General features: G+C 41.1%; 1 protein-coding gene across 1 annotated transcript; it reads right to left on the reverse strand.

The window, feature by feature from the left end:
* Positions 1-15,925: 15,925 nt before the first annotated feature.
* Positions 15,926-117,097, reverse strand: LOC112249517 (BMP/retinoic acid-inducible neural-specific protein 3). The gene is made up of 8 exons (XM_024419331.1): positions 116,525-117,097; positions 115,764-116,095; positions 65,377-65,567; positions 64,993-65,177; positions 56,747-56,852; positions 56,125-56,361; positions 45,576-45,798; positions 15,926-17,783 (listed from the first exon to the last, which is right to left on the reverse strand). Exons 2-8 carry the CDS (start codon positions 116,039-116,041, stop codon positions 16,667-16,669), a joined length of 2,337 nt encoding a protein of 778 aa, XP_024275099.1. The 5' UTR covers positions 116,042-116,095; positions 116,525-117,097; the 3' UTR covers positions 15,926-16,666.
* Between the last annotated feature and the right edge of the window lie 27,082 nt (positions 117,098-144,179).

Here is a 144,179-nt window from a genome sequence, read left to right on the forward strand (position 1 = left end):
ACAGGCCGCCAAATTCAAAACAACAGAAATCTCATAATTACCATTCCTCAAACATACATGTATCTTATACCGTTTTAAATGTAGTCTTGTTGTTAATCCCACCACAGTGTCCGATTTCAAATAGGATTTACGGCGAAAGGACCACAAACGATTATGTTAAGTCACCACCGAGCCACAGAAAAAGACAGACATTTTCCCAGCCAAAGAGAGGAGTCACAAAAAGCACAAATAGAGATAAAATGAATCGCTAACCTTTGATGATCTTCATCAGATGACACTCAGGACTTCATGTTACACAATACATGTATGTTTTGTTTGATAAAGTTCATATTTATATAAAACAATCAGAGTTTACATTGGCACATTTACTAGTTCTAAAAACATCCAGTGATTTTGCATAGCCACATCAATTCAACAGAAATACTCATTATAAATGTAGATGATAATACAAGTTATACACACGGAATTATAGATATACCTGTCCTTAATGCAACCGCTGTGTCAGATTTCAAAAAAACTTTACGGAAAAAGCAAACTATGCAATAATCTGAGACGGCGCTCAGAACAATCAAGTCAAAATAGCCGCCATGTTGTAGTCAACTTAAACCATAAATGACATGCTAAATATTCCCTTACCTTTGATGATCTTCATCAGAATGCACTCCAAGGAATCCCAGGTCCACAATAAATGCTTGATTTGTTCGATAATGTCCATTATTTATGTCCAATTAGCTACTTTTGTTACCGCGTTTGGTATGCATATCCAAACGCTCGTTCTGGTCAGCGTTACGTCGGACAAAAAAAAAAAGTTATATTACAAAAAAAAAGTTATATTACAGGTCGAATAATCATTTCAAACTAAATACAGAATCAATAATTAGGTTGTTTTTATCATTAATCTTCAATAGAGTTCCAACCGGAGAATTCCTTTGTGTCTTCAGGAGCCATGGAACGCAGGTCGCTATCATGTGAAATGCGCATGACCAGAAAATGGATGACTGCCAGACACCTGACACCTTATGACTGCAGGGGCAGTATTGAGTAGCTTGGATGAAAGGTGCCCATATCAAACGGCCTGCTCCTCAGTCATAGTTGCTAATATTTGCATATTATTATTAGTATTGGATAGAAAACACTCTGACGTTTCTAAAACTGTTTGTATGATGTCTGTGAGTATAACAGAACTCATATTGGCAGGCAAAATCCTGAATTGAAATCAAAACAGGAAGTCAGAAATCTGAGCTTGTATGTATTCACCAGAGTCCCCAATGAAATCCCCTTGAGATATGAAATGTTGCACTGCCTAGGGGTTCCACTAGATGTCAACTATCAATTGAAGTAATAATGAAGCTTCTATGTTGTTGTGGGAGTGAATGAGAGCAGAATATATTAGCTGTCCATCAAGCAGCCATTTTGTAATCCCACTTTTTGAGCATGGTAGTCACTTGCGTTCCATTGCTCACGAAGACAAGAAGGAGTACTCCGGTTGGAACTTTATTGAAGCTATATGTTAAAAACGTCCTAATGATTGATTCTGTACTTAGTTTGAACTGTTTCTTCGATCGGTAATATCACTTTTTAAAGTTTTTGTCCGATATAACGCTGACCAGAATTAACGTTTGGATATGTTTTCCAAACGCTCTAACAAAAGAAGCTATTTGGACATAAATAACGGACATTTTCAAACAAAATAGACATTTATTGTGGACCTGGGATTCCTGGAGTTCTTTCTGATGTAGGGATATTTATCATGTAATTTCTTGTTTATGTTGACGCCATCTTTGCGGCTGTGGTGTTTTAAATTGAGGTCCGTCTCAGATTATTGCATGCATTTCTTTTTCCGTAAAGTTTTTTTGAAATCTGACACAGCGGATGCATTAAGGAGAGGTATATCTATAATTCCATGTGTATAACTATATTATCATCTACATTTATGATGAGTATTTCTGTTGAATGATGTGTCTATGCGAAATCACTTGATGTTTTTGGAACTGGTGAATCTAACGCGCCAGTGTAAACTCCGATTTTTTAAAATATGAATATGAACTTTATCAAACAAAACATGCATAACATAATAGTTTGTAGTGCTTTTGCTGAAAAGCCTATTTGAAATCAGATACTTTGGTGGGATTAACAACAAAAAAAGATTTAAAATGATATAAGACACATGTATGTTTTAGGAATTGTAATTATGAGATTTCTGTGGTTTGAATTTTGGCGCCCTCTATTTTCACTGGTAGTTGTCATACCAATCCCGGTATCGGGATTGCAGCCATTACAGGTTAACACAGTGTCCAAAGAAGGGCCAGCATTAAACAGAATGGTTTCATTTGCGTAGAGGTGGATCACAGACTCACCAGCAGCAAGAGCGACATCATTGATGTATACAGAGAAGAGAGTCGGTCCAAGAATTGAACCCTGTGGCACCCCCATAGAGACTGCCAGAGGTCCGGACAGCAGACCCTCCGATTTGACACACTGAACTCTATCAGAGGAGTAGTTGGTGAACCAGGCGAGGCAATCATTTGAGAAACCAAGGCTGTCGAGTCTGCCGATGAGGATGTGGTGATTGACAGAGTCGTAAGCCTTGGCCAGATCAATGAATACGGCTGCACAGTAATGTTTCTTATCGATGACGGTTAAGAAATCGTTTAGGACCTTGGAGGATAGGCATGCATAGGAACAGAGAGGTTTCAAAATAAGAGGCATTTCCAGCTATCCACTGACGCGATGTTATCTTTCTCGCTCATTTTTTCAAAATAAAAGCCTGAAACTATGTCTAAAGACTGCTAAACACCTTGAGGAAGCGATAGGAAAAGGAATCTGGTTGATATCCCTTTAAATGCAGAGATGGCAGGCTATGGAACATGGTGCTTTCAAAATAGAAGCCACTTCCTGGTTTGATTTTCCTCAGGTTTTCGCCTGCAATATCAGTTCTGTTATACTCACAGACAATCTTTTGACAGTTTTGGAAACGTTAGAGTGTTTTCTATCTTAATCTGACAATTATATGCATATTCTAGTGTCTGGGGCTGAGAAATAGGCAGTTTCAAATGGGTACCTTTTTTTCCTAAAAATTAAAATACTGCCCCCTTCACGCAAAAGGTTAAATAAATAAGACCTACACCACTTTTAACAGCACATTACTCAACACTAGTGAGACTCATGTCGCATATGTTAGGCCTACAGTGTATCGAAAGATTTGACGTGACTCTCCTCCAATAATTACATATAGAGGATTGGAGGATATTTCTGTAATTCAGTAATATTTATTCCCATAGTAATTCGTTATGTATCCATAACTAAATAAACATTGGCATTTTGAAAGAGTATTTTATCATTATTTCAAGCATAGATGCCATTATAGTTATGTTGTTTAAGTTTGAACGTGCAGACTGGCACTAAGAATAGAACAGCGGGAACGTTTCCTTAGTCAGCTCCATTATTAGTGGAATGCCCCTTAAAGTGTTGCCAGTGTGTGTCCCGTGCTCTCTGCACTCGTGCCTTGAACCTTGCTTGCTTTCAGTGGATACAGCTGGACTGCAAGGCAATCCCACTGTGCGCCACCCGGGAGCCATATCGTACTGCTAATAACAGGGTTAATAATATATCTGTGAGAATATCCAACAGGCTTTTATATAATTCTAAATGAATAATAATAATAATGATAATTGTTTTCAAATAATGTAAAATGAGCGAGAAAAAGGCTATTCTTGAACACGGGGTGAGACATTGTTACTAATTTGTAAATAAAGCCAGTTTGTTATTTAGAATGACTTGTTTCTGTTTTTAGAGGGAGAGTAACCAAAAACCGTCAATCATTTCATGAATCTCCCAGTCGAGGGCAGCATGGGTATTGAACCAGCATCTGTAGCAACACAACTTGCACTGCTATGCAGTGTTTTAGACCATCCCGTGACCGGTCGGGAGTGGTCTACAGTATTACAGTAAGAGTAAAATAAAATAAAATAAATACAATAATGAAAACCTTAGTGTAACAACAGTTTTAGTAAGTAATACTGAAGTCATGCACAATTATCAGTTTCAATTTAGGTTTATGTCACCCATTCATTGTCATTAGAGACACAGTAGGACCCAAAATCATAATCAGTGCTCTAACTCCGCCTTGCGCTGGACTGGAGCAAAGAAGTGGTAACGCAGGGTATCGTACTAAACCACAAATGACCTCCATGTCCCGCAGCATAATCACAAAACTTTTAGTGGAGCAACCACTGTAGCTAGCTAGCTAACGTTAGCTGGCTGGCTCGCTAGCTAATGTTACAAGTATGATTTTACTATTCACAAGCTAGCCGATGTTAGCCAGTTAGTTTGGGTGCTTGACTGCCGTTATGAGTTCAGAACGTTCGGATCAACCCTACTCATCTGCCAGAGTGTCCAGTGTGCACTCTGAATGCTCTGAGAGAAAAATCCTTTGAATTTCCGAACAGACAATCTGACAGCACAGTTGCAGTCACCAACACTCTGGATAACATAACAGCCTAACCAGCTCTGCTAGGGTGAGTAATGTTCAGCGAGCTATTCTCATTTGTGTCTGGAAGTAGCTAGAAAGTTGCTTGGGTGCTTGACTGCTGTTGTTAGTACAGAAGGCTCGGATCAACCCTTAAAGAGATGGGTGGGGCTAAAGTTTAAGAGGGTGTGAACGATGCTGAATGGATGTAGACAAAGATGGGCTCTCAATTAGTAGTACCAACACAATCAAAGGCAAGTTTACAAGTTTATCCACATTTAAAGCAGAATTAGTTCCTCAACTGTAGTGTATGATATACAATGTTGTAGCTCTCAGTCTCTACTTTTATCCAATGTAAAAAACACAATATCAAATTTTGTAGTGTATGATAAGACCGATTTGAAATGTTCGGTCACAATTCGCAAGAGGCTGAATGTATGTATCTCACAGGAGAAGGTACCTGAGCGAACAAAACAGTGCCTGTCTCTACATGTCTCTCTAGATGCAGCTCCTGCTTTCTTTGCAAGTTGTGGTAAATCTTTGTGTTTCTAAATCAATAGTTGTTTAGTGGTCAGAAAATGTCGGAAACATTAACTTGCCTGACCATGCTGTAGGTCATGTAACAGTCTGTTACATGTAATATGCTTTGTGCATTAAACTGGACAGAGGTTGCTATCCGGTTTTGTGATAAAACAAAGACATGGTTGAATTTATTCTGCCACTGTGTCTTATTGTCTAAAGCATATGAATTAACAGGTCACAAGGCATATGAATTAACAGGTTATAGAGCAAACTATGCAATTATCACAACACATAGGTTGTAATATGGCTTTTTTGGAGGGGAAGGGGGCTTGGCTTCTCAAGTGATTTTACCCACGCATCGCTACGGTCCACCCTGTAAACCTGTGCTTCTTCTCATCCCCTTCTTCTACCAACTCCTTCTCTCTAACTAACCCCTTACACTCCTTCTCCACTTCTTCACCTCTAACTACTTTCCCATTTCCTCCATCCTTCCCTTCATCCCCTTTATCTCCCTTTTCTTACTACCTCCTCCCCCTCCACCCCTCTCTCCCTCTTCCAGCCTTGTTAAACAGAGAACCACATTAGTCTAACTGGGGCCCCCTCTGGGGATAGCAGTCCTGTCAGCCCCAAGGTTTAGTTAATCACTCAGCCAACCTCCACGTCCTACGTACAGCACGGCTCGCTGCTATGTCCCCCGACGCTAATAGAGAGACAACCGTAGGGGAGGAGAGGGGGGAAGAGGGGGAGTGTTTGTTAGGAATGCAGGTATTTCATTAAATGGTCCATTTCAAATCAAAGGATAATTTGTCTCCGTCTTGAGGGCTGGGGTTCTGAGAGGATGGATAGGCCTAGGTTATTGGACTGCAGATTTGCAGTGGCTCAGCAATGCTAAAAGGGTGGAATGTTGACTTTTTACATTTATGATGCGATAAATACTGTGTTTAAACAGTATATTTAGACACCAAAATAGGTTTGGGTTTAGTCATTTTGAAATGGATTTCGATGACTCAATACAGTTAAAATTTCATATCCATTTGATATTTGTTGTTTATGCTGTTAAGTTCCAGAGATGATCAACACTTTTCAACACTGACCCCAAAAGCTACTAAAACAAAAAGAGTTGCATGCGTTCTCATCACAAAATATATATATTTTTTATGACTATACAGGTTTCCTAACTTGACATCTTTTATTCTTCAGTACCTCTCTAATTAATGCTCTACAGTACAAATGTGTTCTTTATCAATTAATAAAAACATGGGACAGGATCAACTCTACTTAATGCCGTCTTTGTTGCCGTTCCCTCTGGCAGAAACCTCCATAGGTGCCTCCAGTTCTGACCGAGCCAACCTGTCCCCAGTGTTTATCCCACTGTATCATTAGGCAGCGACTCAGCTCCCTGTTCTAAAATGTCATATATCCACAGTAATGAACAGCTCGGGAGACTAGAGTAGACACTATTCCCAAATTTCACTGCTGTACAACTCCCATTAATCTAAACGCTCCAACTTTGCTGCTCCAGTCCCTCTCCTCATTAGCCGTGGCAGGTATCAGGATGCACATAATGAGGATGTGCCCTAAATCAGGTGGTTGAGGGAGAGAAAGAAAGAGGGAAAGAGATCCATGAGTGAAAACCTATCCTAAATGAGGAAACACCCTGGAGAAAGAGGGCTAGGGGTCAGATACTACAGGGGTGCAAGTGACAAGCATCAATATTTTTTATTCTGTTTGGCAAACCGTAGCAACCCCTTCCAGCGCACCGTGCCAATCACACAGAAATACAGGAGTCCCTGAAAAAAATGACAATTTTGAGTGGGGACAAATGAGAGGGTGTTTGTGAATGCCAATAACTCTCAGAAGCTCTGCGAGGCACCCGCTCTACCCACTTCTCAAATTTTTACCTCGCTGAGAAGCATTGTTATACAAAATAAATGTCTCCTTTATGTTGAGCTTCCTTTCCGGTGCCTCAGTGAGTGAGAGTGAGGTTCTACTCTCAAACTATTATTCCACTGCTGCTCATTGGATTAGAGTATGTCCTGTGGTTAATATTACAGAACACCTCTCCTCCCGGTCTGTCACAATTAAGGCAATCTCATCCCAGCTCCTCATGTGTCTGAGCACTTCATACACTTCACAGCGAGGGATTTCTGAGAGCCCGGCCTACGTAAATGCTTTCACAAATAGATGCACAAACAAGTCATAACACTGTTATGGTAGCTCAGTCTCTACATGTTGCCCCTGCATTAGTTTTCCATATTAAGTTGAACTGGGGTGTCTGCCTTAATTGCATCTTGCCCTGAAGTGGCGTTTGAGTTGATTTACTAGAACTACGAGTTAAAATTAGAGTAAAAAAATTTATTGGGGTTTACAGTGATATGTTGGTGCTGGGTTATTAAGTTTGGGCTATGGATAATTTGACCCAGCCAGGGGGTTAATTCTTCCGCCATTAGCCCGTTAAGTCCACCAGAATATTTGCATGTATTCAAGTTCTAGCTAGTGCAACTGAGTGACTGACGAGTGGGAAAAAGCAAATGTTATTTCGACAGACTAAGGGTGTTTTGGCAGGCGTAACTAGGTTGGGCACGAGGGTGCACTGTGATGTTGAGAAAAAGGTGGACAAGGGAGAGGGGATGAAAAGGACGCACATGTCTGGAGAAAAAACAGAGATAATGTTTTTGTCTCGCCCGTAGTTTTTCCTGGAGTAATGTAATGTATTTCACCTTCCTGTTTTCACTGTCCCATTTAAATACTGCTCCAGCCATGCAACTACTCTAAGATTTGACACCACTTTGAAAGTGGTACTGAAGGGAAAGCAACACAGTATTCACGACACCATGGTACAGGTGGGCCCTGGCATGGGTTCATCACTGTAACACACAGTAGTAGAGCTTTTCACAAGGAAATAACACACAATAGCAGTTACCACATAAAAATAAGAAAATAATTGTGTTTCAACAGTAACTTTAGAACCAAACAACATTGATAGAAGTAGTGCCTGGACTTGGATGTTCTTACTACTTAACACACTTATTATGGACATGATTTTTTATCTTTCAAGAAAAGGCACCAATCAATGTTAGTAATTGGAGAGCTAATGGAAAGTAGATTCCTTTGAAATGCCACTCCTAAACGATGTCAAACGAGTGTCAAACGAGGTAAGGAACATAAATCAGAATTCCCCTCATTTCTGCTTCATTATCAAATGCATCTCATGTATTTCAGAGCTATGCACAAATCTGACAATTTGGAGAAAAGCCTTGCCTTTTCTAATCCAGTGGAAATGTTGATTGATTGAAAGTTGGATGAGTTGCAGAGTTGAGCCAAGTGAAAGGTGAATTTGCATTTGGCAGACCAATTTTTATGGGCTCCCTTTTCACAATTGCACTCTTAGGATGTTAATGTAACTTTCAGATAGAATTACCCCTTTATGTGTTCTGATCCCTGCACTCCATTAATTTAGTTGTATTGCCAGTAAATTAGTTTCACTTAGCCCCTCTGGCAGAGAATCCTAAAGAGTATAAATATAATTTATGCACCTAAACATTTGTACTCAAAATATCCCCTTCCCGAAAAGACATGCTTCTGGCAAACAGTTGTGGCAAACCTTTGGCCAATTTGCCACACATTTGCATCAAGCTCATATTTTTAAATGCAAACAATTCTGGGAAACTTGTGGTGAACATTCTGTTTGCTGCAAACTTAGTATGAATATGCAAATTAGATCAGGTTTTTGGCTACTGTGTGTTAAACCAAATTTAAATGTATCTACATAAACCAAATTGCATAACTTTAAATGAACTTACTTCACAGAGAAAAAAATGAAGTATACTAAATGTAGAAATATATTGTGTTCAATGTCTAATAGATAAACATAGATGCAATACAACATCTGCAAAGACCAGAAATTTCCCAAATTGTTTATTTAATATTTTCTTGTAGCTACAACATTTACAAGAGAGAAATCTGAATACTATAGGGCTGTTGACCTTAGGATGTTTAATGGAACAACTACAGAATTATTTACATTAACTAAATGATAACTGAGCAAAGCCTTTTATCCGCAAAAAGGCTGCTTGCTGGAAACATCTATGGTGGGATATTGTTTGATGCAGATTTGAGAATTTTCGCTTGAAAATCTGTCATGAATTGGATGGAAATCTTGCTAATCTCTTGGAGTGTGCAGTTATGCATAACAGATTTTGGAATGCTGTTCCTTTCATTCAAGGTTTACAAAATACCATTATCTCCCTATGCCTATCCACTATTTAAACTCACAGGCTGCAAGTCATTGAAGGACTTTCTAGTCTCATTGAAGCTGGGTTGGAATGTCTTCCTGCCGATATTTTAGACTGGTGATGGGAGGACCACTGGCAGAAGTATTAAAGTGATGTCACCTTCTGTGTCTAGAGAGAATCATCTTTAGTGAACAACTTGATTGTTTCAGGCAAAAAAAGACATTATCATCTGAGTCACCACCAGCAGGGTCATATCAAACTATACCTGCACTTCAAAGAGAAGATATTGGGACTGTTTCTCTCTGGGCTGGCGAAGCAAAGTTTGTTGTTCTTGAAGACCGCGATCCAGTTATTAGTTTCAGCAGTCCGGGTTTAAAATGTAGAAGTCTTGTGCAATCTGTAGTTAAGCAGACAATTATTATTTCTTTACATTTGATTTTACTTTGTTTTTTTTTACAAACAAAAAAATACATTGATGTAAATAGACAACTTAACATTTACATACATATCACACTTGCTCAGATCCACGTTCCCACCGTATTCACACCCAATGCTGTTTCTAATGCTTGTGAGACTTCAAATTGTGTTATGTTGTAGACAGAGAAACAATTACCTTTCCATTGCAGTTAAAGCTGGCTAACACCTAACTCTTGAAGTCCTCCTGACTTTAGAGTCTGGAATGTCTCTTTTATATTGTCAGCACAATGCGTCAATAATGAAGGGGGCTGTGCTTTTACTGGTTGGCTCTCCTCTGAGTCTTTCTGACTCAAACACCCACTGGCCCTTCTGCACCGCCCCCTTCTATTACAATGGTTGGATTTTCAAATCCAAACAATGAGAGGTCTCAACCCCGAGGAAAAATCAAACACTTGAGAGAACCAATCAAAACCCGTTGCACAATTTATTTGCAAATATTGCATTAACAAACAGTCTCCTTTCCAGACCAGTGTGGTCACAGCTCTCCCTGCTCTGTGGGTCACGTCAGCCAGTCTAGTGAATCACAGCAAATAGAATCATATTCAAGTCTAATGTTTTTGTAAAATATGTAACTCACAATGCCTGGAGTATCCAGCAGATGCGCATAACAAATAACAATCTTTTTGTTTTAAATACACAACAAATCTTTCAACATGTACCTGGCTACGTCACTCCTGCTCAAGCTTGGTGTGTCCCTTGGTGTGTCCCTTGGTGTGTCCACAATCCTGTGTGTTACAAGGACCTCCCCCCCCATGTATAAAAAAAGTGGCATTTACAGAACAATAACTGCGTGTAAGGCTTTTATGTTCTTCTTTAACTTCAGGCTATAGTCGAGTTGTCCAAAAGCAAGAGCGTTTCCTGGTCCATCTCTTCCCCTTCAAAAGAGAGGGTAAAATGGAGTACCTAATCAGTTGCACAACTTCCGCATTTAACCCAAACGATCTCAATCAGAGAGGTGTGGAGGGCTGAGTTAATCGACACCACGTCTTTGATGCATCGGGGAGCAGTTGTTTTGGGGGGTTAACTGCCTTGCTCAAGGGCAGAATGGCAGATTTTCCCACCTTGTTGGCTCGGGGATTCGAACCAGTGACCTATCAGTTTCTGGGCCAACGCTCTTAACCGCTCGGCTTAACCGCTAGGGGGGAGATTTTAAGGGATAGTTTCACCCACATTTCTAAATTAAATACTTTGAAGGAAGGGTTGATAAGCCAGGTTATATGGTTGAACAAAGGCAAGGGACTGAGGGAAGAGCAAAATAAATAGGGGCGGCAGTAGCTTCAAGGTTAGAAAGGCATACCGATATTCTAACCCCTGAGCAGCTTGCTGGGAAATCTGCAGGACGTGATCCGTCATCCAGTGGGTTACCAGCTACAATATGTCTATAAACTACCTACTGCTGTTGTGCCCTTGAGCAAGGCACTTTACCCCTAAGTGCACATGAGCTGCCTGTGATGTGTATGTTGTGTGTCAGGTTGGTCACTGTGACAGAATATTTGTACAAATGAACAATACAGCAAGTATGGTAAAATGTCCAGACTATCTATGGTAGCTGTGTATTTAATGTACACTAACTACCATTCAAGAGTTTGGGGTCACTTAGAAATGTCCTTGTTTTTTAAAGAAAGCACATTTTTTGTCCATTAAAATAACAGTGTAGACATTGATAATGTTGTAAATGACTAGTGTAGCTGGAAACGTCTGATTTGTAATGGAATATCTACATAGGCGTACAGAGGCCCAATATCAGCAACCATCACTCCTGTGTTACAATGGCATGTTGTGTTAGCTAATCCAAGTTTACCATTTTAAAAGGCTAATTGATCATTAGAAAGCCCTTTTGCAATTATGTTAGCACAGCTGAAAACTGTTGTCCTGATTGAAGAAGCAATAAAAACTGGCCTCCTTTAGACTAGTTGAGTATCTGGAGCATCAGCATGTGTGGGTTCGATTACAGGCTCAAAATGGCCAGAAACAAATAACTTTCTTCTGAAACTCATCAGTCTATTCTTGTTCTGAGAAATTAAGGCTATTCCATGAGAGAAATTACCAATAAACTGAACATCTCTTACAACGCAGTGTATTACTCCCTTCATAGAACGATGCAAATGGGCTCCAATAGGAATAGAAAGAGTGGGTGGCCCCGGTGCACAACTGAGCAAGAGGAAAAAGCCATTAGAGTGTCTAGTTTGAAAAACAGAAGCCTCACAAGTCCTCAACTGGCAGCTTCATTAAATAGTACCTGCAAAACACCAGTCTCAACGTCAACAGTGAAGAGGTGACTCTGAGATGCTGGCCTTCTAGGCAGAGTTCCTCTGTCCAGTGTCTGTGTTCTTTTGCCCATCTTAATAATGTATTTTTATTGGTCAGTCTGAGATATGGCTTTTTCTCTGCAACTCTGCCTAGAAGGCCAGCATCCCGGAGTCACCTCTTCACTGTTGACGTTGAGATTGGTGTTTTGGGGGTACTATTTAATGAAGCTGCCAGTTGAGGACTTGTGAGGCGTCTGTTTCTCAAACTAGACACTCTAATGTACTTGTCCTCTTGCTCATTGGCCTTGACCTAGGCATTTAAGTACAGAAATAAAGGAATGTTAGAAACTAACTTGGCTACATCAAACTTAAGGTCAACTCTAACGTTAGCTAGCTTACAGAATTTGCATCTATCCTCCACAACCTAACAAGTCTGACTAGAGCTGGCACTGTCAAAAACCATTTAAAACCAGTACAGTAATCCTGACGAACTCAATGAATCCCCATGCAAGTTGAGATAAGCCTGCTACATAGCTTGGTGAAATGAACACAGATGGAGATTAAGTAAAATCTAGATATGGTAACGTAGCAAGCTAACCAGCTAATTTAGCTAACGAGTGAAACAGTGTCCGATACAGTCCAGAAGAAGTGTCAGACTAAACTAGCTAAGTTAGCTTGCTACCGTTACAGACACTGACATAGTTAGCTAGCCAAATGTCAACAAAAAAAAACATACATTTAGCTAGTTATATTCCGTGTAAACACTTCAGTAAGCTAGCGTCACGAGCATGGTCATGCATTTACTTACCTTATCAATCTTGAAGATGATATAATGTAAACTCACCCCATTCCGTACAAATGTGTGTGACCGCGACATTCAAATGAGGCTACAAAGAAAACTAATGGGACTGTAGTGACTGTGTTGACTTCAAAATCGGGGGTGTGAACTAGGTTTCTATTCCAGCGTTGATCGACATGGTAATGGCTCTATAGAATTGGAGAAAAGTTGAAAAAACTGACCCTCCGTTACATCTTGATGTGTCATGTCGTAACGTACAGCACGCATAAAGCAACTATTACCATCTTACAATCTCTCTCCACCAGGTGTAGCACTTCTCTCATCGTTTAAAAACAAGAAATGGACAGTGACGGGGGTAAGGGGGGATACCTAGTCATTTTTTTGTCATCATTGCATGCGATCATCATTCTCAAAGCCGCTGTTTACTTCTAAGGTCACTTTAGCACCGCCCTAAAAACATGATTCAAATTCGACACAAACCTTCAAATAGGTATGTAATGACACATTATATAAACTCTTTATAGTGTTTTATTTACATTTTAGAGGCGATAAGGTGGACAGATCGAGTGAAAAAGCAATTTTCCCCCACAACATCTGTCCTTCTCACTATCACGCATTAGTTTCGCTTCCCCATCTGCCATTTTTAAAAAGACCCAACGGGGCTCATTGCCTGCTTGAATTATGCAGAAACGGGCAGTGTTTAGGTCATGTAATTAAATTTGTTGGAAAGGGGAGAAATTATGCTTTACAATGATTGACATTACAGTTGATCTGGAAGTATTACATTTTTGGGGCGCTAAAATAAGGGCAATTGGACCAAGGCAATGTACGAGTTTACGTTACTCATTTATCACTCAATAACTGTGTTATGAGTGAGTGCACCACAAACATATTTCCAGGGTGTTGATGCATCATCCTCCCAATACAGCCTCTTCAACATCACGGGAAGGGTATCCATCTGCAAAAGGGAAGTTTTGCTCTGATGTCAAATCAACTCATATTGTTGCTAGCTACCTGCATCAACCTACCTTAGCTGTTGTGCTAACTAACATGCTACTGAACCGTGACGCTAGCATATTGGTATTAAAAGACAGCAACATATTCACATAAAAATTGTGTTTAGGCAAATCATTAGTTAGATAGCAGAAATATGATAGCTAATGTTAGCTAACTAAGCACTTGTCTGCAAGTCAGTCAGTGGAGCTGACAGATTGAAACTGGTATCAACAAAATGTGTTTCACGCTATCCCATAAAACATGACATTGCTAACTAGGCATCATTTAGCTAATACAATTTAAAAGTTTATTTGGAAGTTTAATTCATAAATTAGACACTCACCGGACAACTTTGGTAGGTAGCTAGGTTTCCATTTTCGAACAGATGTTTTTCCAATCGCCTTGATTCATCATCAACAGTTACTGGCCTTAAAACTTGTTGCCACAAATTTAAATTGAATCATGAGAGAATTGTCTGCAAGAAAAAAACCTCTGGCAAACTGTTTTCCCACTAGTGTCAATACATATTATTGTTGCCAAATGTTTGCTGCAGATTCAACACTAGTGGCAAACTTTTGGTTATATTTTGTGGCACACTATTTAGTTTGCAGCAACACATTTATTTTTGTAAGGGGAGTCAGATGTGTTAAAGCATTACAGTAGCTCTTCGGCAGGAGGTTTGGCCACCCCTGTTTTCTATTTATTATTTCCCTCCTTATTATTCCTTGCATGTGTCTGAGCTAATGCTGCAGAATGTTTGTCTCATTGCCTACAGTTGTCATTCTGAGTGATGGAGCAAGAGCTCAGCTAGGGTTGGTAGATTTAAACCAGGATGTAAACACTTGACTCCCATCAGGCCCGCTGTTGGGATAACCAAAAGCTTTCTCTCTCTGAGGCCTCTCAGCTGAATACCTTTATTCCAGGACCCAGAGTAAAACATACAAGTCTACAGATTACAAGAGACTACCAGCTAGTGAGAAAAACACCTGAGATAATGAGCTTTGATACGCTGCCTGTCTTTCTTCCTCCAGCCGCCATCCATCAATGGAAATGGAAGAGACAGAGAGAGGGCCAAAGCTGGGTTATTCTCAGTTTGTCACTGGAAACTAGATTTCACAGACCTGGCTGACCTTTGGTGAAGCAATTTTCTGCGCAGGGTAGCCTGCTGCTGCCCTGCCAACTATGCAAACCACTGGAATGAGTGATGGGATTTATTTAGGGATAGCCATGTCTCACTAATAGCCAAACATAACATATACCTGCACCCACCTACATGTAATTGAAACAAACACAATTAATAGTCCTTCAATTCACATTTCAAGTGTATCCATGCCACTTTTGTTTTACTGTTATCTCATCAGACATTCCAATTAAGCTCAGTGTTTTCTTTTTCTGAACTGGATTTGCACCTAACATTCCTTAGAGTCACACCTCGTGCTCCCCATCATTCTGAAAAGGTACTAAATATTGACAGCCAGGATGAAGAGAATAAAGTATATAAATAACTAATAAATGCCCCCACTCTGGCCATCATAAATTACAGAAAACTTTCCAAGCTGCCTCTCTTAGTATTTTACACTTTTTCTCACACAATGCATTGGCTGGATTTTTTTCAAGGATATCCAAGGGATAAAGTCATTAGTCTAAGAACAAGTCACCTGGCGTTTAATGGCAAACACTGGAGCAAGTGGTGCTCTAGGGTTTGTTGTGACTTTAACGTATTATACTGTTGTCTGGCAATGTAGCCTTGTCTAAATCTTTTACACAGATTAATTGTAAAGATTCACATAAGGCAACATTTCATGGAATATCTGTCCTGGTCCTAAAATATGGGATAAGAAATCCTCTCGATGCGCTAAATGAATGAATGAATGGAACATCTTAATGATATTTTCTGTGGTTTGCTTGAAGTTTGTCCTCCTTAGAGAGGAGATTAAGATTTAAATATAATCTTAACTGACACACTTCCATTTAACACTGCCACTTAGTGAATTGGTACTAATTGATAGGATCTGGGACCAACTAACAGTACTAGTATGTCTAATTTTGTTCGATTTGCATCAAATATGACATTATCTTGATTAAAGATCAAATATAAATATGAGATGGATTTAAGTAATATATTATGTCTGAGAAAATTAGACACTAGATGGAGTATCTACACTATTTATAGACAGGACATAAAAATGACTTTTATTTTGTGAATTAACAAATTCAGAATGTTATACAGCATATGGACATTGCTTAGTAACTGTTCACAAACAACTGCATTGTAAAAAATATAATTACATGTAGTAACATAACATACCAACCATTGCATTTCTGGTGTTTTATTTCTGTACGTCTGAAGTACTGTTGTAACTCCAATTTGTGGGAATTTAAACATATGACAAAAAAAGTTAAACAAGGAACAGTTGATTTCCATATTGACTCATGAAGCTCTGAACATGGGGTGGGGTAGGATTAAACTGAAGAGTGTGAGTATAAAAACATGGGTTGTGTTTAATAACAAAGTGAAGGACCTAAAGCCATGCTGGTGTCAAACCAAACACACTGTCGAGATAACACTTCATTATCAGCAAAAGCATCACATTGTAAGTGATTGAGATCTGTGCAATTTAAGTATTTCAGGACATGGGCAACATATCAGTGATGATACATCTTTTGATATCGATAATGGTCAGAAAGTCTGAGTTTTATTGTTATTATGTAAAAAGGCAAAGTGAACATGGTGAAGCCCCCTTATGTGTCTATGACACAACACATTTCATGAAAGTTAGAATTTTACATGAATCCAAATGCATATCTCTTGAGATCATAACCAAAATGTCCCTCAGTGCCTTCCAAAATTGCTCTTAACTGTAATCAGGTCAGTGTGATAGCAGCACAAGCATCTGCATATCTGGACACTGGCACCTTATTAGCTACATAATTTGGTTGTTTCGTATTCCATGGAGTTAGGCTGTTTGGCAGAGAAAGCCTGCAACGCTGCCTGTATTCGGACAACATCTGTGGTGGATAATTTGAGGCGGTGGCGCAGGAGACAGGAGAACAGGTCCAGGAGCTGAGGCCCGGGAGGGGACAGTCTGTTGACCCGGTCCCTGATCTCCAGCAGCTGCAGCAGGGCGGAGTCCTGCGATCCCTGAGTGTACGGGTAGTCCAGCTGCAGAATCAGGTCCCGGATCGCTTCCGGGTCAAAATGCATACTATAGCCGAACACCTGGATGCTATTTATTTTCATGTAGCCCAGGTTCTTACCGGGCTCCAGAAACTCGAAAGGTTCATAGTACACCGAGCCGTTCCCTTGGGGCAATGGAGCCCTGATCCTGCTCCGCAGGTAGAAGTGGACAGTCTCAAAAAACGTTTTCCACTTGTTACCCAAAGTCAATGTCCAGTTGTAACAGTCCAGGGGAATGTTTAGTTTAGTCCTCTCCCAATCAGGATAGCTGTTCTGGTCTATGGGCATGCTCCAGCTCTCAGAGTGACTTCCCCCGAAGGGGTTGATGTAGACAGACAGCACTGGTTCCAGGGAGCTATTCCTAGTTAGGCAGATCTGCAGGGTCATCCCCAGGAGCATGTGGACGTGGTTGGACTTGTACTTGTTGCTCTTCAATGTCAACAGCATCCTCTTCCTCCACGACGGGTCAAACCAGTTGTTGAGTCGGACGTCGTTGCTGACGAAGATCCCATGGATGCTAATACGGCTGTCTTTCTTCTGCAGCAGGTATCTCAGCTCCAGGTCCTGCAAGTCTGTCTCGAAGCTGATGTAATGGTCCGTGGAGTCTGGGACCTCATTGCGGCAGACCCCTTGGCTGAGCATGTACCCGGGGTTGCAGCTGGCACAGCGGGAGCGGTTGTCATAGGAGCAGGAGGCGCAGAAAGAGCCATCGCCCACAGTGCAAGGGATGACACCCTGGCAGGACGGATGGTCGTAGGGGCAAAAGCAGCTCCTTGTCTCCTCCAGGTAGGAACCTATGTAGTTGTTCTCACTGCAGTACATGATGGACAGGATGTAGTTCAGCCAGTAGCTGAAGGACCTGCAAAACACACTCAAACACAAATACAGATCACCTTCCAGACAGTATATTATTATTTTATTTTTAGGGAAATGCAGTTAGTATGGCCATACACTGTATAGTGCACTTTGGAGTTCTGGGAATACTATCTGCACTATGATATCAGGTTCACTAGAATAACCACATATTTCCCAATAAATAGTTTAATCTCCCATAGGTTCATGTCATCCTATAGCTGTATTTTCCTGAAAAAATAACAATATATAAATTATCCCCTGTAGTATTTATGTCTGGCCATGTCAGTGGGTTGTCAAAGAGTGTTAACTTCATATGTACGCAAGCAGGGTGTCACGGTATTTTCCCAACGCCACTTGAGACATAATAAATGCAGTATCTATGTAGGTACAGTACCACTCAAAAGTTTGGACACACATACTCATTCAAGAGATTTTTCTTTATTTTTAATATTTTACATTGTAGAAAATAGGATGTATGCAATAGTCATGCCCCTTTAAAAAATTCATGATTAAGGGCAGAGAGAACCCTTGGTTTACTGAGGAACTTAGTAAAACCATAAGGGAATTAAATGCAATGTGGGCTAAAGCAAGAGGGTCTGGTTCGGCGGATGATTGGATGGCTTTTCAGCGTCTTCGAAATATGGGTGTGGCTATGATCCAAAAATTGAAAGCAGATCACTACCTGAAATCTACTTCAGATAATTTCAATAATCCATCCAAATTTTGGCAAGTAGTGGAAGGTTTGTAGTGCAAAAAGATACAAAGCTTCCCAAATAATTGTTGGTAGACACAGATTGTAACTGAGAGAACCTCCATTCTGAAAACCTTAAATCAACATTTTCTAGATGCAGGCAGTTTATTTGAAAAGGTCAAAGGTATAACTGAGCCCCGTATGAATTTACCTGACACCCCTGTGCACTCCTTCGCCTGGTTCTCCTTTTCATCCTTCTCTGTTTCAGAAGTGTGTAAAGCCCCAAAAGAAATTGATAGAAAAAAAATCCCCTGGCCCTGATGATCTAGACCCCCGCTTCCTATACCTAGCTGCAGACATCATTGCTCCCCCTTAAAATGTATCTTTAACCTTACACTTGACGTTAAGGAAATCCCCAAGTTATGGCATCTGCTTTTGTACTGCCTCTCCTGGAGATCCTTCGTAATTCACCATATCGAAATTGTCAGTACTGTCAAAGGTACTGGAGTTCTTAGTTAGTAGGCAGCTGAAAACAACATCTTAAATGGAATGCAATCAGCCTTTAGGTCTGGCCACAGCACTGTTTCAGCAACATTGAATGTTTTAAATGACATCCACTGTGCTCTTGACAAGAAGTTACATTGTGTGTCTGTCTTTATTGATTGTCAAAGGCATTTGACACCGTGGACAATCTTGTGTTAGTGCAAAGGATAAAATGTTGTGGAATTACAGGTTATGTTCTAGATTGGTTTATAAATTACCTATCAAATCGTACACAATGTGTAATGGTGGATGGTTGAAAATCTGAGTACATAGTGGTGTGCTCAGGTGTTATGCAAGGTTCTATTTTGGGCCCAATGTTATTCATTTTGTATATCAACAACATTGGGGATCATATTGAAACAGCAGATTTTCAATTTTATGCAGATGATACTGTTCTTTATTCAAGTAGTAGTAGTAGTTTATCTTTAGCTTTTGAAAATGCCCAAAGAGCATTTAACATCATATAACAGAATGTATGATTTGAAGCTGGTTCTGAATTTGGGTAAAACAAAATGCATGGTATTTTCAAATGCCGGGCATGTTACTAATCATGTCATTGCTACATTGGCTGGATATACTATAGAGCAAGTTAAAGTGTAAAAATAATTAGGTGTGTGGGTTGATGACAAGCTGAGCTTCATTGTTTATGTGGAGAACTTGATAAGGAAGCTCAAGCTGAGAATAGGTTTTTATTATCAGCATGAGGCTTGTTTTTCTTTGGAGGCCAGGAAGGAGCTGGTACGATGTACATTACTGGCGGTATCAGATTTTAGTGATGTTATTTATACAGTTCAATTCAGAAGTTTACATACACCTTAGCTAAATACATTTAAACTCAGTTTTCTCAATTTCTGACATTTAATGCTAGTAAAAAATTCCCTGTCTTAGGTCAGTTACGATCACCATATGCAACATAAGTATTTGCATATTCTAGTTTCTGGGCCTAAGAAATGGGCAGTTTTATTCTTTATTTTTATTCTTTATTCTTTATTTTAAGAATTTGAAATGTCAGAAAAATGCTTGAGAAAATTCTTTATTTCAGCTTTTATTCCTTTCATCACATTCCCAGTGGGTCAGAAGTTTACATACACATAATTCGTATTTGGTATCATTGCCTTTAAATTGTTTAACCTGTTGAGTGTAGGAGGCAGTATTTTGATGTTTTTTATTAAAAACGTACCCATTTGAAACTGCATATTTCTCAGGCCCAGAAACTAGAATATGCATATACTTGTCAGATTAGGATAGAAAACACTCTAAAGTTTCCAAAACTGTCAAAATATTTGGTGTGTGGGTTGATGACAAGCTGAGCTTCATTGTTTATGTGGAGAACTTGATAAGGAAGCTCAAGCTGAGAATAGGTTTTTATTATCAGCATGAGGCTTGTTTTTTTTTGGAGGCCAGGAAGGAGCTGGTACGATGTACTTTACTACTGGTGGTATCAGATTTTATTGATGTTATTTATACAGTTCAAGTTGGAAGTTTACATACACCTTAGCTAACTACATTTAAACTCAGTTTTCACAATTTCTGACATTTAATCCTAGTAAAAATTCCCTGTTTTAGGTCAGTTACGATCACCGCTTTATTTTAAGAATGTGAAATGTCAGAGAAATACGAGAGAGAATTCTTTATTTCAGCTTTTATTACTTTCATCACATTCCCAGTGGGTCAGAAGTTTACATACACAGAATTAGTATTTGGTAGCATTGCCTTTAAATTGTTTAACCTGTTGAGTGTAGGGGGCAGTATTTAGATTTTTTGGGATGAAAAACGTACCCTTTTGAAACTGCCTATTTCTCAGGCCTAGAAACTAGAATATGCATATACTTGTCAGATTGGGATAGAAAACACTCTAAAGTTTCTAAAACTGTCAAAATATTGTCTGTGAGTATAACAGAACTGATATTGTAGACGAAAACCTGAGGAAAATCAAACCAGGAAGTGCTGCTTTTCCTGAAAGCTCTCCGTTCCATTGGATGCCATGCCTCCATTTAAAGGGATATCAACCAGATTCCTTTTCCCATGGCTTCCTCAAGGTGTTAACAGTCTTTAGACATAATTTTAGGCTTTTATTTTGAAAAATGAGCGAGAAAGATAACATTGCGTCAGTGGATAGCTGGGTGTTCCCATAAGTTTTGCATGCGCAACAGAGTGGTGCAGCCATTGTCTCTCCCTCTCCTATTGAAAAAGCGATAGTCCCGGTTGATATATTATTGATTATATATTTTAAAAACAACCCGAGGATTGATTATAAAACACTTTTGACATGTTTCTGTTGACATTACGGTTACTATTTGGAATTTTCGTCTGCTATGTCGTGACCGCTCGAGCCTGTGGATTTCTAAACATATAATGCGCCAAACAAATGGAGGTATTTTGGATATAAAAATCATCTTCATGGAACAAAAGGAACATTTATTGTGTAACTGGGAGTCTCGTGAGTGAAAACATCCAAAGATCATGAAAGGTAAGCGATTCATTTTATTGCTCTTCTGATTTTTGTGACCAAGCTACTTTGATGCTAGGTGTTCATAATGTTTTGTCTAGTGATTGATAAACTCACACAAACGCTTGGATTGCTTTCGCTGTAAAGCATATTTTCACAATCTGACACGACAGGTGGATTAACAAAGAGTTATGCTGTGTTATGCTATATTGCATTTGTGATTTCATGAAAATTAAAAATGTTTAGTAATTTTATTTGAATTTGGCGCACTACAATTCAGTGGGTGTTGATGTAAATGATCCCGCTCACGGGATGGGGTGCGTCAAGAAGTTAACTTGGGTCAAACGTTTCAGGTAGCCTTCCACAAGCTTCCTACAATAAGTTAGGTGAATTTTTACCCATTCCTCCTGACAGAGCTGGTGTAACTGAGTAAGGTTTGTAGGCCTCCTTGCTTGCACACGCATTTTCAGTTCCGCCCACAAATTGTCAATACGATTGAGGTCAGGGCTTTGCGAAGGCCACTCCAATACCTTGACTTTGTTGTCCTAGAACCATTTTGCCACAACTTTGTAAGTATGCTTTGGGTCATTGTCCATTTGGAAGACCCATTTGCGACCAAGCTTTAACTTCCTGACTGATGTCTTGAAAAGTTGATTCAATATATTCACATAATTTTCCAGCCTCATGATGCCATCTATTTTGTGAAGTGCACAAGTCCCTCCTGCAGCAAAGCACCCCACAACATGATGCTGCCACCCCCGTGCTTCACTGTTGGGATGGTATTCTTCGGCTTGCAAGCCTCTCCCTCCAAACATAACGATGGTCATTATGGCCAAACAGTTCTATTTTTGTTTCCTCAGACCAGAGGACATTTCTCCAAAAAGTACGATCTTTGTCCCCATGTGCAGTTGCAAACCGTAGTCTGGCTTATTTATGGCGGTGTTGGAGCAGTGGCTTCTTCCTTGCTGAGTGGCCTTTCAGCTTATGTCGATATAGGTCTCGTTTTACTGTGGATATAGATACTTTTGTACCTGTTTCCTCCAGCGTCTACACAAGGCCATTTGCTATTGTTCTAGGATTGATTTGTACTTTTCGCATCAAAGTATGTTCATCTCTAGGAGACAGAAAGCATCTCCTTCCTGAGCAATTTGACAGCTTCGTGGTCCCATGGTGTTTATACTTGCATACTATTGTTTGTACAGATGAACGTGGTACCTTCAGGCATTTGGAAAGTGCTCCCAAGGATGAACCAGACTTGTGGAGATCTACATTTTTTTCTGAGATATTGGCTGATTTCTTTTGATTTTCCCATGATGTCAAGCAAAGAGGCACTGAGTTTGAAGGTAGGCCTTGAAATACATCCACAGGTACACCTCCAATTGACTCAAATCATGTCAATTAGCCTATCAGAAGCTCCTAAAACCATGACATAATTTTCTGGAATTTTCCAAGATGTTTAAAGGCACAGTCAACTAAGTGTATGTAAACTTCTGACACACTGGAATTGTGATTCAGTGAATTATAAGTGAAATAATCAGTCTGTAAACAATTGTTGGAAATATTACTTGTGTCATGCACAAAGTAGATGTCCTAACCGACTTTTCAAAACTATAGTTTGTTAACAAGAAATTCTTGGAGTGGTTGAAAAACGAGTTTTCATGACTCCAACCTAAGTACATGTAAACGTCCGACTTCAACTGTAATTGTTTTACTGTATTTGTGTCTGTAGTTTTGTTTAAAGTTGCATTGGTGTATGTAAGTTGTTTTGTCTGAAACGTTGTTCCCACTGCTGCTCCTGGACCAGGTCTCCCTTGAAAAACCTGTATTAAAATAAAGGTTAAATAAACATATTTAAAAATTTGTATTGAAATCCAAATGATGAAATAGCACATATATACAGTGGCTTGTGAAAGTATTCACCTCCCTTGGCATTCTTTTCTATTTTGTTGTCTTACAACCTGGAATTAACTTTTTATGGCTGCAGGGGCGGTATTGAGTAGCTTGGATGAAAAGGTGCCCATTGTAAACGGCCAGCTCCTCAGTCCCAGATACTAATATATGCATATTATTATTAGTAGTGTTGGATAGAAAACACTCTGACATTTCTAAAACTGTTTGAATTATGTCTGTGAGTATAACAGATCTCATATTGCATGCAAAAACCTGAGAAATTCCACTTCCTGTTTGTATTTTTTCTGGGGGTGGCAGATTTTCAACCAAGCTCTCCTTGAAATTACAGCGAGATATGGATGAGTTTTCACTTCCTACGCCTTACACTAGATGTCAACAGTCAATGGAACTTTGTCTGATGACTCTAATGTGAAGGGGGGTCGAATGAGACAGGAAATAGTCACCACTGCCACGAGTTGACCATGCTTTCACTATGCGCGTTCACAGGGGAAGGACCTGCGTTCCACCGGTCATCTGAAGTCATTCTAATTCTCCGGGTGGAACGTTATTCAAGATATATGTAAACAACATTCTAAAGATTGATTCAGTACATCGTTTGACATGTTTCTACTGACTGTTACGGAACTTTTGGACATTTTGTCACGTTAAAGTGGACGCACTTTGTGACTTTGGAATTGTTTACCAAACACGCTAACCAACGTAACGAATTGGACATAAATAATGGACATTTTCGAACAAATCAAGCATTTATTGCGGACCTGGGATTCCTAGGACTGCATTCTGATGAAGTTCATCAAAGGTAAGGAAACATTTATCGTGTATTTTCTGGTTTCTTTTGACTCCAACATGGCGGCTAATTTGGCTTCTGTTCTGAGCTCTGTCTCAGATTATTGCATGGGTTGCTTTTTCCATAAACTTTTTTTTAAAGTCTGACACAGCGGTTGCATTAAGGAGAGGTATATCTATAATTCCATGTGTATAACTTGTATTATCATCTACATGTATGATGAGTATTTCTGTTGAAACGATGTGGCTATGCAAAATCACTTTAATGTTTTTGGAACTAGTGAATCTAATAGGCCAATGTAAACTCAGATTTTTTTATATAAATATGAACTTTATCAAACAAAACATGCATGTATTGTGTAACATGAAGTCCTATGAGTGTCATCAGACGAAGATACAGTGCCTTGCGAAAGTATTCGGCCCCCTTGAACTTTGCGACCTTTTGCCACATTTCAGGCTTCAAACATAAAGATATAAAACTGTATTTTTTTGTGAAGAATCAACAACAAGTGGGACACAATCATGAAGTGGAACGAGATTTATTGGATATTTCAAACTTTTTTAACAAATCAAAAACTGAAAAATTGGGCGTGCAAAATTATTCAGCCCCCTTAAGTTAATACTTTGTAGCGCCACCTTTTGCTGCGATTACAGCTGTAAGTCGCTTGGGGTATGTCTCCACCTTTATGTATATATACTGAGATCATGCGACAGATCATGTGACACTTAGATTGCACCCAGGTGAACTAATTATGTGACTTCTGAAGGTAATTGGTTGCACCAGATCTTATTTAGGGCCTTCATAGCAAAGGGGGTGAATACATATGCACACACCACTTTTCAGTTTTACATTCTTTAGAGATTTTTGAAACAAGGTGATTTTTTAATTTCACTTCACCAATTTGAACTTTTTTCTGTATCTCCATTTACATGAAATAAAAATAAAAATCCATTTAAATTACAGGTTGTAATGCAACAAAATAAGAAAATGCAAAGGGGGATGAATACTTTTGCAAGACACTGTAATTATGTAGTAACCAAAAAAGTGTTAAACAAATCAAAATATATATTTTATATTTGAGATTCTTCAAAGTAGCCACCCTTCAGCTTGATGACAGCTTTGCACACTCTTGGCATTCTTTCAACCAGCTTCATGAGGTGGTCACCTGGAATGCATTTCAATTATTAACAGGTGTACCCTTTGTTAAAATTGTATTTGTGGAATTGCGTTTGAGCCAGTCAGTTGTGTTGTGACAAAGTAGGGGTGGTATACAGAAGCTAGCCCTATTTGGTAAAATACCAAGTCCATATTATGGCAAGAACAGCTCGAATAAGCAAAGAGATACAACAGTCCATCATTACTTTGAAAGTTTTGATGTCTTCACTATTATTTCGACAATGTAGAAAATAGTAAAAATAAAGAAAAACCCTTGAATGAGTAGGTGTGTCCAAACTTTTGACTGGTACTGCATAAGTGCACACAGCAACAGAGTATGATGCATTGAGGACAACTCATGAAAATATATGAGAGTGGAAAAGTAGAAAATAAAAAATATATTTTAAAGTTCAGCTTCATATAGCCCCATTGAGACCGTGTTTGTGCCTCGACCAAGGTTGGGCAAAACTAAACATGGCGGTGTTCGCCTTAGCAATCTCACTAGAATAAAGACCTCCTCCACTCCTGCCATTATTGAAAGAGACAGTGATGCCTCACATCTCAAAGTAGGGCTACTTAATAATGTGTTAAAGTTAAATATTTCGAAATAATATTTTTAGAATTTCCCGCGCCACCTTTTCAGCTGAATGGGAGGGGGTATCCCCTTTGGGGGACTCCTAGCCATAATTAATGCTAGATCCCTCACTTCCAAGGCAGTTATAGTCAATGAACTAATCACTGATCATAATCTTGATGTGAATGGCCTGACTGAAACATGGCTTAAGCCTGATGAATTTATTGTGTTAAATGAGGCCTCACCTCCTGGTTACACTAGTGACCATATCCCCCACGTAACCCGCAAAGGTGGAGGTGTTGCTAACATTTACGATAGCAAATTTCAATTTACAAAACAAAACGACGTTTTCATCTTTTGAGCTTCTAGTCATGAAATCTATGCAGCCTACTCAATCACTTTTTATAGCTACTGTTTACAGGCCTCCTGGGCCATATACAGCGTTCCTCATTGAGTTCCCTGAATTCCTATCGGACCTTGTCCTAGTCATAGCAGATAATATTACAATTTTTGGTGACTTTAATATTCACATGGAAAAGTCCACAGACCCACTGCCAAAGGCTTTCGGAGCCATCATCGACTCAGTGGATTTTGTCCAACATGTCTAAGGACCTACTCACTGCCAAGGTCATACTCTGGACCTAGTTTTGTCCCATGGAATAAATGTTGTGGATCTTAATGTTTTTCCTCATAATCCTGGACTATCGGACCACCATTTTATAACGTTTGCAATCGCAACAAATAATCTGCCCAGACCCCAACCAAGGAGCATCAAAAGTCGTGCTATAAATTCTCAGACAACCCAAAGATTCCTCGATGCCCTTCCAGACTCCCTCTGCTTACCCAAGGACGTCAGAGGACAAAAATCAGTTAACCACCTACCCGAGGAACTCAATTTAACCTTGCACAATACCCTAGATGCAGTTGCACCCCTAAAAACTAAAAACATTTGTCATCAGAAACTAGCTCCCTGGTATACAGAAAAGAAGAAAAAAAATATTCGATTCAATTTTTTTTCTACTGGGCCTGGTGTTGTCACCCACATGGGTAGTGTTGCCAAGAGAGATGAGGTGAGAGAGGAGGTGGGTGGCAACTGAAGAGGTGTTACATGTAGCTGTCGGTCTGTCAGCGCTTTACACAAACACCTAATGCCAGAGACCGGAAATGTCTTTGTCTCTGCTCTGTCACACAATTCTCTGTGACTAACTGGATTTACCTTATAAATTGCCTCCATGAAACAATATGGGGAAAAACAACAATAGGTTGAGAAAACCTAGAATGGAAATGGAAGGGGCAGGAAGCAGCTTGTATTGTTATACTGAAACCCATTCAGACAAATCTGTCAGACTTGAACAAGATCACTTCTGTGTTACAGCCACAATAGCAGTAGTACTAGGAGACCTAGTTTTCTGTGACAGTATTTTCACAGCTTATGAGAATCAAATGGCCATGCCACAACCCTTTTATTTATTTATAGAGTATCAATCTAACTACTGTTTTTTCTTCACGTATGAAGAAAATACATTCTCCATAAACTAGGACAAGTAAACAGGACACACCATTAAAATAAAGGCTTTCACAGTATATCTAATGTATGAAATAGTTTCCTATTTATTAATCAGTTCTCTATGATTGTTAACAAAGAAATACGTGCTGATTTTGCCAAGTGAAACCATTTCTAAAACACATTTAGAAGAAAATGAAGAGAAAAAATTACAAGCACAGCAGTTTTACCCGACAAGCGGGTTGGTGAAATTGGAGCAGCTATCCAATGTTCTGATTGATTGCCTTTGAACTATTTTGAACAGAAAACACCAGTGCAGAACTGTCAAAGCAATATGCAGAGTACTGTACATAATTTATCTCCCCTCACCTATTAACAGTGTGTAGGTCTGAACATGAACATGGGGACATGAGTCAGCCATTTTCGACTGGGACATTCACAAAACACCAGAGTGTATTCAGGCACAAAGGGGATACTCAAGTGGATTTCTTAGATAGCCTGGATGTTTTACTTTCACGTCACTTAGCATACAATCTTATCCAGGGCAACTTTAAGGAGCAATTAGGCTTATGTACCTTGCTCAAGGGCACATCAACAGATTTTTCACGTGTTGAACAATTGTCCTTTATTTTTTTTATTACAAATAATACACACCTCTCCTACTCTGGAGGGTGGGATGAACTTAAATTAATCTTGGTCCTTCGCGATTTCATATTTTTCCCCCAGTTATAATCCTTATGTCATTGCACTTCTTGTAAATATAGAAAATAATAAATAAATAAAAAACAGATAATACTACTAGTTAGCATAGACTGATGGATTTAGAACCATAAAAGATGATACCTGAGGTCCCACTGCAGACAATACATAATATACAACTAGTCATACATATTATACATGATACAGTATATACACAATCATACTTTTTTGTTCATATCCTCAAGCTCACAAATAGCTGTGAAGAGAGTTTATTTATGTTATTCACTCATAGTTTTTGTGTAGTCCTACACCTGTAGGTGCCTGACCTTGAATATCTACAGTCACTCAATAGCCAGAGATGTGGATCTCATTACATGTGATGTGAAAGGCTGTCACACCTTTTACTTTTTTTAGTAGTGCCTTGGGTGATGAACCTAATTTTCTCTAATTTAAGGAGAGAGAAAACGTCTCTCACCCATCGTGAATGGGAGGTTGGGGAAGCAGATTTCTATTAAAAAGGATGAGTCAGCGGGCTAACGGAGATGTGAATGTGAACACTATCATGTCTGATAGATTATTTGTGACATTGTTCCCTGGGGTTATTCCAAATTTGATGGTGTATGGGTTGTGGTCAATTGGTCGAACGCAGATGCTGCATAAATTGTTGAAAATAGGGTACAAAAAAGGGGATAAAGATGGACAAACCCCAAACATATGATGTCATAGCGGGAGCCCAATAGCACTTAATAAAAAATAGACACGTTAGACATGATTACGTAGACATACTGACCAGCTCAAATAGACAAAAGCGTGCTATATGGCAGACAAATCCAAGCTCATCTTTCAGCATGTCCAGCCCACTCATTGTCTCAGCCAATCATGGCTAGCGGGAAGGATTCTGTCTTTTTCTTTGGCTAAACTAACTAGGCTCGTAATTTAACAATTTTATTCGTATTTACATTGCCAGACAAGTTTGTTATTAACGCACATGAAGGTCACATGTTCAATAAGGCATTTCTGCCCCAAAAAACGATTCTGATTTAAAAAAGGTTAACGTTCAAACGTCTCTCCTGTGAAGTAGTGACCCACGACATATGCCCAGTTTCCTGAATCGGGTCACATATGGAATCATGTGATAAACCAAAAAGTGTTAAATGACAATATATATATTTGAGATTCTTCAAAGTAGCCACCATTTTCCTTAATGACAGCTTTGCCACACTTTGCATCCTCTCAACCAGCTTCACCTGGAATGTTTTTCCAACAGTCATGAAGGAGTTCCCACATATGCTGAGCACTTGGCCGCTTTTCCTTCACTCTGTGGTCCAAATCATCCCAAACCATCTCAACTGGGTAAGCCTCATCTAATAATTTTAAAATATTTTTTTTATCTTAAATTTGTCTTTCAGCATCAAATATGCAAAGAGGAAGAACAGTCCATCATTACATGAAGGTCAGTCAATCTAGAAAATGTCAAGAACTTTTCAAGTTTCTTCAAGGTCAGTCGCAGAAACCATCAAGCGCTATGATGAAACTGACTCTTATGAGGGCCGCCACAGAAAAGGAAGACCCAGAGTTACCTCTGCTACAGAGGATAAGTTACCAGCCTCAGAAATTGCAGCCCAAATATATGCTTCACGGAGTTCAAGTAACAGATACATCTCAACATCAACTGTTCAGATGAGACTGTGTGAATCAGGCCTTCAGGGTCAAATTGCTGCAAAGAAACCACCAATAATAAGAAGAGACTTGCTAGGGCCAAGAAACACAAGCAATGGACATTAGACTGGTGAAAATCTATCCTTTGATGAGTCCAAATTTGAGATTTGAAGACACCCTGGAAAAAATGTATTGGGGCTGATACCAGAAGACATGTGGCAATATTTCAGGATTTAGGATGGAAAAAATGAACCCAGAATTGGACCCTATTTTCATGTATTGTGTATTAAAACTGCATATGTCCACTTTCTGGAGGACTGAGTTTTGAAATCAGTGGAATTCGAGTATGGAGAAAACACCTTTCTTACATCTTCAAACTAAGGGCAACCATGGCACCGACAGGAGACGGGTCCTACCATGAATGATGTATGTGGGTAAGATAGTCTAGCTAGATACATTTTCAGATATGACATGTTTCTAATTTTGAAAGAGCCATTTGCTTGGCTAGCTATAGCCTAATGTTAGCTAGCTAACATTAAACCTGGTTGGTTAGCTACCTGCAGATTCATGCACAGTAGTAACATCATGAGTTGTGATTATGATTCATTGTTTACCTAGCTAGCTAGCTAATGTTAGCTGACTGGCTCACTAGCTAATGTTACATGTATGACATTATTCATATCTCAGAACCATTTGCTTAGCTAGCTATAGCTTAATGTTAGCTAGCTCACATTGAACCTGGTTGGATAGCTACCTGCAGATTCATGCAGGGTAGTAAAGTCATGAGTTGGGATTATGCTTCAATATGCTTCAATGTTTAGCTAGCTAGCTACATGTCTTTAAAAAAGACTCCACTATGCAAATAACCATTTCCAGTGCGTTTGTAAATTCAGTCTGGCCATCTACTCCGATTTCAGAGCACTCTCATCTGAGTGTGCCAGAGAGCTCAGAATATCTGATGAATTTAAGAACGCTCAACACCCGTTGAATATGGCCGGTGTCAGTAAACGTTGGCAAAAAAGCGATATTAAATTAGATATTAAACAACCCTCCCACTCTGTCTGCCGAATTCTTTCTCTTTGCTCTTGAACATTTTGGCATATAGCACTTTGTTGCATTATGAAGGACTAATATTAGTGTCGTTGAGCTTACTAGTATGTGTTTGGGGGAAAATGTGGAGTTAATGTTTGAGAACTGTAGGTGTAGGTGCTTTGTTTATAACTTTTGTTACAGCTTTTGAGTTGTAATATTTGGTAGGCCCAGTGTTGGTTGCCTTTGTTTGTTTGGTAAACTTGCCACTGCGGTGGATAGATTGTGTGCTGCGTTGGAGATGGAACATTGGTTAGTTTCCAGGCCCCTGCCCAGCCTGGAAACTCTTGCTCTACTCACTGTTGGGACATTGGTCTGAGGTGAGTACAATTGGCTGTGTACCTCAGTGGGAGATTTTTGTAGGGTAGTGACACTTGCTACCCGGAGCTATAGCCTTTCTATTTTCCCTGTTAGGCTTAGTGACGTGTTTCACTTTGGAATACGTTGGGCATGGTTATTTTGTTTGTTATTTTTGTGTGGTGTCCGTGGCAGTTGTCTCGGGGGGCATATCCATGGCTTGCGGGTATCTGCCAGCGTGCTGGTTTTTGTTTTTCTTGTCAGAGGGCTACAGTGTGTAACTACCCACCGCAAATACGCACAAAGACTAGGGTTGAGTTATTGTAGGTTTAGGGAAGCTCCATATATATAACTCCTCTCTTCTGTGGTGCCCAGTGTGATTGTCATTTCTCTTGTGGTCCGGTCTGGTGTGCTCAGCAGAGGGGAAGAGCGAGATTTTTTTTGTATTTCTTGTGACTATGGCGTCTTATGTAGACGAGTTCATTCGCTTTCCATCAGAGGAACTGTTAGAATTATGTACTAAAGAACAGCTGTTGAAGATTGCAGGAACACTACAAGGTTGAAATTAGTGATAAATGTCAAAAAAATTATATTAGGTTGATATTGAAGGACAATCTGATGGAGTGGTGTTCTTGAAGTTACCACTGGGGCAGCCTCTGCTGAGGACTCGCCGTCTCACCATTTCATTACAATGGCTGCTCCATCTGTAAGCCCTAGTAGTCTTCGTTTTGAACAGCAGTAAGAACCTGCTTCTGTTACAGCTAGAACATGATCGTGAGAAGCTAGAGCATGATAGGGTAAAGTATGAAAAGGAATTGGAATTTAAACAGGATTTGAAGTGTGCTAAAATCAAGCTGCAACAAGAGCGGTTAGAGTTGGTTAGGGAAGGAACAATCTCAGGGTGAGAGTTTGCTCTGGGAAGGTGACAAATTTACTTAGGGGTCGCTCCTCTTTCGGTCGTGCTCCGGACACATTTGATATTGTTGGGAACTTACGGTTGTTGCCTAAATTTACATTATTTTCGTTGTTTGAGCCGGTTGCTGATGCTAGGAGTTGGCCTGATTCTGACTACAATTTAAATGTTGCAGTGTGTGACTGCTAAAGCGCAGGAAGCATATTCAGCTCTAGGTGTAGCCGACAGTGTCAGTGTCAGCCAACAATTTAGAACTTTAAAAAGGATGATCTTCACAGTTTAATCGCTGGTGTTCCGCCTCTGCAGTTATGACTTCCAAGGGCTGTGTGATTGGATTATGCTAGAGCAATTTAAGGACAAAATCCCTGCTCATATAGCCACATACATTAACAAACAAAAAGTAAAGACTGTTGCTGATGCTGCGGTTTTGGCAGAGTATGTTTTGACTCAAGTGTCTTTGCAGAGCCCCGTATTCGGAGTGAGTGGGGGCATTTAGAGAGATTTGGGCCTGGCTCACCGAGATACTCTGGTTCATGGACAGAGTTTCATTCAACTAGGGTTGAGCCTGACTTTTGTGGTAAAGCTGACTTTGGTCAAGAGTGTCACTGTCAAGGTTCAGGTCATTGGGGAAAATTAATGTCCGGTTCTCAGTGCTAGGGGTAAATACAGTACTTGCGCTTATGTTTTTACTCTAAGCCTATGGCGTTAGCAGCACCTGTTCCACATCAGTTTACCCCTGACACATTGTCTCATGCCGAGGGGCATGTGAAAGTCCATATTGATCCAGACTATTTACCTTTTATTACGGATGGTTTGTGTCTATGTTAGGAAGTAAGGACCTAGTGCCAGTGAAGATCCTGAGAGACACAGGTGCCTCTGAATCAATTGAGTCTGTTACCCTTCTTTGCTGAGCCTGATTCATGGAATAGTGTTCTAATTAAGGGAATAGGTTTGAATACTGTCAGTTCCATTGCATAAACTGATGTTGGATTGTGGACTGGGTGACAGGTGAGGTTGTTGACAACTTCTCACAACGGGGGACATATGGGTGGGAGGAAGCTTGACAATCCATATTAAGACATTTCTTTTGCCTAGGTTGAGGGATATTTCGACATTATGGTCACTTTCAATTATTTGGGAGTAACTGTTTCCTTTTCCTGGCTGGTGAGCCTCTGCCTCATCTGCCTGTCGTGTTCCCATCTGTAGTGGTTTCCGCTAAGCCGTCATTTGTTGGGATTCCTGATGAGAGTGCTAGGGCCTACAGTTTTCCCAGATGTGATCTCTGCGTGTGCGGTGACAGGAAAGGATGAAGGGCATATTTGATTGGCGAACTGAGCCTCGTCACTTTAGTCCAGGTGACCAGGTTCTTGCTCTGCTGTCAATTGTTGGTTTTCCTTTTCAAGCAAAGTTTCAAGGTCCATATACGGTTTTGTGCACTAAGCAAAACTATCTAGTTGCCACTCCAGAACGGAGAAAAGCATACCATCTGTGCCATGTAAATCTGTTAAAACCCTATTATGCACGTTCCTGAGGCCGAACAGTGGGAGTCTACAGAGGACGGTAAACCTGTTCTTTTGGCCGATACCGTTATTTCGCAGGGTTCTTGTCATGCCAGGTCCGTGCTTGGGGAGGAATATGTTCCTGGTCCCGACGATTGCATACTGCAGAGTAGATTGAAAAATTCAGAGACGCTGGATATTTTAGACAGCCTTCTCGCTTATCTACCTGTTGATGAGCGGGAAGAGATGGTTGTTCTGATTCTGAGATTTCCTCATTTGTTTGCTGATACACCTACATGTACAAACTTAATAGAACGCGATATTGACGTTGGAGATGCTGAACCCATTTGGTTCTATATAGTTTCTTCAGAGAAACTGAGTTGTCTGTATGTTGAGGTCAGGTACATGCTGAAGAGTGATATACCAGAGCCTCCTTTCTCCAGTTGGGCTTCTTCATGTATCTTGGTCAGTAAACCGGATGGGACTGATAATGTTGTTGCTGACGCGCTCTCGTGTGCCCTGTTCCTGAATGTCCATGTGACTGACCAGTTATTTTGTTTGGTATTGTCCTGTTCTATCACTTCTGTCTGTTCGCTTCTGGTCTCGTTTTCTTCTTTTCTCTTAAAGGTTGCTTCCTGTGTGCAAAGGTTGCTGAGGTCTGGGGAGGATGAGGTTGGCTGGGGAAAGTGGATGTGTGAACACGTACCCCCCCTCATGGATTTAGGATGCAGGCTGGGTCATTTGGGATGCAGGGGGGTCTTCTATTAGGATACAGGGTAGTATTTTGTTTGTGTGACTGGTATGGTGTTCCGGGGTCCTTGTTGGTCCCCGGTTTTATGGGGGGATGATGACCCTCCCACTCTGTCTGATGACTTCTCTTTGCTCTTGTTTTCCTTAATAGGACGTCAGTGGGCGGAGCCGGGAGGGTCGTCAGCGAATTGGGACACACTTGGGCTCGGGTGTGTCCCAGGATAAATACACCGCTTCCCCATTCGGGAGACTCTCTCCATGCAGACACTGATAGATTTTGGTTGTGGCACTTTTGTGGCCTTTTTGGTTGATTACTTTGGCACCTTTCAACACCCCTCATTATCACATTTATGCATGCAAACACTCACTTACTCTACTAATTACTGACTACACACATCATTGTTAATTGTATTTAGTTTACTTTAGTTAACAAATATATTTTATTCCTTATCTCTACGCTGTCTCCCTTTTGTTACGAACTTCGAGCCGGTTCGTGACAAGAGTTAGTCACCAACGATAACATGAAAACAGCATAACCAGTTCTGCTAGGGCGAGTGGGGTGTTTTCTCATTGTGTCTTCAAGTAGCTAGCAAGCTATCCAACGTTAGCCAGTTAGCTTGGGTACTTGACTGCCGTTGTGAGGTCAGACAGTTCGGCTCAACCCTACTCATCTGCCAGGACGTCCAGTGTGCGCTCTGAAAACGAAACGCTCTGAATTTACGAACGGACAATCTGATAGCACAGTTGCAGTCACCAATGCTCTGGAAAACATAACAGCCTAATCAGTTCTGCTAGGGCGAGTAATGTTCATTGAGCTGTTCTCGCTCACTTAGATGTCTGGAAGTAGCTAGCTTGGGTGCTTGACTGCTATTGTTAGTACATTCAAAAGTGAGTTTACAAGTTTATCAACTTCTAAAGCAAGATGTTTTTCCCATACAATTGCAGTGTATGATATACCATTGTGTAGCTCTGTGTCTCTACTTTTTTACAATGTAAAAAACTACATTTCAAATTTTGCTACATAAGACCGATTTGAGCAGGTCGGTCACATATGTATTTTGATGTCTTCACTATTCTACAATGTAGAAAATAGTAAAACAAAGAAAAACCCTTGAATTAGTACATTGGTTCTTTCTTTAAATGTTACGAGCTTATGCCGCAACCGTTAGTGGTAGATGGTGGCATTCTGTCATTGCACCACAACACCTCACAATGCTGTTCTATCGGTATTCTAATCTGTGGCATTTAATGGAGACGTTTTGAGTCAGTCTCTCCTCTGGCACTAGAGTCCTGCATCAGGCAACAACAAAAACTGTCGGTGGTCATGGAGTTGAGCGAACTTGGGTAAATACAATGAGGCAATGTCACTTGACATGTGGACTGAAGATTTTTGAAATAGGCACGGTGGGCTTTTGGTTTCTCTCCCTCTAAAAACAGAAATAAATAATCCTAAATAACAAACTGGCTTTATTGAAAATGATTTATTTATTTAAAATGTTCAATAGCCTTTTTCCTTTTATTAATATCTCCAATATTATTTTTTAAACAAGCCATACAAAGTTGGTTTCAGAAAAAAAAGGAACTTGTCTGTCGGCCCTGCATTAAAATACATTTTAGAAAAAAAGTGAATTGTGATAAATAAAAATATAGCAGTTTCATTTAAGAAACAAAACATTGACATCTGTGCCATATAGATAGTTGGGACATAGTTGGGAAGAGCTTTTCGATGTACCGATTCCATGGCACAGGCTTTATGAATTGACACGCAATTTTCCACTTATTATAACCTACTGCAGGCTTAAAACCTATGGGTTTAACCCTCCTGTTGGGTTCGTTTCATGTTAATTAATTCTGTGTTCCCAGTCCTAAATGACCGCTCCATTATAGCTGATTATAAATCCATAATACATATCACCTAATGTTGTTTTAGAAATGTTTATCAACTGAAGTTCTTGTGTACGTTACAAGTTTTGAACTTGTATTTGGTATTTATGGGCTGCAGGCCTCATTGACTTGAGCTCATATAACTCGTTTTGAGTAAAAAAAGCACAATGTATGGACTATAACAAATACTCAGATTAAACATATTGTGCTCTTTATCAGACTACTTTGTGTCAAAGTTTAACAGGGACTTTTGTTTTGAAACCATTTCATTAAAAAAAAAAATATATATATATATGTTGACTAGATATTGTCATCAACCCGGGATATGGTGTATCTCGTTGGCCCTGGGGTCAGTCACCCCGATCACATTTTCAGCCGACATCCGACCTCTTCTCTCAGGTGGGGATGAAGACCAGGACCAATTCCCATTCTTTGACTGGAATGTAACAACCTCAGCAGGGCCCTCTTCCTCATCACTGGATTGTTCCACATCGGTTGTCTCTTGGTCTGGATCATATTCTGTGTTGTCTTCAACTTCTGACACTTCCTCCTCTAATGCATCTTCACTGTCAGTTTCCTGGCCTTTCTCCTCATCACCAAATATATGATCAAGAGCCTCACATAAAGTATGTCGTTTGGTTATTGTGCTGCCATAGAATTAATTGTGAGCAAGGCCTCAAAAAAGCTTTATATACCAGAGCTGTGACAAAAGTTCTATATATTATTGAAACAATGTTGCGATTGTTTGTGAGAATGCCAGCAAGTGTGGTTCCTGTGGGGGAAAGATTCTATTGGGGAAAGGTTCCTGTGGGAGTTGCCATGGAAGCCAAGAAGGGGAGTGAGGTGTGAATGTATGTGCTCAAACACACATGCATGTGAGGGTCTGGGAGGCGATGCCAACAGGTGTGGTTCCCGTGGGGGAAAGGTTATATTGGGGAAAGGTTCCCGTGGGGGTTGCCATGGAAGCCAAGAAGGGGAGTGAAGTGTGTGTGTGTTTGCTCAAACATGCATGTGAGGGTCTGGGAGAGGAAGTGTGTCCATCCGATGAATGGGCATGTGCCTGAACTAAATTTTATACACCAATTGTAGTCTCACCCATTCATTTCTAATGACCACAGGTGTACAAAAGTTAAATAAAACACCCCAAATTTTATGAAAATCATCAAAATGTATTTTGTGTGTTCAGATGCCCTATGTGGACAAAGTCATGGAACATTATGACAATCCGATTAAATGGACTACATTTTTCAGAGAGAACTTGTAAATCGGCCAATTCGACCGGAACACGGCAGGAGGGTTAACCTTCTGAATGAATTATTATATTGAAGATAGAAGCCGCCTCTTAATGAGATCCCGAGAGCCGATCTGTTATCCAACGATTATTATTGTTATACTGTAATTAACCATGCATTATTATATAAAAGCCCCTTAGATATTCTCACATACCAGATTTGCCGTTACGAAAAATGATCTGCTCCTGTTGTGTGTTCAGTTATTTGTAACAATGAAGAATGTAAACAAGCATTATGTGCGTTTTTTTTTAGATGCTGTGTTTTTATGTACAGTAATGATGGACAGCTGGAGGCATTTTGAAAACATGTTTACAAACACTTTTTTTCACAAGTGTACTGTAGCAGGTGTGGCACATCATGCAAACAATGTTTACATGATGGGCTATTAGCAGGACAATAGACTCTTCATATATTGATTTATTTACAGAATTATAATTCAATAGCCCAGCTACTGTAGGTGTGATATTCCCCCAAACTTGCAATGTATATGTTTATTTCAACTACCATTTAGTTGCACTTCCCCCCAGCTCAATGACCACGGTAAAACCTTGCGGAGATGATCAATGTATTTGTTGCATTATTATCGTCAATTTCTCAAGTTAAAACATCTTGATGGCTATCACCAGTTCATCTTTGCTTGTAGGCCTTGCAGAGTTACAGATTAATGTTTTCAGTTGATGCCAAACAAGTTTGATCGGGTTTAAAATCAGGAGACCTACATGTAGAGATTAAAAAATAATTTTAGATATACTGTAGGTCTACCGTATGCGACATAAGTCGCACTAGTGTTGAGACTAGTCAGTTCACCCTAACATTTCCATTGCTCTTCTGACAACAGAACTTAATGATCTGCTCACCAGGCACAGCAAAGGCTGTCTAGACATTTATGCTGTTCCGCTATTCCAAGGATGTGTAACCAAAGAGAGATACGAGAGGACACAGAATACCAACTAGGATGGATCCAGAAGCAACTGTGGCTTACCAGTGAACCTTCGGGTGTTCATCATTAATACTGTGTCTCAGAAGTTTCTGTCCATGACTGATGCAACCCGAAAAAGCATTAAAGACCGAGTTAATGAGTTATTGAGGTCAATGAGAAAGTCTGGCCTGCTCTCCCTTAGGTAAAGAATTAGGCACTTTCCCATGTTTACTACAGTATGTACTGTAGGCTATGTGTACTTGTCAGACTGCACAGTAGCCTAATAAACACATACATTTTGAAATCGTTTTTTTTTTACCATGGTAGATGCTGTGTTTTTGGTTGATGGCCAAAATTAAAAACTGCTTTTGTGAATTCAACCGCTTTATTGTTTAATTATTTAAGGCTCCTTTCTCTTCTCTGTGCTGGAGTGAAAGCAACAAATGAAAGCAACAAATTGTTGCTTACTGGAACACCCAAAGTCATTCAATTGTTATAATAGGATTTGAAGCAATAGCCTACCCGCGTATTTCAGCACAGTTTCATGCTGCTTATCAAGACTAAGGGGACTGTTCTTGATAAATCATTGTTAGGATTATTCTGCTCTTCACTCTCAGTCACTTAGTAGACTACTCCAGACCGGTCACGTTGTACAGAACCAACTTTTGAGAGCCAGTCACCGCTTCCCCCCACGATAACAAAACTTGTCTCTTTCTTACGTCAACAGTGAAGAGGCGACTCCGGGATGCTGGCCTTCTAGGCAGAGTTGCAAAGGAAAAGCCATCTCAGACTGGCCAATAAAAAGAAAAGATTAAGATGGGCAAAAGAACACAGAGGAACTCTGCTTAGAAGGCCGGTATCCTGGAGTTGCCTCTTCACTGTTAACGTTGAGACTGGTGTTTTGCGGATACTCTTTAATAATGAAGCTAGACACTCTAATATACTTGTTTTCTTGATCAGTTGTGTACTGGGGCCTCCCACTCTTTCTATTCTGGTTAGAGACAGTTTTGCGCTGTTCTGTGAAGGGAGTAGTACACAGCGTTGTATGAGATCTTCAGTTTCTTGGCAATTTCTCGCATGGAATAGCCTTTATTTCTCAGAACAAGAGTACACTGACAAGTTTCAGAAGAAAGTTATTTGTTTTGAGCCTGTAATTAAACCCACAAATGCTGATGCTCCAGATACTCAACGAGTCTAAATGCCAGTTTTATTGCTTCTTTAAAATCAGGACAACAGTTTTCAGCTTTTCTAAAATAATTGTAAATGTTTTTTTAATGATCAATTAGCATTTTAAAATGATAAACTTGGATTAGCTAACACAACGTGCCATTGTAACACAGGAGTGATGGTTGCTGAAAATGGGCCTCTGTACGCCTATGTAGATATTCTATTACAAATCAGACGTTTCCAGCTCCAATAGTCATTTACAACATTAACAATGTCTACACTGTACTTCTCATCAATTTGATGTTATTTTAATGGACCAAAAATGAGCTCTTCTTTCAAAAACAAGGACATTTCTAAGTGACCCCAAACTTTTGAACAGTAGTGTATACCAAATATTTATTTGAAAATACTGTCTTTAAAATATTTCCAACGATATGTATTTGAAGTAATTATAAACACATGCCAATACTTTACAAATTGTATTTTGAAAAACATTTCAATATTCAACTACTTTTCGTTCAAATTAAGCTCATCTTAATACTTGTTTTCAAATGTATTGAAAAGTAATTGAAATACCTGAAATAGTATTTGAACCCAGGTCGTTGTGTGTGTATATGTATCTGTCAGCCACCTCACTGAGTGCTGGGGAAATGTGAAATCAGAGAGGAGGAACCAGCTACAGGGATTCTAAGACACTAACTCACTCTCTCCCTCTCACACACACACACACACACACACACACACACACACACACACACACAGAGACACAATGTAGCTTATACTGTACAATCTGTGCTCTTTTACAAGTTGAAGATATTATTTTACAACTACTGTGCTCTATCTAATTTGACACTGATCCTTTTGAAATGTTGAACGTGAACAATGAGGAATCAGCAACAGAAGAATAGTTTTCCATTTTCAGATCAGGAAGAAAGATCCTTTTGCTTGCAAAGACTTCAAAGGTTTGGACAAATACTCATTCAAGGGTTTATCTTTACTTTACTATTTTCTCAATTTAGAATAATAGTGAAGACATCAAAACTATGAAATAACACATATGGAATCATGTAGTAACCAAAAGTATTTTTGCCTTGACACCTTTCACACTCTTGTTATTCTCTCAACCAGCTTCACCTGGAATGCTTTTCCAACAGTCTTGAAGGAGTTCCCACATATGCTGGGCACTTGTTGGCTGCTTTTCCTTCACTCTGCAGTCCAAGTCATCCCAAACCATCTCAATTGGGTTGAGGCCAGGCCATCTGATGCAGCACTCCATTACTCTCCTTCTTGGTCAAATAGCCCTTACACAGCCTGGGGGTGTGTTGGGTCATTGTCCTGTTGGAAAACAAATGATAGTCCCACTAAGTGCAAACCAGATGGGATGGCGTATCACTGCAGAATGCTGTGGTAGCCATTCTGGTTAACCTTAACTTGAATTCTAAATATATCACCAACAGTGTCACAAGCAAAGCACCACCACATCATCACACCTCATGATCCATGCATCACGGTGGGAACCACACATACAGAGATAATCCGTTCACCTGCTCTGCGTTTCACAAAGACATGCCGGTTGGAACCAAAAATCTCACATTTGGACTCAGACCAAAGGACAGATTTCAGTCTAATTCAAATCAAAGGAAAAGGGAAACTGCACGGTTTCCTTTTTCCTTCATCTTATTCATCTGTTGCCATGCACCTGCAAAAATGATTGCTCAGATATGCGAGTGCCTTTTTGAATTTTGAACTTTAAATCAAATCAAATTGTATTAGTCACATGCCCCGAATACAACTGCTGTAGACCTTACAGTAAAATGCTTACTTACGAGCCCCTAACCAACCATGCAGTTTAAAACCCCCCAGCTAAGAATAAGAAATACAAGTAACAAGTGTTTAAAGAGCAGCATTAAAATAACAATAGCGAGACTCTATAAAAGGGGTAGCGGTACAGAGTCAATGTGCGGTGGCACTGGCTAGTTGAGGTAATATGTACATGTAGGTAGAGTGACTATGCATAGATGGTAACAGAGTAGCAGTGGTGTAAAAGAGAGGGGGGTAATGCAAATAGCCTGGGGAGCCATTTGATTAGATGTTCAGGAGTCTTATGGCTTGGAGGTAGAAGCTGTTTAGAAGTCTCTTGGACCTAGATTTGGTGTTCCGGTACCGCTTGCCATGCGGTAGCAGAGAGAACAGGGTGGCTGGAGTCTTTGACAACTTTTAGGGCCTTCCTCTGCCTGGTATAGAGGTCCTGGATGGCAGGAAGCTTGGCCCCAGTGATGTACTGGGCCTTTCGCATTACCCTCTGTAGTGCCTTGTGGTCGGAGGCCGAGCAGTTGCCATACCAGGCAGTGATGCAACCATGCTCTCAATGGTGCATATGGAGAAACATTTGAGGATATGAGGACCCATGCCAAAGCTCTTCAGTCTCCTGAGGGGCAATAGGTTTTGTCGTGCCCAATTCACAACTGTCTTGTGTGCTTGGACCATGTTAGTTTGTTGGTGATATGGACACCAAGAAACTTGAAGCTCTCAACCTGCTCCAATGCAGCCGTCGATGAGAATGGGGGTGTGCTTGGTCCTCTTTTTTTCCTGTAGTCCACAATCTCCTTTGTCTTGATCACGTTGAGGGAGAAGTTGTTATCCTGGCACCACATGGCCAGTTCTCTGACCTCCTCCCTATAGGCTGTCTCGTTGTTGTCGGTGATCAGGCTGTTGTGACACTGTTGTGTCATCAGCAAACTTAATGGTGTTGGGAGTCGTGCCTGGCCGTGCAGTCAAGAGTGAACAGGGAGTACAGGAGGGGACTGAGCACGCACCACTGAGGGGCCACTGTGTTGAGGATCAGCGTGGCGGATGTATTGTTACCTACCCTTACCACCTGGGGGCGGCCCGTCAGGAAGTCCAGGATCCAGTTGCGGAGGGGGGTGTTTAGTCCAAGGGTCCTTAGCTTATTGATGAGCTTTGAGGGCACTATGGTGTTGAACGCTGAGCTGTAGTCAATGAATAGCATTCTCACATAGGTGTTCCTTTTTCCAGGTGGGAAAGGGCAGTGTGGAGTGCAATAGAGATTGTATCATCTGTGGATCTAATGTATATTGCTTGTGTTTGTTGGCCCTAGCGAGTCCATTATTATTTTTTGTGTCCTTTAGTAGTGGTTTCTTTGCAGCAATCAACCATGAATACCTGATTCACGCAGTCTCCTCTGAACAGTTGATGTTGAGATGTGTCTGTTACTTGAACTCTGTGAAGCATTCGTTTGGGCTACAATCTGAGGTGCAGTTAATTCTAATGAACTTATCCTCTGCAGCAGAGGTAACTCTGTGTCTTCCTTTCCTATGGTGGTCCTCATGAGAGCTAGTTTCATCATAATGTTTGATGTTTTTTGTGACTGCACTGTCAGAATAAATCAAATGTATTTATAAAGTCCTTCTAACATCTGCTGATGTCACAAAGTGCTGTACAGAATCCCAGCCTAAAACCCCAAACAGTAAGCAATGCAGGTGTAGAACCTTTCAAAGTTCTTGAAATGTTCCGTATGTTTCATAACGTAAAGTAATGATGGATTGTCGTTTCTCTTTGCTTATTTGAACTGTTCCTTCCTTAATATGGACTTGGTATTTTACAAAATAAGGGTATCTTACCTTGTCACAACACAACTGGCTCAAAGGCATTAAGGGAAGAAATTTAACAAATTAACTTTTAACAATGCCCACCTGTTAATTTAAATGCATTCCAGATGACCACCTCATGAAGCTGGTTGAGAGAACGCCAAGAGTGTGCAAAGCTGTCATCAAGGCAAAGGGTTGTTACTTTGAAGAAACTCAAATATAAAATATATTTGGGTTTGTTTAACACTTTTTTGGTTACTACATGATAACAAATGTGTTATTTCATAGTTTTGATTTCTTCACTATTCACTAAAAACCCTGGAGTGAGTAGGTGTCAACTTTTTGACTGGTACTGTATAATTTAGCTACTCTACCTGCTACATTCATGATGAGAAAACTAACTAGCTAGCTAGCCAAGTTGCTAGTTAGCTAACTAACTAGCTAGCTAGCCAAGTTGCTAGTTAGCTAACTAACTAGCTAGCTAGCCAGGTTGCTAGTTAGCTAACTAACTAGCTAGCTAGCCAAGTTGCTAGTTAGCTAACTAACTAGCTAGCTAGCCAGGTTGCTAGTTAGCTAACTAACTAGCTAGCTAGCCAAGTTGCTAGTTAGCTAACTAACTAGCTAGCTAGCCAGGTTGCTAGTTATCTAACTAACTAGCTAGCTAGCCAAGTTGCTAGTTAGCTAGCTAAATTAGTTAGCTAGCTAAATTAGTTAGCTAGCTAAGTTAGTTAGCTAGACAGCTTATATTAACCAGTAATACAAAATATGCTTAAACCTTTTAAAACTTTAGCTGTCACCTTGAGGCTTGATAGGGGGTAAAAATAATCTCCAATTCTTTACTAGCTAGATGACCAATTAGCTTTTATTCCTCTATGAATCTAGCTAGCCCTACTGGCTGCCGGCTAAACCAACATTCTTGATTCTAGTTACTAAGATAAATAAAACAACTCAAATTAGCTACTCAATTTAGCGTTAACTTCTTTGAAGTATTTTCTGAACAGCTTCTCAAGTCTGTGTTTCTCCAGTTGTCAACCATACATCATTTACACACTCATTTGGGGCACCCAGATTCAAAAATTACAGTTGGAACTCTGAAAATAAGTGATTGTTGTTGCTAGGCTACCAGTTACAGTGCTTTTTAGCTTGCGGATTGCAGGTGCCTTTAAAAGTATAGCTTGTGTCTGAAAGAATTATATGGATTTAATATTTGTCAAATTATTGAGCATATCCTCAAAACTCAAATAAGCATCAGAAATTGTCCTAATTGAGCATATCAAAATGTATATCAAGATCCTGATATGGACCTCAGTCAAGAGCCTATGCATTGTATGTGCTGAGAAAATATACTATGTAGGCCTACAGTCAGTATATACAGAAATCCAGAGGGAATCCAAAAGTGATTTGTGCATGAAAGAAAAATATGGGTTTAATATTTGTCAAATTATTGAGTATGTGGTGAAAACTCAGTAATGCCTCTGAAATCATCTTTATTTTCAGCATATCAACATTTGCATATGGACAGCCAAGAGAAGCATATTTCGAATCAATATAGTTTCATATCTTGAATGTGCTGAGAAAACACAGATATGCAATGTATACAGTCAGTATTTGTCAACATGAGAGAAAATAGGTTGTCACATATTTCAGGATATTCAATGAGTCCCTATCCAGCCATAGGAAATGTCCATGTGTGATATTCAGAGTAATCCCAATAGCATACATGTCTAAAAGGCACATCTGGATTCTGAAATTCTCAGGACATAGTGCATATCCAAAAATATGCATTGGAAATGGTCTGTATTCTTTCGAATATCAAAAATGTGTAATGTAAAGATATCCCCTGATTATGGACCCTTTTTGCCCAGTGCTTGTGTCTCCACTGTTTGGTTTGCTCCATGTTTGTTTTTACACTATACCGTAAATTTGTGGGGGTTTTCTTTTCCTTTAATTTGTCTATTAATTAAGGGAATCTAGTGGTCATCCATGGTGGGTGTTAAGACGCTTCTCGATTTCGCTTGGTCAGCACCCCCATGGTTCCCTTTTAGAACCCCTTTTAAAACCTCACCTGTTTTCTTTTGGTTGTCAGTGGCTCATTTGTTAGTTCCATTTTTCTGTTGGGTCACTATTTTTTGTTTCTTATTGGGGAATGTAACACCCAGTACACCACCATTTTACTATTTCCTTTTGCAATACATCCTATTTTACTATGACGTCTTACGAGGGCAATGAAACTCCATTTGTCACATTTCTACTGATTGCACTAAAAATAAATACTTTCCCAATGATCGATTGTATTTTTTTCAGATCTCCTTACAGTACTTTCTGTATGTCCATCTGAACAGACATTATGACTGAACATTCACTCCTCACAGGGACTGTTTATCATTTATCATAACATGTTCTCACCTCTTTCTCAGCACAATGACTGTCAGCTGTGTCCGACACCTCTTGCTGAGGGTGAAGAGTTTGTCAACGATCCGTCTGGATTTGGCGATAAGCTGTCTGCTGCTGAGATCTAGCTGTCTGTAGCGCTGATGGACGGCAGGCTCCATTTTCCAGAAGTACTGGATGGCAGATGTGTTGAGGGCGTAGAATGTCGGTAGTCTCCGTACAAAGTTCTGGAACTCCTCTGCAAGGCAGACAGGTGTGAAGAGGTTTAATGCTCCATTGCAGTTCTGCTCCGCTTAGTACTTTATATGATTCTGTTAATTTTGGCTCATAGTCAAACGGATCACTTTAGGGAGATGGCACATGGGAATTGGTTTGCTGGGCCACCGTGGGGGAAACTGGAAGAGATACTATTTGACACATATGATAAATGGGGAGAGGCTGAACTAAATGTGGGTTTGTGTATGAAATGTCCTAACAGATCAAGCTCATCTCTGTGTGTGGAGGCCAAACAGAAACTGAAAATGTTACCTTGCTTCAGGGTATCCGGTTTAATGAGTGAATAGGGGCATAACAGGAATTAACCAAAATATTTTCAGAGCTATCAATAGCCATTGAATAAATCCAACCTAATCTAATAAGTGACTGTGATATTTACAATTAACAGTGGTGTGGATTTCTATCTGATTACAATAGGCATTTGTTCTCAGATTAGCCATTTTGTAATACACTACATGACCATAAGTATGTGGACTCTGCTTGTTGAACATTTCATTCCAAAATCATGGGCAATAATATGGAGTTGGTCCCCCTTTTGCTGCAGCCTCTACTCTTCAGGGAAGCCTTCCACTAGATATTGGAACATTGCTATGGGAACTTGCTTTAATTTAGCCACAAGAGCATTAGTGAGGTAGGGCACTGATGTTGGGTGATTAGGCCTGGCTCGTAGTCGGCATTCCAATTCATCCCAAAGGTGTTCGATTGGGTTAAGGTCAGGCCAGTCAAGTTCTTCCACACCGATATTGACAAACCATTTATGTATTGACCTCGCTTTGTCCAGGAAACAGGAAAGGGCTTTACCCAAACTGTTGCGACAAAGTTGGAAGCACAGAATAATCTAGAATGTCATTGTATGCTGTAGAGTTAAGATTTCCCTTTACTGGAACTAAAAGGCACAGCCCCTACTGCTCAGCCATGGAAACCCCTTTCATGAAACTCCCGACAAACAGTTATTGTGCATATGATGCAAAACGCTTCATATGGGGATGGTTTCTGTTTTTTGAAAGTTACATATCTTGAAAACTTGATTGTTGACAAGGAAAACCTTCCAGGACCATGTCAAAATTGGACGAATGAAACAAAATACAAAAATATTGTTTTGGGGTGGAATTTTCCTATAAGTTGTTGTACTAGTTCACTTGTAGTCCTGATTGTTGCAAAATTCGTTCAAGATATGTGAATTGTTTCAGGAAACTAGGCGTATGTCGCACGTCACTACTTCACAGGAGAGGCATTTGAACGTAAACATATCCTTTTTTCAAAATGCATTTTTGGGGTGAAATGCTTTCTGGAACATGTGAACATTCATGTGCCTTAATAACAATAAAATTGTTAAATTACAAGCCTAGTTGGTTGGAATAAGGATGAATAAGGTGCCCAGAGTAAATTAGAGTAAACTACCTGCTACTCAGGCCCAAAAGCTAGAACATGCATAGATTTGGTTAGAAAACACTGAAGTTTCTAAAACTGTTTGAATGATGTCAGGGCAGGCAAAAACCTGAGAAAAAAATCCAACCAGGAAGTGGGAAATCTGAGGTTTGTAGTTTTTCAAATCATTGCCTATCCAATATACAGGGTCTATGGGGTCATACTGCACTCCCTAAGGCTTCCACTAGATGTCAACAGTCTTTAGAACCTTGTTTCAGGCTTCTACTGTGAAGGGGGAGAGAATAAGAGCTGTTTGAGTCAGGTGTCTGGCAGAATGCCATGAGCTCAGTCAGGCGCACGACCGTGAGAGCTAGCTACGTTCCTTTTCACTTCTAAAGACAAAGGAATTGTCCGGTTGAAACATTATTGAAGATCTATGTTAAAAACATCCTAAAGATTGATTCTATACATCGTTTGACATGTTTCTATGAACTGTAATATAACTTTTTTGACTTTGTCTTAACTAAGTGATTGCGCATTGAGCATTTGGATTACTGGGCTAAACGCGAGAAACAAAAAGGGGGTATTTGGACATAAAATATGGACTTTTTCGAACAAAACAAACATTTATTTCGGAACTGGGATTCCGGGGAGTGCATTCCGATGAAGATCAAAGGTAAGTGAATATTTATAACGCTATTTCTGAGTTTTGTGACACCTCTCCTTATTTGGAAAATGGCTGTATGTTATTCTGTGACTTGGCGCTGACCAAACATAATCGCAAGGTGTGCTTTCGCCGTAAATCCTTTTTGAAATCTGACACAGCGGTTGCGTTAGGAGAAGTTTATCTATGATTCCATGCATTACACTTGTATCTTATCAATGTTTATTATGAGTATTTCTGTAATTTGATGTGGCTCTCTGCACTTTCATCGGATGTTTGTTTGAGACAATGCATTTCTGAACATAACACACCAATTTCAAATGAGGTTTTTGGACATAAAGATGAACTTTATTGACAAAACACTTATTGTCTAAAATGGAGTCCTGTGAGTGCCATCCGGTGAAAATCAAAGGTTAGTGATTAATTTTAATGTTATTTCTGAGTTTTGTGACACCTCTCCTTCTTTGGAAAATGTCTCTCTGTTTCTCTGTGACTTGGCACTGACCTAACATAATCGCAAGGTGTGCTTTCGCGGTAAAGCCTTTTTGAAATCAGACACTGTGGCTGGATTAACGAGAAGTTTATCTTTAAAATGCTGTATAATACTTTTAATTATGAGATTTCTGTTGTTTTGAATTTGGCGCCCTGCAATTTCACTGGCTGTTGTTGAGGTGGGATGCGTCCCACATATCCTAGAGAAGTTAACCACAGAAAAAGTTAAGAACCTTCCCGCTAGCCATGATTGGCTGAGATAATGGATGGGCTAGACATGCCAATAGCTGAGTTTGGATTGGTCTGTCATGTAGCATGCTTCTGTCTAGAACATGAGCTGCTCAGTATGTGTAGGTAATCCTTTCTAACAACTATTTCTTAAGGATATCACGAAAAACTGCAAATGTGTTGATAATGCTCTCCAATTTCTGGAAGACGATCATGCCATGCTTACTCTCTCTGACTCTAAAAATGAGTCAGATGATGAGGAAATCCCTGATTTAAGTAAAAACATTTTCATTGAACCAGACATTGTGGAGTCTTCTGGAACAGCGATGGACAGTGTTGTTGTCACAGAGGAAGTGCACTGAGTTTTGAAATCGGTGGAAGCGTAGTATGATAGCTAAGGAGATTAAGAAAGTTCTGAAGTTTTATTGCAAATATGCAGAGGGAGTTGAAAAGAGAACACACAGAAGGCTGATGTATAAAACACCTGAATTTGGATTACATCTTCAAACTAAGGGGGAGCATGACATCTGAGACAGAGACGTAGAAGTGCTCATCCATGTATACTGTAAGAGTCTAGCTAGCAACATTTTCAGATATTATACGTTTCTCTATTTAGTCAGAAAGTTGTTTATTGGCTAGCTACCTGTCTAAATAAAATAATCCACTATACAAGTAACCATTTACAGCTTCTGTATCCTGTGCATGTGACAAATAAACATACATTTTATTTTAGATAGTGTGTGTTTACCAGACAGTAATGGGAAGAACATGACTTGCACCAAAGTCAAATTAGGATATAACGTTAGGCCAACGAGACAGTGTCCAAGTTCATCAAACCTCCAGTAGAATACCCTCCTTTTATTTCGTCACACTCACAACCGTAAGCTATTTTCTGTAATTATCTCACCATTCACTTGTAAATAATGATCTTGTGAGTTTATTTCCGTGTAGTAATGAATTACAAAATGACCTCAAGTTAAGACGTTGTCAGCTACAATATGGTAATTATTTGAGCTGGCTAGCCAGAAAACATAACACTAGTTAGCTTTCCAACCAGCTGCAAACAAACTAAGACATTGTTTAGATAGTTACTTTTACTTGCCGGATTTCTAGATTGACATACAGTTGAAGTCGGAGGTTCACACAAAGTAGTCTTAATGACTCCAACCTAAGTCTTTCAACCACTCCACAAATGTCTTGTTAAAACCTCTTGAAGCTAGGGGGCACTATTTTTATGTTTGGAAAAATAACGTTCCCAAAGTAAACAGCCTATTTCTCAGGACTAGATGCTAGAATATGCCTGTAATCAGACAGATTAGGAGAGAAAACACTCTAAAGTTTCCAAAACTGTACAAATATTGTCTGTGAGTTTAATAGAACTGATATTGCAGGTGAAACCCTGAGGAAAATCAAACCAGGAGGTGGCTTCTATTTTGAAAACTCCATGTTGCTCCATTTAAAGGGATATCAACCCGATTACTTTTCCTATCGCTTCCTCAAGGTGTCAACAGTCTTTATACATAGTTTCAGGCTTTTATTTCGAAAAATGAGCGAGAAAGATAACATTGTGTCATTGTATGGCCGGGTGCCAGCAGCGTTTTGCTTGGCGCAACAGAATTTGGGCAGCTATTGCCTTTCCCTCTCCTACTGAAAAAGAAGGTTGCGGTTGAAATATTATCGATTATATATTTTAAAAACAACCTGAGGGTTGATTATAAAAAACGTTTGACATGTTTCTGTGGACATTACGGATACAATTTGGAATTTGTCTGCGTTGTCGTGACCGCTTTTTCCTGTGGATTTTTGAACATAACGCGCCAAACAAACTGAGGTATTTTGGATATAAAAATCATCTTCATGGAACAAAAGGAACATTTATTGTGTAACTGGGAGTCTCGTGAGTGAAAATATCTGAAGATCATCAAAGGTAAACAATTAATTTGATTGCTTTTCTGATTTTCGTGACCAAGCTACTTGACGCTAGGTGTTCATAATGTTTTGTCGAGCGATCGATAAACTTACACAAACCCTTGGATTGCTTTCGCTATAAAGCATATTTTCAAAATCTGACATGACAGGTGGATTAACAAAAGGCTAAGCTGTGTTTTGCTATATTGCACTTGTGATTTCATGAAAATAAATATTTTTAGTAATATTATTTGAATGTGGCGCTATGCAATTCAGCGGTTGTTGATGACAATTATCCCGCTAAAGGGATGGGTAGCATCAAGAAGTTATTAACAAACTATAGTTTTGTCAAGTCGGTTTGGACATCTACTTTGTGCATGACAAGTCATTTTTCCAACAATTGTTCACAGATTAATTCAATATATCACAATTCCAGTGGGTCAGACGTTTACATACACAAAGCTGACTGTGCCTTTAAACAGCTTGGAAAATTCCAGAAAATTATGTCATGGCTTTAGAAGCTTCTGATAGGGTAATTGACATAATTTGAGTCAATTGGAAGTGTACCTGTGGATGTATTTCAAGGCCTACCTTCAAACTCAGTGCCTCTTTGCTTGACATCATGGGAAAATCAAAAGAAATCCACCAAGACCTCAGAAAACATTGTAGACTTCATTGTAGTCTGGTTCATCCTTGGGAGCAATTTCCAAACCCCTGAAGGTAACACATTCATCTGTACAAACAATAGTACGCAAGTATAAACACAATGGGACCACACAGCTGTCATACCGCTCAGGAAGGAGACATGTTCTGTCTCCTAGAGATGAACGTACTTTGGTGCGAAAGTGGAAATCAACCCCAGAACAACAACAAAGGACTTTGTGAAGATGGAGGAAAACGGTACAAAACTATCTATAGCCACAGTAAAAGGAGTCCTATATCGACGTAACCTGAAAGGCCTCTCAGCAAGGAAGAAGCCACCATTCCAAAACCACCATAAAACAGCCAGACTACGGTTTGCAACTGCACAAGGGGACAAAGATCTTACTTTTAGGAGAAACGTCCTCTGGTCTGATGAAACAAAAAGCTGAAGAACACCATCCCAACTGTGAAGCACGGGGGTGGCAGCATCATGTTGTGGGGGTGCTTTGCTGCAGAAGGGACTGGTGCACTTCACAAAACAGATGGCATCATGAAGGAGGAAAAGTATGTGGATATATTGAAGCAACATCAGTCAGGAAGTTAAAGCTTGGTCGCAAATGGGTCTTCCAAATCAACAATGACCCCAAGCATTCTTCCAAAGTTGTGGCAAAATGGCTTAAGGACAACAAAGTCAAGGTATTGGAGTGGCCATCACAAAGCCCTGACCTCAAACCTATAGAAAATTTGGGTCAGAACTGAAAAAGCAAGTGTGCGAGCAAGGAGGCCTACAAACCTGACTCAGTTATACCAGCTCTGTCAGGAGGAATGGGCCAAAATTCACCCAACTTATTGTGGGAAGCTTGTGGATGGCTACCCGAAACCTTTGACACAATTTAAAGGCAATCCTACCAAATACTAATTGAGTGCATGTAAACTTCTGACCCTTAGGGAATGTGATGAAATATATAAAAGCTGAAATAAATATTTCTCTCTACTATTATTTTGACATTTCACATTCTTAAAATAAAGTGGTGATCTTAACTGACCCAAGACAGGGAATTTTTACTCTGATTAAATGTCAGGAATTGTGAAAAACTGAGTTTAACTGTATTTGGCTAAGGTGTATGTAAACTTCCAACATCAACTGTATGTGACCTGTTTCAGGAAACTAGGTGTATGTCGCGTGTAACTACTTCACAGGAGAGCCGTTTGAACGTGAACTATTTTTAAAAATCAGAATGCGTTTTTTTTCCAGAAATGCCTTCTCGAACCTGTGAACTTTCATGTGCCTTAATAACAAACACGTATGCCATCTGTAAATATGAAAACAATTGTTAAATTACGAGCATAGTTGGTTTAGCCACAGAAAAAGTGAGCAACCTTCCCACTTGCCATGATTGGCTGAGATAATGAGTAGGCTGGATATTCTGAGAGATGAGTTTGGATTGGGCTGCCATATAGCCAACTTCTGTATATTTGAGCTGGTCAGTATGTCTATTTAATCCTGTCTAACGCAGCTTTAAAAAAAAAGTTTTGCATTGTAAAACTGCATAAATGTTGCTCTCCACTTTCTGGAGGACCGAGTTTTGAAATCAGTGGAATTCAAGTATGATAGCTAAGGAGATTGAGAAAAAAACTGGTCTTTGGATTACATCTTCAAACTAAGGGCAACCATGACATCCAACAGGAGATGCGTCCATCAATAATATAAATGGGTAAGATAGTCTAGCTAGCTACATTTTCAGATATTACACGTTTCTAATTTTGACAAAGTGGTTTCATTTCAAGTTAAAGTGTACTGTTAGCTAGCTAATGTTAGCTGGCTGACTCGCTTGCAAGCAAACGTTACATGCATGATCTTATTATTCGTATCTTAGAGCCATTTGCTTGGCTAATTATAGCCCAATGTTAGCTAGCTAACATTGAACCTGGTTGATTAGCTACCCACAAATTCATCGAGGGTGGTAACGTCATGAGTTGGGATTATGGTTCATTGTTTACCTAGCTAGCTAGCTACATGTCTTAACAAAATACTTCACTATGCAAGTAACCATTTCGGGTGAGGTCATAAATTCAGTCTGGCCATCTACTCCTATTTCAGAGCACTCGTCTGTGTGTGTGCCAGAGCACAGAATAACACCCGTTGAAAATGGCCGGTGACTGTAAACATTAACAAAAACAACTTAATACAACTGTTTCCAGCAGCACAGTTACAGTCACCAATGCTCTGGATAACGTAACAGCCTAACGAGCTCTGCTAGGGCGACAAAAATAGTCAGTGGGGTGTTCTCATTTGTGTCTAGAAGTAGCAAGCAAGCTAGCCAATGTTAGCCAGTTAGCTTGGGTGCTTGACTGCCTTTGTGAGATTAGAACGTTAGGATCAACCCTAATTATTTACTAGAGCGTCAAGTGCGCTCTAACACTCTGAGAAATGCTCTGATTTTACTAACGGACAATCTGACAGCATTGTTGCAGTCACCAACGCTCTGGATAAAGCAATAGCCTAACCAGCTCTACTAGGGCGAATAATGTTCAGTGAGCTGTTTCCTCTTTCTGTCTGGAAATAGCTAGCAAATTGGCTTGGGTGCTTGACTGCTGTTAGTACAGAACACACAACATGTAAAGAGATGGGTGGGGCTAAAGCTTAAGAGTGTGTGAATGATGCTGAATGGGTGTAGACAAAGGGTTCTCCGGTAGTAGTACCAAAACATTCAATGGCCATTTTCTCAAAAGTGAGTTTACAAGTTTATCAACTTTCAAAGCAGAATTACTTACCCATTGTTCCTCATGTAGTGTATGATATTAAAAAAATTGCTCTGAGTCTCTACTTTTATCCAATGTAAAAAAAAAAACAATTGAACATTTTGCTATATAAGACCGATTTTGAGCCTGTCGGTCACATATACTAAATACATTTGTAAACGGATGACTTTATTTCTGTATACATTTTGGACCACCAGACTGATAATGTCATGCAGCGTGTCATTTGTGTTTACACTTTATCATAACAACAACGACAAGTTTGATGTCGGACGACAATAGAATGTTAATGATGTAACTGCAACAACTGTCTACAGACAAGTCGATAGACGTAGTATGAACCAGCCTTTGGTCTAGAAATCTTTGGTTGTTTTGTACACTACTGTACTCACTCTGTTTAGCACATGGCCTCACATGAGAATCTTTAAAGAGATGGGTGGGGCTAAAGCTTAAAAGGTTGTGAATGATGCTGAAAGGGTGCTGTCAAAGAAGAGCTCTCCAGTAGGTGTACCAAAACATTCCAGGGACATTTTCTCAAAAGTTTACCAACTTCCAAAGCAGAATTACTTTCCCATTGTTCTTCAACTGTACTGTATGTACATTTAAAAAAAATACAATTTCAAATTTTTCGACATAAGACCGTATCGAGTCAGTCGGTCACATATGTACGCCCTCTGGTGGGTATGATCATCGCAAAACAAATTAATCCTACTTTTTGACCAGAATAAGGGCAATGTATCTATTTGATAATCATTCCGTACAACTGGAATAACGTATTTTCTCATTTACCAAGGGAAATACACAGTGGTAATTTACCCTACATGTTGTATAAATGGAAAACTCATGTTTGTACAGCCTCAATTGTTTCGATTCCAAGTTATTGAATCCATTAATTAAAATGTGTCTTTAAAAAGTATAGTAATTTGGTATCAAGACCGGGGGGGAATTATCCCTACACTCGCCATATTTGAAATGTGTAAATAAATCAAGTCAATCCTGATTAGTTATCTAATGAAAATGTAGTATAATTAAGATATTTCCAATGGCACACACATTGATTTGCCATTTCAGATGAAAAGTTGGAATGAAGTATAGGCCTACTACTCCTATAGTATTATAAATATTTTCCATTTATCAGCCTTATGTTTTCCGATGCTCTTGATAGGTCATTATTTCATTGGGGCGGATATTGAAAACCTAGACAACGAAGGTTACATATTTCTGGTGTCAATGTAAGATTAGCTAAAATCACTGGATTATTCTTGTGGGGTTTTCATTGCAATCAAGCTATCTTATATTACCACGCAGGTGCATGTAATCTCCCATTTAGTATTGTTTTAAGAAAACAAGCGCTAACAAGGTGGTCCAATGCAAAGTTCTGCGTCTTTGTTGTGATCCACCCTTACAGTATAATGCTGTCAACATCAATGTTGTGGATTCAGTCCCACATATGGGCCATATTAATGAAATGTGTTTACTGACACAAAGCAGACACTCTAGACTCATCAATATTGACCTAACATTTAATTCAAATAATTAATCATTAAAGTACATATTGAGTGTTCAAATCATTAGGAACACCTGATCTTTCAATGACATAGACTGACCAGGTGAAAGCTATGATCCCATATTGATGTCACTTGTTAAATCCACTTCAACCAGTGTAGATTATGGGGATGAGACAGGCTAAAGAAGGATTATTAAACCGGGACAATTGAGATTTGAATTATGTATTTGTGATATTCAGAGGGTGAATGGGCACGACAAAAGATTGAAGTGCCTTTAAAATGGATATGGTAGTAGGTGCCTGGCACACCAGTTTGAGTGTGTCATGAACTGCAACGTTGCTGGGTTTTTCACGCTCAACAGTTTCCTGTGTGTATCAAGAATAGGCCACCACCCAAAGGACATCCAGCCATTATGACACAACTGTGAGAAGCATTGGCGTCAACATGGGCCAGCATCCCTGTGAAACGCTTTTGACACACTGTAAAGTCCATGCCCCCATATATTGAGGCTGTTCTGAGGGCAAAAGGGGTGCAACTCAATATTAGGAAGGTGGTTCTATTATTTTGAACACTCAGTGTAGACATGAACCCATATATCTTGTCAGATGTCACATTAATCTGTGTGTTGTGTAATGTTCTGTGGCCTACCTACAGTACATGGTTCTGTGTGCAAACTCTTTCTATACTCCGAGTGTATCATCAATCTCATGCTCCCTACCTGACTCCTCAAAGTCCTGGTTGGCTATGTTCCAGGTGTCCCTGATGTGCATTAGGCTGGCCTCCATGGCCCTCAGGTCCACATCGGGGCAGTTACACTGGGGGAAGCCTGGGCTGCAGCGGCACCAACAGTCATTGTCCCGGCACACAAACTGACCCTCCTCATTACAGCCAATGTAGTTCAGAGCCGCCTGGACAAACCTAGCCCTCAGGTACTCTGGTAGGATGGTCTGGAGACCTGGCAGAGGAGAGGATATGGTACTGTTTATACAGTATTTTACAATACTGGGTAAACTACAAAACAAATTACTGTAATATTAACTAGACTCAAATACTGTAGTAACTATAGCATATTGCATTTCTACAGTAAGTTTATATAGGACAGAATGAGGTACTTTCTAGTCACTTTATAGATACATTTCCACTGGCTTGTTCATACATGTCTATCAATCCCTGTGATTCACTTTGGAATCCAGTGGTTTGGTTTCCAATGCCAGACTGAAACACAGATTGAAGCTAAATTCCTTCTGACACTCTGGTGCCTCGTCTAATGCTTGGCAGAAAATAGAAACTGTGACAATTCCATCAGAATGTCTGGGTGTGTTCAATTCTGGATGGCCGACCTTGCAGATTGATCTTGTTTTCAGGGCTCTGAACCAGAACAGAGCTGACTGAGTCCAGGTTGTCATAGTTACTGCATCCAAGAGGGCCTGTCCTTGTTTCGGTCACCTAAAGAGAAAGACAGAGGCACATGGCAATAATCCACTGCACTGTGAGAGAGAGCCACTAAAGTCATTAAAAATGCAGGGATGCGGAGTTGAATGTCATGTGGAATGAGATGAACAACTAATAGTACACTCACTTTCTCCCATCTGCCCTTCCACAGGACTAAATATATTACACCTTATTTAGACACAATTAAATGTTCACATCTACAGACATTACAAGTAGTCTAGATACAGTATTTCAGTTATTTGATGTATGACGCAACACCAAGGATGTGCGTTTTGACATTTAGTATAGTCTGTTATATGAAAACTCAGAGGCCACGTGAGATTATATCCAAAAAGTATGGTACACGAAGAAGCTTAAAGGTGCAGAGTAGGTTTGTTTGTCTACTCAGAGAACGTGAAGACATACAGTAGCAATGCAACCCACAAGTCCTGTCATCTGACACAGGGGAGATGATGTGGATTCTCCCCCCCCCAAAAAAAAAAAAAAAAAAAAAAAATTGGAGACAAAGGGAAGAAAGAAAAGAAATCACTAGATTCATGCTGACAAACTTGGAAGACAGGCTCTCTGTTCTCTGAGTGGGTGGTTAGATTGTTCACAATCACAGCTCAATCATCATTGACAAAAGGCTGATTTAAAGCTCCCGTATATCAAGGTTCCTCTGCCATCCTCCCAAGACAAACTGGCAGCCTGCAGGCTTATCCATCTCCCTCCCTGTCACTTAAAAATTGTTCTCCCCTTCCACCACAGTGGCTCCTTAAAAGTAACTACATTGCCAGTGTAGATTAATGAGTACCTGTAATTATACTATACATCCAGCAGAAAGGACACACTTTTCCTTTCCGTCTGTGGGCAGAACAGTCGGATTTCTTTGACACCTACTTTAAGGTCACTGGGAAAAAACATAGGGAAGGGTGAGACATGAGAAAGAAAAAGAAAATAAACTGAACTGTGTCAAAAGTTCTCTATCCTTCAAAGCATTGAGACACCAGAACCATGACCAACCTTATCAATGACATAAGTAGCAGTTATTCATTATATGAAAATCACACGATGTTCATAAAAAATTTCACTCAACATTGAGGTTTGAGTTACTTTGAAACAGAGGAGCAGGGGAGAGAAAGAGTGTGTGAGAAAGAGAGAAGGAGACAAAGCGAGGGTGGGAGAAAGAGGGGAAAAAGAACCAGAACTTTAGCAGGCCCATCGCCAGCATTTCCATTCTTTTTTTATTGATGCTTCGACACAGTTAATTAAAATCCCAGATGTGTCTACAGGGATGGGCAGATTAATTTCTAACACAGACAGATGTCCGACTTAAAGGGAAAATTGACCGAATGCAAATCTAAAGCTGGGTTTTCAATGCATAGCAATGAGACCATCTGCAACAAGGACCCAGCGGAGCAGAGCATGTGCACACTTAGTCGTTTCTATAAGAAATTGATTTAGAAAAAAAATACTCTAAACAGTGATTTGTATATTTCAGTATGGACAGTAACTTACGGGGGATTTGGGCGCTGTCATTAACTGGGAAATTGCCTGAATACAAATTGAAACATTTAAATGAGATGGATTGGAGATGGGGAGAGTGGGTGGAGAGAGGGAGGATTATATTAATATGCCCAAAATCGAGTGCAATTAAATCACGCTGAGTATCAGACATTCTAATTGTAGCTGTTTGATTGCTCTTAAAGGATTTCCTGGAATAATTTGTTTGTGTTGCTTGGTTATGTGATTAGGAGGGGACAGGGCCGGCCCCAGGTATGAGTGACATAAGTGGTCATTAGGGGGCCGGCAAAAAAATGAAAAAAACTACTTACTGTTGAGAATTAGAATAGTAGAATACACAAGGTACAATTTCAAAATGTGGTTGTGCATCAACAGTTGTCAATTAGCCCATGTCAACATATTTTTTTTAGATTGGTAAATTAATCTAGCCAGCTATCTGAACTTGTAGTAATCATGGCCGAATTACCAAGCGGGCACAAAGGGCATGAACCCTGTGGAGGCCCCCATTGATTTTGTTAGTCACGGTCAGTAAGATATCAAATTAACATCGCATAAGTCATGGCAAAATGTGTAGAATTTCAGGAAATTAGCTGTAAAACTGCAAATTTTTCTCCACCTCAAGCCAAAAGGAGTAGAATTATATGAAATGAGTTATACAATTGCTAAACTTTCTCTCCACCCTATGAAAAAAGTAAAATTGCAGAAAACTTGCTTTAAAATAGTAAGTTATACAACATTATATGTACGCCCCATGTAAAAAAATTGTCAAATTGCAGCAAATTAACTTTTTCTTACTCTGGAGAGGGGAAAATAATTAAGAGTAGAGCCATTAAAATGTTTTTCCCATGAGCTGGAAGGGTCCCCAACCAAATCTCTCTTAGGGCCCTCAAAAGGCTAGGGCCGGCCCTGGGAGGGGATGTGTCTAGTATACATCATCAAACAGTACTATTAGTCAGCACCAGCATTCTTTCACTAACTCCTCATGAAGCATGCATTCTTCCTCTGATTCGGGCAAGGATGTTTTAAAATGCCTCAGCCAAAGAATCTGCCACTGGGGACTTATAACTAGCGGTTAGTGTTTGGGAATAGCTAATGGTTTTAAGGGAGGACGGCAAAAGTGCTCAAAAGTAGAGCAGTAACAACCCTTTCATATTTTAATATGCATGGTGCATTGCCTCAAGTGTCTTGGAAGCTCAATTATTTTCTAAATGGAAGCGTTAATATTATTATAATACCACTAAGGCAGAGGCATTGACACTGAAAGAATCATGCCTTTTGTTAATTCAACCAATGGATAATTCCACAAAAGCAGGATAAAATGCCACTAAATGTGCCAGAGATGTCATGTATTTGAATAACAATGGGTATTAAGAGGCCTGTACCCCAACCTGTTTAGAAAAATATGGAATGCCAGTAATGTTTCATAAGGAATGGCGATTCTTTGGAAATTGCTTCTTTCACAGGGCCCATTTTTTATCACTGGGGCATAGCCTTAGTCAATGCTGCATATCCCCATTTACATCCTAGATGTGTTTATGATTGTTGAGATATTCTTTGAGGATTCCGGCCAGATGTTTTAGAACCACTGTTTTCCTGGCTTACACTATCATCGCTAGCAGAGCTGACGTTAGCTAGCTACCTTAACAAGCTAAGGTTAGCCTACAGCTCATACCTTTATCTAAATTTGTAAAGTTCCCCAAGATTCTATGACCTTGATAGAAAATAACAAAGTTACTCTTGTTTTTGCATCCAAGGGTACCTTTTTATTGAGGGGGAGGACATCGAGACCTTGATACTGTCATGACTTTGCCCTCTTTGGGTACAGCGATCACCATCCCCAGCTCTCTGCTTCTACAACCAGACTGCTGTGGTCAGAGAGAGGTCGTAAATTCCTGAGGAGAAGACCCTGCCTCATGGCCACACAGCATAAGAGACAGAGTGAAAATTCATAGAGAACAAAGGAATTTCTTCCAAGTCACAGAACTTGAGGTCCGAACAAATTTCATGTTCCGGAGAAGGTATAAAAGATCGGTGAAGAATCCAGCTACAAACTGGTCTGTTTGTTACAACTTGGGAAAGCTTATGGGAGACAGTGTGGCCACATTATCATAACGCTGTTTTTAAATTAGCCTCATATATGAGGTTTACATCTAATTGTTGTATAAGATGAATGAGTATGATACTGTTTGTAAAATTGTGTCATGTGATTTTGGACTGTTTAATGAAGGTAACTCCAATTCCCTTTTGAGTTGAACTTAATCAGAGGACCGCCCCTGAGCCCAGTTAGGGTCAGGCATCCTGGGACAGCCCCTTTTCTGCAATTCCAAATAAAACTCCAACTCAGTCAGACCATGTTTCTTTCAATCACGGTAGTACAAAGATTGCAGACCATTGCTGAATCTTTTAACGATACCACGTGGTTAAACTCTTAGACTATCGATACCGACAGAATAAGAACAATCTTTGATATTAATTACTAGTCTGCAGCTAGGAATTCGGTGTCATTGAACGCGAAGAACGACAACCGCCGAAACATCCATTCAACAACAACATGAATGAATGTCACTCTGAACTATCCCCTAGAGAGAGAGAGAGAGAGAGAGAGAGAGAGACTTCTCAGCTGACCCCCACTCCCCGTTTTGTCCACCAAGCCGTGATGCCGGTTTAGCCCACAAGGGCACATTCCCTTATCATTTCTTGTAACTATATTTACTTTGTGTTTTGTTTATGCATTTCTGTGAATTACTTTGTAAGTAATAAATAAATGATTTAAATGACTGGGTTCGTGCAGATAACCAACAATTTACGACGTTTGGAATGAGACTAACGTGAGGTAAAGTGAATAATTCATTAATCAGAAGACTATGGATTAGATATGAAAATATCTGAAAAGTTATTTTAGGAAATGATAACTTTGTAATCTGAATATTTTCCTTGGTGCCCCGACTTCCTAGTTAATTACAGTTACATGATTAATCAGTTTGATCGCGTAATACTAATTACAGAGAATCTTTGATAAAAACTAAGTCTTCAATTCAATGATAGTAAAGACCCAACAATACTGTAAGGTTCTATCTGACATTTTTTTGTCAAAAATCGGTCAGTAACATATCTTCAGATGGTTCTTCATTTGTCTGTGAAGTTAGATTTTTGAAAAAGTAAAGTGAAAAAAAGGAAAAACGAGTAAATTTGATCTGCATAAACCCATTTGAACCCATTGGCTCGATACGGTTCTATCTGAAATTGAATCACAAGCCTTAACAAATTCAGACAGGCCAATCAGACCATCTCTTTGCCATCTGCCGCTAAGTATGGTCTTGGCCAGGTGTGGACAACCCCAGTCCCCGGAGTCCTGAATGGTGTCACTTTTGTCCCAGCACCAGCTTACACACCTGACACCAATAATCAACTAATCATGATCTTCAGTTTAGAAGGCAATTAGTTTAATCAGCTGTGTTTGCTAGGGATGGGGGGTATGTTACAATCTGTCCCGAGGAGTGTAGCTGCCCATCCCTGGTCTGAGCTAGTCTAGCCAACAAGCAAAATCTTAAAGTATAATAAATCTTCAAGTAAATAATGTTGTCCCATCATTCAGTGATGACAGTAATTTGTCTGATGATTATAATACCTTTCTTTATGTATTTGATGATGTGTTCTGACTATCTTGGCAAACTAGTGTTATTCTATCATTTACATATTGAAATAGCTACAGTTTTTCCATCAAATCCGTTCTACATCTTGAACTGCTGCTACTGTCATTTTTCACTATATTTATCTTGCGTTCCAAAGCTTAACCATAACAAGTTATCTTAATTCTCCTACAAATGAACCATAACAGGACATGAATGACTAAACACCACATCCTAGCAGACCAGAAGATTGGGTGAAAAACACTCCTCTATCCTTTCTCACATCGATGGATAGTTGTTTTTCAAGCTAATTGTAATAAACCTCAGTAGAAATTGACCAGAGTTGTAAATCAAACTTAAACCACCTGATTTATGTCCACCTGGTGCTTTTAGTGTTTCCTGTTTGTGTTCCGTGCTCACTGGTAGGTTAAAGAACGATTTATTACAGACAGCGTGAGACACCTTAACTCGTACCCAAAATGGCTGACAAATGGGGCAAGCTCTCGAAGAAATTATTGAAATGGAACCGATGATTCGTCTCTCATGCGTAATTGTAGAGGCACCACTTCCCCTCCTCATCTATTTCATTTTCCCATTCCCTTTCTTTTTTACCCAGCGTGTTACACTTCCAAAAAGTTTTTGGACACTGGAGAATAAGATCTCTGCCCAGCTGCCCACTGCACTGAGGCAAGGAAACACTGGCACCACTGATAAATTTACGATAATTTCAGTAAGCATTTTTTTTACGGCTGGCCATGCTACCCCTACCCTTACGGTTGGCCATGCTAACCCTCTTACGGCCACCTGGCTACACCTACCCTGGCCAACAGCTCTGTACCCCCAGCAGAAATGTGCCCAAGCCCCCCCCGGTTATCCTTCACCCAAATCCAGACAGCTGATTTTCTGAAAGAGCAGCAAAATCCGTATCCCTACAAATCAGCTGGGCTGGACAACCTGGACCCACTCTTTCTAAATATATAAATATTTTTTTAATTAATCTGGGATAGGGGGCAGCATTTTCACTTTTGGATGAAATGCATGCCCCGATTAAACTGCCTCCTACTCAGTCCCAGATGCTAATATATGCATATTATTAGTAGAAATTGGATAGGAAACACTCTGAAGTTTCTAAAACTGTTTGAATGATGTCTTGTCTGTGAGTATATAGAACTCATATGGCAGGCCGAAAACCTAAGAAAAATCCAACGAGGAAGTGAGAAGTCTAAGGTTTGTAGTTTTTCAAAGCTTGGCCTACCGAATACACAGTGTCTATGGAGTCAAGTTGCACTTACTAAGGCTTCCACTAGATGTCAACCGTCTTTGAAACTTCTTTTAGGCTTCTGCTATAAAGGAGGGGGAATGGGAGCTGAATGAGTCATGGGTCTTGCAGAGTGTCAGACTCGTGACGCGCGGTCCAGACAGAGTTAGCTCTCGTTCCAGTGCTTTTCTACAGACAATGGAATTCGTTGGACATGTTTCTAGCGGAACGCCTGCACTAGAAATGTAAAAAAAAATATTTAAAAAAAGGACTAGTCTTCAACCTCTCTTTCGTATCGTCTGAGATCCCCAAAGATTGGAAAGCTGCCGCGGTCAGCCCCCTCTTCGAATGGGGAGACACTCTAGACCCAAACTGTTATAGACCTCTATCCATCCTGCCCTGCCTTTCTAAAATCTTAGAAAGCCAAGTTAACAAACAGATCACCGACCATTTCGAATCCCACCGTACCTTCTCCACTATGCAATCTGGTTTCCGAGCTGGTCATGGGTGCAACTCAGCCACGCTCAAGGTCCTAACAATATCATAAACGCCATTGATAAAAGACAGTAATGTGCAGCCATCTTCATCGACCTGGCCAAGGCCTTCAACTCTGTCAATCACTGCATTCTTTTCGGCAGACTCAATAGCCTTAGTTTATCAAATGACTGCCTCGCCTGGTTCACCAACTACTTCTCAGATAGAGTTCAGTGTGTCAAATCGGAGGGCCTGTTGTCCGGACCTCTGGCAGTCTCTATGGGGGTGCCACAGGGTTGAATTCTTGGGCTGACTATTTTCTCTGTATATATCAATGACGTCACTCTTGCTGCTGGTGATTCTCTGAATCACCATTCTGTGTCTGTATACATCTAGCCCTTCTTTGGACACTGTGTTAACAACCCTACAAACGAGCTTCAATACCATACAACACTCCTACCGTGGCCTCCAACTGCTTTTAAATGCAAGTAAAACTAAATGCATGTCCTTCAACCGATTGCTGCCCGCACCCGCCCACCCGACTAGCATCACTACTCTGGACGGTTCTGACTTAGAATATGTGGACAACTACAAATACCTAGGTGTCTGGTTAGACTGTAAACTCTCCTCCAGACTCACATTAAGCATCTCCAATTCTAAATTTAATGTAGAATCAGCTTCCTATTTGGCAACAAAGCCTCCTTCACTCATTCTGCCAAACGTACCCTCATAAAACTGACTATCCTACCGATCCTTGACTTCAGCGATGTCATTTACAAAACAGCATCTAACACTTTACTCAGCAAATTGGATTTGGTCTATTACAGTACCATCTGTTTTGTCACCATATACTACCGACCACTGCGACCTGTATGCTCTTGTTGGCTGGCCCTCGCTACATATTCGTCGCCACTGGCTCCAGGTCATCTAGGTAAAGCCCTGCCTTATCTCAGCTCACTGGTCACCATAGCAACACCCACCCGTAGCACATGCTCCAGCAGGTATATTTCACTGGTCAATCTCAAAGCCAACACCTCATTTGGCCGCCTTTCCTTCCAGTTCTCTGCTGCCATTGACTGGAACAAATTGTAAAAATCACTGAAGTTGGAGACATATCTCCCTCTCTAACTTTAAGCATCAGCAGTCAGAGCAGCTTACCGGTCATTGTACATATACACATCCTGGCGCCAACAGACACAACTACAGCACACATCACAGATGGAACTACAAAGCAAAACTGCTAGGTTTATTCTAACCATTGTATGGTTACCTTGATGGCTGTGGATGCTATTTGGATGTGGTGTAGCTTGCGCAAGGTGCCTTCCCTGTCGATGAAGTAGGATGCAGCCAGCTGGTGGAGTGCCTCCAGAGTCACGGCCGTACTGTTGGCCTCGCTTGCCTCCACTGTCCTACTCAACCTCCGCTTGTTCACAAAGATCATTAACGACTCCTCCCCTAAACACAAACAAGGGCACAGAACGGCGCAGAATATGCACTGAGAACTGGGCTGGGAATAGTCCACATCCAACACGACACCTACACAGCACAGAGAGAATGTGTTTCTGAACCTGAGAATCAGCAGCATAAAGATTGAGTGGAAAGAAATAGGCCTTCCAATCATTCCACCAATAAATAAAAGGTTTATTATTCTTACCCCCCAGGGTGGCTGAGAGTAGAAAGTGTGTTCCGTACTTCCTGATGATGCTGTCTGTGATAGAGCTGAGGCTGGGCCGTCTGCCCAGGTGCCTTATGGTCTGAAGGAACTCGGGGTCCAGAGGAAGAGCCAGACCATTGTTATCCTGTCTCTCTAGAGCCAGGCTGTTCACCTTCCAGCGGCCAAACTCCCTGCAATGTCACACACAAACATTAGTACGCACACACACACACACAAACAAGCTCACAGGCAGGGATGCACACACACACACACACACTGGCAAGGCACACTCCATTAGCAAACACCCTCTATCATAGTCATAGTGAAGAGAGAGAAAAAGGGCTCAAGAGCATGTTACAGCCAGACCCAGCCCACAACCCCAGTGCCCTCTGCCAAAATGAAGAGTGGACCGTCTAAAGGTCTGCAGAGGCCATGGCACCGCCCCAGAATGAGGCCAATGTCTATCTGTGCTCTGAGTATTGAAAGAAGAATACAACATAGAATTATACTGTTCCAATTGCAGAGTGGACAGAACGACACAGCTTGGGCTGTATTAGAAGACTCATATTCAGATTCAGGCCATGCTGGGTGGAAAATATCATGTCTGCACAGCAACTCCGGTGGCATTTGGATCATTATGTGCCATTTCCTAAAAGATGAATGGTACCATGCTGTTTTCAATGTGTTCTGATAATTACTCTGTGCCTATTGTGAAAACAATGTCCTCCCCCAGCACTTTTTACACAATGGTGCAATCTCGGTTGTGTAGAGTGACTTGTGATACCCTGCGGCTGGACTGGTTTGTAATCACTGGGGAAGACATTCTGCTCAAAGGGCGCAAGCACACACACACACTGTGCTGATGAGCTGCTCTCAAGGGTCCTCTGTAGAGGCTAAGACCCTCTGATGAGGATAAAGGGTCTTGATATCCATGCTGGCAGAGCAGGGTTCCAACGGTCTTTATCTAGATTACCATGTGGCTCAAATAGCCCATAATAACCAGGGTTTAGTTGTCAAGCCTGTTATGGAAAGAAGAAAGCAGAATTGTAAAGCTGTCAGACATGAGTGCTGCTGAGGTGTATTATTCCATTATAAGCAGTACATGTTGCGAGTGTTCCACCACAGCAAGGATACTATATCTATACCTCACATTTCTATGTGAATTTGGTCAGGTCGCCCAAAAAGTTACATATTGCAGCTTTAACACCAGTGGGATTGCAATTGACACCACATGTGGTGAATAAACAAAGTGTTAAATGAATCACTTTGGAATCAACACTGTGTGGTGTTGTTACTCAACTGTGTTGAGTTAATTTCCATGAACTCTGAGTAAAAAAGACGTGGAAAGGGGCCTTGTTCACATTTTCCCAGAATGCTTTGTTGCAGGATGATTTATAGAAATGTATTTTAATATTTGTGTTTCTGCATAAACATTGATTGATTATTTGAACTAAACTAATCTGTAATTGCACCTGTTACTGAGATGGTTATTACAATTTAGATGGTTTAGGTAGTCTTTTTTGTCAAGTCCTTCACAATAGCAGTCATTTTGAATACAGGTTGTGGGTGATAAAATATTCAAATTGTTGGATATCCTTACTCTGGCTGGATTCCGATAGGAATTACTAATCACTTCACAAACCATATTATTGTGACTTGGAGGTCTGATGTAGCCCATGAGCCAAGAGTTTCAGACCACAATGTTGAGGATAACTAGGCCATAACTAAAGTCATTATGAAATGTACAGAGTATACAAAACATTAAGAATAGTTCCTCCCATGACATAGACTGACCAGGTGAAAGTTATGATCTCATATTGATGTCACTTGTTAAATCCACTTCAATCAGAGTATATGATGGGGAGGAGACAGGTTAAAGAAGAATGGAGACAATTGAGACATGGATTGTATATTGTCGTGGAAATTCTAATCAATAATGAGGAGAGACAAGGTCAATCACCATTCAGGATATTACTTTATTCAAACCTTATTAATAAGGGAGCATAGAGCAATTTGCTTCCACAATATTGAGGCTGGTCGACTCAACACTCCCAAGTGTTGTGGCGAGCAGCTCTGAAACAAATAATAAAACATAGATTTTATATTAAAGATACACCATCTTGGTCTACATGACAAACAAACAAACAAAGGAGTGTCCCCCAGCCAGATAGCATTTGTTATGAAGACTGTTCTTATTGTACAGAGCTTGGCCCCTAAGACAAGGCTCTGATCTCGTCCTTTGTACTTCACAGTACAGAGACACCAACTCATTCTATGGCATAAATCAAATGTAAAGTCCCGAGGGGAGTGAGTCTCTGGGTCATACACTAGGTATAGGATGACGTACAATTGTACATCAGAGATGACGTACAATTGTTCCAGACACTACCCCACACATCTTGTCACGCCTTACCTTCCCCAAGGCCAAAGGAGGGAGTGACTGGCACACAAACATTGTGGACACAAGTAATTGGTTCCCCATTAATCACACCATCCCTTCACATGGTTTAAAATAGGTAAAGACACATTCACATATGAAGACAATGTTTCCTCCTGTCCTCCTCTCTATCTGATATTCTACATAGCACCAGGGACATGTGATAGACAAGTTTGACTTCTCCCCTCTCTGGACCCAAGGTGACTGAGACCCATATGAGGGAAGTAGTGCAACTCTACGGACAATTCCTTCAACCTCATGGCTTGGTTTTTGCTCTGACAACTGTGGAACCTTACATAGACAGGTGTGTGCCTTTCCATATCATACCCAATCAATTAGATTTACCCCAAGTTTTAGAAACATCTCAAGGATGATCAATGGAAACAGGTTGCACCTGAGCTCCATTTAGAGTCTCATAGCAAAGGGTCTGAATACTTATGTAAATAAGGTGATTCTGATTTTATTGGGAATACATTTTCAGAAATATCTAAAATCATGTTTATGGTTTCTCATTATGGGGTATTGTGTGTAGATTGATAAGGAAAACATTTTAATACATTTTAGAATAAGGCTATAATGTACAAAATGTGGGAAAAGTGAAGGGGTCTGAATACTTTCAGAATATACTGTATAGTCATAAGAGTTTATTTTTAATTCAAACACATTCACTTAGGAAGTCACTTGGTAAAGGCTTCAGGAATAGAATGTATTGAATGCAACAACCATGTCTCTTACAAACACAGTCATGGGTGGTTATCTCTCACATTCACTTGAAAGGCATAATGGAAAATATGCAAATAAAGCTTTACAAACTGCAATATTAAAACACTGTGAGTGTAAACATTCTGATCTCATATGTGCTGTGTAGAGACGCATGCTGATGTGATGTTACACTGCCATTACACTGGGTGTTCTGTCGTGGAATTTACAACAAGCAGATATGCACGCATATATACACTTGCGCACACACACAGCAACACTAATTTATTTCTGGAGAGAACAACCCCAGGAGTCCGTGCTAACTGTCAATCAAACTCTCACCAATGAGAATTTCCACAGAGGAAAAAACAAGTGAAAAAATAAAGTAGCCAACATGAATCAGTTCATTAGGGCCTGTTTCATGACGGCTTTCTCTATAACGAGGGGCCATTAATGGTACTCCTTCCACTAAGCTGAGGGGGAGAAAGGGAGGGAGGGAGAGGGAACAAGGGAATAAAGGAGCGAGGGAGTGGAGGAGAGCTTAACCGTAATCGACACAAAGCTTCTGGGGATTTCTGATGGGCAGTTATGGATTCCGCTGCAGGTTAGCAAGGACACACACACACATACTGGTGGGTTAGCTGGGCAATTCCACCACTGGCCCCTGGCAGTATGTGAGCGACAGGGGTTCCAACTAGTGTGTGTGTGTGAGTGTCAGACCTAGGTTCAAATACATGTGTATTTAGTAATAGTTATTGAAAATACTTATTTGAGTATTTTCAAATACATAGCCCAAAACAATTTATTTTATTTGAATATTTGAATGGTTATTCGTAAAAACCAAATAGTTTAGCAAAAACTTTCCTGGGGTACTATTTGAAACCCTTTCAAACATATTTTCCCAAAACATATTTCAAATAGCCTCAAATACTCTGCTCTCAAAGTTGGACTAAAAATAAAATATGTATTTAAAATTCTATAAGTACATGGTTGCTTCTTTTGCTAATTTTGAAGTTGACACATCCTCTAAAAAAAGAGGATACTGGTGATGAAGAGGAGGAAGGTCTGCAACCTGTAAGTTCCATTGACCTTGATGAAGTTTACTTTTCACAGCATGTTGCTATACTCACACAATACTGCTCACTTTTAAAGATTGCTTTCAGTCTGTATATAACCTCATGAAAGTCGTTTCCAAAGACGTTAACATTGTCTCCCACGAACGCAAGTCAACATTTGCACAGGATCGCCTTGAAGGGGAGAATTGTCTGCAACCAGCCACTGTCACAAGGTAGAATTATCAACTGAAAATGTTGACACACTGCCTGTCAAGCTATCCATGCATAAAAAGTATATCCTCACTGATGCTGTGGACATCCTAACCCCTTTGATGTTGCCACAGATTGTGTGAGCAAGGATCCAACATCATCATTGCCAACATCATCATTCCTATGCAGAGGACTGACTAAACATCTCACCAATTGCTCTACCAGGTACAATGAAAAGCTTGTCAAAAGAAGTTGTTGATAAGCGCCTGACTGTTTATGAGCAGAAGAACCCATACCAGATTGCCTCAGTCTTGGATCCACAATTTAAACTGCCATGGTACAATGCCACTGAGAAGGCTGTCCTTACTGCAGATATCATCGATCTTGCCACAAAGTTCACTAGCACAACACAGGATGATCCCCCACCAAAAGCAAAGTAAAAGTTAGCCTTCTAGGCAGAGTTGCAAAGAAAAAGCCATATCTCTGTCCAGAGTCTGTGTTCTTTTGCCCATCTTAATCTTTTCTTTTAATTGGCTTTTTCTTTGCAACTCTGCATTGAAGGCTAGCATCCTGGAGTCGCCTCTTCACTGTTGACATTGAGACTGGTGTTTTGAAGGGTACTATTTAATGAAGCTGCCAGTTGAGGACTTGTGAGGCATCTGTTTCTCAAACTAGACACTCTAATAAACCTGTCCTCTTGATCAGTTGTGCACCGGGGCCTCCCACTCCTCTTTCTATTCTGGTTAGAACAAGTTTGTGCTTTTCTGTGAAGGGAGTAGTACACAGCGTTGTACGAGATCTTCAGTTCCTTGGCAATTTCTCGCATGGAATAGCTTTAATTTCTCAGAATAAGAATAGACTGACGAGTTTCAGAAGAAAGTGCTTTCTTTGAGTCTGTAATCAAACCCACAAAAGCTGATGCTCCAGATACTCAACTAGTCTAAATGCCAGTTTTATTGCTTCTTTAATCAGGACAACAGTTTTCAGCTGTTCTAACATAATTGCAAAATAGTTTTCTAATGATCAATTAGCCTTTTAAAATTATAAACTTGGATTAGCTAACACAACGTGCCATTGTAACACAGGAGTGATGGTCGCTGATAATGGGCCTCTGTACGCCTATGTAGATATTCCATTACAAATCAAATATTTCCAGCTCCAATAGTCATTTACAACATTCACAATGTCTACACTGTACTTCTCATCAATTTGATGTTATTATTAATGGACCAAAAATGTGCTTTTCTTTCAAAAACAAGGACATTTCTAAGTGATCCCAAACTTTTGAACGGTAGTGTATACCAAATATTTATTTGAAAATACTGTCTTTAAAATATTTCCAACGATATGTATTTGAAGTAATTGTAAATACATGCCAATACTTTACAAATTGTATTTTGAAAAACATTCCAATATTCAACTACTTTTCTTTCAAATTAAGCTTATCTTATTACTTGTTTTCAAATGTATTGAAAAGTAGTGATGGGGAAATGTGAAATCAGAGTGGAGGAACCAGCTACAGGGATCTTAGGACACAAACTCTCTCCCTCTCTCACACATTATAGCTTATACTGTACAATCTGTGCTCTTTTACAAGTTTAATATATTATTTTACTACTACTGTGCTCTGTGTTCAATATAAGTTGACACTGATCCCTCTGAATGTTCAACGTGGAATCAGCAACAGAAGAATAGTTTACCATTTTCAGATCAGGAAGAAAGATCCTTTTGCTTGCAAAGACTTCAAAGGCGTCATACCTGAAGTCAAAGTAAAGAGCCAAAAGAGAGAAAGAGATGAGATGAAGAGATGAAAAGGGAGAGAGAGACGAAAGGGAGAGATATGAGAGAGAGATCAATACGAAAGCAAGAGAGAGAGAGACAAAAGAGAGGGCGACAAAAGATAGTGAAGAGAGAGAGGAAAGCAAGAGAGATGACAGAGAGAGACGCCAGAGAGAGACGAAAGAGGGGGATGAGAGAGGCACGAAAGACAGAGACACTAAAGAGGAAAGAGACCGACGAGAGAGCGAAATGAGAGAGTGGGAGACGAGAGAGTGACGAGAGAGGGAGAGAGGAAAGAGAGAGATGAAAGAGTAACGGAAATGAAAGAGCGAGGGAGACGAGAGATGGAGAATTGAAAGAGTGAGAGACAAAGAGAGACGAGGGATACAGAGATGAAAGACATGAGAGAGAGGGACAGAGATGAAGGAGCTGGAGAGAGACGAAAGAGAGATGGAGTATTGGAATGGTTAACAGCTTTGATAATAACAAAAGCAATGATCCCATGAGTGAACATGATACCAACAACATCAAAAGAACTTACCCTTACAAACACTTACAAAAGAGAAAGACAAAAGAGAGACTAGAGAGACAGACGAAAGAAAGAGAAAGAGAGACGAATGAGAAAGAGAGATAAAAGAGAGAGACGAAAAAGAGAGATGAAAAGTGAGCATGAAAGTGAGTAAGGGAGAGTGACGAAAGAGAGCGAGACGCAAGAGAGACGAAAGAGAGAGAGAGAGACTAAAAGTGGGATACAGAGATGAAAGAGAGAAGTATGAGAATGGTTAACAGCTATGATCCCAATGGAATCAATCATACCATGAGTGAACATGCCCCCACAACAACATCAAAAGGACATTAAACAACAATATGAAAGACTGTTTCCGACCGTTCCGAGGCTGTTTCCGACCGTTCAACAATAGTTGCCGGGAGCTGACGCTGTAGTAGTCCATGTGGAGTCAAACGGCATTTGGAGGACAGCTCGGGAACGTCTGAAAATGTATTTTAAAGAACTAATTCCAGCACTGAAAGATTCCAAAAAGTGGCTAATTATTTCAGGTTCGGTACCATTGTTGGGCTGCGAGTGTGAAAGATTCAGCAAGCTACTTGCAAAACACACCTGGCTAAAACATTACTGTAGCTCTTTTGGAATCATTTTTACAGATAATTTTGACACCTTTTGTAAACAAAAGATGAATGACGAAGTCCATCCAAATCATCTTGGCTCCTGGACTTCTGTCCACGCACTTCAAAGCTATGTTGAGACGTTGACTTGTCAATGACCCAAGCCCAGCTCAGATGTACTGAAAATGTACATTGCCCCAGGAGTGTTGGCAGACACAATGTAAATAACTTAATTTGTCCCTCTAACTGCCCTGAATGCCTCTGTTGGTCCTACAGCTATTGTATGCAGTAATCATGTGCCTATAAACCATAGTTATACTGTTAGAACTGAGGCTGTGTGCCCTAGTAGGAAGTCCACTGTGTGCAGCTCACCCTGCAATATCAGCTCAAAGATAAATAACATTGGCATGTCTACTTCTGATAAGCTTCCCAGTAAAGTTTTTTTTTAAACTAAACAGTATCCCAGAAATAAAATAGCCCACATAAACAAATGTAGCCTATGAAACAAGGTTCATGAAATCAATAAACTCCTTGAAACAGATTACATTCATATTCTGACTATCTCTGAAACTCACTTAGATAATACCTTTAATTATACAGTGGTAGCAAAACATGGTTATAACATCTACAGAAAATAAAGAAATGCCGATGGGGACTGTGTCAGTCTATATTCAGAAACAGATTCCTGTAAAATTTAGGGAGGATTTCATGTTAAATACTGTTTAAATGATATGGCTACAGGTTAACATGCCTCACCTAAAGCCCATTCTTATGGAAGCTTCTATAGACCACCAAGTGCTAACAGTCAGCATCTAGTTAATATGTGTGAAATGCTTGATAATGTATGTGTAGAGAGGTATATTTTCTGGGTGATTTCAATATAGACTGGCTTTCATCAAGCTGTCCACTCACGAAAAAGCTTCAAACTGTAACAAGTGCCTGCAACCTGGTTCAGGTTCATTTAGCGATTCACAAGTGGAGGAATATTTCTTTGAACGGAGAGGACATCGTTTTGGACTGGTAAGTTCTTCTCATGCTAATGCCCTTGTTTGAAATTAATAATATAAAATATTATTTGTGATTTTTTTAAATTTCAGAAGCAATATATAAAATTCAAAAAGGCACTCGCACATCTGAGCAATCTAATTTGCAGATGCAATATATAAAAATGTAATGTAATGACATGTGAGATGCGTGTGTCTGCCGCCCCACCCCAACCCACATGAAATTGCCTATTTGAGGCTGTTGAGAGGAGGGCAGGCCCACATCAATGGTCAAAGTGAAATGGAGACAGTAGATACAGCTGGTCTGTTGTAATATAATAAAGACAGTAGATCTAGCTGAAATGTCATACTATAACAGAAACAGTAGATCTAGCAGGTCTATAATAATATATTCAACCTTGTGTTCCCTGTACTATCTATATATCTGTTTATTATACCTGTTGATACAGGGCTCATATGTGAAACTATTCTAACTGAACTATTCTCTTTCACAGAGACACTGACTCCGAATGGCAGCCCCCAGGGCCAAGGTGTCCATCCCCCACTGAAGCTGGTTCATCCAGCTCCTGCCACAAGTGGTGTTCATCTGCCCAAATGTATTTCTGCAGGCATGGATGTGCCTCAGGGCCAAAAGGGCACAGCATGGAGGCATCGCTGTGTCCTTTGCAAAATTAAGTCCCCCATCACCTGCGCCACATGCTTGGTGACCCTCTGCTTTACAGCAGAAAGAGACTGCTATGGCACCTGGCATCAGCAGCACAATATTGTGTAGAGCTTTGGCAAAGTGGGTGGGGTTATATCCTTGCTGTTTGGCCCTGTCCAGGGGTCTCATCGGATGGGGCCAGTGTCTACTGACCCCTCCTGTCTCAGCCTCCAGTATTTATCCTGCAGTAGTTTTTCGGAGGGCTAGAGTCAGTTTGTTATATCTGGAGTACTTCTGTCTTATCCGGTGTTGTGTGTGAATTTAAGTATGCTCTTTCTAATTCTCTCTTTCTCTCTCTCGGAGGACCTGAGCCCTAGGACCATGTGTCAGGACTACCTGGCATGACTCCTTGCTGTCCCCAGTCCACCTGGCCTTGCTGCTGTTCCAGTTTCAACTGTTCTGCCTGCGGCTATGGAACCCTAAACTGTTCATATTTACTCCAGAGGTGCTGTTCTGTTGCATCCTCTACTACTGAGATTATTATTTGACCCTGCTGGTCATCTATGAACGTTTGAAAATCTCGGCCATGTTCTGTTATAATCTCCAGCCAGAAGAGGACTGGCCACCCCTCATAGCCTAGTTCCTCTCTAGGTTTCTTCCTAGGTTTAGGCCTTTCTAGGGAGTTTTTCCTAGCCACCGTGCTTCTACACCAGCATTGCTTGCTGTTTGGGGTTTTAGGCTCGGTTTCTGTAGCACTTTGAGATATTAGCTGATGTGCGAAGGGCTATATAAATAAACTTGATTTGATAGGGGACTAAGTTGTCCTCCAAATATTGAAAGTGTGTAAATAGTTACCCATGTTGTTTTGTAAATGTATATTTTTTTCACCATTTTTGGGGTGTTTTAGAATACCATTTTGGCATTTTGTTTCAAAATGTATACCTTCAATTTGACCACTTGGGTACATTTAGGCTACTTGTGTGGGACACCTGGGTGACTTCATGATAAATGTCATGTAGCACGCTCATTTTGGAAGTTATCATACTGAAACGTTGCAGAAGTACTGTTGCCCTCTTATATTTTTCACTGAAATTGTCCCAATCATCCTGTCTGAATGTTTGTTTTATCTTGTTCATTTTAAAGATATGTTTTTTTCCAATGTTTTATCTAAACCAGATCTATTGTGTTATATTCTCCTACATTCAATTCACATTTACACAATTCAGAGGGTTTTCTTTCAAATGGTACCAATAATATGCATATCCTTGCTTCTGAGCCAGAGCTACAGGCAGTTAGATTTGCGCATGTCTTCAGGCGGAAATGTAAAAAAGTAGGGGGGTAGCTCTAAGAGGTTTTAAGGCAAGTTCTCTTTAGTTACAAGGAAAGGTCTGGATTTTACTCAGATCTAATTTAGACAACTTCACATTTCATCTTTATAAAAACATTCTTTGATCTGGAAATTTTCATCACAAAAACTTCACGTACAGCTTGTGAAAACTCGTCAAGTTACAATGTTTTTGTTATATCGTCATTTAAATTTTAATAGCATAACAAAAACTACATTCGTTTTTGTATACCATCTACCGTCATTACTACCACTCAGTCCATTTATTGCATGTGTCACGAACCGGCTCAAAGCCCGTAACAAAAGGGAGACAACGTGGAGATAAGGTGTAACAAAAGATATATTTATTAACTAAAGCAACTAAGGAAAATATACAATGGTGTGTAATCAGTAATCAGTAGTGTAAGTGAGTGTTTTGCATGCATGAATGTGATAATGCAGGGTGTTGAAAGATGTTGTCGCAAACAACCCAAAAACCACCAAGAAACACAACAAAATCCATAAAGGTGTCTGCATGGAGAGAGTCTCCTCCATGAATGGGGAAGTGGTGTATTTATCCTGGGAGACACCGGGCCCAGGTGTTTCCCATGTAGATGACGACACTCCCAACTCCGCCCACCAGCATCCTAATAAGGAAATAACAGAGAGAGAATACGGCAGACAGAGTGGGAGGGTCGTCACATCCCCCCCCATAAAACCGGGGACCAACAAGGACCCCGGAACAAAATACCAGCCTCTAAGTTCCAAATTGACACAGCTTCTGCGCCACAAATTGATGAGGGTTCACGTGTTCACACTTACAATTTGCCCCAGCCAACCTCCTCCCCAGACCTCAGCGACCTTCGCACAGGAAGCAACATTTAAGAGGAAATAAGAAAAGACCAGGAGGGGGCAGACAGGACAGAGAGAACATGACAATACGAAACAATGGTCAGTCACGTAAACATTTAGGAACAGGGTGCACGAGAGAGCGCATCAGCAATCACGTTTTCAGTCCCCCGGATGTGCCTCACATCGAGATGGAATGATTGTAAAAAAACACCATCACATTATCCTCTGGTTTGGACACATCATGGACCTCAAAAAAGTGAGAGGGTTATGGTCGGTGTAGACCACAATGGGTACTACCCCCGACCCGACATACACACAAGTGTTGTAGCGCCCAAATGAGTGCTAGCGCTTCCTTTTCAATAACCGAGTAGTTCAACTGATAATCCTTAAACCTTTTGGAAAAGAAACTAACAGGCCTCTCAATCCCAGACACATCTGCTTGCAGCAAAACTGCACCTGCCCCCACATGACTAGCATCCACCTGCAAGGTAAATGACAAATCCACACGAGGAGCAGCCAGCACCGGAGTTGAGGCCAGCAACCTCTTTGCATCTTCAAAAGCGTGTTGACAACGAGTAGACCAAACGTAAACAGCCTTAGCTTTCAGCATATCTGGAAATTTCTTAATAAGACCAACCATCTCTTTCCGCCCATCAACAGGTAGGTGAGTGAGAAGACTGAAAAATTCAGAAACACTGGATATTTTAGACAATCTACCCTGCAATATACAATCGTCAGGACAAGGAACATCTTCCTCCTCATGCACAGATCTAGCACGACAAGAACCCAAGGAAACAACGGTATCAGCCAAAAAAAACAGGTTTTACCGTCCTCTGTAGAATCCCACTGTTCAGTCTCAGAGGAACATGCATAATAGGGTTTTAACAGATTTACATGGCACAGCTGGTGTGCTTTCCTCCGTTCTGGAGTGACAACTAGATCATTTTGCTCAGTGTACTGGCGCACCACTGTATATGGACCTTGAAACTTGGCTTGAAAAGGAGAACCAACAATTGGCAGCAGAGCAAGAACCTGGTCACCTGGACTAAAGTGACGAGGCTCAGTTCGGCGATCAAATATGCCCTTCATCCTCTCCTGTGAAGATGATAACTTCTCTTTAGCCATTTCACCAGCGGCGTACAGTCGTCGCCGGAAATCACACACATACGATAATAGGGACTGAGGAGGCTCGGGAGACTTCCAGTCATCCTGGAGAACAGATAAAAGTCCACGCACCCTATGTCCAAACACAAGGTCATTTGGACTGAAACCTGTGCTCTCCTGTGAAACTTCCCTATCGGCTAACAGTAGCCAAGGCAACCCCTCCTCCCAATCCTTATCCATCTCAGTACAATAAGCTCTCAACAAAGACTTAAGTGTTTGATGGAAACGTTCCAGTGCTCCTTGACTTTGCGCGTGATAGGCGCTAGACAAATTGTGTTTAATATGGTGCTGTTGAAGAACCTGACTAAACAGATTAGAGGTAAAATTAGATCCTTGATCACTCTGAATGACCTTAGGGATTCCAAACAATGAGAGAAACTGAGTCAAAGCTTTTAACACCGATTTAGTTGTGATAGATCGGAGAGGATAGGCAGCAGGAAACCTAGTGGTCTGACACATCACAGTGAACAGGTAACTGCTACCCTTTTTAGAACGAGGCAGAGGACCCACACAGTCAATAATCAGATACTCAAAAGGTTGGCTGAGTACAGGAATAGGAAACAATGGTATTGGTTTAATAGCTTGATTAGCCTTACCAGTTAATTGACAGGTTTGACAAGTTTTGATAAAATCAGAAACATCCCTCTTTAATCTAGGCCAAAATAAATGTCTTAATATGCGATTGTAGGTTTTCCTCACCCCCATATGTCCAGCAACGTCGCTGTGAGAAGTTTCCAACACCAACTCACGAAGCTTAACTGGTACAACAACCTGACTAATTGCCTCCCCCAGAAAACAACTATCATGAGACACCCACTTTCTCATCAGGACATCCTCTTGGAGAAAATAGCCATGGGCGACAGCTCCCAACTGTTCTACAGGCACAATTTGATCACACAACTCTTCCAACGTGGGGTCATCCCGTTGCGCATTGATTAGATCTGACCGGGTTACAGATAACGGGATAACAGGGAAAACAGTGACATACTTTGTATTATTATCATTAGTCGGAGCAGTAACCAGTTCGCCACGGCTCATAGAAGGTGTCACTGCACACGCAGAGAACACCTTTGGGAAACTCTGTACACTCGCATCAGGAATCCCAACAAATGACAGCTTAGTGGAAACCACTAGAGATGGAAACATGACTGGCCATACACGCTCACCAGCCAAGTTATTCCCAAGGATAACGTCGATACCCTCAATAGGCAACGAAGGACGCACCCCCACAACAACTACACCCTTCACCAGCCCACAATCCAACATCAGTTTATGCAATGGAACTGACAGAGTGTTCAAACCTATTCCCCTAATTAGAACACTATTCCCCGAATCAGTCTCAGCAGAAAAGGGTAACAGACTCCAACACAAATGATTCAGAGGCACCTGTGTCTCTCAGGATCTTCACTGGCACTAGGTCTTTACTTCCTAACATAGACACAAAACCTTCCGTAATGAAAGGTAAATAGTCTGGATCAATATGGACTTTCACATTCTCCTGGGCCTGAGGAAATGAGTCATGAGTGAACTGATGTGGAACAGGTGCAGCTAACGCGGTAGGCTTAGATTTAGCATAAGCACCCTTTGACCTGAGAAGTGGACATTTTTTTTTCCAATGACCTGAACCTTGACAGTAGTGACACTCCTGCCCAAAGTCAGCTTTACCATGAGAGTCAGGCTCAACCCTAGTTGAATAGAACTCTGCCGGTGAACCAAAGTATCTCGGTGAGCGAAGGCCAAATCTATCCGAACGCCCCCACTCTTTCCGAATACGGGGCTCTGCAAAGACACTTTTGTGAGTCAACACATACTTGTCCGCCAAAACCGCAGCTTCAGCAACATTCTTTACTTTCTGTTCGTTAATATACGTGGCAATACGATCAGGAATTGTGTCCTTAAATTGCTCTAACATAATCAGATCACACAGCCCTTGGAAAGTCACAACTGCAGAGGCGGAACACCAGCGATTAACTTCTTAAGGATGATGCAAAATACTGTTCCCACGAAGGAACAGCACTCAGCGGATTTCAGAGCGCCACCTAGAGTTTTTGATAAAACTCATAATTTCATGAAACTTTCATTAAAATACACATTCAAGGTAGTGAATTAAAGCTACACTCGTTGTGAATCTAGCCACCAAGTCAGATTTGTAAAATGCTTTTCGGCGAAAGCATGAGAAGCTATTATCTGATAGCATGTACCCCCAAAATACTGCAACGTCACCTAAACAGACAGATTTTGCGGTAGACGGCGCTACCCAAAACGCATAAATAAAATATAAAACATTCATTACCTTTGACCATCTTCTTTGTTGGCACTCCTTGATGTCCCATAATCAATATTGGGTCTTTTTTTCGATTAAATCGGTCCATATATAGCCTAGATATCGATCTATGAAGACTGTGATAAACGGGAAAAAATAGCGTTTCATAACGTAACGTCATTTTTTAAAAGTTAAAAAGTCGACGATAAACTTTCACAAAACACTTCGAAATACTTTTGTAATGCAACTTTAGGTATTAGTACACGTTAATAAGCGATAAAATTCATCAGGAGGCGATGTAAATGCTATAGGCAATCGTCTGGAAAAAATGACCGGAAAAACCTCGACCAAAACATCCTGTTTCAGGTCGGAGGGAATCGGTTCCCTTGGGTTGGTTCGACCAAGAATCAAATCCGAATCAAATGAGACTCTATACATCCTGTGGAAGCTGTAGGTACTGCAAGCTCGGCCTCATTTAATACGGTTCACCTTCAACAATTCATGTAAGTGGCGCATGGATATTTTTTTCCACTTTCAGTGATCAGATTTTCCTGCGCTTTTCGATGAAACAGACGTTCTGTTATAGTCACAGCTGTGATTTAACCAGTTTTAGAAACGTCTGAGTGTTTTCTATCCACACATACTAATCATATGCATATACTATATTCCTGACATGAGTAGCAAGGCGCTGAAATGTTGCGCGATTTTTAACAAAAAGCTGCGAAAATTCACAGCCTCCTTAATTAAACTGTAAAGATAACTGTCGCACAAACTCAACATGAGTCTGCTTATCATCCCTTTTTAAAGTTCTAAATCGTTGGCGTAAGCCTCAGGGACCAGTTCATAAATCTGTAATACAGCTGTTTTAACTTTATCATAACTGGCACTGTCGTGTACACTAAGAGCTGAATATGCTTCCTGCGCTTTACCAGTCAGCACACACTGCAACATTAAAGTGCGGTCAGAATCAGGCCAACTCCTAGCGTCAGCAACCCGCTCAACGAAAAGAATGTCTCGGGGTCCTTTTCATTAAACTGGGGCAATAACCGTAAGTTCCCAACAATATCAAATGTCTCTGGGGCACAACCAAAAGCAGAACTACCCCTAGGTAAATCTGGGTCACCTTCCCAAAACAAACTCTCCCCTGAGATCTTTCCTTCCCTAACCAACTCTATACGTTCTTGTTGCAACTTGATTTTAGCACGCTGCATACCTTGTTTAAATGCCAATTCCTTTTCATATTTTACATGATCATGCTCTGGCTTCTCACGATCATGCTCTAGCTTCTCACGATCATGCTCTCTCTTCTCACAATCATGCTCCAGCTGTAACAAAAGCAGTTCTTTCTGCTGTTCAAAAAGAAGGCAAACCGATGGAATGGCCATTGTAACGTTATGGGGAGACGACAAATCCTCAGCAGAGGCTGGCCCAGTGGTAACTTTTCTCGCTCTTCCCTTCTGCTGAGCACACCAGACCACAACCCGAGAATTGACAATCACCCTGAACACCACAGAAGAGAGATGAGATACGGAGCTTCCCCAAAACCTACAATAACTCTAGTCTTCGTGCAGATTTGCGGTGGGAATTTACACACTGTAGCCCGCTGGCAAGGAAAAACTCCCCAGCATGCTGGCAAATTCCACCAAGCCACGGATGTGCCCCCGAGACAACTGCTCAGTCCACAGACACCACACAAAAATTAACCATGCCCAACATATTCCAAAAAATGTAACACGTCGCTAAACCTATCAGGGGAAAAAGGCTATAGCTCCGGGTAGTAAGTTCCACTACCCTACCCAAATCTCCCACCGAGGTACACAGCCGATTACTCACCTCAGACTGACGTCCCAACAGAAAGTAGAACAAGAGTTCAGGCTAGGCAGGGCCTGGAAACTAACCATTATACTCTCCAACACAGCACACAAACCAAACAACAAAGGCAACCAATACTGGGCCTATCAAACTCAAACAAAATATGCAAACCAAACACGTACCTTCACGGTCTCCCAAACCAATAGTTCAAAGATACCGGACGAGCCCCCACTTGTCACGAACCGGCTCAAAGCCCGTAACAAAAGGGAGACAACGTGGAGATAAGGCGTAACAAAAGATATATTTATTAACTGAAGCAACTAAGGAAAATATACAATGGTGTGTGTAATCAGTAATCAGTAGTGTAAGTGAGTGTTTTGCACGCATGAATGTGATAATGCAGGGTGTTGAAAGATGTTGTCGCAAACAACCCAAAAACCACCAAGAAACACAACAAAATCCATAAAGGTGTCTGCATGGAGAGAGTCTCCTCCATGAATGGGGAAGTGGTGTATTTATCCTGGGAGACACCGGGCCCAGGTGTTTCCCGTGTAGCTGACGACCCTCCCAACTCCGCCCACCAGCATCCTAATAAGGAAATAACAGAGAGAGAATACGGCAGACGGAGTGGGAGGGTCGTCACACATGTTACTGTTCTGAGGTAGGTTCTCCATAGGCCCATCATACATTCCATTCCTCCAAACTGAGAGGACAAAGGCTTTTGTCTGCTGCCTTAAGATTTACAATGGGGGTTAGGTGTCATAAAACCGCCCATCTCCATACTTCTCGATCTCCCCCCTCTGGTGGGTGTGAGATATGTCTCTTGTAGGAGTGTGGTCCATGGTAATAAGCCAGTCATGACATATCACTACTAATGCTACAGAAATGTGCTTTATAGCAGTATCGAGATCCATCGGATGTAGTGATCACAATATAAACTCAGCAAAAAAAGAAACGTCCTCTCACTGTCAACTACGTTAATTTTCAGAAACCTAAACATGTGTAAACATTTTTATGAACATAATAAGATTCAACAACTGAAACATAAACTGAACAAGTTCCACAGACATGTGACTAACAGAAATGGAATAATGTGTTCATGAACAAGGGGGGTCAAAAACAGTCCCTATCTGGCGTGGCCACCAGCTGTATTAAGTACTGCAGTGCATCTCCTCCTCATGGACTGCACCAGATTTACCAGTTCTTGCTCTGAGATGTTACCTCACTCTTCCACCAAGGCACCTGCAAGTTCCCGGACATGGCCATAGCCCTCACCCGCCGATACAACAGGTCCCAGACCTGCTCAATGGGATTGGGATCCGGGCTCTTCGCTGGCCATGGCAGAACACTGACATTCCTGTCTTGCAGGAAATCACGCACAAGTCGAGCAGGATGGCTGGTGGCATTGTCATGCTGGAGGGCCATGTCAGGATGAGCCTGCAGGAAGAGTACCACATGAGGGAGGAGGAAGTCTTCCTGTAACACACAGCGTTGAGATTGCCTGCAATGGCAACAAGCTCAGTCCGATGATGCTGTAACACACCGCCACAGACCATGACGGACGTTCCACCTCCAAATCGATCAGGCCTCGGTGTAACGCTCATTCCTTTGAAGATAAACGCGAATCCGACCATCACCCCTGGTGAGACAAAACCGCGACTCGTCAGTGAAAAGCACTTTTTGCCAGTCCTGTCTGGCCCAGCGATGGTGGGTTTGTGCCCATAGGCGAAGTTGTTGCTGGTGATGTCTGGTGAGGACCTGCCCTACAACAGGCCTACACGCCCTCAGTCCAGCCTTTCTCAGCCTATTGCGGACAGTCTGAACACTGAAGGAGAGATTATGCATTCCTGGTGTAACTTGGGCAGTTGTTGTTGCCATCCTGTACCTGTCCCGCAGGTGTGATGTTCGGATATACTGATCCTGTGTAGGTGTTGTTACATGTCGTCTGCCACAGAGAGGATGATCAGCTGTATGTCCTGTCTCCCTGTAGCGCTGTCTTAGGCCCTGTCTTCGGCGTCTTAGGCGCCATGGCCACATCTGCAGTCCTCATGCCTCCTTGCAGCATGCCTAAGGCACGTTCATGCAAATGATCAGGGACCCTGGGCGTCTTTCTTTTTGTGTTTTTCAGAGTCAGTAGACAGGCCTCTTTAGTGTCCTAAGTATTCAAAGTTCGGATTTTTACGACTTATCTTTGAAAGACAGGGTCTTGATAGGGGGACGTTTCTTTTTTTTCTGAGTTTAGTAGCCATATCTAGGAAAACCAAAGTTTCAAAGGCTGGGCCTAATATAGTGTATGAGCACATACAATACATTTTGTAGTGATTCCAACATTGATGTTGTAAATAATATTTGCTGGTCTGTGGTATGTAATGAGCAGTGGTGTAAAAGTTGTTAAGAAAGGGTCGTACTTTGAACAATGTTTCATTTTCAATTAACCGAAAATTAGAAATTGTCATCTGTATAAAGGCAGAGGCAATATTTTAACAAAGGATGAGCCTTTCCTAGTAATCTACTAGCGAAACAATTTAGGTTTAGGTTTAAGTATAATTTATGTATGAGTGGAGCTTTCCTTGAGAGGTTCAAGGTTTTAATATTGAATCATTTCAATCAAACTCATATTCAATGTTTAAATAGGCACGTTTAATTTTGTCTAGCTTAGCGTTCTAAATTTTGCTCATATGATTTAAGAAAAAGAGTTGGAGTAAGCAGCGCCATAAGTAAAACACGAAACTGTGATAGGACTAAAGAGTTAATCAGTGTGATTTTTTCATCAAAAGAAAGGTATCTACCGCTCCATGGTTGCAGGATCTTGTAAATGTTTGCAAACTTTGTATTGAAATTTGTTGTGGTAAGATAATTTCTATCTTTAGGGATATGAAAACCAAGTATGTATACGTCACTATTAGCCAATTTATTGGTAAAATACAGGGTATTGTCTCATTTAACGATCCAATACGTAATATGGTACAGTCCAGAGAGGCTGGAGAAGTGATCGAGATCTTCAATGAGACTATGCAGGGATCCAGTTTGCAGACTTAAGAGGAAATGTGAAAGTCTTCGGCATACATTGACACTTTTATTTGGAAGCCCTGGATTATTTTTATTTGGAAGCCCTCCTTGATTATTTATTATTGTACACCTAGGGATGAGGTAACATAGCATATTACTGCATCCATGCTGTAAATTTACAGCAAGGATGCTGTAATAGGTTTTACAGCAAGGAAAATCATGCTGTAAACTATATTACAGCATCACTGCTGTAAAGCAAAATTACAGTATTAAACTGGCAACTGTGGTGCCAGTATAATGCTGTACATTTACAGGGAAATACCTACAGTAATATACAATTATTTTACAGTACTAAGCAGCATTGCAGGTTGTCTTTTAAGACAGCTCCCTGAAATGTAATATTGTAAAAAACAAAAAAACAATACGTGTACAAATATATATATTTATTTAAATTCATGACATGAATTGCACTTTATCCACAAAGAACAACATTTGACAAGAGCAACACTACTCCAGATAGTAGGGGAGAGAGAGAGACAGAAAGAGATACAGTGATATCAACCTTGACAAATACTGGCCAATAATGTACTTCACCAAACATAAACCAAGACATCAGAATAGGTCATTCTTGTAAATACAGGATTATATAAGAAAAAAAAATCTGAACAGATCAATGAAAAATAGGAAAACAACAGTTGAACGGGGAGAAATTTGTACAAAAAACTATAACAAGAACTGCTTGCCTGCCTGTCTTTGAGAGAGAGATCGAGCGAGAAATGGGCTGAGAGAGAAGGATGGATAGAGAGGAGCAAGCAGGGCTAGACTGGAGCCAGAGAAGCTCGCTACCTACCGCAAGCCAACACAGGCTCCGGGATGGCGCAAGCAGATCATTTGCTGACCCAACCTGCATGGCAGGATATATGAGAGAATGAGAGATGCAAACAAGTCTCGTTGGCGTTCAGATTATCACCCCAATCTTTGAAACTCTGATCCTCCTTAGGTCTGATACGTCAACTAGGATAAACATGGGAAATAAAAAGAGAGATTGCTATTACTATCTCTACTACTATCACTACTACTATCAATACTACTACTATTACTCGCTGGGTAAAAAGGCAGATGACAAATGACAAATAAAGTTTGTGTTCATCAGGTGTGTGTGTTTGTGTACTTACATGTTGGAGTTTTTCCACTCAAACTCCTTCAGGTCTGCGAGAAAGAGTGTAACATGTGGGTCAATTGGCAATGGCTTCCTCTGAACAACCTTCCTGGTCTTGCGGCTCACTCCTGCTTTCGCTGTGCATTTGGTTCCTTCAGGGTTTATTCGAACCAGGAACCTGCACAACCCAACATAGAATATATTAAATCAGTTGAGGCATTGAAAAAATAACAATAAGAAATATCATTGCAATGTATCTAACAAATGCTAAATGTAAGTGCTGGATCAGTGAACGTTCAATGCTTGCCTCTGTATCAGCTCCGAAGTTGCAGAGGCCGACTCCTGGTATTCTATGTTAAAAACATAGAAAGTGCTGAAGAGCACAGAGAGGGCAGCAGCAAAGTTGGACTCACTGTCCAAAACACAGACCACTCTCCCCTCGATCGACACCATCCATTTGTGGAACCCAAATAGACCATACCATAATTCACAAAAGTAAGGGTGTTAGTGTACACTTACTAGACATCTCTAGGTACCACAATACTATAGATAGTATATTCTGTTCCACCTTAAATCAAATAAATGTATTACCAAGCATGATCAGCCTTGGTGTGTCTGGCAAAAGAATTTGCGATTTGACATCAACCCGAGTCGCAGTGACCTAAAATCACAAAACATGTAAAAAATATTAAAATAATGTGTAATAGTACAGTATAAACACCATTAATCATATAAAATGTATAAGTATAAAAACACTTCCTTACATCTACCAAGAGGAACAGAGATTCGTCCTTCTCTTTGAAGTGGGTCATCAACAAAAGAATGGCAGCAGTGGCTGTTAGATCGTCATTGCCTTTTATGTAACCGTCGATTTCATTCAGCAGGCACTGGATCTCTCTTCTCAACTTTTGACTTTTAAAAAAGTTGACAATTCTCTTACCCTTGTTCAGGAGAGCTTGAGTCAAGTGACTGTCAATCAAGAGTATTGAAGTGGTTGCAGAGCAATAACTTGGTGAAAAGAATGTGTCCTATCAATTTTAATTTTCCTTCAAAAAAGCACAAAGAAAACAACTGTTAGGCACTCCATATCACCACAAGAGGACAAACAATTTACAGAAACATTTGTATATTTCTGTACATTTCTGTATTTTTGTCATTTCCATCCCTTTATTGCATATGCCTCGCTACCTCATAGCATAAACCATTTATTTTGAGGGCAAACAAACAAACTATTTACAGAACCTTTTTAACCTTGTGTGTGTGTGTGTGTGTGTGTGTGTGTGTGTGTGTGTGTGTGTGTGTACACCCTTAGAAAAAAGGGTTCTGAAAGGGTTCTTTGGTTGTCCCTAAAGGAGAACCCTTTTTGGTTCCAAGCAGAACCCCTTTGGGTTCCATGTAGAACCCTCTGTAGAAAGGGAGGAACCAAAAGGGTTATACATGTACCTGGAATCAAAAAGGGATCTTCAAAGGGTTCGCTTATGGGGACAGCCAAATAACTATTTTAGGTTCAAGATAGCACCTTTTTTTCATAACAATTACACATATATATGTTACATTTATCAATCAAGATCTCACTTCTTTGGTTGAAGGACTGAAGCAATTCCCGGCACTATATTGGCGTCAAATGGTATTTTATGTCCTCCGGCTGAACATATTCAAGGTCGTTAATATTCTCGACTCCAACACTTGCCCTCAGATGCTCTGACAAAGATCTCACCATCTCTGTCTCCATCTCGAGCAATTGGTGTTTAATTGCATCTTGAAGACTCTCCATGCCTACACTGGTTTAAGGTGAACACACTGAGAGATGCAGGGAAACAATAGAGAAACCTAACACTCTATAAACTGATAGTGGTTAATAATTACTAAGACTATCTTCATTAACACACACATAATTAATCAGAGAATCTGGCATAAAATGAACCCCCAGATTGACCAGTGACACAGACTGATACACCCCAACAATTAAATGAACCTGTGATTCTTTGACCAGAATCAGTGAGATCTTTCCAAATGCGTATCCGTCATAATTTTCTCCCATTACAACATGGCCTTCAGTGTATGTTTTAACTTTGAATACAATTTTAGACACCTCTGCAGTGCATTGCATTGTGAACCCTTCTGAATGTACAGCTCCCTGAATGGCGTTGTTATACACTGCTCAAAAAAATAAAGGGAACACTAAAATAACAAAATGAAAGTGGAAAACCACACTACAGGCTGATCCAACTTTGATGTAATGTCCTTAAAACAAGTCAAAATGAGGCTCAGTAGTGTGTGTGGCCTCCACGTGCCTGTATGACCTCCCTACAACGCCTGGGCATGCTCCTGATGAGGTGGCGGATGCTCCTGGACAGTCTGTGGTGCAACGTGGCGTTGGTGGATGGAGCGAGACATGATGTCCCAGATGTGCTCAATTGGATTCAGGTCTGGGGAACGGGCGGGCCAGTCCATAGCATCAATGCCTTCCTCTTGCAGGAACTGCTGACACACTCCAGCCACATGAGGTCTAGCATTGTCTTGCATTAGGAGGAACGCAGGGCCAACAGCACCAGCATATGGTCTCACAAGGGGTCTGAGGATCTCATCTCGGTACCTAATGGCAGTCAGGCTACCTCTGGCGAGCACATGGAGGGCTGTGCGGCCCCCCCAAAAAATGCCACCCCACACCATGACCGACCCACCACCAAACCGGTCATGCTGGAGGATGTTGCAGGCAGCAGACGTTCTCCACGGCGTCTCCAGACTCTGTCACGTCTGTCACATGTGCTCAGTGTGAACCTGCTTTCATCTGTGAAGAGCACAGGGCGCCAGTGGCGAATTTGCCAATCTTGGTGTTCTTTGGCAAATGCCAAATGTCCTGCATGGTGTTGGGCTGCAAGCACAACCCCCACCTGTGGACGTCGGGCCCTCATACCACCCCCATGGAGTCTGTTTCTGACCATTTGAGCAGACACATGCACATTTGTGGCCTGCTGGAGGTAATTTTGCAGGGCTCTGGCAGTGCTCCTCCTGCTCCTCCTTGCACAAAGGCGGAGGTAGCGGTCCTGCTGCTGGGTTGTTGCCCTCCTACGGCTTCCTCTACGTCTCCTGATGTACTGGCCTGTCTCCTGGTAGCGCCTCCATGCTCTGGACACTACGCTGACAGACACAGTAAACCTTCTTGCCACAGCTCGCATTGATGTACCATCCTGGATGAGCTGCACTGAAAGCACCGCCAGCATTCAAAAGTGACCAAAACATCAGCCAGGAAGCATAGGAACTGAGCAGTGGTCTGTGGTCACCACCTGCAGAACCACTCCTTTATTGGGGGTGTCTTGCTAATTGTCTATAATTTCCACCTGTTGTCTATTCCATTTGCACAACAGCATGTGAAATGTATTGTCAATCAGTGTTGCTTCCTAAGTGGACAGTTTCATTTCATAGAAGTGTGATTGACTTGGAGTTACAGTGTGTTGTTTAAGTGTTCCCTTTATTTTTTTGAGCAGTGTATGATTGCTCCGCAAATTAATTCATGACACCAACAACTTCAATGCTATGTGGAAACAATTGGCTGCTGCTTAATTAAGTAAGATTGGAGTAACTGGTGGCTCTCAGACAAGTTTTCTGGCACACTCCTTGAAGAAGGAGTGCTTGCTCTCAAACCTCAGTGTCCACAAACAAATGAGTCACCCAAATTGCAGAATGAGGTCGGGGTAATTTAACAAGAAGTGATGCTTTGGTGCAAGGGCACTCAACCCCACAAGCAAAACAGTAGTTCGCCATATTTATGTTTTTTTGCATGAGTAAAAAATGCTTTAATATTTAGGAAACAGAAATTTCAGGATTTACACCTGTACATTCCCAATAAAGCTACAGCTGAAGTCGTAAGTTTACATACACTTAGGTTGGAGTCATTAAAACGTGTTATTCAACAACAAACTATAGTTTTGGCAAGTTGGTTAGGACATCTACTTTGTGCAAGTACTTTTTCCAACAATTGTTTACAGACAGATTATTTCACTTATAATTCACTGTATCACAATATCAGTGGGTCAGAAGTTTACATACACTAAGTTGACTGTGCCTTTAAACAGCTCGGAAAATTACAGAAAATTATGTCATGGCTTTAGAAGCTTCGGATAGGCTAACTGACATCATTTGAGTCGATTGGAGGTGTACCTGTGGATGTATTTCAAGGCCTACCTTCAAACTCAGTGGCTCTTTGCTTGACATCATGGGAAAATCAAAAGAAATCAGACAAGACCTCAGAAAAAAAATTGTAGACCACCACAAGTCTGGTTCATCCTTGGGAGCAATTTACAAATGCCTAAAGGCATCACATTCATCTGTACAAACAATAGTACGCAAGTATAAACACCATGGGACCACGCAGCCATCATACCGCTCAGAAAGGAGACGTGTTCTGTCTCCTAAAGATGAACGTACTTTGGTGCAAAAAGTGCTAATAAATCCCAGAACAACAGCAAAGGACCTTGTGAAAATGCTGGTGGAAACAGGTACAAAAGTATCTATATCCACAGTAAAACGAGTCCTATATCTACATAACATGAAAGGCCGTTCAGCGAGGAAGAAGCCACTCCTCCAAAACCGTCGTAAAAATCGGCAGACTACTGTTTGCAACTGCACACGGGGACAAATATCATACCTTTGGAGAAATGTCCTCTGGTTTGATACAAAAAATAGAACTGTTTGGCCATAATGACCATCGTTATGTTTGGAGGAAAAAGGGGGAGGCTTAAAAGATGAAGAACACCATCCCAACCGTGAAAGACGGGGGTGGCAGCATCATGTTGTGGGGATGCTTTGCTGTAAGGAGGGACTGGTGCATTTCACAAAATAGGTGGCTCATTGAGAAAGGAAAATTACGTGGATATATTGAAGCAACATCTCAAGTTAAAGCTTGGTCGCAAATGGGTCTTCCAAATGGACAATGACCTCAAGCATACTTACAAAGTGGCAAATGGCTTAAGGACATCAATGTCAAGGTATTGGAGTGGCCATCACAAAGCCCTGACGTTAATCCTCTAGAAAATTTGTGGGCAGAACTGAAAAAGCGTGTGCGAGCAAGGAGGCCTACAAACCTGACTCAGTTACACCAGCTCTGTCAGGAGGAATGGGTAAAAATTCACCCAATTTATTGTGGGAAGCTTGTGGAAGGCTACCTGAAACGTTTGACCCAAGTTAAACAATTTAACAGCAAGGCTACCAAATACTAATTGAGTATATGTAAACTTCTGATCCACTGGGAATGTGATGAAAGCTGAAATAAATAATTCTCTCTACTATTATTCTGACATGTCACATTCTTAAAATAAAGTGATGATCCTAACTGACCTAAGACAGGGAATTTTTAAATGTCAGGAATTGAGAAAAATGGAGCTTAAATGTATTTGGCTATGGTGTATGTAAATTTCCAACTTCAACTGTACTTCCAGCTACCAGCCAGCCTGCAATATGAAAATTACACTACCCCCAGCCACCACATTGCATGCACACACCAAAAGAGCTATCAAGCTATAGTTACCATGCAACTCATGCCAACCACACAATCTAAAAATAATAATAATTATAATTATAGACTAATTATAGTCTAAATAAAATATCAGTCTGAGCCTGATGTTTCAGAAATCATTAATTTAACATTGTATAATTTATGGTTGCATAAGGATCACTTCTAAAAGATTAGCAAAAACATGAGGAAAATTCAACTCATGTGGGAAAATGCCACGACCCTGAATAATGCTAGCAAGCTAACAACACAATCTGCAGAACACGAAAAAGTTAACTTTAATCCTTTTATCCTGCAGGGTAAAATATCAGTCTGTGCCTGTTGCTGCTGATATAATTCATTTAATGGACTAATAAGAATAACAAAAGCATAGGGGGCATATTCCACTACACTTTTGCTAAATCACACAAACCCCTGAGACTGAATAGAGCTCACGTTAGTTAAGCAGAGATATTTAGAGAAAGGTGTCCAATGGCGTTCGCCATCTCTGAGCTATAGCCAACTTTAGCAAGCAACATTCCCCTTTCATCTGAGTTCCATTCCTCTCATTCCAACTACAGAATCACCCAGAAACTATACATCCCAAGGCAAAATGTCAGTCCGTGCCTGCTGACAAACTAAAGGTGTATTATAATATCACTGATTATTTTACCAGCAAGAAAGATCAATGCAACAGACCAACATGTCAGCTTGGCTATACTGTTAGCTAACACAAACCAAACAAGCTAACGTCAGCTAGCTAGTTAGTAGCTTAGTTAAGAAAACCGGTGGTAGAAGGGATATATAAGTATATAGTATATAGAATTAGTACATACCTAGCAACTGCTCAAAAATATTTAGGCAACTTTTCCAGGTAAATACAAGTCTGTTCTTAGGCAGTCCTGGTTGTAGATAGGTTCAAGTCGCGTCTGGGACATTGTTAGCATTTTAACTTTCCCAAACCTTTCCTAATTATCCTAATCTGCTGCGTTAACTCTCGTAACCTTCTAAGAAAAGCAACATCTGCTAGTCAAAACCAGCAGACCTGCCCTGAGAACAGTCTTGGTTTCAACTATGAAATTACAGCTCTCTCTCACACACACACACACACACCACAGATGTTTGGCGCCGACCAACTACAACACTGTTCGGGTACTACTGTAAAGGCAGAAAATTAGAGTAATATTTAGAGGTTTACAATTACAGTTAATAACAGTATTTTTCAGTATTTTAACCATAATGCAGTGAAATCTACAGCATTAATGCCGTATAACATATTCAAGGTATTTTGCTGTGCATTCAACAGTATTTTACTGTTGATATTACAGAAAATGATTACAGTGTAGATATACAGTGGATTGAGAAAGTATTCACCCCTTGGCATTTACAACCTGTAATTAAAATAGATTTTGGGGAGGTTTGTATCATTTGATTTATACAACATGCCCACCACTTTGAAGGTGTAAAAACCTTTTATTGTGAAACAAACGAGGAATAAGGCAAAAAAACAGAAAACTTGAGTGTGCATAACTATTCACCCCCCCAAAGTCAATACTTTGTAGAGCCACATTTTGCAACAATTACAGATGCAAGTCTATTGGGGTATGTCCCTATAAGCGTGGCACATCTAGCTACTGGGATATTTGCCCATTCTTCAAGGCAAAACTGCTCCAGCTCCTTCAAGTTGGATGGGTTCCACTGGTGTACAGCAATCTTTAAGTCATACCACAGATTCTCAATTGGATTGAGGTCTGGGCTTTGACTAGGCCATTCCAATACATTTAAATGTTTCCCCTTAAACCACTCAAGTGTTTCTTCAGCAGTATACTTAAGGAAGGTGAACCGTCCCAGTCTCAAATCTCTGGAAGATTGAAACAGGTTTCCCTCAACAATTTCCCTATATTTATTGCCATCTATCATTCCTTCAATTCTGACCAGTTTCCCAGTCCCTGCTGATGAAAAACATCCCCACAGCATGATGCTGCCACCACCATGCTTCACTGATGATATTGTCGGGGTGATGAGAGGTGTTGAGTTTCCCCTAGACATGCCGTTTTCCTTGATGGCCAAAAATATCAATTTTAGTCTAATCTCACCAGACTACCTCCTTCCATATGTTTGGAGAGTCTCCCACATGCTTTGGAGAATCTACCACATCCCACATGCAGCTCCTTCAGGGTTATCTTTGGTGTCTTTGTTGCCTCTCTGATTAATGCCCTCCTTGCCTGGTCTGTGAGTTTTGGTGAGTAGCCCTCTCTTGGCAGGTTTGTTGTGTTGCCAAAATCTTTCATTTTTTAATAATGGATTTAATGGTGCTCCGAGGAATGTTCAAAGTTTCTGATCTGTACTTATCCACAACTTTGTCCCTGACCTGTTTGGAGAGCTCATTCGTCTTCATGGTGCCACTTTCTTAGTGGTGTTGCAGACTCTGGGGCCTTTCAGAACAGGTGTATATATACTGAGATCATGTGACACTTACATTGCACACAGGTTGACTTTATTGAAACTAATTATTTGACTTCTGAAGGTAATTGGTTGCACCAGATCTTATTTACCAGAAAGATCATATCATTCCAAATGGCGTAGCAGTACAGGCGTGGTGTGTTGGCCTCTCGTTTACTTTTTATATTTTTGTCTTTTTTTGTATATATTCCAATTTATTTTTCAATCTCTTTTTCCATTTTAAAATGAAATATACCTTCCATTAACCTGCCTCACTCAATGTGACACGGATCCGCTATGTTTTTAGACCCTATAGCCAGAACTTTCATCACAAGGTATCCAACTAATTAGCTATTTACTAGCTATTTAGTCATTGTTAGGCACTGCTAGCGGCCTTTACCCTCTGCTCAGGCACCAGCCATTTTGTAGCCTGGATAATACCTGCCAGCCTCGGACAGTTTTTCTCCAATACAACGCCAGATTCCTGCCGTAAACCCTGGACCATTGATCATTACAGCTAGGTAGCTGCCACTGAGTGACCCAGCCCCGAAGCTAGCCCTGAGCCAGGCGCATCTTCTGGCTAGCAAATGAAATTACCACAACAGTGGTAGGCTTGATTACCAACAACGACGAGACGGCCTACAGGGAGGAGGTGAGGGCCCTCGGAGTGTGGTGTCAGGAAAATAACCTCACACTCAACGTCAACAAAACTAAGGAGATGATTGTGGACTTCAGGAAACAGCAGAGGGAACACCCCCCCTATCCACATCGATGGAACAGTAGTGGAGAGGGTAGCAAGTTTTAAGTTCCTCGGCATACACATCACAGACAAACTGAATTGGTCCACTCACACTGACAGCATCGTGAAGAAGGCGCAGCAGTGCCTCTTCAACCTCAGGAGGCTGAAGAAATTTGGCTTGTCACCAAAAGCACTCACAAACTTCTACAGATGCACAATCGAGAGCATCCTGGCGGGCTGTATCACCGCCTGGTACGGCAACTGCTCCGCCCACAACCGTAAGGCTCTCCAGAGGGTAGTGAGGTCTGCACAACGCATCACCGGGGGCAAACTACCTGCCCTCCAGGACACCTACACCACCCGATGTTACATGAAGGCCATAAAGATCATCAAGGACATCAACCACCCGAGCCACTGCCTGTTCACCCCGCTATTATCCAGAAGGCGAGGTCAGTACAGGTGCATCAAAGCTGGGACCGAGAGACTGAAAAACAGCTTCTATCTCAAGGCCATCAGACTGTTAAACAGCCACCACTAACATTGAGTGGCTGCTGCCAACACACTGACACTGACACTGACTCAACTCCAGCCACTTTAATAATGGGAATTGATGGGAAATTATGTAAATATATCACTAGCCACTTTAAACAATGCTACCTTATATAATGTTACTTACCCTACATTATTCATCTCATATGCATACGTATATACTGTACTCTATATCATCGACTGCATCCTTATGTAATACATGTATCACTAGCCACTTTAACTATGCCACTTTGTTTACATACTCATCTCATATGTATATACTGTACTCGATACCATCTACTGTATCTTGCCTATGCTGCTCTGTACCATCACTCATTCATATATCCTTATGTACATATTCTTTATCCCCTTACACTGTGTATAAGACAGTAGTTTTGGAATTGTTAGTTAGATTACTTGTTGGTTATTACTGCATTGTCGGAACTAGAAGTACAAGCATTTCGCTACACTCGCATTACCATCTGCTAACCATGTGTATGTGACAAATAAAATGTGATTTGATTTGATTTGACAATACCTCTTTCGCTATCTGGCCCGGTCCCTTCGTCGACACGGTGCCCCGTCGTACCACCATGACTGGTCCGCAGATGTAATTCCATCAGCTGTGCCTTCAACCGGCCTTTGCCGGACGATGGAGCATATGCTTCTCCTTACCCCGGACTGCTAACTTTAAATGTCGTGTCTCCCGCTTGCTTGCATAGTAATGAATACCTAGCGGCTTCCCTGTTTCATCTATTGCTTTACACTTGACCCTATTATCACTTGGCATAGCTGATAGCGGATGCCTGCTGCTGATGCCTGCTGGACTGTTCATTTATCACAGTATTCCACTTTGTTTACCTTTGTTTATCTGTCGGCCCTAGCCCCGAACTCAGGCCCTGTGTGTAGTTAACCGACCCTTTCTGCCCATTCATCGCCATTTTCCCTGTTGTTGTTGTCTTAGCTGATTAGCTGTTGTTGTCTTACCCGTTGTTGACTTAGCAAGCGCTCCCAATCAACACCTGTGATTGCTTTATGCCTCGATTTATGTCTCTCTCAAATGTCAATTTGCCTTGTATACTGTTGTTTATTATCATTGTTTAGTTTACCGCGGAGCCCCTAGTCTCACTGTACATGCCTTAGATATCTCCTTTGTCCCACCTCCCACACATGCGCTGACCCTACCCAGTACAACCAGCGTGTCCAGATATGCAACCTCTCTTATCACCACTCAGTGCCTGGGCTTACCTCCACTGTACTCGCACACCACCATACCCCTGTCTGCACAATATGCCCTGAATCTATTCTAACATGCCCAGAAATCTGCTCCTATTATTCTCTGTCCTCAACGCACTAGAAGACCAGTCTTGCTAGCCTTTAGCCGTACCCTAATCCTATTCCTCCTCTGTTCCTCAGGTGATGTGGAGGCTAACCCAGGCCATGCTTGTCCCCAGGCACGCTCATTTGTTGACTTCTGTAATTGAAAAAGCCTTGGCTTCATGCATATTAACATCAGAAGCCTCATCCCTAAGTTTGTTTTACTCACTTCTTTAGCACACTCCATCAACCCTGATGTCCTTGCCGTGTCTGAATCCTGGCTTAGGAAGGCCACCACAAATTCTGAGATTTCCATACCCAAGTACAACATTTTCCATCAAGATAGAACTGCCAAAGGGGGAGGAGTTGCAATCTACTGGCATAGCTTCCAGGTCTATGCCCAAACAGTTCGTGCTTCTAATTTAAAAAAAATTATCTCTCCAGAAATAAGTCTCTCACTGTTGCCGCCTGCTGTAGACCCCCCTCAGCTCCCAGCTGTGCCCTCGACATCATACGTGAATTGATTGACCCCCATCTATCTTCAGAGTTCATTCTGTTAGGTGACCTAACTTAACACCCCAGCAGTCCTACAATCTAAGCTAGATGCCCTCAATCTCACACAAATTATCAAGGAAACCACCAGGTAACACCCTCAATCCGTAAACATGGGCACCCTCATAGATATTATCCTGACCAACTTGCCCTCCAAATACACCTCTGCTGTTTTCAATCAGGATCTCAGCAATCACTGCCATCTCAATGAGGGTGGTATGAGGGCCCGATGTCCACAGGTGGGGTTGTACTTACAGCCCAACACCGTGCAGGACATTTGGCATTTGCCAGAGAACACCAAGATTGGCAAATTCGCCACTGGCGCCCTGTGCTCTTCACAAATGAAAGTAGGTTCACACTGAGCACATGTGACAGACGTGACAGAGTCTGGAGATGCCATGGAGAACGTTCTGCTGCCTGCAAAATCCTCCAGCATGACCGGTTTGGCAGTGGGTCAGTCATGGTGTGGGGCCGCACAGCCCTCCATGTGCTCGCCAGAGGTAGCCTGACTGCCATTAGGCCGAGAGGAGATCCTCAGACCCCTTGTGAGATCATATGCTGGTGTGATTGGCCCTGGGTTCCTCCTAATGCAAGACAATGCTAGACCTCATGTGGCTGGAGTGTGTCAGCAGTTCCTGCAAGAGGAAGGCATTGATGCTATGGACTGGCCCGCCCGTTCCCCAGACCTGAATCCAATTGAGCACATCTGGGACATCATGTCTCGCTCCATCCACCAACGCCACGTTGCACCACAGACTGTCCAGGAGCATCCGCCACCTCATCAGGAGCATGCCCAGGCGTTGTAGGGAGGTCATACAGGCACGTGGAGGCCACACACACTACTGAGCCTCATTTTGACTTGTTTTAAGGACATTACATCAAAGTTGGATCAGCCTGAAGTGTGTTTTCCACTTTAATTTTGAGTGTGACTCCAAATCCAGACATCCATGGGTTGATAAATTTGATTTCCATTGATAATTTTTGTGTGATTTTGTTGTCAGCACATTCAACTATGTAAAGAAAAAAGTATTTAATAAGAATATTTCATTCATTCAGATCTAGGATGTGTTATTTTAGTGTTCCCTTTATTTTTTTGAGCAGTGTATAAACAACCGCGAAGCTTACTAGGGTGCCACTAACAAAGTCAACTATCCACAAAATACAAAGGAAAAAAGGCTGCCTAAGTATAGAACATAGAAATAAAGAAGCTAGAATGCCCACCATAGTCACACCCTGGCCTACCCAAAATAGAGAATAAAAGCCTCTCTATGGCCAGGGCGTGACAGTCCATTACATGAAATCCAAATAAAAATCAATTTAAATTACAGGTTGTAATGCAACAAAATAGGACAAAAGCCAAGGGGGATGAATACCTTTGCAAGGCACTGTAACTAGGTTTTAGGATATATGATAAACAGCGTAGCAGCAGCGTTTGTGATGATTCTATGCGAGTGGGTGTGTGTGTAGTGTCTGTATAAATGTATATGCATATTAAGTGTATGTGTATGTTTGAAAATGATGGAGTGAGTGTTTGTGTGTGTGTTGGGGTGTCATAGAGACAGTGTAAAAATGTAATTAAATAAAAGGGTAAACTTAGATAGTCCGTGTAGCCATTTTGCTAGCTATACAATAGTTAACTATTTAGAAGTCTTATGGCTTGGTGATAGAAGTTGTTCAGGAACATGTTGGTGTCAAAATTAATGCACTGGTGCCACTTGCCATGAGGAAGCAGAGAGAACAGTCTATGGCTTGGGTGGCTGGAGTCAACAATTTTCCTGGACTTTCTTTCACACCACCTTGGATGGCAGGGAGCTCGGCACCAGTGATGTAGTAGGCTGTCTGCACCACCCTCTGTAGTGCCATGTGATCGAGGGCGGTGCTATACCAAGCAGTGATGCAGCCAGTCAAGTTGCTCTCAATTGTACAGATGTAGACATTTTTGAGGATTTTGAAGGCCAATGCCAATCCTTTTCAACCTCCTGTGGGGTAAAAGGCGCTGTCCCGCCTTCTTCATGACTGTGCATGTATTTGGACCATTTTAAGTATACTGCATCCCAGTCAATGTGGATGGGGGTGTGATCTCCTTGGTCTTACTGACGTTGAGGGAGAGCTTGTTGTTCCGTCACCACACTGCCAAGTCACTGACCTTCTCCCTGTAGGCTGTCTCATATTTCCCCGTGAGGCACCCATGATGAGGGTCAGTGTGGCAGAGGTGATATTTCCTACCCTCACCACCTAGGGTGGCCAGTCAAGAAGTCCAGGATCCAGTTTCAGAGGTAGGTGTTCAGTCCCAGGGTCCTTAGCTTGGTGATGAGCTTGGAGGGGACAAAGATGTTGAGCTAAGGTTTTCCTCTTATCTAGGTGGGTGAGGGCAGTGTGGAGTGCAATTGAGATTGCGTCGTCTATTGATCGGTTGATACCTACCGGAGAGCTCTTTGTCTACATTCAGCATCGTTAACACCTTTTTAGCTTTAGCCCTACCCATCTCTTTAAGGATTAACATGTGAGGCTATGTACTAAACAACCAAAAATGTCAAAACTAAATACTGGTTTAATCTACAGGTGTGTTCGTAATTTAATCTGGAGTGCCAGAGTGCTCTGGGCGTTCATAAACTCAGAGCGTTTCGCTCTTAGAGTGCACACTGGACGCTCTGGCTGAAAAACAAGGTTGATCCGAGCGTTCTGACCTAACAGCAACAGTCAAGCACCCAGGCTAACTAGCTAACGTTGGCTAGCTTGCTAGCTACTTCCAGACACAAATGAGAGAACAGCTCACTGTGACCATTTTACTCACTCTAGCAGAGCTGGTTAGGCTGTTTTTATGTTATCCAGAGCGTTAGTGACCATCAGCTGTGCTGCTAGCAACAATTTAATCATGATCCCCCCCCCCCAATGTTTACTGACACCGGCTATATTCAACAAGTGCTCTGAAAGGGGAGTATAATTTTTTTTACCAGCTACTTCTATTGACAGTTGGCGCAGTGACATCATAAACATTCTATTGAAATAGTTACTTGCATAGTGGAGTATTTTGTTTAGACATGTAGCTAGCTAGCTCGCTAAACAATTAACCGTAATCCCAACTCATAACATTACTACCCTGCATGAATCTGCAGGTAGCTAACCAACCAGGTTTAATGTTAGCTAGCTAAAATGAGGCTATAACTAGCAATGCAAATGACTCTGAGATACAAATAATATTACTACACAGCTTATAAACATAACGTTAGCTAGCTAGCTAACAGTGGATGCATCTCGCTCTGGGATGCCATGGTTGCCCTTAGTTTGAAGATGTAAGGAACCTTTTGTGTGTTCGCTTTTCGACTCCGTCTGCATATTTGCAATCAAAAGCAATAATACTTAGCAATAATACTCTAATTCCACTGATTTCAAAACTAGGTCCTACAGAAAGTGGAGAGCAACACTTATGCAGTTCTACTACGTGATATATTATTTTTAAAAGCCGTGTTCGAAACGATTACCTACACCTGCTGACCAGTTCATATTATAGACAGAAGCGTGCTACATGGCAGACCAATCCGAACTCATCTCTCTGCATGTCCAGCCCACTCATTATCTCTGCCAATCATGGCTTGCGTAACGGTTGCTGGCTATTTCCATGGCTAAACCAACTTGGCTAGTAATTTAACAACTTTTTTCATAATTACAGATGGCATACAAGTTTGTTAATAAGGCACTCCTGTGAAGTGATGCGCGAAATATGTCTAGTTTCCTGAAATGAGTCACAAATATCAGTGTTGTAAAGGGAAGGCCTACTGAAACATGGGTGGGATAAAATGCACTTTTCCCACCCATGTTCTACACAGGAAACGTGCAGTCATATTCAGATCCTGATTGGTCTTCAAGCTTATTTGACACATATCTTTTTTGACACGCAAAGACCCAAAAGGCGTACCATAAAAATCCTGGTTGAGAATGAAATGACTGAAGAAATGAACAACGAAACAGCACAGCAAGTAAGTGAAATAAATAGTTTTTGATTATGCTTTACTGGTAAAGCGGACATAGGTAAAATGGCAACAAAATAATTTTGGGGTTAGTGTGGTGTGTGTGTTTAACCTTTATTTAACTATGCAAGTCAGTTAAGAACAAATTCTTATTTACAATGACGGCCTGCCCAGGCCAAACCCAGATGACGCTGGGCCAATTATGCGCCGCCTTATTGGACTCCCAATCACGGCCGAATGTGATAGAGCCTGGATTTGAACCTGGGACTGTAGTGACACCTCTTGCACTGGGGATGAATTGCCTTAGAACGCTGCATCCATGTGTGTGTGTGTTAACTATTTAACTGTACTAGAATGCTTAAAAGGCCGCTCAAATGTTTAATATCGGTTATTGGTATCGTTTTTTTTGGCAAGGAAAATATTGGATATTGGTATCGGCCAAAAAATGCCATATCGGTGCATCACTAGTCACAGCTCTCCCTGCGCTGTGAGTCACGTGGGTGGTGTCAGCCAGGCTAGTTAATCACAGAAAACAGATTAAGATTTAAATCTAATGTTTTTGTTAAAAAAAAGAACACACCATGCCTGGAGTATCCAGCAGATGTGGATACTCCTGGATAATCTCGACTGTCTTGGCCCCATTCTGTCTTGTCTGGATCGGAATCTCCTTCATGTACTGCGCAACCTGATTTGCCAGCCAGATGTTGTTCAGCCACTTGGTTATCTGGGCTGCCCTCTCTCACATCTCACATTTGAGCACAAAGTATTCAATTAATTATAAATTCCTTCTAACAATCCGTTTTCAAACAACACAGCAAAAATGTCAATATGTACCTGGCAAGACCCGGCTACTGTTCAATCTTGGTGTGTCCACAACATATATGTATTTACATTTGTGTCCCGAGGAACTCCCACCGTGTATAAAAAATGCTTTTATGTTCTCCTTTACCTTCAGGCTATAGTCGAATTGTCCAAAAGCATGAGTGTTTCCTGGTCCATCTCTTCTGCTGAAAAAGAATGAGTTAAAAGGGAAGGGGGTACCTAATCAGCTGCACAACTGAATGCATTAAACCAAAATGTGTCTGGCAGACCAATCAGAGGTGCAGCGGGCTGCCTTAAATCGACATTCACGTCTTCGGTGTCCAGGGCCAGTTGTTGTTGGGGGTTAGCTGCCTTGCTCAACGGTAGAATGGCATATTTTTCCACTTTGCTGGCTCAGGGATTCGAAACAGCGAACTATCAGTTAATGGCCAAAAGCTCTTAAGTTAAGTGCTAGACTTAACCGCTATGGGGAGATTGTAAGGGATAATTTCACCCACATTTCTAGATTAAATACTTTGATGGAAATGTTAATAAGCCAGGTCAATTGGTTGAAAAATGCAAGGGATTGAGGAAGGAGCAAAATTAATAGGGAGAGCCAAAGCTTTGAGGTTAGAAAGGCAGTCCCCTTTTCAAACACCTGAGATGCCTGCGGGGAAATCTGCAGGGAGTGATCGTCAGCCAGAGTTACCAACTACAATATCTCTACACTACCTGCTGATGTTGTGCCCTTGAGCAAGGCAGTTTACCCCTAAGTGCTTATGAGCTGCTCCCAGCCTGTGATATGTGTGTTGTGTGTCAGGTTGGTCACAGTGAAAGAATATTTGTGCAAATGACCAATAAAGCAAGTATGGTAAATGGCCAGACTATCTAGGGTAGATGTGCATGTAATGTATCTAGACCCAAAGGGGCTGCAAGGTTCTAAGAGGCTCTGTTGAAGTTAAGTATTTTAAGTTTCCATTAAGGTTGTACTATTGGTTATCGATGACAATGTGGAAGATGTAGATGCTGTTTTACACAGGGTCAATGAAAATCTGTTTCCCCCTTCTGTCTCCACTCTCAAATTAATTTTTCAGTTTTACTTACCCTAAAACTTTGGAAACAAAGAGGCCAGGTTCGAATCATTCAATGTATCTTTGAAAAGCTGTCCATTCATTGGCCTTGACCTCTGCATTCAGTACATAAATAAATTAATGTTAGAAACATAGCTAGCTAAACTAACATGGCTACATCAAATTTAATGTAAACTAACGTTAGCTAGCTAACAGAATTTGCATCCATCCTCCTCAAATTCACAGCTGCCACTGTCAGAAACCATTGAAAACCAGTACAGTAACTCTAACTAACTCAATCAATCACCATGCAAGCATGATATAAGCCTGCCAAATAGCTTGGTTAAATGAACCCATATGGAGAATAAGTCAACTCTAGCTATGGTAACATAGCTAGCTAGCCAGCTAGCTTAGCTTGGTAACATAGCTATCGAGTGAACACATAGTTAGCTAGCTAGCCAAATGTCTTCAAAAACCGTACATTTGTTATATTCTGCCACAACACTTCAGTAAACTTGCGACACGAGCATGGTCATGAGGCTAACCTTAGCTAGCTAGCTAACGTTAACACAGCCAGAGACATTAGCACGGGAAATGGCTCATTAGTTAACTATCTAACGCTCAAGCTAAAGTAAGCTAGCAACCTAATTATGATAGGACAACCTATTTAACCTGAATAAAATTCATAATTAGTAAAACATTTTACTTACCGTTTTCAGTCAGCCAAAACACCATTTGTCTGTCGAAATAACGTTAGCCATTTTCCACTCCTCAGTCACACTAACTAGAACTAGAATAGCATTCTGGTGGACTTCACACACTGGGGCAGGAGAATTAACCCACTGGCTGGGTCAAATATCCATAGCCCAATCTTTCCGTATTTACAGAAAACAACCCAACTATTGACCCAATGCCTGTACCTCAGCAAGTGGGTCATCCAAACAACCTAAAACATTTTTTTGGTGTAACTTACATCTCACAGCCATGTATGCAAAAAGCCTTGACCAGTCTGGTGCACACATATTTCTCTGTCCTCAGTTTGATTGAAGGCCTTAATCTGTATTTTTGCCTTGTAACTAGAAAGAGAGAAGGCTAGGGCTGATTTCAAGGTTTTACTGCTAACCTACAAAGCATTACATGGGCATGCTCCTACCTATTTCTCCGATTTGGTCCTGCCGTACATACAGGCCGGTGTAGTGCCTCCCCCGCAATCAAACCACCATAAAAAAATAAAATGAAACGCAGCCTAACGTGATCATTGACAGCTGCCTTGAAGGACACAAATTTTAAAAAGCTTTCTGCTACTAAGATTGTGAAATGTAGGCTAAACTGACAATGGAGTGAAGAGCAGAAATCTCAACGCAAATGGGGGGGAGAATTCTGACGGGGGAGATTTTTGGCACAACACCGGCCCTGGACATTCTGCCACCCTAAGCGAGACAAAAATTACTTTTATATAACATATTTAACATATATTTTAATATTCCTGTAGAACTCTAAAACAATGTAAGATCATTTGAGCTTTGGAAACAAGTGCTTTCATAAATGCATTGTGGGCCTCATTCAACTAGAGCAGTGTAAAATTAGCTTTATGTCAATGACCCAGCCTTAACGAATTTTATTTATTTACATGTCGAATTTGATTGTCCAACATCAGCATTTATTTATTTTGTCTAACCTAGAGTGGCATATTTCCTCTGCTCTTGTGCTGCATTGCAGTCAGCGATGTTAGCTCTCGGTAGCTGTCTATGGTCCTTAAATCAAATCATCTGGGTCTGCTTGGACACCAGCCTGATCTCCAGCTCCTTCAACCTCTGGAAACTATCTAGGTGGTCATGCGACTTATCATGCAAACTGAGGAGGTGTCACTGATTCTTCCAGTCCCTGGTTCTATCCCTGACCAGCGCAGATTTGCACTTGTGTGACAAAAGTTTGCAGCAAAAATAGATGGCTGCATCACTTTTCTTGGAATAGACAAGCCTTGGTCTCTTCACTCTCTCCCCGTTCGCCATCCTCCTATTGTAGTGAGCAAACAAAAACTTTCACTGCCCTTCATCTCTTGGGAAATTCCCCTCCTTATCCTGATGTGGCTCAGCCTGCACTAACATATCCCGTAAAGAGACATTCATATATTTTGGCCACTCCCCGGGATCTTTTATGTTTTCGGTCTGGGAGTTGGATTTAGCAGCAGCAGCACCACCACTGTCATCGGGGACGGGGAGCGATGAATCTCAGTCTGGGTCCAAGATAGTAGGGTCTTCGCCGGCATTGTTTTAAAGTGTGGTTAGGCCTGGTGACCACCTGTTCAGCCAGAGAGCTGTCATCATCGGTGGAAGTGCATGGCTAGGACTCCTCCGGTTTGCCCTCTTCGCTGCTAGAATCAGGGGGCTTGTCTTTCTCGGCAAATTAATGGCCTCTCCTAGGAGGCTTGTCATTCTCCAGACAGGCTGATGGACATTGCTGCACACTGATACATTTCCCCAGCAAATTTCTTGGGTTTAGAGATTGTGCCTCTTTACTCATAGTTTTTTAAACTATTCGCTTCCTGATAATTTTTGTCTCTAAAACGTGGTTGCAAATTATTTAAAATCTCCATAGATTACATTTAGTTAAAATTTTATCGACTAGTAGTAGACAGCTAACGTTAACAGGCTAGGTTAGGCTACTGCCTTAAATCACTAATCGTCTTTGTCACACACAAAAAAATACAATAATTTATTTGTCAGACTCATTTTTGTTTCATAATTGGATAATTGTTTCACAATTGGATAATCCCATTAAACACACACATCACCATAGCTACCAAGGATAGTGGAGTGAATTTTGGGAGAAGTGGGAATGGAGTGGGGGTGGTAGGACTGCAGCAACTCTATGAGCTGGTAACTGGGGTGCCGCGGGTGGTGTCGTTGACGATCAGGGGAACCGGAGGGCGGCAGCCAATTGTCAAAATTCTACCTCAAATTTAGGGGCCTCCGTTGGCGGCGGCCTAATCTAACCTAATGGGAGGGCTGGCCCTGCGTACATACCTTACACTACAGACACAAGACGCAGGCCTCCTAATTGTCCCTTTAATTTCAAAGCAAAAAGCTGGAGGCAGGGCTTTCTCCTATAGAGCAACATTTTTATGGAATGGTCTGCCTATCCACGTGAGAGACGCAGACTCGGTCTCAACCTTTAAGTCTTTATTGAAGACTCATCTCTTCAGTATATCCTATGATTGAGTGTAGTCTGGCCCAGGGGTGTGAAGATGAACGGAAAGGCACTGGAGAGATGAACCACCCTTGCAGTCTCTGCCAGGCCGGTTCCCCTCTCTCCATCGGGATTCTCTGCCTCTAATCCTATTACGAGTCACTGGCTTACTGGTGCTCTTCCATCCCGTACCTAGGAGGGGTGCGTCACTTGAGTGGATTGAGTCACCGACATGATCTTCCTGTCCGGGTTTGGCTTCTTGGGTTCGTGCCTTGGGGAAGATCTTTGTTGCCTATACTCAGCTTTGTCTCAGGGTAGTAAGTTGGTTGTTGAAGATATCTCTCTAGTGGTATGGCAGCTGTGGTTGACAAAGTGGGTGGGGTTATATCCTGCCTGGTTGGCCCTGTCTGGTGGTATCGTCGGACGGGGCCTCAGTTTCTCCCGACCCCTCCTGTCTCAGCCTTCAGTATTTATGCTGCAATAGTTTGTGGCGGGAGGCTAGAGTCAGTCTGTTATATCTGGAGTATTTTTCTTGTCTTATCCGGTGTCCTGTGTGAATTTAAGTATGCTCCATCTAATTCTCTCTCCCTCTTCCTCCCCTCCCAGAGGACCTGAGCCCTGGGACCATCACCCAGGACTACCTGGCCTGATGACTCCTTGCTGTCCCCAGACCACCTGGTCGTGCTGCTGCTCCAGTTTCAACTGTTCTGCCTATGGAAACCTGATCTGTTCACCGGATGTGCTACCTTGTCCCGGACCTGCTGTTTTCAACTCTCTCTCTCTACCACACCTGCTGTCTAACTCTGAATGCTTAGCTATGAAAAGCCAACTGACATTTACTCCTGAGGTGCTGACCTGTTGCAACCTCTACAACCACTGTGATTATTATTATTATTTGTCCCTGCTGGTCATCTATGAACATCTTGGCCATGTACTGTTATAATCTCAACCCGGCACAGCCAGAATAGGACTGGCCACCACTCAGAGCCTGGTTCTTATTTAGGTATCTTCCTAGGTTCCTGCCTTTCTATGGAATTTTTCCTAGCCATCGTGCTTCTACATCTGCATTGCTTGCTGTTTGGGGTTTTAGGCTGGGTTTCTGCATAGCACTTTGTGACATTGGCTGATATAAAAAGGGCTTTATAAATACATTTGATTGATTGATTGATTGAATGATATGGAACAGCACATGATCAAGATGAACTAGGTACTAGTTTAAAGCAATGAAAGACCTAATTGTTACAAAGAATGAATGTACTGTATCGGCTACATTTCTGGACCAGAGTGCCATCAACACTCCTCACTCAGCTGTCCTTGAGAATGAAAGCTCTGTCACCACCGACACAAAGCTCAGGATCTGAAATAAATGCTACCACAGACCTCTGCTCCACAAACAAACACACACACAGGCAATGGCTGTGGACATGGCAGCGGAGACACCACCACCGACCTCTGCCCCATATAACTTCCCCCAATCACGCATTTGTCAGGAACAATAAGCCCTGTGCTCTATGAGCTCCCTGTCATGACTCCCCGAGCTACAGGGAAACGCTACTGTTACTGTCCTGAGGCAGAGAAGAGGTCATGCTCCGCAGTACATCATGAGTCTACATATTAACCATTTGAAGTAGTAAATGTTATGTGACTGGAACATGGATGTGTGACTATGTTTGGTGATTTTAAGGAGTCTGAAAATGATGTCCCTCTTGAAAGACAATATAGTATTATATTATATAGGCAATGAGGAGTGGCTGTTGCCATAGAAGGACATCCCTAATAAAAAAACAAAAGTTGTTTTCACATGTCGAGCTTAAATTTAAAACAGTGAAAAAATAGTTCACCTGTTAGCACCACGTTTTCACATGCAAGGAGAATAACATATTTTCCCCTCATTTGAATTGCTGTTTCACATGTGAAAATCACATTTGCCATTTTACATGTCAAAAAACTGTGGAATTGCAGATGTACATTTCCACATGTGATTTTCACATATGCATGTCAAATAATGTTATTCTCATCACATGTGCAAAGATGGTGTTAATATGTGGCAGAAACAATGTTTCCACCGGTAGAATTAGGGTGACCACATCTAAAATGTCCAAATGTGAGACAAGGGAACAATTTTGCGGGACATTCACAGAACAGTGCAATGAATACATTTTGTGGGTCAGGTTAATGGATCACATTCAAATGGAGACATACACTACATGGCCAAAATGTGGACACCCCTTCAAATTAGTGGATTCGCCTACTTTAGCCACACCCATTGCTGACAGGTGTCTGAAATCAAGCACACAGCCATGCAATCTCCACAGACAAACATTGACAGTAGAATGGCCCATACTGCCGCAGTGACTTTCACCGTGGCACCATCATAGGATGCCAACTTTCCAACAAGTCAGTTCATCAAATTTCTGCCCGGCTAGAGATGCCCCGGTCAACGGTAAGTGCTGTTATTGTAAAGTTGAAATGTCTTGGAGCAACAACGGCTCAGAAGAGAAATGGTAGGCCACACAAGCTCACAGAACGAGACAATCGAGTGCTGAAGAGCCTAGCGCATAAAAATGATCTGTCCTCGGTTGCAACACTCACTACAGAGTTCAAAACTGTCTCTGGAAGCAATATCAGTGATCGACCTCACTAATGCTCTTGTGGCTGAAAGGAAGCAAGTCCCCACAGCAATGTTCCAACATCTAGCGGAAATCCTTCCCAGAAGAGTGGGCTGTTATAGCATCCAACTCCATATAAATGCCCATGATTTTGGAATGAGCTGTGCGATGAGCAGGTGACCACATACTTTTGTAGTATGAAGGTCACTGCCTGTTAAAGGGGCAATACTTTGTTTCTACATAATATATTTTTTAACTTATACATTTTGTATTTGTATTTATTATGGATCCCTATTAGCCAAGACAGCAGCTACTCTTATGGGGGTCCAGCAAAATTAAGGCAGTTTATACAATTTTAAAAACATTACCATACATTCAGACTGTGTGCCCTCAGGCCTCGACTCCACCACTACCACATATATACAGTACAAAATCCATGTGTATGTGTGTGTATAGTGTGTATGCTATCATGTGTGTGTGTATGCACCTATGTTTGTGTTGCTTTACAGTCTCCGCTGTTCCATAAGATGTTTTTTTTAATCTGTTTTTTAAATTTTATTTTTACTGCTAGCGCATGAGTTACTTCATGTGGAACAAAGTTCCATGTAGTCCTGGCTCTATTTAGTACTGTGCACCTTCTATAGTCTGTTCAGGACATGGGGACTGTAAAGAGACCTCTTGTGGGGTATGCATGGGTGTCCGAGCTGTATGCCAGTAGTTCAGACAGTTCAACATGTCAACACTTCTCATGAATACAAGCAGTGATGAAGTCAATCTCTCCTCCACTTTCAGCCCAGATATTGACATGCATATTGCTATAACACATATGTTTTGCCAGCAGCAGATTATGATCGATAATGTCAAAGGCTAACAAAACAGCCCACACAATCTTTTTATCATCAATTTCTCTCAGCTAATCATCAGTCATTTGTGTAAGTGCTGTGCTTGTTGAATGCCGTTCTCTATAAGCATGCTGAAAGTTTGCTGTCAATTTGTTTACTGTAAAATAGCATTGTATCTGGTCAAATACAATTTTTTACAAAAGTTTACTAAGGGTTGGTAACAAGCTGATTGGTCTGCTTTTTGAGCCAGTAAAGGGGGCTTTACTATTCTTAGGTATTGGAATTAATTTTGCTTCCCTCCAAGCCTGCAGGCACACACCTTCTAGTAGGCTTAAATTGAAGATGTGGCAAATAGGAGTGGCAATATTGTCCGCTATTATGCTCTGTAATTTTCCATCCAAGTTGTCAGACCCCGGTGGCTTGTCATTGTTCATTGACAACAATCATTTTTCACCTCTTCCACATTAACATTACAGAATTTAAAATTACAATGCTTGTCAATCATACTTTGGTCAGATATACGTGCATGTGTAGAGTCAGAATTTGTTGCTGGCATGTCTGATAATCCTGCCAATGAAAAAAATCATTAAAGTAGTTGGCAATATCAGTTGGTTTTGTGATGAATGAGCCATCTGTTTCAATGAATGATGGAGCCTTTTATCCCGGAATTTCATTGAAGGTGCTCCAAAGCTTTTTACAATCATTCTTCATTTTATTTATCTTGGTTTCATAGTTTAGTTTCTTCTTCTTTTTATTCAGTTTAGTCACATGATTTCTCAATTTGCACTAAGTTTGCCAATCGGTTATGCAGCCAGACTTATTTGCCATTCCTTTTGCCTCATCTCTCCCAACCATACAATTTTTTAATTCCTCATCAAGACATGGGGATTTAACAGTTTTACAGTCATTTTCTTAATGGGTGCATGCTTACAGTGGCTTGAGAAAGAATTCACCCACCTTGGGATTTTTACTATTTTGTTGCCTTACAACCTGGAATTAAAATAGATATTTGGGGAGGGAGTTTGTATCATTTGATTTACACAACATGCATACCACTTTGAAGATGAAAAATATGTTTTATTGTGAAACAAACAAGAAATAAGACAAAAAAACAGAACTTGAGCGTGCATAACATTTCGCCGCCCAAAGTCAATACTTTGTAGAGCCACCTATTGCAGCAATTACAGCTGCAAGTCTCTTGAGGCATGTCTCTATAAGCTTGGCATATCTAGCCATTGGGATTTTTGCCCATTCTTCAAGGCAAAACTGCTCCAGCTCCTTCAAGTTGGATGGGATCCACTGGTGCACAGCAATCTTTAAGTCATACTACAGATTCTCAATTGGATTGAGGTCTGGGCTTTGACTAGACCATTCCAAGACATTTAAATGTTCCCCTTAAACCACTTGAGTGTTGCTTTAGTAGTATGCTTAGGGTCATTGTCCTGCTGGATGGTGAACCTCCGTCCCAGTTTAAAATCTTTGCAAGACTGAAACAGGTTTCCCTCAAGAATTTCTCTGTATTTAGTGCCATCCATCATTCCTTCAATTCTGACCATGAAAAACGTCCCCATAGCATGATGATGCCACCACCATGCTTCACTATGGGAATGGTGTTCTCAGGGTGATGAGAGTTGTTGGGTTTGCGCCAGACATTGCCAAAAAGCTCAGAGTACCTTCTTCCATATGTTTGGGGAGTCTCTCACATGCCCACATCTCCCACAAACACAAAATATGTTTGCTTATTTCTTTCTTAAGCAATGTATTTTTCTGGCCACTCTTCCGCAAAGCCCAGCTCTGTGGAGTGTACGGTTAAAAGTTGTCTTATGGACAGACACTCCCATCTCCGCTGTGAAGCTTTGCAGATCCTTCAGGGTTATTGTTGGTGTCTTTGTTGCCTCTCTGATTAATACCCTCCTTGCCTGGTCTGTGAGTTTTGTTGTCACTTGGTCCTCTCTTGGCAGGTTTGTTGTGGTGCCATATTCTTTCCATTTTTTTATAATGGATTTAATCATGCTCTGTGGGATGCTCAAAGTTTCTGATATTTATTTTTAAGCCAACCCTGATCTGTAATTCTCCACAACTTTGTCCCCGTCCTGGTTGGAGAGCTCCATGGTCTTCATGGTGCCGCTTGCTTGGTGGTGCCCCTTGCTTAATGGTGTTGCAGACACTGGGGCCTTTCAGAACAGGTGTATATTTTCACTGAGGTCATGTGACACTTAAATAAAGTCCACCTGTGTGCAATCTAACAAATATGTGACTTCTGAAGGTAATTGGTTGCACCAGATCTTAATTAGGAGCTTCATAGCAAAGGCGGTGAGTACACGCACCACTTTTCCATTTTTTTTATTTTTTATGTTTTGAAACAAGTTTTTTTTTTTTCACTTCACCAATTTGGACTTCTTTGTGTATGTCCATTACATGAAATCCAAATAAAAATGTATTTAAATTACAGGTTGTAATGCAACAAAATAGGAAAAACCCCAAGGGGGATGAATACCTTTCGTAAGGCACTGTATTAGCGACTGGAATAAGCAATTTCATAAATGTGTCAAGTGCAGTGCCTGTTTGCTCATCTTTACTCACCACAGACCAACAGATATTCTTTAGTAACATAGGAATCACTACAAAACTGTATGACCTCTTATTTACTATATTTGGCCCAGCCTTTGAACTTTGGTTTTCCTAGATATGGCTACTATATTGTGATCACTACATCCGATGAATCTGGATAATGCTTTCAAGCTAATTTCTGCAGCATTAGTAAAGATGCGATCAATACATGTTGATGATTTCATTCCTGTGCTGTTTGTAACTACCCTGGTAGGTTGACTGATAACATGAACCAGGTTGCAGGCACTAATTACAGTTTGAAGCTTTTTCTTGAATGGGCAGCTTGATGAAAGCCAATCAATATTTAAATAACCCAGAAAATATACCTCTCTGTTGGTATCACACACATTTTCAAGCATTTCACACATATCCAGATACTGACTGTTAGAACATGGTGGTCTATAGCAGCTTCCCATCAGAATGGGAATTAGGTGAGGACGTTTAACCTGTAGCCATATTACTTCTAACTAATTAGAAGTAAGAAGTAAGTATTTGACATGAGATCCTCTCTAATCTTTACAGTAATGTGGTTCTGAATATAAACAGCAACACATCCACCATTGGCATATATCTATTGTCTATAAATGTTATAACCTTGTATTGCCACCACTATATTGTCAAATGTATTATCTAAGTGAGTTTCAGAGATAGTCAGAATATAGAATATGAATGTCATCTTTTACTAGCAAATTATTCATGAACCTTGTTTCTTAAGCTACATATATTAATGTGAGCTATTTTGAGCACTTTTCTTCTGGGATGCTTACTTGCTTTCATTGCTTTACTGGGAAGCTCAGCAGCAGTAGAAGTGCTCATGTTTTTGTATGTTAGTGCAGGGTGAACTGCTCACAGTGGACTTCCTCCTAGGGCACACCGGCTTAGTGCTAACAGTATACATCTAGGCGCATGATTACTGCATACAATAGCTGTAGGATCAGTAAAAGCATTCAGTTAAAGGGACATATATTAGGTTACTTAAATTGTGCCTACTGACACCCCGGTGTAATGTACATTTGCTGAAGCATTATGACAACTCTGCAACACAATGGTAGGGATTAGCTGATAACAATATCAACACATTGCTTCTTGAAGAAAAAATGTATAAAGGCCTCATGAGTTTAGTTCAACTTTCATACCCCATCAGAACCCCAAATATAAGCTTGTTTTACTTCAATGTTTGTAAACAAAGTAAGTGTAAACAATCAGCCTACAAACATGCTTAAAACTAAAAGGTTTATTTCATGTATGGTCAGTCTTTGCATCCAATAGCGTAGTCTATGGATTTGAGAGTGGTTGCATTTCTCCAGCCACATATCTTAGCTCCCTACTGAAACTGTGGTAGGAGTAATAGTGTAATAAAGTAATTGTGTTATTATATGGTGCAATCCTCTAGTGAGTGAGTTACGTTTGTGCCATTAATATCAAGCAAGATTTCTGAAGTCGATGACAAAATTCTTAGTATTTCAAACAAAATTAATGATATGGAAAGCAAAACGTAAAACCCAAAGTACTGATAGTGAAACAAAATAGGAAATAAAAAGGAAATAATAGATTTTTTTCCCCCTCTCATAACTGGATACCAATGTTATTTTTTTATATATATTTTTTACTTTTGTTATGATAATGTGATAAGAAAAATGACACAATTTTCCCTATCTTTGGTTATGTTACCCTGGTTTTGATTTCGCTGCCTTTTTTCCTTTTGCAAGTTTTGGCACATTCATTCCTGCATCCCACTGCTGGTTTTCCTCTGAAGTTAAGCAGGGTTGGTCCTGGTCGGTCCTTGGATGGAAGACTAGATGTAGCGGGAAGTGTTAAAAATAAACATAGAGAAAAAAATTCACTGTCTGATTTGTTTTATGAGGCAAAAACGTGAAAAACAAATATATGAAACTTAATTTGTGTCCCAAAACCACATGTCTAACTGGTGAAAATGACACAAGAACATATATTATCACGTGTCCTAAAACCACATTTTCTTTCACGTGACTTTTTTCATGTGTTTTTTTTTGTAAAGGCGGTGGCATGCAGAGTTACATTTACCATTCATATCCCCATTACTATTTAGTGTATGATTCAATCTTGTAGGGGTTTATCAAGGCTGTGTGCCTCTTCCTAACAAACATGGTTGTGTATCTAATTAAACAGCAATTACTCCCTAATTACACACAATCACTTCTTAGATCAACCAGAGTGAAGGTCATTTTCAGCTGAGACGATGGTCAGAATTAAAGTGTGGTGATATGTACACAAATGAAAGGAAATTAAATACAGTAGCTCTTGGTTAATTCTACCAATTTTGTACATTTGTATGGTATAGGAGTTGGCATGTTTTGGCCGACAGTCACAAAGCTAATCTGTCACAGCACCAAAGTAATCCCTGCTCTCGACAAATACCCACAGCTACTACACTATCCCTGGACTGGGTGAGGAATGTCATCAAAAATATTCCATTCAAAGCTTTAGTCGATTCAGGGTGTCTTTGTCTCACATTATATAGGCTCAACCACAAACATAACAACACAACAATGTGGATACAAAAGACAGATAATAATATAATATGTAAAAGCACATATTACATAGTAATATTCAACTCCTATGGTTAATTCAGAGTCTGTACTACTTTTATCTTAATTAAAATAACTATGTTTATGACATGAGAAGGGAGAGTTTATCCCCGATAAGGGATGAGAATTACTGAGGTGTTGCAATGCCAAGACACTATTCCTCTTTCACTTCCAGAGTAGGCAGTGTGGCAGAGGCACCAATGTTCTCTGCGCTAAGAGTCACCGGCAGGGGGGAGTAAGGCACCGAGACAGAGCGAGAGGGAGAGTTAACACTATCACACTCCTCTTGACTCCCTTTCCCTGGTCCCGACTTAAAAAGGTCACTGGAACACTGGAGAATATTCACGAGTGTGAGAGTGTAAGACAGAGAGTGTGTGTTGGGGAAGGTACACAGAGCCAGAGAACGGGGAGGGAGACAGAAAGACAGATGGATAAATATACTGATCAGATAGACAGAGAGATCAGAGTAACCAGTGCAGTGTTACATTCCCCATCTGTGCCTGGCCGTGTCACCTCAGCCGGCTGCCAAACACCAGTGTGTGTCAATTAGGACCCTTCAGCTGGTATCATCCACTATGCTGTTCCAGCTATGCCATGCCCAACAACATCACACTCAACACTATTCATATGACCTGGCACACGCACACACAATTGCACCTGGGACACACCGCACAAACACTCATGAGCACGCCCTGCATCTGAATGGAAAAAAGCAACTACAAACTATGGGTATGGACAGGAGACAAAGCGACAAGCACTCACTACATCAAACAACCCCAGTATTCAACCCCTGACCTTGTCAGTAGTCAGAGCAGCACATGCTATTGATGAAGACCACTGGATGTGAGCTACGATATATGAGGCTACTCTGTTAGACTTTGCAAACTGCCTCGCCCTTCCCATTATTTTGAAACTAGAGGTACATGCCAGCGTAGGTAGGTGCAAGGCTAAAGCAATTTGTTTTGTAATACAAACAATCTCACATGCAGCAATTTCACCTTTACAGGTATCTCTAAAGCATAGTGTCAATTTTACACTGAACCTTGCTGCTCAACAAACTCTTGATGATCTCACACGTATATCACTTAACCTTGCAGCCATCTTTAATTAATTCCCTCAGCCAGACTCACCTGTATATCGTGTACTTGGTGGTGAATCCTTGCTGGTAGCGCTCCGTAAAATCAGAAAACTCCTGGGAGTGATGAAAGGGCCCTTTGTCAGACAGGAGCCAGGCAAAGGGCCCCGTGGCATTGCTGGAGCCCCCTGCATCTGCAGCGGCCCCAACTCCAGTACGGCTGGCCCCTGCGGCCGCCGCCACTACCACCCAGCACTGGAGGAGGCTTAGAGTTGTACACTCCCATAGAACCATCAGAGCCGCCCGTCTAACAGTGATACACCGGCCACTCATGCTTCCCCCGCACCCGACGACTCTTCATTCTCCCCAAACTTCTCTCCCAGTGTCCTGGAGGAAAGAATGGAGACAGAAAGGATGGTTAGATGTTAGATGTTAGAGAGGGGGATGAGTGTGTGTTGGAATGAGAATAATATACAGAGGCTTACATGTTGTCACTGCGTGTGTGTTTGATCTTAGTGAAATACTGTAGGTTCAGGACCTTGTTATTTCTTGACCTTCTGCTTTACTGTAGTCTCCCTGACATGTTTCAATAATCAAGTAGGCTTTTAAAATGATGTCCTTTTAAGATGATCTCCTGAATTACCATGATGCAATTTAAATACTATAGTATAATGTGTACTGTAAATGTTCAATGTTTTCCCATCAATACACAGCCTACTTCATATAATTAGGTAAATAGCAATTTCTACAAAGGTGTCAAATTGACTGCATTTAATAGGCTATTGTATTTTCATACATTAGTAAATTATTGTTTACCTGATTCTGCAAGCTGTGTTGTACTAAGCTGATCACTGAAGTTGTTACAATGTCTCCCTGGTAGACCAGAAGGTGAAGTTGTTATCAGCACAATGCACAGGAGACCAAACGAGAAAAAACTATTTTCACTGGGTCAGATGCGCATACGCTTTAAGGGCACGGAAAGATGATGAATGAGCAAAGTGAGCGACATCCACCTGAATGGCTGGATCCCTCTCTCACCGAATCAGTGGGTACCCTCGATGGTGTAAAATCCAAAGGAAGGAGAAGGCAACACAGCGCACCGGACAGTCGAACAAGCGCGCGTCGCTCGTTCCAACGAAGGAAAACAAATGTCACCTTCTGCAGGTGAATCTTGTGTTTTTCCAGGTATAAAATAGTTTATTTATGATGTTCCATAGAATAAACAACGCATGCATGCACTAATAGCTGGTTGTTTTCCCCTCCTCGTCAAAAAAAAACAAATGATCTTCTTTTCTATTTGTTTTTAAATTTGATTGGAGAGACTCACTTGGAGCACTGTGCACTCGAGTCAGTGCAATGCTTTCTTATACTCCCGTCAGTGTAGTGGCATGCATCTGAGTGATTTTCGCTTGCTTGCTCTCTAGCACTATTAAAATGTCCAAGTTATTCCTAAACCGAGCCTCCTCCACTCCCCATTGGCTGAAGCGAGATAAGAGAGGCATGGTTTAGGTCTGGCTGTATAACCGGATCGATGGTCAATGTGCTTACCCAGACAAAAATGTGAGTACCCAGAGAAAATTTGTATGTACATATATGCGGGGAATTAAACATATATTTACATATATGTCCAGCATATATTGATTAAATTTATAAATTGAGCACATCATTGTATGTCAAAAAATAAAATATATATATGTAAATTAAATACATTTTTGCACCACATGTATCATGCTGAATAGTTAAATCAAATCAAAGTTTATTTGTCACGTGCGCCGAATACATGTGTAGACCTTACTGTGAAATGCTTACTTACAGGCTCTAACCATTGGTGTGAAAAAAGGTGTGTGTGTGTGTGTGTGTGTGTGTGTGTAGGTAAATAAAGAAATAAAACAACAGTAAAAAGACATTTGAAAAAAGAGTAGCAAGGCTACATACAGACACCTGTTAGTCAAGCTTATTGGGTAGTATGTACATGTAGGTATCATTAAAGTGACTATGCATATATGATTAACAGAGAGTAGCAGAAGCGTAAAAAGAGGGGTTGGCAGGTGGTGGGACACAATGCAGATAGCGGGAGCACTGGTTGGTCGGGCCAATTTAGGTAGTATGTACATGAATGTATAGTTAAAGTGACTATGCATATAAGATAAACAGAGAGTAGCAGCAGAGTAAAAAGGGGGTTGGGGGGGGCACGCAATGCAAATAGTCCAGGTAACCATTTGGTTACCTGTTCAGGAGTCTTATGGCTTGGGGCTAAAAACTGTTGAGAAGCCTTTTTGTCCTAGACTTGGCACTCCGGTACCACTTGCCATGTGGTAGTAGAGAGAACAGTTTATGATTGGGGTGGCTGGGGTCTTTGACAATTTTTAGGGCCTTCCTCTGACATCGCCTGGTGTAGAGGTCCTGGATGGCAGGCAGCTTTGCCCCAGTGATGTACTGGGTCGTACGCACTACCCTCTGAAGTGCCTTGCGTTCGGAGCCCGAGCAATTTCCGTACCAGGCAGTGATGCAACCTTAATGGGTCAGCAAACTTAATGGACAGGGAGTACAGGAGGGGACGGAGCACGCACCCCTGGGGAGCTCCAGTGTTGAGGATCAGCGTGGCAGATGTGTTGCTACCTATCCTCACCACCTGGGGGCGGCCTGTCAGGAAGTCCAGGATCCAGTTGCAGAGGGAGGTGTTTAGTCCCAGGATCCTTAGCTTGGTGATGAGCTTTGAGGGTACTATGTTGTTGAACGCTGAGCTGTAGTCAATGAACAGCATTCTCACGTAGGTGTTCCTTTTGTCCAGGTGGGAAAGGGCAGTGTGGAGTGCAAAAGAGATTACATCATCTGTGGATCTTTTTGGGCGGTATGCAGATTGGAGTGAGTCTAGCGTTTCTGGGATAATGGTGTTGATGTGAGCTATTACCAGCCTTTCAAAGCACTTCATGGCTACGGATGTGAGTGCTACGGGTCTGTAGTCATTTAGGCAGGTTGCCTTTGTGTTCTTGGACACAGGGACTATGGTGGTCTGCTTGAAGCATGTTGGTATTACAGACTCAATCAGGGAAATGTTGAAAATGTCACTGAAGACACCTGCCAGATGGTCAGCACATGCCCGGAGCACACGTCCTGGTAATCCGTCTGGCACCGCAGCCTTGTGTATGTTGACCTGTTTAAAGGTCTTACTCACATCGGCTACGGAGAGCGTGATCACACAGTCGTCCGGAACAGCTGATGCGCTCATGCATGTATTGCTTTCCTCGAAGCGAGCATAGAAGTGATTTTGCTCGCCTGGTAGGCTCGTGTCACTGGGCAGCTCGCGGCTGTGCTTCCATTTGTAGTCTGTAATAGTTTGCAAGCCCTGCCACATCCGACGAGCGTCGGAGCCGGTGTGGTATGATTCAATCTTAGCCCTGTATTGACGCTTTGCCTGTTTGATGGTTTGTCGCAGGGTATAGCGGGATTTCTTGTAAGCTTCCGGGTTAGAGTCCCGCACTTTGAAAGCGGCAGCCCTACCCTTTAGCTCGTGCGAATGTTGCCTGTAATCCATGGCTTCAGGGTATGTACGTACAGTCACTGTGGGGACGACGTCCTCAATGCACTTATTGATAAAGCCAGTGACTGAGGTGGTGTATTCCTCAATGTCATCGGAAGAATCCCGGAACATGTTCCAGTCTGTGATAGCAAAGCAGTCCTGTAGTTTAGCATCTGCTTCATCTGACCATTTTTTATAGAACGAGTCACTGGTGCTTCCTGCATTAATTTTTGCTTGTAAGCAGGAATCAGGAGGATAGAGTTGTGGTCGGATGTACCAAATGGAGGGCGAGGGAGATCTTTGTACGCGTCTCTGTATGTGGAGTACAGGTGATCTAGATTTTTTCCCCCTCTGGTTGCACATTTAACATATTGATAGAGATTTGGTAGAACTGATTTAAGTTTCCCTGCATTTTAGTCTCCGGCCACTAGGAACGCCACCTCTGGGTGAGTGGTTTCCTGTTTGAGTGCGGTCTTAGTGCCAGCATCTGTCTGTGGTGGAAAATAAGCAGCCACGAAAAGTATAGCTGAGAACTCTCTAGGCAAGTAGTGTGGCCTGCAGTTTATCACAATATACTCTACTTCAGGCGAGCAAAATCTAGAGACTTCCTTAGATTTCATGCACCAGCTGTTGTTTACAAATATGCACAGACCGCCTCCCCCCCATATTACCAGAATGTGCGGTTCTATCCTGCCGGTGCAGCGTGTGTCCCTCTAGCTGAATATCCATGATGTCATTCAGCCACGATTCCGTGAGGCATAGGATATTACAGTTTTTGATGTCCCGTTGGTAGGATATTTGTGATCTTACCTCGTCTAGTTTATTGTTCAATGATTGCACGTTGGCGAGTAATATTGACAGTAAAGGCAGCTTTCCTAGTTGTCTTCTGCTGGTCCGGACGAGGCATCCGGTTCTTCGTCCTCTGCGTTGTTTCCTTTTACAAATAATTGGGATGTCTACCCTGTGGGGTGTTTGGAGAATATCGTGTGAGTCCTCCTTGCTGCTGTTGTTGTTGTTGAAAAAAATCTTTGTCTAATCCGAGGTGAGTGATCGCTGTCCTGATATCCATAAGCTCTTTTCTTCCGTAAGATACGGTTGCAGAAACATTATGTACAAAATAATTTACAAATATTGAAAAAAAACACATAATAGCACAATTGGGTTCCCAAAGTGGAGTTTGCATGCAAAAGTAAAACATTATTATACAGCTATTGAGGCTACTTATGAAACATAGTAGCATAGTAGCTATGTTTATTTCTATGTTTATTTCGAAAAGAGAAAAATGAGAAAAATGAACCAAGAACATATTTCTCTCGAACTGTCAATCACAATTTAAAATGTTCCTGAGCCAAGCCCCCAGCCACCTCAAACTGACAGAGCAACCATTGCAATTTTGAATTTTCTTCAGATGAAGGAGAAGAGCAGTTGTCAGCGCCAAACATCTTTCTCATGGATAATGACATTTTATGTGATTATATAATCAGAAGATATTTTCTTCAACTGCCTGCAAACAAGCGTTTTTACCGAGCAATAGTAGCTAAAACAGCTAGTAAGCTAGCTACCTCCTTTAGTTTGACAACACAACATGCAGTGTGACTGACCAAGATAATAATTGTTTTGGATATTAAAGCTCTGTGTTAATGACATGTAGCTAGCTATGTGTTAGATATAATTTAATTGCCAAAGCTAGCTAGTTAATGGTAAATGTTGCTTGCCAAGAGTCACGTGTGCTCCCTCTCCGGCCTCTAGGTCACCAGGCAGCTCGTTGTGGTGCACACCTGTCACCAACGTTGCGCATCATCCGACTTACCTGGACTCCATCACCTGCTTGATTACCTGTCATATATATGTCACTACCTTTGGTTCCTTCCCCAGGCATCATTATTTCTGTTCCTGTGTCATGTCTGTGCGTTGTTCATGTTTCTTATTTTATATTATGTTGTCTTTATTTATTAAAACACTCACTCCCTGAACTTTTTTCCAAACTCTCAGTGCACATCGTTACAGGATGACGCCTCACCAAAGGGAAGCGGGTGGGTGCTGCAATAAAATGCTAATTAATTACTTAAAAATCATACAATGTGATTTTCTGGATTTTTGTTCTAGATTCGTCTCTCACAGTTGAAGTGTACCTATGATAAAAATTACAGACCTCTACATGCTTTGTAAGAAGGAAAACTTGCAAAATCCTCAGTGTATCAAATAATTGTTCTCCCCACTGTATACAGAGAAAGGAGTCGGCCCGAGAATTTAACCCTGTGGTACCGCCATAGAGACTGCCAGAGGTCCAGGCCCTCTGATTTGACACACTGAGCTCTATCTGCGAAGTAGTTGGTGAACCAGGCGAGGCAGTTATTTGAGAAACCAAGGCTATTGAGTTTGCCGTTAAGAATATAGTGATTGACAGAGTTGAAAGCCTTGGCCAGGTCGATGAAGACGGCTGCACAGTACTGTCTTTTATCGATGTCGGTTATGATATCGTTTAGTACCTTGAGCGTGGCTGAGGTTCACCCGTGACCAGCTCGGAAATGGGATTGCACAGCGATGAAGGTACAGTGGGATTCGAAATGGTCAGTGATCTGTTTATTAACTTGACTTTCGAAGACTTTAGAGAGGCAGGGTAGGATGGATATAGGTCTATAACAGTTTGGGTCTTGAGTGTCACCCCCTTTGAAGAGGGGGAGGACCGCGGCAGCTTTCCAATCTTTAGGGATCCTGGACGATATGAAAGAGAGGTTGAACAGACTGGTAATAGGGGTTGCAATAATGGCGGCAGATAGTTTTAGAAATAGTTTTAGAAATAGAGGGTCCAGATTGTCTAGCCCAGCTGATTTGTATGGGTCCAGGTTTTTCGCTCTTTCAGAGCATCTGCATCTTGATTTGGGTGATGGAGAAGCTGGGGAGGCTCGGGAGGCTGCGGGGGGGCTGTTGGCCGGGGCTGGGGTCGTAGGGAAATGCGTATTGAAATTTTTGTTTATCATGGATTTATTGATGTTTACCGTGTTACCTAACCTCAGAGCAGTGGGCAGCTGGGAGGAGGTGCTCTTGTTCTCCATAGACTTTACAGTATCCCAGAACATTCTGGAGTTAGAGCTACAGGATACCAATTTCTGTTTGAAAATGCTGTAACCTTTGCTTTCCTGACTGACTGCGTGTATTGGATCCTGACTTCCCTAAAACAGTTGCGTATCGCGGGGACTATTCAATGCTATTGCTGTCCGCCACAGGATGTTTTTGTGCTGGTCAAGGACAGTCAGGTCTAGAGTGAACCAAGGGCTATATCTGTTCTTAGTTCTCCATTTTTTGAAAGGGGCATGCTTATTTAAGATGGTGAGGAAATTATTTTTAAAGAACGACCAGGCATCCTCGACTGACGGGATGAGGTCAATTTCCTTCCAGGAAACCCGGGCCAGGTTGATTTGAAAGACCTGCTCGCAGAAGTGTTTTAGGGAGCGTTTGACAGTGACCGTGGACCCATAGCAGATGCAAGCAATGAGGCAGTGATCTCTGAGATCCTGATTGAGAACAGCAGAGGTGTATTTGGAGGGCAAGTTGGTCAGGATAATATCTATGAGGGTGCCCATGTTTACAGATTTAGGGTTATACCTGGTGGTTTCCTTGATAATTTGTGTGAGATTGAGGGCATCTAGCTTAGATTGTGGGACTGCTGGGGTGTTAAGCATATCCCAGTTTAGGTCACTTTACAGAATGAACTCTGAAGATAGATGGGGGGCAATCTAATCTAAAACTAATGGGACTTTGTTGACATCAAAATCTGGTTTGTGAACTTTTTTTCTATTCTAGCATTGATTGACATGGTAATGGCCTGATAGTATTGAAGAAAATGGACCCCTCCGACGCTGTAAGTTAAATTGTGACGTGACATACCGTACAGCATGCATACTGCAACTCATTCTGTGTCATACAGCCTCTCTCCACCAGGTGTAGCACTTCTCTTGCCAATTAAAAACAAGAAAAGGACAGGGTATGGGGGATACCTAGTCAAATGAACAACTGAATGCATTGATTTTCTGAGTCATCACTGCAAGCCATCATGACTCTCAAAATTCACGACAGTCGCTGTTTATGTCTGAAGATACAGTTGAAGTCAGAAGTTTACATACACCTTGTCTTAGGTCAGATAGGATCACCACATTATTTTAAGAATGTGAAATTTCAGAATAATAGCAGAGCTAATTATTTATTTCAGCTTTTATTTATTTCATCACATTCCCAGTGGGTCAGAAGTTTACATACACTCAATTTGTATTTGGTAGCATTGCCTTTAAATTGTTTAACTTGGGTCAAACGTTTCGGGTAGTCTTCCAAAAGCTTCACGCAATAAGTTTGGTGATTTTTGGCCCATTCCTCCAGACAGAGCTGGTGTAACTGAGTCAGGTTTGTAGGACTCCTTGCTTGCACACACTTTTTCAGTTCTGCCCACAAATTAACTGTAGGATTAAGGTCAGGGCATTGTGATGGACACTCCAATAGCTTGACTTTGTTGTCCTTAAGCCATTTTGCCACAACTTTGGAAGTATGCTTGGGGTCATTGTCCATTTGGAAGACCCATTTGCGACCAAGCATTAACTTCCTGACTGACGTCTTGAAATGTTGCTTCAATATATCCACATAATTGTCCTTCCTCATGATGTCATCTATTTTGTGATGTGCACCAGTCCCTCCTGCAGCAAAGCACCCCCACAACATGATGCTGCCACCCCCGTGCTTCACGGTTGGGATGGTGTTCTTCGGCTTGCAAGCCTCCCCCTTTTTCCTCCAAACATAACAATGGTCATTATGGCCAAACAGTTCCATTTTTGTTTCATCAGATCAGAGTAGATTTCTCCAACAAGTACAATCTGTCCCCGTGTGCAGTTGAAAACCGTAGTCTGGGGATTTTATGGCGGTTTTGGAGCATTGGCTTCTTCCTTATTGAGTGGCCTTTTAGGTTATGTTGATATTGAACTTGTTTTACTGTTGTCATGAAGTTGTCCTTTGGGTAAGGTTTATGACCCCCCCCATAAATACCTCTCCCCCTCTTTTCCTCTCTCTACCCTACTGATGTGACTATTGGAAATAGAATAGAGATTCTGGGAACAGATTCTTGTTCCTGGTACATTAGGGCGACGGTCCGATGTCCGAAGGATTCAGATAATAACTACAGAACGAAGCCAACCTCAGCGAGAGCTTTGGTTGCAAATGGTATGAACTTTGAACTCTTATTCACTGCAGAAGTGATACCTCCTAGCCATTGAGTTAGCCGGGGCCGCTGTAAATGTGGGCTAGGAATGGATGGACGACCTATTCAGTCTAACAAACAATGACGATACTACAATGTATCCAATTTACCACCAGAGACATTCTTCCGAGGATAGGAAGATCTCTGTTGGCCAACACGGCCAGCATCTATGACCAACCTACCGAAGTGCAGCTCAGAGTAAATATTTATTGCCTTTTCCTTTTCCAAATGGGCAGTAATTTAGAATGCATAAGATACTCTATTTACGATAAAATAACTTCTCCCTTTTTTCCTTAGTCTTCCCACTCTTTCACTCAAACCCAACCCCCTTTCCTTTGTGTAACCAGCCGTCATGTCGGCTCCGTCCACCAGGGACGTTTTCTGTATGACATAATTTGCATTCTGTGTATATGTAATTCTGTGTGATTAGTTAGGTATTTAGTAAATAAATAAATAACCCAATTTTGCATTGCTGATTCAACTTGTTAGGCAGGGTTCGTGAAGATAACCAACAATTTACAACTTTCAGATGAGACTGAAATAAGGTGACGGTCAATATTGACTGCTATTGATGTAAAATATGAGTTGGTCTTTAACTTCTTGAGTGTAGGAGGCAGGATTTTAGTTTTTGGCTAAAAAAACGTACCCATTTGAAACTGCCTATTTCTCAGGCCCAGAAACTAGAATATGCATAGAATTGTCTAAAGTTTCCAAAACTGTCAAAACATTGTCTGTGAGTATAAGAGAACTGATATAGCAGGCGAAAACCTGAGGAAAATTAAACCAAGAAGTGCTGTTTTTCCTGAAAGCTCTCTGTTCCATTGGATGCCTCCATTTAAAGGGATTTCAACCAGATTCCTTTTCCTATGGCTTCCTCAAGGTGTCAACAGTTTTTAGACATAGTTTCAGGCTTTTATTTTGAAACATAAGCTAGAAAGATAGCATCGCATCAGTGGATAGCTGAGTGTTCGCAGAGTTTTGCTTGCACAACAGAGTGGGGCAGCCATTGTCTCTCCCTCTCCTATTGAAAAAGCGTCAGTCCCGGGTTGATATATTATCGATTATATATTTTAAAAACAACCTGAGGATTGATTATAAAAAACATCTGACATGTTTCTGTGGACATTACGGATACTATTTGGAATTTTCATCTGCGATGTCGTGACCGCTTGAGCCTGTGGATTTCTGAACATAACGAGCCAAACAAATGGATGTATTTTGGATATAAAAATAATCCTTATGGAACTAAAGATTTATTGTGTAACTGGGAGTCTCGTGAGTGCAAACATCCGAAGATTATCAAGGTAAGCGATTTAATCTATTGCTTTTCTGACTTTCGTGACCAATCTACTTGGCTGCAAGTGTTTGTAATATTTTGTCCACTGAGAGAGCTGTTCTTACATAAACGCTTGTAATGCTTTTGCCGAAAAGCTGAATTGAAATCTGACACGCCAGGTGGATTAACAAGCTAAGCTGTGTTTTGCTATATCGCACTTGTGATTTCATGAAAATTAAATATTTTTAGTAATTTAATTTGAATTTGGCTCGCTGCAATTCAGCGGGTGTTGATGAAAATGATCCCGCCAAGTTTTTTCGGGAGATAAAAGCTCTATAAACACTCTTTCGTGGTTTCCCGACTTCCTAGTTAATTACATTTACATGAATAGCTCAATCAGGTAATATCAATTGGAGAGAAAGGATTTTATAGAATTGCATGTCGTATCACTTAATCCGGCATAGCCAAAAAATAAAAATCCATTATTTAACACTTTACTCTGTACAATACCTGTGCCTGTCCTGTTGTTTCCAGAATTGTCAGTGGAAGATGGAATCCACCGTTTTTTGTAAGAAATGTAATGCGACCCCTACCTAAACAAAAAATCTGCTTCAAAATTGGGTCCAAAATCATATGAATGAAATTGGAGCCAATTCCCATATGTTCCAAGACCGACCAGAGATATGAGAATTCTAGTCTATGTAAAGCTTTTTCTACATCGAGAGATAATACATCCCAAGGAGCTGCATCTAAGATATGTAATAGTCAATGGAGGTTATCTGATAAACTCTTTTTAACAAACCTGTTTTGGTCCATATGGACCAATTTGGATAAGTACATCTTGAGATGGGACGACAACATTTTGGAAAACAGTTTAATATCTGTGTTTATCAAAGATAGTGAGAAGACTTTTTAGCATCCTTACCTTTTTTTAATAAATGCAAAATCAGTGGAGTATTCACATCTCTCCCAAATTAACCTTTGTGAATAGCTAAGCAATAGTGGACCTAATTGATTCCACAATGTTAAATAGACCTCAGGGGGAATACCATCCCATCCAGTTGATTTTCCTTTATTCATGCTATTCCATTTCCTTTTGAGTTCATTTAGATGAGATTTGGTGAGTGAGTTGGCTTCCTCTGTTTAGAGAAGAGGAGTTTTTAATTATTTTAGAAATGACTTAGTCTGGCTTGTTGTGGATTTACAATCAGAGATGTACGGTTCCTTATAGAAGCAGGAGATTCTTTAATTAATTGTGGTTCTGATAGTAATTTCCTTGTTTCAGATTCAATAGTTGCTAATTGATCATTACTGCTTAGCTTAATGGCAAGTAAATGACTGAGATGATTACCATGGAATTAATGGTTGAGTCTAACTCGATAGATGTCAAATTCTGCTCTCTCTCTCAATCAATAAATGATATTCTGTCTTGACTTTGGAAAGCGTAGTAAGAACCTGGTCTGAAAAGAGTGTTTGTTGAGAATGCTTTAACACAGTTAACAACATTTCCAAACCTGATATCTTCTTTAATTGTGATTTTATGAAATGCAGATGCAAATGGTGTTGTATTATTTGTTAATTTTCTCAAAATCTAAAAGCACAACTTAGATTCGAGCCAATGTCTTAAGTAGTTGAACATGTTATTACTCCAAACTCGTGAACGCAAAAAAATTACAGGTTTTCCTTTTTGTCAAAAACAACTCTATATCGAAGGAGTGCCTTTCTTTTGACGACCTGCACATGCACAGTTGGGCGCAAGACGACCTTTAAACCCAATGGTGTGTTTCTGCGCATGAATTTAGCTAGCCAACGTTGCCAAGACATCACCTACAAGTGTGATCTGGGGTTTCTATTGGAGAAGCAGTTTTTTCATAGCTTCATACTAAACCATCTTTGGTGTATGTCCAATCAGGAAGTGGCAAACCTGGGTTGGGAGATTCCACGGATAGTAGTAGAGGGTTTCCTGGGTTCAAACCAAGCGTGTCAGGCTATTGGTTTAAACCCCGGGAACTCTTCTACTAATATCCTTGGAATCTCCCAATTTAGGTTTGCCACTTCCTGTTTGGACGAAGACAACATTTTGGCGGCAAAAAAAAACAAACTTAAATTACTTAAAATAACGACTATATGATTTCCAAATATGAAACTATTATAGTTGATATAAACACATGTAATGAATATGCAATAATAAGACAACATTGAGATGTGCTAGGACCCAATGTCAAAATGAAGCTGCCGGTAGGCATGTCCCGACTAGCAAAAAACAAATGCTATGAAAAAGACTGTGGAATAAAGTGCATGGGTGGATGGATTATGTGAGCAGCGCATACAAGAAACAAGTGTTCAGGCCTAGCTAGTTGTGTGTAGAAACGTATATGCTTCCTTTATTCTGTAGGCCAAAGCTTAGCCCCATGTTGATGACAATGGTGAGCAGAGAGGTGGATTGATTATGACTGTGGTTAATATCATCATCACACCACTTTGGTGTATCTACAGGCCTATGTTATTCAGACCTAATTTGAAAGCTAATCCAGGTCTCAAACATTAGCCTACTTTTGCTATTCCTCTGAATTGATACGAATGACACTGAGCATGCCACACCGAGATAGGGAAGTGGAAATTATGCCTTCCTGCAGACGTTCAAGAGAGGAAATATTGAATTGTGATGCTGTGCTGTTCAAAGAAGAGCTGAAATCCCATAGCACAGTCTCTTCACAGGCTGAAGTGGAAGACTGAGTTGATTCTCAAACTTGTCAGCAGCTCTCAGGAAGTTGAGCTCATAGAAATAGAATTCTCTTAAAGTTGTGCCTTCTCTCCAATCTTCTGAAATAACACCAAATACTTCCTCATCGATATTAAACTATCATAGGGAATGTGCCAACTGACACCAAAATCCCCATACGCCTAGTACACCAGTTTTGACCAACGCCCTGTTTGTGTCCAGGCTATTACAAAGGAACACAGCCAATTCTGTAGCACTGGGGTCCTTTGATAATAAGACAGATGCTGGACCCTTCACTATGATTCTTCACTTTCTTTGGATAAGACCCAGAAGTCTGGTTCTGCTATGGTCATGGCCGGACCACCTGCTTCTACTTGGTGCATGAAAAGGTGACATGTACTGTTTAGTCTCCACATGGCATAACTATGCAATGGCGGAGAGAAACTTCAAGGTATTTTTTTCATAGGTCAAAAGTGATTTGAAATTGATTGCTAATAAATCTTATTGACCATGCAAATAACAGTTGGAAATAGAGCAATCTCAGAGGGAAATCAAAGTGTGTCAAAAGGAGTCATTATAAGGACAGAAAGCACAGGTTCTCTTTCCAGGACTTGCCTGGATAGGTTTGGGTTGCAGAAGTTGCTGTTTGCAGAAAACATTTTCCTGAGCAACTGCAAGTGAGGTGAGGATAACATTGATATGAAAGTTGGCTTGTTAAAAACGGTTGGAATATCAATGTCAGTTTTCATTTATTTGATAATAATGGCAAATAAACCAAATAATAATCTTGATAAACAGCTTATAAGCACACCCTCCAATAATGTGTCACTATTTCCTCTATGCACGCTCTGCCAAGCAGTCATTTGAAGAGGTAAATATTCACTTTAGCCTGAGACTGTTCAATAACACCACTGAAGTGTCTCTGTGACAAGCAATCAGGGAAAAGATTCCAAAGAGGATATTTTAATTAGCCAGATTCTTGACAGCTTTTGTCAGTGCTTATCCAGATCAGTACCATGTGTGTTATCTTTTGTTCAGTGAAGCCAGAATGTTGGGTGGTTGCAGTACAGACGCTTGAAAGGAATATACATCCCAAAATAGACCTTTGAAGTCATGCTGCTGCACAGACATACAGTCAGGTCCAAAATGATTGTCACCCTTTATAAAGAAGAGCAAAAAAAGATTGTATAAAATAAGTAATGCAAATAAAGAGCTATATTGTATGCTCAGACAAATTGGAAAATTACATTATTTTATACCAATAGAATTGCACAGAGATAGAGATTTTTGTTGATAGGGGTCGATTTTATTGCCACCCCTGTTTCCAATACCTTTCAATACTGGATAATGACACTGATCCTTTTTCTAATGTTTTATGAGATTGGAGAACACATTGGGGGGGGGGGTCCCTTCCTCCATGCAGAATCTTTCCAGATCTTTGGTATCCTTTGTCTGGGCTTAGGGACTGCCCTCTTCAATTTCAACTGCAGGTTTTCAATGTGGACCAAAAACCCTTTTTTGTAGATTTTGATGATTTGATGTGTCTTTGGTGTTCTTTATTTGCTGGAAGATCCACTTGATGCCAAGTTTCAGCCTTGTGGCAGAGGCAATCAGGTTTTGGGCAAAAATGTCCTGGTACTGGGTAAAGTTCATGATGCCGTTGACCTTAACAAGGGTCCAAGGACCAATGGAAGCAAAACAGCCCCACTATATTTTACCGTTATATTCTGCTCATGCATCGTCTTTTCTACATGAAACATACCATAAAGCTCTATTTTCATGTCATCCAACAAATGGAAACATCTGGAGTTTGCGAAACAGCATTGAGACTTGGACTAGAACCGGTGCTTCAATCTGGTCTCAGAACATTTCATATCATTCTGTACATAATTCCAAGACACTCCATTTAGTATATGTTACGTTTAGTATTATATGTGTTAATTTCTGGATGTCCGTCAATCATTTCGTATGATATGTTACATTTAGTAAAACGTACAATATGCTGTGAATTTGCTATGTTTCAAATTCTAGCTAGGTGGCTAACGTTAGCTAGCTCGCTAACTTTAGCTAGACTAGGGGTTATGGTTAAGGTTAGGGTTAAGTTTAATTTTAGGAGTTAGCTAAAAGGGTTATGGTTAAGGGAAGGTTTAGCTAACATGCTAAGATGTTGCAAAGTAGCCAAAAATTAGGAAGTAGTTGAAACTTTGTTAATTAGCTAAAATGCTAAAGATGTCCATGATGCAATTCAAACTCGCAACCTTTTTGTTGTAGACGTTTGCATTATACGCCCACCCAACAAACCATCCAACCCCACCTTCCATTCGATTTTTACCTCAAGTAACCGTCTGTCTTATGTAGGAAAAGCACCCTGTGTGAAAAATCATTTTTTTCCTATGTTCTTTTAATGAGTTTTCCTGTAGATTTTTCAGATTTTCACACTCAAAATCACTTTTTTTTTAAATATAAAAAAAAAGAAAATGTGATGGTCTAAGTTCACAACAATGCTTAAACCACATCAGTCTGATTGGGTGGGCCTGTCAGGGCCTGGCTCCCCAGTTGGTGGGCCTCTGTCTACACAGGCCTCTCCATGCCTACGCCCCTGATGCAAACATGCACATGATGACAATAGCACATCAAAAATAGCCAACTAACCAACACTAACCAAGTTTTCAATACCTGGTTTGCATACCCATTGTTACCTTAGTTAGCATTTACTGGTAGATATCAAGTTCAATTGTCTTTCCTACACTACAGGCTACCGATGTCATTCTTCTGTGAGCTGCTTCATGCCTAAACCAGTTGAGAGCTGCACACCCTTGCTGACTTCCATTGAAACTAGGCTCTGTGTGGCACACATGTGAATATATTCCATGTGCTTTGTGATTGTGTAGGTGATTTGTCTATTTGACTACATAATTGATAAATTGTATACCTCCACTACACTACATTGATATGCATCAATAGGGATGAAGAGGTGAGTATATGCAATGCCCGCTGAAAAAGGTGGGTACCGTACACATTCATACCTGCGTATTGCCTCAACTACACAACTGGCCATTTGTGTTGTTGTGTTTTACAAAAAGTTTTACATGAGTGCGCTGATATTATAGTTGCTGTCCTTTTCAGGCCTATAGGCTCACCATTGCGCAAACATGTCTATAATGGATATTACTGTGCATTTGAAAAATGTTCAGGCCCCTTGACCTTTTCCAGATTTTTTACGTTACAGCCTTATTCTAAAATGTATTAAATAAATACAAATCCTCATTAATCCACACACAAAACACCATAATGACAAAGCAAAAACAGGTTTTTAGAAATGTTTGCAAATTTATTTCAAATAAAAAACAAAAATACCTTATTTTTCATAAGTAGTCAGACCCTTTGCTATGAGACTCGAAATTGAGATTGATTTATCATCCTTGAGATGTTTCTACAACTTGATTGAAGTCCACTTGTGGTAAATTAAATTGATTGGACATGATTTGAAAAGGCACACTGGTCTATATAAGGTCCCTCAGTTGATAGTGCATGTCAGATAAAAAACTAAGCCAAGAGGTCAAAGGAATTGTCCGTAGAGCTCAGAGACAGGATTGTGTCGAGGCACAGATCTGGGGAAAGGTACCAAAACATTTCTGCAGAATTGAAGGTCCCCAAGAACGCAGTTGCCCCATCTCTGCAGCACACCAATCAGGCCTTTATGGTAAAGTGGCCAGACGGAAGCCACTCTACAGTAAAAGGCACATGACAGCCCGCTTTGAGTTTGCCCAAAGGCACCTAAAGACTCTTAGACCATGAGAAATACTATTCTCTGGTCTGAATACCAAGTGTCATGTCTGGAGGAAACCTGGCACAATCCCTACGGTGAAGCATGGTGGTGGCAGCATCATGCTGTGGGGATGTTTTTCAGCAGCAGGGACTGGGAGCCCAGTCAAGATCGAGGCAAAGATGAACGGAGCAAAGTGCAGGGAGATCCTTGTTGAAAACATGCTCCAGAACGCTCAGGACCTTGAACCCGATCTAACATTTCTGGAGAGACCTGAAATTAGCTGTGCAGCAACACTCCCCATCCAATTTGACAGAGCTTGAGAGGATCTGCAGAGAAGAATGGGAGAAACTCCCCAAATACAGGTATCAAATCAAATCAAATTTTATTGGTCACGTACACATGATTAGCAGATGTTATTGTGGGTGTATGGAAATGCTTCTGGCTCTAACAAATAATATCTAACAAATTTCACAACATATACCCAATACACACAAATCTAAGTAGGAATAAAATAAGACTATATACATATGGACGAGCAATGTCAGAGCGGAACGGACTAAGATACTGTAGAATAGTATAGAATATAGTATATACATATGAAATGAGTAATGCCAGATATGTAAACATTATTAAAGTGACTAGTGTTACATTCCTTAAAGTGGCCAGTGATTCCTAGTCTATGCCTATAGGCAGCAGCCTATAATGTGCTAGTGATGGCTGTTTAACTTCTTTGGGACTGGGGGGCAGTATTGAGTAGCTGGATGAATAAGGTGCCCAGAGTAAACTGCCTGCTTCTCAGGCCCAGTTGCTAATATATGCATATTATTAGTAGATTTGGATAGATATAACATGCTGAAGTTTCTAAAACAGTTTGAATGATGTCTGTGAGTATAATAGAACTGATATGGCAGGCAAAAACCTGAGAAAAAAATCCAACCAGGAAGTGGGAAATCTGAGGTTTGTAGTTTTTCAAGTCATTGCCTATCGAAAATATGGGGTCATATTGCACGTCCTAAGGCTTCCACTAGATGTCAACAGTCTTTAGAACCTTGTTTGATGCTTCTACTGTGAAGGAGGGGGGAATGGGAGCTGAATGAGTTAGCTTCCATTCCATTGCATTTCTACAGACAAAGGAATTCTCCAGTTTTTAAACATTATTGAAGATTTATGATAAAAACATGCTAAAGATTGATTCTATACAACATTTGACATGTTTATATGGACTGTAAAGGAACTTTTTGACTTTTCGTCTGCTCGCGCCTCATGAATTTGGATTACTGGGCTAAACGAGCAAACAAAAAGGAAGTATTTTGACATGAATGATGGACTTTATCGAAGAAATCAAACATTTATTGTCGAACTGGGATTCCTGGGAGTGCATTCTGATGAAGATCATCAAAGGTAAGTGAATATTTATAATGCTATTTCTGACTTTGTTGACTCCACACGATGGCGGGTATCTATATGGCTTGTTTTGGTCTCTGAACGCTGTACTCAGATTATTGCATGGTGTGCTTTTTTGGTAAAGCTTTTTTAAAATCTGACACAGCGGTTGCATTAAGGAAAAGTGGATCTAAAATTCAATGCATAATAATTGTATCTTTTAGCAATGTTTATTATGAATATTTCTGTAAATTGATGTGGCTCTCTGCAAAATCACCGGATGTTTTGGAACTACTGAACGTAACGTGCCAATGTAAACTGAGATTTTTGGATATAAATATGAACTTTACCGAACAAAACATACATGTATTGTGTAACATGAAGTCTTATTAGTGTCATCTGATGACGATCATCAAAGGTTAGTGATTCATTCTATCTCTTATTTCTACTTTTTGTGACTCCTCTCTTTGGCTGGAAAAATGGCTGTGTTTTTCTGTGACTAGATACTGACCTATCATAATTGTTTGGTGTGCTTTCTTCGTAACGCCTTTTTGAAATCGGACACTGTGGCTGGATTTGATGATCTTCGGATGTTTTCACTCACGAGACTCCCAGTTACACAACAAATGTTCCTTTTGTTCCATAAAGATTATTTTTATACCCAAACTACCTCCGTTTGTTTGTCGCGTTATGTTCAGAAATCCAGAGGAAAGAGCGGTCACGACAATGCAGATGGAAATTCCAAATAGTCCCCATGATGTCCACAGAAACATGTCAAACGTTTTTTATAATCATTCCTCAGGTTGTTTTTAAAATATATATTCGATAATATATCAACCGAGTGTGTAGGTTTTTCAATAACCCCGGGTGGAACAACGGCCGCTTTACTTTGTAGCGCAAAAACACACTCTGAGAGCCCCCACCTATCCACTTACGCAATGTGATCTTTCACGCTCATTTTTCAAAATAAAAGCCTAAAACTACGTCTAACGACTGTTGACACCTTAGGGAGCCATAGAAAAAGGAATCTGGTTGATATCCCTTTAATGTGTGAAAGTTACTTATTTAAAAAAAATATTTTGGGAATTTCGCACGCTGCCTTTTCAGCGGAATGTTGTCGAGGTGTTCCGCTAGCCGAACCCCTGCGCTAGAAAGGTTAATAGCTTCTACACCCAAGCCATAAAAATGCTGAACAATTAATCATATGGCCCATGACTATTACATTAACCTCCACCGCCCCCTCCATTTGTTTTGTACACTGATGCTACTCGTTGTTTATTATCTATGCATAGTCACTTCACCCCTACATACATGTACAAATTACCTCTAACCTGTACCCCAGCAAACTGACTCGGTACCGGTACCCCCTGTATATAGCCTCATTATTGTTATGTTATTGTGTAACTTTTTATTATTTTTCACATTATTCTATTTGGTCACTGTTGTTAAGGACTTGTAAGTAAGTGTTTCACGGTAAGGGGGGCACCGCCAAGCCACAGAAACACTCAGCAATTTTTCCAGCCAAAGAGAGGAGACACAAAAAGCACAAATGGAGATAAAATTAAACACTAACCTTTAATGCTCTTCATCAGATGACACTCATAGGACTTCATGTTACACAATACATGTATGTTTTGTTTGATAAAATTCATATTTACATTCAAATAAAATCTGAGGTTACATTGGCGGGTTACGTTCAGTAGTTCTAAAACATGTGGTGATATTGCAGAGAGCCACATCAATTTACAGAAATACTCATACTAAACATTGATAAAGATACGACTATTATACATGGAACTTTAGATAAACTTCTCCTTAATGCAACTGCTGTGTCAGATTTAAAAACATTTTAAGGAGAAAGCAAACCATGCAATAATCTGAGTACAGCCTTTAGACAACAAAGCAGCCAAAAAGATACCCGTCATATTGGGTAGTCAACATTACTCAGAAATACCTTTGATGATCTTCATCAGAATGCACTCCCAGGAATCCCAGTTCCACCATAAATGTTTGATTTGTTCGATAACGTCCATCAATTATGTCCAAATATCTTATTTTGTTAGGGCGTTTGGTAAACAAATCCAAAAGCGCGTCCAGGTCGCGCCGAACGTAGGATGAAAAGTACAAAAACCTCCGTTACAGCCCGTAGAAACATGCCAGCCTAAGTATGGAATCAATCTTTAGGATGTGTTTAACATAAAACTTCATTCATGTTCCAACCGAGCAATTCCTTTGTCTGTACAAATGAAGTGGAAGCTACCTTTCACGTGAGCGTGCCAGACCGAGGCTGTGGCATTCTGCCAGACCGCTCACACAAAGAGCTCTTATGAGCCCCTCCTTTAGAGTAGAATCCTCAAAACAGGTTCTAAATACTGTTGACATCTAGTGGAAGCCTTGGGATGTGAAACATAACTAATTGTATCTTCAGTGGAGGCTGAGTTGAAAAACTACAAACCTCAGATTTCCCACTTCCTGGTTGGATTTCTTCTCAGGTTTTTACCTGCCATATGAGTTCTGTTATACTCACAGACATCATTCAAACAGTTTTAGAAACTTCAGAGTGTTTTCTATCCAAATATCCAAAGCTTTTACGGCTGAGTAGCAGGCAGCTTAATTTGGGCACGTTTTTCAGCCAAGCTACCCAATACTGCCCCCTACCCCAAAGAAGCTAAGATCAGTTACCTTTGCCTTCTTGGGTACAGGAACAATGGTGGCCACCTTGAAGCATGTGGGGACAGCGGACTGGGATAGGGAGAGATTGAATATGCCCATAAACACTCCAGACAGCTAGTCTGAGCATTCTCTGAGGATGGGATCTAGACCGGCAGCCTTGCAAGGGTTAACACGTTGAAATGATTTACTCACATTGGCCACAGAGAATTGGCCACAGAGAATAAGAGCCCACAGTCCTTGGTAGCGGGCCGTGCCGGTGGCACTATGTTATCCTCAAAGCTTGCAAAGAATGTGTTTAGCCTGTCCGGAAGCAAGACGTCGGTCTCAGCGACGTGGCTGATTTTCCTTTTGTAGTCTGGCGTTTTCTGTAGTCCCTGCCACATACGTCTCGTGTCTGAGCCGTTGAATTGTGACTCCACTTTTATCTCTATACTGACGTTTAGCTTGTTTGATTGCCTTCCGGAGTGAATAACTACACTGTTTATATTCTGCCATTTTGCCAGTCGCCTTGCCATTGGTAAATGCGGTGGTCTGCACTTTCAGTTTCATGCGAATGCTACTATCTATCCACGGTTTCTGGTTGGAGTAGGTTTTAATTGTCACAGTGGGCACTACACCTCCTATACACTTCCTTATTAACTCAGTCACCGTATCCGTGTATGCATCTAGATTATTTTTGCTCGCTAACCGGAACATTTCCCAGTCCACGTGATCAAAACAATCCTGAAGCGTGGATTCCGTTTGGTCAGACTAGTGTTGAATAGTACGAAGCACGGGCACTTCCTGTTTGAGTTTCTGCCTATTGGACGGGAGGAGCAAGATGGGGTTGTGGTCAGATTTGCCCTAAGGAAGGCGGGGGAGGGCCTTGTAAGCATCCCGTAAGTTTTTCATAGCAATGATCAAGAGTCTTAGTAGCGCAAGTTGGATAGTCAATATGTTGATAGAATTTTGGCAGCCTAGACCTCAGATTTGCTTTGTTAAAATCCCCAGCTACAATAAATGCAGCCTTAGTCCGGTGAAGCTCTTTGATGACCATCAAGGTTTCAGCTTGAGGTGGGATGTAAACGGCCGTGGCGATGACGGATGATAATTCTCTAGGGAGATAATACGGTCGGCATTTAATTGGGAGGTATTCTAAGTTGGGTGAAGAAAATTACTAGTTCCTGTATGTTCCTAGAATTACACCATGAGTTGTTAATCATGAATCACACCCCTCCGCACTTCTGCTTCCCAGACAGATATTTATTCCTGTGTGCGGATGTTCTGAGAATCCTGCTGGCTTTACTGACTTCGACAGAGTATCCCGAGAGAACCATGTTTCCGTGAAACAAAGTATGTTACAGGCCCCGATTTCTCTGAAAATAAATCTTTGTTCTAAGGTCATCAACTTTGTTATCCAAAGACAGAACATTAGCAAGTACTATACTCGGTAGCGGTGGGTGGTGTGCGCGCCTCCTAAGTCGAACCAGCAGGCCGCCTCGATTGCCTCTCCTCCGCCGGTGATGTTTCTGGTTGGCCTCTGGAATAAGTTCCATTTCTCTGGGGGAGAGTGAACAAAGGACCTGCTCCAGGGAAGTCGTATTCCTGGTCGTAATGCTGGTAGTTCTGGTGAGTTACTGCTGCTCTAATATACAATAGTTCTTCCCAGCTGTATGGAATGACACAAAACATTTCCTGAGCTAATAATGTAAAAAAATAGTAGATAAGAAAAACAAATTACTGCAAAGTTTTCTAAGAGCTAGTCGCGATTCTGCCATCTCCGTCGGCGCCATCTAGATTTCTTTTTATGCCAAGATTGTAGCGTCATACCCATGAAGACTCAATGCTATAATTGCTGCCAAAGGTGCTTTAACAAAGCACTGAGTAAAGGGTTTGAAAACCTATTCAAATATGATATGTCAGTTAGAGTTTTTTTTTATAAATTAGCAAAAATGTATAAAAACCTATTTTTTCTTTGTCATTATGTGGTATTGTGTGACGATTGATGAAGGGGAAAAACAATTTAATACATTTTAAAATAAGGTTGTAACGTAACAAAATGTGGAAAAAGTCAACAGTTCTGAATACTTACCAAAGGCACTGTAGCTCAGTATTTGTATTATTTATTTTATAAAATATTTCTTGATAATCTTTATTAACCTCTCTGGGATATGTTGGACATAGTGTCCCACCTGGCCAACATCCAGTGAAAATGCAGAGTGCCAAATTCAAATAAATTACTATAAAAATTAAACTTGATGAAATTACAGATTCAATATACCACATTAAAGCTACACTTGTTTTGAATCCAGCGAACATGTCAGATTTCAAAACTGCTTTACGGCGAAAGCAAACATTGCTATTATCTGATTTTAGCACAACAGTAAACAAAGCGAGAAAAACATATTTCAACCCTGCAGGCGCGACACAAAACGCAGAAATAAAAATATAATTCATGCCTTACCTTTGATGAGCTTCTTCTGTTGGCACTCCAATATGTCCCATAAACATCACAAATGGTCCTTTTCTTTGATTAATTCTGTCGATATATATCCAAAATGTCCATTTATTTGGCGCGTTTGATCCAGAAAAAGCCCGGTTCCAACTTGCGCAATGTGGCTACAAAATATCTCTAAAGTTACCTGTAAGCATTGTCCAAACATTTCTAACTACTTTTGTAATACAACTTTAGGTACTTTTTAACGTAATTATCGATAAAATTGAAGACGGGAAATACAGTGGGGCAAAAAGTATTTAGTCAGCCACCAATTGTGCATGTTCTCCTACTTAAAAAGATGAGAGAGGCCTGTAATTTTCATCATAGGTACACTCCAACTATGACAGACAAAATGAGAAAAAGAATCCAGAAAATCACATTGTAGGATTTTAAATTAATTTATTTGCAAATTATGATGGAAATAAGTATTTGGTCAATAACAAAGGTTTATCTCAATACTTTGTTATATACCCTTTGTTGGTAATGACAGAGGTTTAACGTCTTCTGTAAGTCTTCACAAGGTTTTCACACACTGTTGCTGGTGTTTTGGCCCATTCCTCCATGCAGATCTCCTCTAGAGCAGTGATGTTTTGGGGCTGTTGCTGGGCAACACGGACTTTCAACTCCCTCCAAAGATTTTCTATGGGATTGAGATCTGGAGACTGGCTAGGCCACTCCAGGACCTTGAAATGCTTCTTTCGAAGCCACTCCTTCGTTGCCCGGGCGGTGTGTTTGGGATCATTGTCATGCTGAAAGACCAAGACACGTTTCATCTTCAATGCCCTTGCTGATGGAAGGAGGTTTTCAGTCAAAATCTCACGATACATGGCCCCATTCATTCTTTCCTTTACACGGATCAGTCGTCCTGGTCCCTTTGCAGAAAAACAGCCCCAAAGCATGATGTTTCTACCCCCATGCTTCACAGTAGGTATGGTGTTCTTTGGAAGCAACTCAGCATTCTTTGTCCTCCAAACACGACGAGTTGAGTTTTTACCAAAAAATTATATTTTGGTTTCATCTGACCATATGACATTCTCCCAATCTTCTTCTGGATCATCCAAATGCTCTCCAGCAAACTGCAGACGGGCCTGGACATGTACTGGCTTAAGCAGGGGGACACGTCTGGCACTGCAGGATTTGAGTCCCTGGCGGCGTAGTGTGTTACTGATGGTAGGCTTTGTTACTTTGGTCCCAGCTCTCTGCAGGTCATTCACTAGGTCCCCCGTGTGGTTCTGAGATTTTTGCTCACCTTTCTTGTGATCATTTTGACCCCACGGGGTGAGATCTTGCGTGGAGCCCCAGATCGAGGGAGATTATCAGTGGTCTTGTATGTCTTCCATTTCCTAATAATTGCTCCCACAGTTGATTTCTTCAAACCAAGCTGCTTACCTGTTGCAGATTCAGTCTTCCCAGCCTGTCTTCCCAGGTCTACAATTTTGTTTCTGGTGTCCTTTGACAGCTCTTTGGTCTTGGCCATAGTGGAGTTTGGAGTGTGACTGTTTGAGGTTGTGGACAGGTGTCTTTTATACTGATAACAAGTTTAAACAGGTGCCATTAATACAGGTAACGAGTGGAGGACAGAGGAGCCTCTTAAAGAAGAAGTTACAGATCTGTGAGAGCCAGAAATCTTGCTTGTCTGTTGGTGACCAAACACTTATTTTCCACCATAATTTGCAAATAAATAAATTAAAAATCCTACAATGTGATTTTCTGAAATTTTTTCCCTCATTTTGTCTGTCATAGTTGAAGTGTACCTATGATGAAAATTACAGGCCTCTCACATCTTTTTAAGTGGGAGAACTTGCACAATTGGTGACTGACTAAATACTTTTTGCCCCACTGTACTGTGTTGTTACTTCCGGCGCCGACAGAGATGGCCGCCTCGCTTCGCGTTCCTAGGAAACTATGCAGTTTTTTGTTTTTTTACGTGTTATTTCTTACACTAGTACCCCAGGTCATCTTAGGTTTCTTTACATACAGCCGACAAGAACTACTGAATATAAGATCAGCGTCAACTCACCATCAGTACGACCAAGAATATGTTTTTCGCGACGCAGATCCTGTGTTCTGCCTTACAACCAGTGTAACCGAGTGGATCACATGCAGCGACCAAAAAAAAAAACGACTCAGAAAAAGAGGGAAACGAAGCGGTCTTCTGGTCAGACTCCGGAGACGGGCACATCGTGCACCACTCCCTAGCATTCTTCTTGCCAATGTCCAGTCTCTTGACAACAAGGTTGATGAAATCCGAGCAAGGGTAGCATTCCAGAGGGACATCAGAGACTGTAACGTTCTCTGCTTCACGGAAACATGGCTAACTGGAGAGACGCAATCCGAAGCGGTGCAGCCAGCGGGTTTCTCCACGCTCCGCGCCGACAGAAACAAACATCTTTCTGGTAAGAAGAGGGGCGGGGGCGTATGTCTTATGGCCAACGTGACATGGTGTGATGAAAGAAACATACAGGAACTCAAATCCTTCTGTTCACCTGATTTAGAATTCCTCACAATCAAATGTAGACCGCATTATCTACCAAGAGAATTCTCTTCGATTATAATCACAGCCGTATATATCCCCCCCCCCAAGCAGACACATCGATGGCTCTGAACGAACTTTATTTAACTCTCTGCAAACTGGAAACGATTTATCCGGAGGCTGCATTCATTGTAGCTGGGGATTTTAACAAGGCTAATCTGAAAACAAGACTCCCTAAATTTTATCAGCATATCGATTGCGCAACCAGGGGTGGAAAGACCCTGGATCATTGTTACTCTAACTTCCGTGACGCATATAAGGCCCTGCCCCGCCCCCCTTTCGGAAAAGCTGACCACGACTCCATTTTGTTGATCCCTGCCTACAGACAGAAACTAAAACAAGAAGCTCCCACGCTGAGGTCTGTCCAACGCTGGTCCGACCAAGCTGACTCCACACTCCAAGACTGCTTCCATCACGTGGACTGGGAGATGTTTCGTATTGCGTCAGACAACAACATTGACGAATACGCTGATACGGTGTGCGAGTTCATTAGAACGTGCGTTGAAGATGTCGTTCCCATAGCAACGATTAAAACATTCCCTAACCAGAAACCGTGGATTGATGGCAGCATTCGTGTGAAACTGAAGGCACGAACCACTGCTTTTAATCAGGGCAAGGTGTCTGGTAACATGGCTGAATACAAACAGTGCAGCTATTCCCTCCGCAAGGCTATCAAACAAGCTAAGCGCCAGTACAGAGACAAAGTAGAATCTCAATTCAACGGCTCAGACACAAGAGGTATGTGGCAGGGTCTACAGTCAATCACGGACTACAGGAAGAAACCCAGCCCAGTCACGGACCAGGATGTCTTGCTCCCAGGCAGACTAAATAACTTTTTGCCCGCTTTGAGGACAATACAGTGCCACTGACACGGCCTGCAACGGAAACATGCGGTCTCTCCTTCACTGCAGCCGAAGTGAGTAAGACATTTAAACGTGTTAACCCTCGCAAGGCTGCAGGCCCAGACGGCATCCCCAGCCGCGCCCTCAGAGCATGCGCAGACCAGCTGGCCGGTGTGTTTACGGACATATTCAATCAATCCCTATACCAGTCTGCTGTTCCCACATGCTTCAAGAGGGCCACCATTGTTCCTGTTCCCAAGAAAGCTAAGGTAACTGAGCTAAACGACTACCGCCCCGTAGCACTCACATCCGTCATCATGAAGTGCTTTGAGAGACTAGTCAAGGACCATATCACCTCCACCCTACCTGACACCCTTGACCCACTCCAATTTGCTTACCGCCCAAATAGGTCCACAGACGATGCAATCTCAACCACACTGCACACTGCCCTAACCCATCTGGACAAGAGGAATACCTATGTGAGAATGCTGTTCATCGACTACAGCTCGGCATTCAACACCATAGTACCCTCCAAGCTCGTCATCAAGCTCGAGACCCTGGGTCTCGACCCCGCCCTGTGCAACTGGGTACTGGACTTCCTGACGGGCCGCCCCCAGGTGGTGAGGGTAGGCAACAACATCTCCTCCCCGCTGATCCTCAACACTGGGGCCCCACAAGGGTGCGTTCTGAGCCCTCTCCTGTACTCCCTGTTCACCCACGACTGCGTGGCCATGCACGCCTCCAACTCAATCATCAAGTTCGCGGACGACACAACAGTGGTAGGCTTGATTACCAACAACGACGAGACGGCCTACAGGGAGGAGGTGAGGGCCCTCGGAGTGTGGTGTCAGGAAAATAACCTCACACTCAACGTCAACAAAACTAAGGAGATGATTGTGGACTTCAGGAAACAGCAGAGGGAACACCCCCATCCACATCGATGGAACAGTAGTGGAGAGGGTAGCAAGTTTTAAGTTCCTCGGCATACACATCACAGACAAACTGAATTGGTCCACTCACACAGACAGCATCGTGAGGAAGGCGCAGCAGCGCCTCTTCAACCTCAGGAGGCTGAAGAAATTCGGCTTGTCACCAAAAGCACTCACAAACTTCTACAGATGCACAATCGAGAGCATCCTGGCGGGCTGTATCACCGCCTGGTATGGCAACTGCACCGCCCTCAACCGTAAGGCTCTCCAGAGGGTAGTGAGGTCTGCACAACGCATCACCGGGGGCAAACTACCTGCCCTCCAGGACACCTACACCACCCGATGCTACAGGAAGGCCATAAAGATCATCAAGGACATCAACCACCCGAGCCACTGCCTGTTCACCCCGCTGCCATCCAGAAGGCGAGGTCAGTACAGGTGCATCAAAGCTGGGACCGAGAGACTGAAAAACAGCTTCTATCTCAAGGCCATCAGACTGTTAAACAGCCACCACTAACATTGAGTGGCTACTGCCAACACACTGTCAATGACACTGTCTCTACTCCAGCCACTTTAATCATGGGAATTGATGGGAAATGATGTAAATATATCACTAGCCACTTTAAACAATGCTACCTTATATAATGTTACTTACCCTACATTGTTCATCTCATATGCATACGTTGATACTGTACTCTATATCATCGACTGCATCCTTATGTAATACATGTATCACTAGCCACTTTAACTATGCCACTTGGTTTACATACTTATCTCATATGTATATACTGTACTCGATATCATCTACTGTATCTTGCCTATGCTGCTCTGTACCATCACTCATTCATATATCCTTATGTACATATTCTTTATCCCCTTACACTGTGTATGACAGTAGTTTTTTTGGAATTGTTAGTTAGATTACTTGCTCGTTATTACTGCATTGTCGGAACTAGAAGCACAAGCATTTCGCTACACTCGCATTAACATCTGCTAACCATGTGTATGTGACAAATAAAATTTGATTTGATTTGATTTGTTCAATACCGGAGGAAAACAAAGTGGAGCGTGCTTTCAGGTTACGCGCCTCTAACAAAGATTACACT

This window comes from Oncorhynchus tshawytscha, linkage group LG01 (assembly GCF_018296145.1).
Source record: "Oncorhynchus tshawytscha isolate Ot180627B linkage group LG01, Otsh_v2.0, whole genome shotgun sequence".
NCBI lineage: Eukaryota > Metazoa > Chordata > Actinopteri > Salmoniformes > Salmonidae > Oncorhynchus > Oncorhynchus tshawytscha.

What these genes read in the sequence shown, in the direction of transcription:
- LOC112249517 (XM_024419331.1), bottom strand. Translation starts at nt 116,041, where the DNA reads ATGAGTGGCCGGTGTATCACTGTTAGACGGGCGGCTCTGATGGTTCTA. An exon ending in TAGCATCCACAGCCATCAAG is followed by an intron (nt 56,853 to 64,992) that starts GTAACCATACAA and finishes CTTTCTCTTTAG; the next exon opens with GTGACCGAAACAAGGACAGG. An exon ending in CCAGGACTTTGAGGAGTCAG is followed by an intron (nt 45,799 to 56,124) that starts GTAGGGAGCATG and finishes TCTGCCTTGCAG; the next exon opens with AGGAGTTCCAGAACTTTGTA.